The sequence below is a fragment of the Acipenser ruthenus genome, chromosome 22 (assembly GCF_902713425.1).
Source record: "Acipenser ruthenus chromosome 22, fAciRut3.2 maternal haplotype, whole genome shotgun sequence".
NCBI classification, from domain to species: Eukaryota; Metazoa; Chordata; class Actinopteri; order Acipenseriformes; family Acipenseridae; genus Acipenser; species Acipenser ruthenus.
In genome coordinates, this window is record NC_081210.1 from 14,331,317 (window position 1) to 14,475,495 (window position 144,179).

At 42.1% G+C, this 144,179-nt stretch overlaps 2 protein-coding genes across 5 annotated transcripts; both read left to right on the plus strand.

The window, feature by feature from the left end:
- Window positions 1–11,354: 11,354 nt before the first annotated feature.
- LOC117431610 (protein cramped-like) lies at window positions 11,355–93,288 on the plus strand. Of its 4 annotated transcripts, XM_034926925.2 has the most exons (21): window positions 11,355–11,562; window positions 13,448–13,609; window positions 14,013–14,368; window positions 33,263–33,450; window positions 34,199–34,352; window positions 34,883–34,966; window positions 36,495–36,543; window positions 44,162–44,247; window positions 47,550–47,673; window positions 53,879–53,960; window positions 54,565–55,497; window positions 55,584–55,749; window positions 63,533–63,714; window positions 69,569–69,643; window positions 72,004–72,085; window positions 73,839–73,943; window positions 78,434–78,630; window positions 79,943–80,132; window positions 84,132–84,296; window positions 86,881–87,026; window positions 90,026–93,288. In XM_034926925.2, exons 2-21 carry the CDS (start codon window positions 13,560–13,562, stop codon window positions 90,392–90,394), a joined length of 3,783 nt encoding a protein of 1,260 aa, XP_034782816.2. In that variant the 5' UTR covers window positions 11,355–11,562; window positions 13,448–13,559; the 3' UTR covers window positions 90,395–93,288. The 4 variants fall into 4 exon arrangements, with proteins under 4 accessions (XP_034782816.2, XP_058851988.1, XP_058851989.1 ...); XM_058996005.1 differs by lacking the exon at window positions 13,448–13,609; XM_058996004.1 differs by lacking the exon at window positions 11,355–11,562 and having other exon boundaries at window positions 12,878–13,609; window positions 54,568–55,497.
- A 27,661-nt stretch (window positions 93,289–120,949) lies between these two features.
- On the plus strand, window positions 120,950–132,803 carry LOC117431262 (gastrula zinc finger protein XlCGF7.1-like). Its single transcript, XM_034052029.3, has 3 exons — window positions 120,950–121,236; window positions 128,482–129,010; window positions 129,586–132,803. Exons 2-3 carry the CDS (start codon window positions 128,498–128,500, stop codon window positions 129,952–129,954), a joined length of 882 nt encoding a protein of 293 aa, XP_033907920.1. The 5' UTR covers window positions 120,950–121,236; window positions 128,482–128,497; the 3' UTR covers window positions 129,955–132,803.
- The last annotated feature ends 11,376 nt before the right edge of the window (window positions 132,804–144,179 follow it).

The following is a 144,179-nucleotide window of genomic DNA, read 5'->3' on the forward strand; positions in this document are numbered from 1 at the left end:
CGAGTTAGCGGAACAATACCAGGCAGCGGAGCCAACGCCCACGAGACTGCCTGGGAAGAGTGTGGCTACCGAAGCACCCCCTCTACTGGGCCCTGAGAGGGCGAAGGGACTGGGGGGGAGGGGTAGCCAAGTATTTGGTCGAGGGGTGACCGCGGGAGCTCCCGGCCCGGGAACCGGAGCGGGGTGGGGTTCCCCGCGGGCTGCTGCGGTGTCGGACCGGGGTCTCGCGCGGCCACCTTATCGACGAGCCCCTTTGATGGCTCCGGTTTTTCCACCTCTTGCTGGAGCTCCGAGGCAAGAAACCAGTCCACCGAGGTGTTGGACGTGCAGGGAGGTGGGCCACATCGCGCGGGACTGTCCCGTGATGGAGTGTGACCTCAGCCGACCAGGTAAGCATGTTCAATTACCTCAGTCACTCCAGCAGACGGGTTTTGTTATTCCTGTGACAGTGGATGGTACAAAAACCCAGGCGCTCCTGGATTCAGGGTGTGGTCAGTCCCTAATACAGGATAGCCTAATCTCACCGGGGCATAAGCAAATATTGGGACGGGTGCATATTAAATGTATTCATGGGGATGTACGCTCATATCCTAAGGTTAACATAACGGTGAAAATTGGACAGCAGATGACACAGGTGCAGGTGGGGTTGTGTCCTCGATTGCCGGTACCGGTAGTTCTGGGACGGGACTGTGGGCAATTCAAAAGTTGGTTGGCTGCCCTGACGGCCCCGTCCTCCCTATTGGCTACGAAAGAGGAAGTAATTGGAGAGATCTTTCCCTTTCGGGACCCGGAGTGGTTTTGTCATAAATTTAAACCCCGTAAAACTAAACGGGAGCGCCGGGCTGCGAAGAATGAGGGCTGGCAGTGGAGGGGGCTTGAAAAGTTTCAGGTGGGGGCGATTGGTGAAGAGTCTGGGGGGGAGGCCGCGGAGCCAGCGCAGGGGTCTGGTTCGGCTGCCTCCGCTCAGGACCGACCTGATCCCGAGCTGGAAGCCATGGGAGCTGATTTTTTAGCTCGTTCCCGTGACTTCCGACTCGAGCAAGGGCGTGACGACGTGCTGGGCAGGCTCTTTGACCAAGCAGCTGTGGTTAATGGTCGGGTGGTCGAGCCCAGACGCGCCACCACGTACCCTCACTTTGAAATCGCTCGAGACCTCCTGTACCGTGTCGACAAATTGCCCCAGACCGGGGAAGTGCGTCACCAGTTGCTGATACCTCACCCCTTTAAGGAGGATTTGCTGCGGCTGGCTCACGCTATTCCTTTGTCTGGTCATCTGGGCAGGGATAAGACTAAAGCAAGGCTTGTGTCACGGTTCTACTGGATGGGGCTGGATGGTGACGTCAGACGTTTTTGCGAACGTTGTGGGGAGTGTCAAAAGGCTAGTCCTAGAGCCGTTCCACGAGCCCCACTGGTGCCGTTGCCCCTAGTGGAAGCTCCGTTTGAGCGTATTGGAATGGATTTGGTTGGGCCGCTGGAGAGGAGTGCGGCGGGATACACACACCTATTGGTCATTCTGGATTACGCCACGCGTTATCCCGAGGCCATTCCCCTTCGCTCTACCTCAGCCAAATCTATTGCCAACGAGCTTGTGAAGGTCTTTTCCCGAGTGGGGATCCCCAAAGAAATACTGACCGACCAAGGCACCAACTTTATGTCCCGACTAATCCGCGGAACATGTAAACTTTTGGGGATTAAGACCATTAGGACCTCGGTGTTTCATCCTCAGACCGACGGTCTTGTGGAGCGCTTTAATAAAACCCTTAAGAACATGTTGCGCAGATTTATTAATAGTGATGTGCGTTACTGGGACCAGCTGATTCCTCCCCTTCTCTTTGCGATCAGAGAGGTACCCCAGGCTTCCACGGGTTTTTCGCCATTCGAGCTGCTGTATGGGCGAAGACCCCGGGGTGTGCTTGATCTGGTCAAAGAGATGTGGGAGGAGCAGCAGGATAATTCGACTAATACAGTCCGGTATGTGTTGGACCTGCGCAAGCGTCTTGAGTCTGTGGGAAAATGGGCGCATGACAATTTGCAGCAGGCTCAGCACAGACAGGAGACGCAGTACAACCGAGGAGCCCGGTTACGCACATTTCAGCCGGGGGATAAAGTACTTCTATTATTACCCAGTTCTGAGTCGAAACTTCTGGCTAAGTGGCAAGGACCCTTTGAGGTTACACGCCGGGTTGGGACGGTGGATTATGAGATCTGCCAGCCGGAGCGACGGAGAGAGAAACACATTTATCATGTAAACCTCTTGAAGCCCTGGCTGCAACCGGAGGCATTGGTAGTGGCGCAAGCAGATGACGTCACCGACCTGGGACCTGATCTTTCTGTGGTGGCGAAAACAGGGTCGGTACAGATTGCAGAAAATCTGACACCAACACAGAAATGTCAGGCTCGGGCGCTGGTGACGGAATTTCCTGATGTGTTTTCTCCCGTCCCGGGGCAGACTCGAGTAGCCCATCATCACATTGAAGTTGAGCCGGGGGCGCCAGTTCGCCAGAGGCCATACCGCATACCTGAGCGTAAAAGACAGGTAATAAAAACGGAGATTGATGAAATGCTGAGACTGGGGGTGATAGAGGAGTCCCAAAGTGACTGGAACAGTCCAATTGTTTTAGTGGATAAGCCGGACGGGTCAACTCGATTTTGCATTGACTTTAGGCGAGTTAATGAGAGATCGAGGTTTGACGCTTATCCCATGCCTCGGGTAGATGAGTTGCTGGAGCGTCTGGGCACGGCTCATTTTATGACGACACTGGATTTAACGAAGGGGTACTGGCAGATACCCCTGACCCCGGAATCCCGAGAGAGGACGGCGTTTTCGACTCCCTTCGGGTTATACCAATTTAGGACCATGCCCTTTGGGTTGCACGGAGCACCAGCCACTTTCCAGCGGATGATGGATCGCATTTTGCGGCCCCATCAGCAGTACGCCGCTGCTTACATAGATGACGTGGTTATCCACAGTGAGGATTGGCCGAGTCATCTGTGTAAGGTAGCGGCGGTATTGCAATCCTTGCGGGAGGCTGGGCTCACTGCTAACCCAAAGAAATGTGCCATTGGGAAGAGTGAGTCGGAGTATTTGGGGTATCGAGTAGGGAGCGGCCAGATCAGACCGCTGATTGCTAAGGTGAAGGCCTTGGCTGACTGGCCGGTCCCTACGACCAAAACCCAGGTGCGCTCTTTCTTGGGACTAGCGGGCTATTATAGGAAGTTCATCCCGAGCTTCGCCACGCTCGCTGCTCCCTTGACAGACCTCACCCGGAAGGCTGCCCCAAATACGGTTCAGTGGACGGAGCCGTGCCAGAGGGCCTTTCTCGCTTTGAAGCGAAGGCTGTGTAGCAAGCCAGTGCTGTGCAGTCCTGATTTCAGCAAGAGGTTCACCCTGCAGACGGATGCGTCAGAGACAGGTCTCGGGGCAGTGTTGTCTCAGGAGGTGCGGGGAAGCAAGCACCCGGTCCTGTATATCAGCAGGAAGCTCCTTCCCCGTGAAAAGAACTATAGTACCATCGAGAAGGAGTGTCTCGCCGTAAAATGGGCAGTCGAGTCACTCCGGTACTACCTCCTGGGGCGACACTTCACCCTGATTACAGATCATGCCCCCTTAGCATGGCTTCACCGGATGAAAAATAATAATGCCAGGATCACGCGGTGGTACTTGGCCCTGCAGCCCTATGCCTTCCGGGTTGTCCACCGAGCAGGAAAACTCCATCTAAATGCTGATTTTTTCTCTCGGGAAGGCATGGGGGTGTAGGATTTCGAATGGACCGGTGGTGCCATTCTGAGGGGGAGGATGTGTAACAGGGAGAGATCTGGACTGGCCGTCTGACGCAGGCACGATGCTGCAGGGAGGGGGCGGCAGTCCCGTGGGGTCGGCCTGTCAGTCATGGCGGTGACACGGAGAGGTGGGGAGGAGGGGGTGTGCGCTTTCCCCCTCTCTGAGTGGCTGGTAGGCGGGCTCTAATGGGATTGTGTGCCCTATAAAAATAATACTCTGCTGTTTCCTCAGGTCTGCCCTTTTAAAGAAACAAACAAAAGACGTACTGGGAAGTACGGGAGCCGGGACCGAGAGAGAACCGGGACCAAAAAGAAAAACGAGGAAAACAACGAGAAAGAAAGATCCTAACTGTAGTGGGGAACCCGTGGGCAGACCCCGTGTGTACTAGTGTGAGGGTAGGCTGAGGAGACGGCCAGAGTAGGACGGAGACCCGGGCCGTGCGGCTAGCGACGGCTGGGGTAACGCTGCCGAAGTGCAGCACCTTTTCTTTTGTAGTTTTGTTACTGTGTTTTATTTTCCTGTTTTTTTTCCCACCTTTGGTTTTGGAATTATTGTTTGAGCACTTGTAAGTGCGCCCGCACTTGAACCGTACCGGACTGGTATATCCCGTGGTTCTGTGTTACCATAGTTGGTACGCAGACCACGGTGAACAGCGCCCTCTGCGGGCTAAAAATAAAAAGTACACCCAGCACAATAAAACTGGGCACCTGTGCGGTGCTTCAAGTACACCTGCTGTTTCTTGTGTCAGTGAATCACCCACCCCCTCCCACACCGTGTAACAATTTTTTTTTTTTTTTGGTTCCTGGGTAGTAAGTGTTATTTCCTAATTGCTTATGCCTCAACAGTATAGAAAATGGCTATTATTCCCCACAAACTTTGCTTTTGTGACCAGGACAGTGATATTTTGAAATTTACCTATTTTCCAGAACATGCCAGATAGATTCAGTGCTGAGTAAACTTGGAGTAACTTCTAGAACTTTCCAGTAATATAAATAGTAGTATAAATACAGGGGCCTTAAGCCCACCAGTTCAGTTTAGTTCCAGCTGCCTAAGTGGATACATATCTGCATTTTTCTGAGATGGCATCAAGAGGCTGCAAGCATCCGGCAGACGCATTTTGCTATGTCTGCTGCCAATTTATCAAGACAAGAGCGAAAAAGGACTCCGTGGAAGCATCTGCTAAGATGTGTGAGGCCCACAAGGCATATTTCGGCATGCCTGTCGGGGATCAAGACAAACCCTGGGCACCTCATTTCACCTGCGAGCACTGCAAAAAAAACTCTGGAAGGTAAGATGGACAATTGTTGCTCGGAATTTTATGTTATAAAATTTGTTAAAATTTTTAAAATTGTAAAAGTTTTTAATTTTAAAATGTTTTACAATTTTCAATGTTATTGAAAAAATATATCATATATGAAAAATGTTGCGAGAATCTCTTACACATTAGTCATGGGTGAAATAAATGTATTTTTGTAGGATGGTACAGAGGGGGAAAGAGAGCCATGAAGTTCGCTATCCCAAGAATTTGGCGGGAACCCACTGACCACTCAAGCAACTGCTACTTCTGCATGGTGGACCATTCCAAGCGGACCGAGTTCTCTGTGGGGAGGAAGAATGTCAAGTAGGAGCCACTGGTGGACCCCCGGAAGGTGCTGATGCCACCACTGCACATCAAATTGGGCCTTATGAAACAATTTGTCAGAGCTCTAGATAAGGAGTCGGCAGCCTTCAAGTACCTTCAAGACTTCTTCCCTAAGCTGTCTGAGGCAAAGGTCAAAGCCGGTGTCTTCGTCGGACCACAGATAAAGAAGATCCTGGAGTGCAATGAATTCCCCAAGAAGCTCACTAGTAAGGAGAAAGCAGCTTGGAACAGCTTTGTCGCAGTGATTCGGGGCTTCCTGGGCAATCACAAGGCCGAAAACTATGTGGAGCTGGTTGAGACTCTGGTGAAGAACTACGGCACAATGGGCTTAGGATGTCCCTCCAAGTCCATATCTTTGATGCTCATCTTGATAAATTCAAGGAGAACATGGGAGCGTACTCGAAGGAGCAAGGCGAGTGCTTCCACCGGGATATACTGGACTTTGAACGCCGCTACCAAGGACAGTATAACGAGAACATGATGGGAGACTACATTTGGGGGCTGATTCGTGAAAGTGATTTACAGTATAATCGTAAATCTCGAAAAACTACTCACTTCTAAATCTTTTGTAGTCATTTTTTTTTGTATAAATACATGTTAATTTGGATTCATATGTTGTTTTTTTCTGACTTTATGTGAACGAAAAGACACAAATTCGCCCATTTTCTCATTGGAAATAGGTAAATTTCAAAATATCACTGTCCTGGTCACAAAAGCAAAGTTTGTGGGGAATAATAGCCATTTTCTATACTTTTGAGGCATAAGCAATTAGGAAATAACACTACTACCCAGGAACAAAAATTGTGTTACATAGTGTTATTAAAGTATTTGTTTTTTTGGGAGAATACCACTACCCGGAACAACAACACCACAGTCACTGTTATTTGTTATCACCCACCTTGAGCACTACTGTACGTACCCGGACTGGTGATTTGTGTTAGTAGTATTGTGGGAGCAGATAACGTGTTATTATTTGTTTTGTTTACAAATCATTATGATCATTTTCCTGCCGAGCTTTACACCAGGGGTGTATTGCCGGAGGATTATTGTTTGGTCGCCAGACCAGGATTTGTGTACAAATAAAAATAACATTTCCAAATTGGATTACAGTTTTCACTTGTGATTGTTTCTGCACTGCATCATCGGTCTTAATCAGCAGCCACTTTGCCACAGCAACACAAAGCACTCTGAGCAGAGTTCTCCATGGCCAGAATCGCCAGACGCCTACTTCACACACCCATATTATAGGCAGCAGTGTGGAGTAGTGGTTAGGGCTCTGGACTCTTGACTGGAGGGTCATGGGTTCAATCCCCACTGGGGGACACTGCTGTTGTACCCTTGAGCAAGGTACTTTACCTAGATTGCTTTAGTAAAAACCCAACTGTATAAATGGGTAATTGTATGTAAAAATAATGTGATATCTGTATAATGTGAAATAATGTATAATGTGATATCTTGTAACAATTGTAAGTCGCCCTGGATAAGGGCGTCTGCTAAGAAATAAATAATAATAATATCAGTGTGGCAATCCACTCAATCGGAATCATGGATGTGTACAGGTGGAACGTGCAGACTTCTTGTGGTTTTTCATCTGCGGTTCACTTTGTGCTGCAAAACAAAAATGAAATATTAATGACAGTGGTTTGGACATAATATATACTGCCGTTAAAAAATCAATTCAAAATAATAATTTGCTTTTACTTGAATTTGTATTTGTGCATTTCTCCTGCGTATGACCCTTAGAAGTACCCCCAGGGATACTCGTACCCCTGGTTGAAAACCCCTGGTCCAATAAAAGCTATCACCTCTCATTCTCTTGGGCTCTGTTAAAAAGATACCATCTGTTGCATACATTTATTTCATACATAAATGCAATGGGTAAAAGCTAACCCAACCCCAGGGACCAAAGCCCTCCCTGGCGGTTCACGTACACAACCACTGACATGTTGTCCGTGCGGACAAGGACATGTTTGTTGCGAAGCACAGGGATAAAATGTTGCGTTGGGCATTCATGTGCAGGGACATCCATCGGACCGACCAGGATCCGTGGACTCCTCTGCCTGCCCAGACCACCCCCCAACCGGAGTTGGATGCGTCTGTTGTCACCACTTGACGGTTGTAAATGACTCCCATCCTTACGCCTTTGCTCAGGTGAGGGGCTTGCCTCCACCAGCATAGCGCTTTCCAGCACAGGCGAGACACTCTCAGCCGATGGTGTCTGTCGCGCTTGGGGTGTAGCCGAAAGGCACTGAGCCATGCTTGAAGCGGACGCATGTGAAGTAACCCCAGTTGAATGGCTGAGGACGCTGTGGCCATCAGACCCAGTAGTTTCTAAGGAGAGGCCGAATGGCAGCACGGAGAACTCGAAGACGCTCCTCTGAAAGAGATAATTCCTGTGCGCTGGATGGATAGGAACGTGAAAATACACGTCCTTCAGGTCCACTGCTGTAAACCAGTTACCCAGACGGACAGACTGGAGGATGTGGCGATGTGTGACCTCCTCTCCCTCAAGAACCCGTTGAGGTGTCTCAGGTCTAGGATGGGGCGAAGGCTGGCATCTTTTGTTGGCACCAAGAAATACCTCGAGTAGAACCCTTCTCTTTGAGAGGTGTGGTCTACAAGACAGATGGCTTGTTTTTGAAGTAGTGTTTCTACCTCTTGTTTGAGGACCAAGAGAGGGAGAGGGTCATTCACGGATATGACCGTGAGCCCTTGAAAGGGAGGAGGTCCCGAGTGGACTTCCAGTGTGTAGCCGGTGTGAGCACCCAGGAGGATTTGACCTCCTCCAGGAAGTCTGGGAACGCCAGAAAAGGCTGGGGGGTCGAAGTCTGCGCTGGTGGCCCTTTCCATGAGTGCCCGAACTGAGTTCGAGGGCGCTGGAATCTCAGGCTCCGAGACAAGCTCGGAGCTGGGGACCGTTACCTGAGTAAGGTCTGGGTCCTAAGTCCCCGTCTGCAAAAAGGACTCCTCATCCCAGGAAGCCGCTAGGGAGAGTGCATCCTGTTCCTCCTTGCTCATCGCCATGTCCTGCTGATCAACCTCTGCAGCAACCACTGGCGAAGCCGGGGTATGCTGTGGGGCAGGTGCTGGTGGAGCTGGGGCAGGCGCAGGGGGGACCTGCTGCCTGCTTAAGTGTTCGAGTATCTGGGCCATTTGGCCCTTTAGCTCGGCAATATCCCTAGCCTGGTCCGTGTTTCTAGATCTCTTCCTGCCCCTTGACGGAGAGCTACAGCGATTCCAGGGGCGCAGTGGAGCCTGCGCACAAGAAACACTTTGCGTAGGGCTCGGAGGATGGGGAGGAGAGGCCTGGGATACCCAGACCGACGACAGCTCTCCTAGACTGGCTGCAAGGTTCTCGTCTGAGAACAGCAGCAATCTTTTTTGCAGGGTGCTCTCTTTGGACCCGGCACAAAAAGAGCAGGACGACCTGTCTGCCAAGGCAGCAGAGGCGTGCTCAATGCCCAGGCACCTCGCACACAGAGTGTGTTTGTCCTGTAGGATGTGCACGGATGGAAATTCAACATTTCAGTCGTGTATCACTGAGGAACCGAAAAACCCAGACGGGATCGAGTGTGCTGGGTGAAGCGCCGCAGGCGTCGAAGTGCAGAGGCGGCGAGTCCTCGAGGCACAGAGGGTGTCAAAGCACCAAGGTACCAAGGCTATGGAACACCAGGGGCCCGAGGGTCTTGAGGATACTGGAGCGCAAGGCTAGAAAGACCTTGAAGTGTCGAAATACTGAGGCATACAGTCCTCGAGGTGCCGAGGGTGTCGAAGCACCGAGGTACCGAGGTCTTGGGCTAGCGCGGCAGTGAATGCACGCTGCACAGTGTTTCGAAGCACGCTGCTTCGAAACACCGAGGCGTGTAGCTCTCGAGGCACCAAAGTTGTGGAGTGTTGGAGCACTGAGGCCACCGAGGGTGCTGAAGCGCAGGGCTCGAAAAGCCTTGAAGTGTCAAACGCCGAGGCGTCTAGCTCAGAAGCACCGAGGCACCGAGGCTATGGAGAACCAAGGCACGAAGTTGTTGATATTATGTGCAACATCACAATCCAACCACGTGCAGAGAATTTTAACACGATAAATAGACCTGTTAGAAAAAGAGAACCCAACTTTCAAGAAATATTCAGTTATTTATTAAACGGGAAATACACAGATACACTGAAAGGGAACAGTGGAGGAAAGACTAATTTTCGAAAACAATGCCAGCAGATGGTATGTACAAACTCAGAAAAAACGTGGAAAAAAGTTGGAATAGACACGTTCTATCAATATGTACAGGAGTTACACTTTCGTATGCTAATAACAACTGGTATTTGTTCTAATATTAAACATATTTTTTCATTAAAAACGTTGTATTAAACAAGATAACATATTCAAATTTGCTGTACAGCGAAAAAAATCTGTAATCCCTTGAGAATGATTGTTGTTTTTGAAGCAAAATAACTTAAACCAGTATGTTTGAAATAAGGTCACCCGTTAGCCAGATTTCAATTTACTGTATTCGTGTTTGTGTGTGCGTGTGCGTGTGTTAGACGTAGTACTGTGTTTTTTTCTTTAATGTGTATATAGTTAATTTGAGTATATATATTTTTTGTTTGCTTTGTATTTCAACTTTCCATATTTTGCTATACAGTACGTCTGTACAGTTACAGTTTCGATTAGTAAATTGTTATGTTGGTTAATTCAGTTAACTTTAGCTGAAAAACGTTTGTGGAAATAAAAATGTAATAACTAAAAATATACGTAAATGCTTTGAACTTAATGTACTGTAAAGTGTTGAGCGTGTAAAGTGTTTTGAAAGTACGTAGGGGAGTGTTTTGAACGTAGAAGTATAGTGTTATGAACATGACCTGAGTGTTTTGAAAGTGAACTTACACTAAAAACACTAAGAATGTTTTGAACGTACATTGAAAACACTCCCCAGAGTTGTTTTTTTTTTTTTTTTTTTTTTGCGTGAGTGTTTTGAGCGTACTACACCGGATCCAAACAAGACAGCTTTATTCTGAAGCATTCAAATCTGTGGGATGAATCTGAAGGGGATGTAAAGGGAAAATACTCGGAGATTCGAGGTTATCCATTAAGAAAGCGGTTAACGGTCCCTTTTCTCAACAAATACCACATAAACAATTTCTGCAAGTAACAACACAGACTACAATAGGTGTAATGCGGATGCAATTTCATTTACTGAAATGTACAACTCATTATAATAAACACTTCTATATATTGTAATGTATGTAGGTACCTGTATATTCATTATAGCCTTAGATTAGGCCGTATTTTAAACAGTTTCCATTGAAAATTGAACACATTTGAAAAATATATTCAGTATATGTAAATATTGTATTCAACACTACTGCGACTACTACGACTACTGGGAGCCAACTTCCCTCCCTACCCCCGGCTCTCCGGTCCTGCTGATCGAACCCAAGGCGCGGGACCCCCCTCGGCCTCCCCTCCAGAACAACCTGAGCAGGGTCTCGCAGTTCTCCTCGACCCCCCTCCGATCCGCGCAACCGAAAATAGGACAGCGCTTAGTTATCAACTAACTACACTTACTGGATGCTTTACGTGTTAACCTACGGACAAACCCAGCCATGGTATCTGTGCTGTGATTAAAGTATTGGTTAGGGTTAACTATGTCAACGCCTTTTAAGATTTTAAACACTTTGATCGGGTCTTTCATGCTTTCTTCGTAGCTTTACAGAGGTTAGAGTACTTGACTCTCTCCTGGGCTACAACGTCCCTTACTGCTGTGCCGACATTTGTGCCAGGCCCCTAACCTGTTCATTTATTGGCTGGTTTCCTTGTCAGTCTACCTTGTTTCCAGGCTGGAACAATCAGCCAATCAGTACCATATGGGCGTAGCCAGGGACACCCATGATGAATGAGAGAGATGATCACTGTGTGCGTAAGTAGTCGTTACGTATGTCCAGGGCTTCATTTGATTGGCCAACTAGACGTTGCCCTGGCGGCAGCTGTTTAGCAGCCAATGGCAGACTTTGTTGTGGGCTGTGGTTGGTGCGCCGGCGCCACGCATTGCTGGGAATGACTGTGACAGCGGGTCGCGGAAATAGATTCAGTTTAGCGGTGGAATATCAGAGCTGCTGCGAGACAAGGAGAGGAAAAGCCTTCGTAGCAAGGGTAGGAAAGCTATGGATTTCAAATGTTATACGTTAAAACACTAATACTATGCAAACACAGGGGTTGTGCGGTCGAAATGTTAACCGATGTCAACAAACTGGATAGTGACTGAACAGAACTGTGACAAGACGGGAGCTTCTCTTTCCAGTGAGGTCTAGTTCTTATGGGAGAAAAAGAAATGTTATATATATATATATATATATATATATATATATATATATATATATATATATATATATATAACATTATATAGCTATCTATCAGGAAGGAGCTTGGTGTACTTCGCGAGACACACTGTAACGTTACATGATAACAATCGTGTACTTTTGATATTTCTTTCTGTTTGTAGACATCGTTTTAAGTGGATGTTGTTTAGAGTTGTTCCAACCTGTCCCAGGGATGGGGTGGAGATTCAGGTCAGGTCGGTTCCAGCTGTCTTTCCTGTAAATGACCGACTGGATGTGAATGTAGCTGAATGTTTCACTGAATAAACACAGCCGGGGGGCGAAAGGGCCGAGTGTCCGAGGGGAAGCAGGGCGCGCAGTGTTTAGAGAATGTAAATGACCTTTCGAGGGGATCTGGAATGGTAGAGAATTGAGATCGGGGCACGGTGCTCCCTGTTTGGCTGTGCCCCAGGCTCTGGAGTTGGGGTAGTTAAATACGGATACTAACGTTCAAACCATGCATACGTTCCACAACCATTTTATTTTTCATAACGATTGAAGATGTTCCCCTTAAATGAAAAGATATTTGGCTGTGGGTATACATTTTTAAAACTTTAAGACAAATAAAATACACATTAACAACGGATAACATGATGGTTGGTTCACCTTGGTATTGGTATTGTCCTTAGTTGCGGGTTAATAATTCTTAACTGGAATCCTGCAAATGCAATATGCTTGACACTGCAGACATTGATCAAATGAGATTGCAGCTTTATACCTGTTTTGTTGCTGTGTAAATTGAATGAACGCACTGTAGTTAATATGGTAACATACACCATACAGCCTTGTAGCTAAAGAAAGAGTGTAATACTTTGTGTCTTGTCGAGTATATACATTTCTGTGTAATTCAATGTGTGTAATACAAATGCCACGATTTTCTTAAATGCGAACAGCGGCTACACATGTAATAATTGTAACGATTGTGTTACCTAAATAAACATACTAGCGATGACTATGTAATATATGAAACCCACATTGTAAAATTAAAAGTTATGGTAGAAAAAACGAATTATAATAGAATGTACAGTGTTTAAATGTTAAAAGCACATTGAACTTGTGCAAATGAAATGACAAGTTAATATTCTTAATCGCATTGTCCACGTATTCTGAAAAATAACTATTACAGAAAAATACCACAAAGAAATACGACGCTGGCTTTGTTTATTGTATTAGATTTGTTATGGGTTTAAAAACTTTTTTTTTGTTCTTGTGTGTCCATGCCCATGTATTGTTTGCGTGGTAAGGTTTTGAAATGCAGTTGTCACCCACAAGCTATTCAATGTCATTCTATCTATATTTTGATGACATGTAACAATTCTAAGTGAAGAGGATTTATACAATTAATAAATAACTATCTGTTTTATATTTACAAGTTTTGAGTTATGTAGAAACATTTTTTTTTAATTCCATCAACTGATGACGTAGCAGAAAGCAAAGTTCAGCGAGCAGTAAGGGAAAATCTGTGCAACGTAGCTTTCATTTCTGTATGAAAGTATGCAACATTGTCCAGACTTATGTTCTTGTGCATCGGCCGCTTAGAAAGCCCAGGTTGTGCGAATTGTTTTGTATCAATTTGGGTGTTTATAGCGTTTTTCTGCTTAAAGTTATTATTAGTTGAAGCAGAGTGGATTTTGGAGCTGATCAAAATATTTCCTACATAGCGCCGAGTACCAGCCCCAAACAACAGTACGAGAGAGGAGACAGTCATAGCCCGGTCTCGTTAAGGAATATGCTTAATTTAAACGAATATTTAACTCCAACGTCCTCGGATCCATGGTGAAGAGAAAGAAGACAGCATCCGCTCCCGAGGAACACCAAAATGGGTAACTTATATTTTAATACAAGCACTTTAATTTGCGGTTGATTTTAGCCAACGCGTTTGTGTTCCAGAGAGAGATTAATGTCGTTTTGGTTTTTGCAGGGCGCTAAACTGAAGCCGTTTGTTTTATCAGTTGATCTTTAAAATAACAGTAGACGGGCTTTCAAAGAGAAACAGTCTTTAAAGAAAGAAAGTACAAACCGCATTTAACTCGGCCGAGGGGGTTTCAAATCCCATGAATTAATTAAGAAAAAATATCAGGTTGTTGTGTCGGACAGTGAAAAGGGATTTGAAAAAAACAACGGCGGCCATGTTGAGAGAGAGAAAATAATTGTGTCGCCTTTTTAAGTTGTTGGAATTAGAGCTGTTTGCAAACACTAAACTATTATTTTGCTTTGTTCTGACAGGATGACAGTAAAGCTGGGGGAAGGCAGTGGGGATGAAGGGGTGATAAAATGGAGTAGAAAGCTTGAATGTTGCGGGGAAGTGGAAAGCGGCGAGCCGGGGAACGAGGAGAGCAGCCACAGCACAAAGAAAGACGGAGGAGAAAATCTTCATCCATCACCAGCGACTTCATCCAGTTTGACACCAGCATCATTTCCATCACCTGCCTCGTCCCTGTCACCGTCCTGCTCGAACCTGCAGCTACAACATAGCCAGGACCAGCATCACTTCCTAAGGTCCAGCGTCCGACCTCCGAGCAAGCGGCTTAGGAAGGATTCCATTGCCTCTGTTAATGGCCATAGCAGTGTCAGGGGGAAAGGTAAGTGCTTCAGCTGGGGGGACACGGGACTATCTATTTTTGGGGCTCATCATCCTGATGTACTATGAGGGGCACCTCTCATGGGTCAGAGCTGTTGTGGTTTGTTGTTTATTATAAGTGAATGGTATTCATGTGAGTTTTGTAGCAATAAACTATTGTGCTAAATAAGTCTGAATAGTTTAAATGTGTTATTGTAAATGATGCAGTGTGACTGACCTTACAGAGGTTTTGTGGGTGAAACACTGTACAGTATTTCAGAATAGGGTCTGGAATACTTTGTGCATCTTTTCCAGTGCTTCTGGGATGTGAGTTGTAGTTTTGCATACAGGAGAGTGCCACATTCAGTTTCAAAAACACTAAGCACTAAAATATTTAACAGTGATAATATCCTTCACATTTAGATTTGCAGATATTACAACCTTCATGTTTGTATCATTGTAGCTGTCGATGTCAGAAATTCACTTTTTATCCTCTCTCGTTCAAATAGAAATTGGATCGGACATTTTATTGGCCAATACAAGGGTTTAAATCTCTGATACAGGACCTTGAATGTCATGTTTCAAACTGTGTGTAATCACTGTTCCAAATCAGTCCGCCTGAAGATACGCAAATACAGTATTTGTGTATTTTACCTTTTTTCTGCTTGTTGAAAGAACAACTCAGTTATTGTACACACCCTCTGAATGTTGTCTGTCAATGTAGACTGTGTTCTATTTACATTTAGTATAGCAAATAAATAAATAATCGAGAATAGGGTTTGCTGTCAGTGGCAATACAGTAACCACAATACTATAGCAACTAGTCTCCGGTTTGAATGACGAGTTGAAATCAAACAACTGCACGACGCAGTCTGATTGCTTTCAGCAACACTAAGCCAGGAGAAGGAGGCTTTGACTATATGAATACACACTGTGAACAAGTTACTGAAACAACAGGATATTTAAATTATTCAAACTTGTGATTTATTTTGCTAATAAATGTGAGGCCCTCACGGTAACTTAAATACTGAAACGTACACAAATACACAAACATGCACTCCAATATCCCCCCCCCCCCCCCCCCCAAAAAAAAAAGTTAGCTGTGTTTTTATTCACATGTTTTACAAACAGTTCACAAACCATTTTCGCTTTTCTGTACGAGGTACCTGAATGGAAGAATAGCTCCATGGAAGTAGAAGCTTTTTTTTTTTTTTTTTTTTTACTTTTTGGCAATTGGAAATATCCACGAAGCGTCCACCGGTGGGTTGAAGCCCGAGTGAAGGCTGTGCCTATGAGACCTCAGGTGGAATTCAGAGCAAACCGATTTACTCACAGAATAATGAGGAAAACGTTTGTATTCAACAGCAACAAAAGCGAGTGCTGCATACAAAAACTGTAAAAAAATAAAAAATAATGAAACGTATCCATTTCCTAATAGCAATAGAACCCTCATAAGAGGGCTTTGTCGTCTGATAAGGCGCTTGTCGTTATGTTAGTCTCCCTCGCCTTCAGCTCAGGACGTTTAACGACACGAGGCTGGCCTTACAGACGATAAAACCCTCTTCGGGTTCTCTTGCTATTTAATTCAAATGAGTTTCCTTGAAGGGACTGGTGATTAAATTGTTAACTTGTGATTAAACATAGTGTAGTGTTGGGAGTAAAGATGCATGCAAAATGCAATGCAAGTAGGTGATGAAACTGTTTTTATTACATGAAGGCCCGTGGTTAATGATACAACTCATAAGAGGGTCGTAAAATAGAACATATCTAAACTGCATGTTCATTACATCGCATGGAAGGGCCACCTGGTTTAATATAGGCTCTGGCGTTGGCTAGATCATCATATTATTTAAATTTAATAGAAACAAATAAAAATAATCCTAGATTTCTTTTTGCTACCCTAGATAAATAATAATAATAATAATAATAATCTTTATTTATAGAGCGCCTTTCATACAACAAGGTTCAAGGCGCTGCACAAAAAACAAAAAAGAAGGTAACAGAACACAAAGATTAAAATCAAAGTTAATAAAACGGCATAAATTGATGAATAAGTTAAACAGGTTAAAAAAAAACATCATATATCGCAAAAAGAGAAAAGACACAATTTAAAACAACTAAAAACAACAATATATAAAATCAAAAAGCTAAATTATAAAAATAGGTCTTAAGCCTAGATTTAAAAGTAGCTACTGTAGGTGAACCTCTGACATGGTCGGGGAGAGAGTTCCACAGCTGCGGAGCACGAACACAAAAAGCAACCTCTCCTTTCCTCTTGAACCTCACCCTCGGAATACAGAGGAGGCCACTATTAGTCGACCTCAATGCACGCCGAGGCTGATAAAGAGACAACAACTCTGAGAGGTAATCTGGTGCCATTCCATTTAGTGCTTTAAATGTAAGCAATAGAATTTTAAAATCAATTCGATATTTCACTGGAAGCCAGTGCAGAGAAGCAAGTACAGGAGTTATATGTGCTCTCCTTTTGGTTTTGGTAAGGACCCTTGCAGCTGCATTTTGCACAAGCTGCAGCCTTAATAAAGCTTGGCTAGTAAGTCCAGAAAAAAGAGCATTACAGTAGTCCAGTCTACTTTTTCAGCATCAGATAAAGACAGAAATGATCTAATTTTGGCAATGTATCTTAGATGATAAAAACATACTTTTGTAATCATTTTAATATGCGACTCGAAACTTAAAGTAGAATAAAAAATAACACCCAAATTTCTCACTTCAGACTTCAAATTAGGAGTTAAGTCCCCCAAATGTATTTTTGATAAATCAATTTGTTGCTGAGAGCCTACTATCAACACTTCTGTCTTATCAGAGTTTAATTGCAGAAAGTTTAAGGACATCCAAGTTTTGATGTCAGTGATACACTCAAATAAGGCTGATGTTGTGCTAATGTCACCAGGTTTCACAGAGATGTATAACTGTGTATCATCAGCATAGCAGTGGAAATTTACAGCATGTTTATGAATAATCTGGCCTAGAGGTAACATGTATAAAGAGAATAATATCGGCCCAAGAATCGAACCCTGAGGGACACCACAGGTAATATTTGCTAAACCCGGCAGACTCCCCCAGTGAAACAAAGAACTGTCTGTTTGTAAGGTAGGATCTAAACCAGTTTAGTACTTTACCATCTAGGCCCACCCATCCCTTAAGACGATTAATTAAGATGGAATGATCCACAGTATCAAACGCAGCACTAAGGTCCAAAAGAACAAGAATGGATATAGCATTTGAATCTGCACTCATTAATGTCATTTGTTACTCTTACCAGGGCAGTTTCTGTACTGTGATTTGAACGAAACCCAGACTGAAACTTTTCAAACATATTATTAGTAATCAGGAAGCCATTAAGTTGTTTAAGCACTACCTTTTCAAGAACTTTTGCTAGAAAAGGGAGATTTGAAATGGGTCTGAAGTTACTCAGAAGTGAACTGTCTAAGTTCAGTTTTTTAAGTAGGGGCTTAACCAGGGCAATTTTGAAAGAAGCCGGAACTATTCCATTTTCCAGCGAACTATTCATAATGGCAAGAATATCATTACACAAGTAACTAAGGACATCCTTCAGAAACCTTGTTGGAATGGGATCTAACATACAAGTTGTGGATTTCATGTGCATGACAATCATGTTTAGTTCCTGTACAGTAATACAAGAAAATGATTCCATCACTGTTTTCCCCAGTCTATCTGAAATAATTAAATTAGAACCATAAGATGGAATTTGTTCCCTAATAGTCTTTATTTTATTTTCAAAGTAGTTGAGAAATTCTTCACACTTGGACGAGGACACTTCTATGTTGCAGATGGGTGAGAATGAAGGATTTATCAATTTAGCTATTGTTGAGAAAAGCACCCTGGAGTTATTTTTATTTTCCTCAATCAATTTGGAGAAATATGCACATCTTGCAGATCTTATAGCTTCATTGTACCTCGATAGATAATCTTTCATAATATCAAAATAGATATGTAATTTTGTAGCCCTCCATTTTCGTTCCACCTTCCGACAGTCTCTTTTTATTTGACGGATAGTATTGTTAATCCAGGGAGCATTATGTTTAAGTGGAACTAATCTAGTCTTGACTGGAGCAACTGTATGAAGAGTAGTAGTGCAAAGGTGGTTAAATCTGTCAACTAATAATTCAGTAGACAGAGACTGCAAAGGAAGTGATGGAGCTGAACTTATTTCAGAAAACCTTTGTACAGTTGAAGAATTAGTGACACAGCTTTTAATAGTATGGGCCCCACTCTTTCTGGGTACCGATACAATGGCTTCAAATAAAATACAAGAGTGATCAGAGATATTAGGATCAATTATGGATGAGATATTAACAACTAGACCCCGAGAGATGACAAGATCTAAGGTATGGCCATGATTATGGGTGGGCCCTGAAACATGCTGAATAAAATCAAGAGTCCAGGAGCCTTAAAAAGTCAATAGCCTTTGAATCAGCTTTGTTATCAATGTGAAGGTTAAAATCTCCAAGTAAAAGAATCCTATCATAATTAGTTGACAGTATAGACATATATTCAGCAAATTCAGGCAGAAAAAACTGACTAGGTTTAGGTGGGCGATAAATTATTACAATAAGAATAGGTGGTTGGCTAGCTAATAGCAAAGACAAGGATTCAAATGAAGAAAATTCCTCACCATTTTTTTGTCTGCAATTATAATTATTTCGGTAAATAGTAGCTAGTGAATGAATCCTTCCCCTAATAGTCCTACCCTTGACATTGGCTCCTCTCACAGCTGCAATGACTTCTTACATTTCTTTAAAAATAAAATACTAGACATCAGAAATGAGATTCCACAGACACATTCTATTAAGGAGGACTCCAGTGTAGTTTTACCAACTACACCTATTAAGGCTACTATTGGGGGCTTTTTCTTTGATTACCTTACAGGAACTGACAAAGCTAGTTCAACATATGAGAGCTACTACAAGCTCTCTTGATCCTATTCCTACAAAACTATTAAAATATGTTCTTGGTGTTATTAATACCCACATTTTATAAATTATAAACGGTTCACTTTCCTCCAGTATAGTTCCCTCAGCACTTAAGGTAGCTGTGGTAAAGCCTATGCTTTTGGACCCTCAAGTCCTCAATAACTATAGGCCAATCTCCAACCTACCATTCTTAGATAAGGTTCTAGAGAGAGTTGTTGCAATTCAATTACAAACATTTCTAACTCTTAATGGTATATTCGAGAAGTTTCAGCCTGGTTTTCATGCTGCACGTAGCACCGAGACGGCCCTTGTCAGAGTTCTGAACGATCTGCTGATAAGCTCTGACTCAGGCTTTCCATCAGTATTAATTCTTCTTGATCTAAGTGCTGCCTTTGATACTGTAGACCATTCCATCCTACTGAATCGTCTTGAAAGCACCGTGGGACTGTCTGGCCTTGTCCTGTCCTGGTTTCAGTTTGTCTCTATCGGGGAGGTAAAATCGGCATTATCGGAAGCTGTCTGTGGTGTTCCACAGGGCTCCATTCTAGGTCCCTTGCTGTTTTCAATATGCTACCGTGAACTTCCATTGCTATGCTGATGATACCCAGCTATATTTGTTCCTAAAGCCAGGAATTTCTTCTGCCTAGGCGTTATTAGCTACTTGCCTTACAGATATCAAGCATTGGATGTCACAGAATTTTCTAATGTTGAATTCAGATAAAACAGAGGTTATGCTAATGGGATCACAGAACCAACTAAAAGTAAATGTGGGATTACATGAGCTCGACCCTTGCAGTCTCACATCAAAACTTAAACTAGAAATGAAGAGTTTGGAGGTCATCTTTGATCCTGATCTATCATTTGAGACTCATATTAGGGAATTGCTAAAGTATCTTTTTACCATTTGAAAAATATAGCCAAACTTAGACCAATTATTTCCGTATCTGATGCCGAGAGACTAATGCATGCCTTTGTTTCATCTAGAATTGATTATTGTAATGCACTTTTTTCTGGTGTCCCAAAACGTGTGGTATCCCGGTTGCAGCTTGTTCAGAATACTGCCGCTAGAATTCTGACTAAAACCAGGAAAAGTGAACATATTACCCCTGTTTTGGCCTCTTTACACCGACTCCCTGTGCAGTATAGAATTGATTTTAAGATTTTGCTGTTAACCTACAAGACCCTGAATGCATTAGCACCTTGTTATTTGCACCCCGTATCTAGTTACTGACCCTGTATCTTCCAAACCGCACTCTGAGATCACAGGATGCGGGGCTGCTGGTTATTCCTAGGGTCAACAAAAGCAACACGGGAGGTAGGGCTTTTTCTTGTAGAGCTCCTAAATTATGGAATGCTCTGCCTTCGTCTGTCAGGGAAGCTGGGACCATTACAGTTTAAGTCAAGACTAAAAACACACTTTTATAAAATGGCTTTCTTATCTTACTGGGTTTTAAAGTAACTTTAAAATTGCTGCTTTTGTATTATGTGTATATTGCTATTTAGATGGTCTGACTGTGGCAGTTGTATGTGTGACATGCTATACAAATGTATCGTGGTTTGTTCTTTTTTTCTGCTATGTACTGTACAGTACATAAAACTGGCCACTGCTTTTGCATCAAGCAGGTTGTGATGTTATTATTGTGATGCAAACCGAATGGATGCAGGTTTGTCAGTAGTGCTGCAGGAAACGATTGTTAATGTGATCGATTATCTATCAGTTGTTGCTTTGATTAATCGATTATTCGGATAAATACCAACACATCACTCAATAGCTGGCAAGTTAAACCATTTGAACAGTTTCATGCACTCAGTACAAGCCATGTCTCGAGATGATTGCATTTGCTTTGCTTTTCTATTTCAGCAACAAAAAATACTCTACAAATTCTGAAGTATCGAAAAGAGAGGTTTAAATAAAGAATACGCGGTGCAGTATCCTTCTGAAAAACACTAAAATAATGCATTCACACCATTAAAACATACATTAAAAGGAGAGCAATACATTGAAACTGGTAAAACGAAAAAGAAAAAACATATAGCTATCTATTTATATGAAATAAAATGCTCTCGCACAAAAGGAGACAAATATATAGCATTTGAATACAAAAACTAATAACTTTAACTAATAAAATTAGCCATAGCAGTGAGTTTTTAGACACTGCTCGCTTCCTCATTCCTCGCTGTCCACAACAAACAAGGCAGGCTGTCTCCGCCTCCTCTACACTCCTATTGGCCAGAATCACAGCTGTCTCAACTCCCATTGGCCAGGCAGCGTTTCAGCAGCCTGTTCTGAAGCCTTTAGTACAGTGTCAGTATTCCCTGCTTGCCAGCAATGGAACACAGAAAAAAACATTCTTTCCTCTACTCTCAGAATTCCGGAAGCGGCTCATTGCACCATGGGATATGTCTAGCATCAAGTGGAGTTTACATTCAGACAACCAAGACCTTTTCTTTCATGATTTACAGTTTAATAAATGTGGCATATTAGCTAGTCATTTCAAGCTTGTATCGTGATACATCGATACACGATGAAGTGTCTCAGCCCAATGTGAGAAGACTACGCGGTGATCTGATTCAAGCATTCAAAATCCTAAAAGGTATAGACAGTGTCAACCCAGGGGACTTTTTTGACCTGAAAAAAGAAACAGGGACCAGGGGTCACAAATGGAGATTTAGATAAAGGGGCATTCAGAACAGAAAATAGGAGGCACTTTTTACTTTTTTACACAGAGAATTGTTAGGGTCTGGAACCAACTCCCCAGTAATGTTGTTGAAGCGGACACCCTGGGATCCTTCAAGAAGCTGCTTGATGAGATTCTGGGATCAATAAGCTACTAACAACCATATATATATATATATATATATATATATATATATATATATATATATATATATATATATATATATATATATGTATATATGTATATATATGTATATATGTATGTATATATATATATATATATATATATATATATATATATATATATAAAATATAGTCTTTTAAACCATTTTATAAATTATAAATGGTTCACTTCCCTCAGCACTTAAGGTAGCTGTGGTATTTGCTTATGATTGTAAGTCGCCCTGGATAAGGGCGTCTGCTAAGAAATAAATAATAATAATAATAATAATAATAATAATAATAATAATAAAGCCAATGCTTAAGAAACACAATTTGGATCCTAAAGTCATCAACAATAACTATAGGCCAATGTCCAACCTTAAATAGCTACATGTGTACATTTTAAAAAAAACTTTTCTTATATATAGAGTAAACCTTAGCTATGCGTGTGTGTATGTTTATGTATTTTACGCATAACTCAGTTAATATTTGTAATATTATATTGAAAACCCAGAACCTAATTGAAATACATTTTATTAACTCATTGGGTCTCATACAGACACTCCGATTGTTGTTTGGATGCGTATTAATAACTTTTGTTAATATACTTCTATGGGGAGGGAGGCGAAATTTGCCATGACACCACCAGCTCTATGAAGAATATTTAACATAATAAAAATGATCACGTAGTTGGCAGTAGGTTTGTAAAGCTATAGATTGACTTCATTATTTTTAATACAACTTTACGCTGTGAGACCGACAACGCAGCCCAGTGAAATGCCCACAAAACTAAATTATTTCTCTTTATCCAATCGCCATATAAGAAACCAAAACGTATTAAACAAGCGTCATCGCCGTTCTTCTGGGTAATGAAAAACCAATCCTTTAACCCATCCGCTCCGGTGAACATTCGACCTGTGAGGTCTGACTGACATAACGTGACTTTCCGCTTGTGTATCAGGACACATATCCACAGAGTACACTGACTGTACTATACTGTTCTAAACAGCTGTCTGCAAATTATTAAACGAGTAACGTTTTCACTCTGTGATGAAATATACCCTATGATTACCTAGTTTGAATGTAAAAAATAAGCTTTAAAATGTACTCAAATTCATTTTTCGTTGAAAGGTCTCCATAAGTGTAATTTAGTGATTACATGTGGTAGCCACAACCCTCAGGAACTAGGATCAGAAAGAATTTTATAAATACTGTATCTGTTTTTTATTTTACACCAAATCGTTTGGGTGCGTAATGTGAAGAAGTCTGTCATTGGATAGATCTGTCCAACATATTCTGTATAAAATATAGTTTTTCTTTCAGGTCGGTAAGCATTCTTGGTTATGTAACTCCGGTAATGCTGCGCTTTAAAATCATGGTATGTAAATCAAAACCGAAACCCAAGATACTGAAATGCTGCACCTGGTGCGTGGAGTCTGACGTAGTTTGAATCTTTTTAGTTTCATTATTATTTTTGTTTCGGCACAAAAATTAGATGGGCTCAGTTTGGGCAAGCACGTTTTCTTTATTTATTTCATGATGGGCTCAGTTTGGGCAAGCACGGTTTCTTTATTTAATTTCATGAAGCAAACATTATTATTAATCACTTATTGATTGTGTTCATTGTTTAATAAAAGCAAAATCCTAAAAGTTATATGAGGTGGCAAGTTGATTTTTAAGAAGGACAAGAAGGTTTTTTTTTTTTATCATTTTGTCCCTTGGAGAAGAATTATTATTATTATTTTTTTTTTTTTTAAATTGCACACCCCTGTATATATAAATAATTTATATAAACCCATGCCTTTGAGGTGATTTCAGTGGATTAGCCTCCTGCACCACCTAGTGGTCATGCAATGTTTAGTATGATTCTTTGTAAAAACAGTATCTCATCCTGAATAACTCGCAGTTTTCAATATTCTATGCTAAAGCATGGTGCTTGCAGAGGGTCCCATTTTATTAGGAATGGGATATTTGATTTAATGAAGCTGTGCACTGTAGTGTCTGCAAGTAACTTTACATTTCACAAAGCTAACAATAATTCCAGGAAATCTTCTCTTCATGTCTGTAGCGCTCACATTTTCCCTATTTTTTTCCCCCAAAATGTTTTGTAAAGAAATGCAAATGACTCTGGCACTGTTTTCCAGACTACTGTTCTGTTAAAGGACCGCAGCCAACACACATGGGTAGCTGGGAGTTTAGGTCCTTGTTGGAAAAACATGGAGCATTCTAAACGTTTGCTGTATATTAACTCAAACTCCCATAAGCCAGACCGATTGGCTCACCTTTGTGTACCAATCACTGCTTTTCATATTGCTGACTTGTTTTCAGTGTTAACTTGGTTCCTTCTTTCGACTTTAGGAAGTAACTGCAAGGAGCTTTCCTTCACTAGCAGCTTCAAATACATTTCCTTTAAACAATCAAACTGTACCATAATATATGTGTTTTTCATATAGTAAAATCTAAAACCTACAAAATGATGGCAATACAAAATAGGTAAGATCCACTGGCATGATTCTGTTTGCAGCATGTATTTTAGGATCCTGTCAGTCACACCATATTCACACCATGTTTCTTGATGCTGAATTTAACTTATTGGTCAGCAAGTTATGGAGAATCGTACCAGAACACCCAAAATATAACTTTACTGTTTACTACAAAGTGGGGCTGGAACGATAATATCGATAATCACGATCACTTTTTGCAGCGATATGCGTTGAAAAAAGTATTATTGATAATCATAATTATTGTCCGTGACCCAGTGAAGCAGGTAGCGGCTTTGAACTGTCTGGGAGGCGTAAAACATGGTCTGTGTGAGCACTGTGTACACTGGGAGGTTACAGTAAGTATTGAATTTAAACAGTATGCTTAGGCTTTTAACTGTCATGGTTTCATTTTGATAAGAAAGCATGACTGGTTTTTTAACAGAAAAACACAAATATTGTTTGTAAAATAAAAACCGCTAGCTCACTGTAAAATGACTGTAGAAAAGTGGAACTTCTGACTATTAAACCTTTTGACACAGGATTTTTTTTTTTACATAAATTAAATGTAATTGCAAAAAAACCCCAACAAAAACACTCAACCATATGGCAAACATGTAATATAGTCTAAACAACGTGTTGTTCTTTATTTTAAACTGCAGTAAAGACATGAGTACTATACTGCAGCCTATGCACCGCTCTAGTGAAAAAGGATAGTTGCATAAATAGAAGAGAGTTAACTTTTTTTTCATCAAAATTTAGTGGTCGCAAATTATTTTTATTGTTTTCTCCCCAATTTAGTAATGTACAGTTATTTTTAGGCTCAGCTCACCGCTACCACCCCTGCGCTGACTCGGGAGGGCAAAGACGAACACACGCTGTCCTCCCAAGCGTGTGCCGTCAGCCGCCCGCTTCTTTACACACTGCAGACTCACCATGCAGCCACTCAGAGCTACAGCGTTGGAGGACATCGCAGCCCTGGGCAGCTTATAGGCAAGCCCGCAGGCACCTGGCCAGACCACAGGGGTCATAAGAACATAAGAAAGTTTACAAACGAGAGGATGCCATTCAGCCCATCTTGCTCGTTTGGTTGTTAGTAGCTTATTGATCCCAGAATCTCATCAAGCAGCTTCTTGAAGGATCCCAGGGTGTCCGCTTCAACAACATTACTGGGGAGTTGGTTCCAGACCCTCACAATTCTCTTTGTAAAAAAGTGCCTCCTATTTTCTGTACTGAATGCCCCTTTATCTAATCTCCATTTGTGACCCCTGGTCCTTGTTTCTTTTTTCAGGTCAAAGAAGTCCCCTGGGTTGACATTTCAATACCTTTTAGGATTTTGAATGTTTGAATCAGATCGCTGCGTAGTCTTCTTTGTTCAAGACAGAATAGATTCAATTATTTTAGCCTGTCTGCAACCCGGGATAATTCTGGTTGCTCTTCTTTGCACTCTTTCTAGAGCAGCAATATCCTTTTTGTAACGAGGTGACCAGAACTGAACACAATATTCTAGGTGAGGTCTTACTAATGCATTGTAGAGTTTTAACATTACTTCCCTTGATTTAAATTCAACACTTCTCACAATATATCCGAGCATCTTGTTGGCCTTTTTTATAGCTTCCCCACATTGTCTAGATGAAGACATTTCTGAGTCAACATAAACTCTTAGGTCTTTTTCATAGTTCCCTTCTTCAATTTCAGTATCTCCCATATGATATTTATAATGCACGTTTTTATTGCCTGCATGCAATGCATTACACTTTTCTCTATTAAATTTCATTTGCCATGTGTCTGCCCAATTCTGAATGCTGTCTAGATCATTTTGAATGACCTTTGCTGCTGCAACAGTGTTTGCCATTCCTCCTATTTTTGTGTCGTCTGCAAATTTAACAAGTTTGCTTACTATACCAGAATCTAAATCATTAATGTAGATTAGGAATAGCAGAGGACCTAATACTGATCCCTGTGGTACACCACTGGTTACCTCACTCCATTTTGAGGTTTCTCCTCTAATCAGTACTTTCTGTTTTCTACATGTTAACCACTCCCTAATCCATGTGCATGCATTTCCTTGAACCCCTACTGCGTTCAGTTTGAGAATTAATCTTTTATGCGGGACTTTGTCAAAAGCTTTCTGGAAATCTAAATAAACCATGTCGTATGCTTTGCAGTTATCCATTTTCAATGTTGCATCCTCAAAAAAGTCAAGTAGGTTAGTTAGACACGATCTCCCTTTCCGAAAACCATGCTGACTGTCTCCCAGGATATTGTTACCATATAGGTCATTTTCCATTTTAGATCTTAGTATATTTGCTATTTTTTTTTCTTCATCTATGATTTTGCCATTTGTGTCTCTTAGACATTTAACCTCCTCTTTGAATGTTCTCTTGCTGTTATAATATTGGAAAAACATTTTGGAATTGGTTTTAGCCCCCTTAGCAATATTGATTTCTATCTCTCTCTTGGCCTTTCTAACTTCCTTTTTGACTTGTGTTTGCAGTTCCAAGTACTCTTTCTGTGTACTTTGTTTTTGGTCCCTTTTAAACACTCTGTAAAGTGCCTTTTTTCGCTGAATATTTTTTTAATTGATCTATTAAACCATTTTGGCCATTTTGTTTTAGATTTAGATTTGTCTACTTTTGGGATGTAATTGTTTTGTGCCTCTAGTACTACATTTAAAAAAAAACAGCCATCCTTTTTCTGTGGATGTTTTCTCTATTTTACTCCAATCTACTTCTGTTAGTCTCTGTTTCATACCTTCATAGTTTGCTTTTCTAAAATTGTAAACCTTAGCTTTAGTCATTACTTTTGGGGTTTTAAAAAATATTTTAAATGAGACCATGTTGTGGTCTGAGTTTGCCAATGGCTGTCTGACCTCTGTTTTAGTTATTCTGTCTTCATTATTTGAAAAGACTAAGTCAAGGCATGCCTCCCCTCTAGTCGGTGCCTTGACAAATTGCATTAGGAAGCAGTCATTTGTCATTTCCACCATTTCAATTTCGTCCGTTGTGCCCCCCATCGGGTTTTCCCATTTTATATGGTGTGCGGTGAGCCGATGGCACACTGGCCGACCTAACCCTCCCTCCCCAATTGAGCGCCGCCCCCTGGGAGCTCCCGTCCTCGGTTGGCAAAGGAATAGAAAAGAGTTAACTTTTAATGGCAGGATAGGTGGTTTATTTTATTAAACTGTCTGCTTACAAGCTGCTTACAAGCAGTGATGTGCAAAGTGTGTTCCTGATAGTATACAACTCTATATACAGAGACACCCAAACACATTTTATTTTTTAAAACCTAGTTCGATTCTCTTAATGGCAGATTCACCACACAAGTAAAGAAAACAAATGCTTCTAAGTAATGTTAGCAATTTTTTTCGTTATATTAATACATTTGGTGGCACTTTTTTTATAAAAGTAAATGTTCTTGAATTAACATGTTAAAATAAGAAAAACATCTATGTATTTTATAGGAAAACTATATAATTTATTAATATACAGTTTACAATAGGTGTATTTTTATACCCACGTTTGTTCTGGGCACCCACCAGAAATGTAAAAACTGGTATATACTGTCTAGTTTTTCTTCTTCTAAACTCAGTGACTTAAGCCCCTTTCACACTGGCATGATCTACCCAGGTAGGTTCCCGGTGTCATGCGGGTTGGCTATGAGATTTCACACTGCTTTTGATAAAGCAGGGTTGACCTGGGTGACAGACGCAAGTAAACAATACGCGTATCAATGCCCCGGAAGCAGTTTGTTGCTGATGCTTGCATCCAGGCTTCTCTGATTTGAACCATCGGCCCAAATATTGCTTAGAGCAAATGTTTCTTCATCCCTGCTGTAATCTGGCTCATGGTGTGTCTCAAGCAACAAAAATATGGTTAAACTGAATAAACAGAAACGTTCCTTGCGGAAGTGAAACTTTCACGCAGACGGGGCTGTTTGTTATTGTGTCGGCTCACGAATGGCAGTCAAGCATTTTGTCTCGCTCAACCCGGGTCAAAGCACATTGACCCACATCCTGAGGTGGGTCACTGGGACTCGGGTTAACTCGGGTATGACCCAGGTACATGGTTTCACACTACGTGGGATTGTAACCCCGGTCTGGACCCGGGTAGAAGTGCCAGTGTGAAAGGGGCTTTAGACTGATGGTTGTCATGCTACTCAAGTATAAATTTGAAAAATTACAAGAATTTAAAATATTTTATTTATTCGGCCAATAATCACGATCATTGTGATAATTTACAGACGATAATCGATAGCTATAAATGTGATTATCGTCCAACCCTACTACAAAATTATTTCATAACCTGCTGGTAATGATTGGTCAATGGCAGTGAACTTCCTGATAGACTGCAGGTTAGATTTTAAGACGTTCTCAATTGCAATGAACACAGTCATCTGCCCCCTAGAGGATTGTAAAACAGTCCAGTGATTCATCAGACTAACTAGTTTTATTTGAAAACGTACTGTAAAATGTGCCTATTTTCACATGACGTGTATGGTAATAATTTACACACAAATATAGAATTGACACATTTTAAGAAAACGCCTGAAATAGAGGTTTAGAAATGTAGTTGAAATGTGCAGCACTGGTCTTATTCTCCTGTCCCCTCCCCTAGTCGCCGCCATTTCCCACACAAAGTAGAAATGATCAGTGTAACCCTGAGGTCTGTGTGAAAGCTGGGGAAAGCAGAGCGTGTAGTCTAGTTTGTTTTACATAGCCTTGCCATAATTTAAGAACGAGAGGAGGCCATCCCGCTCTGCTGTGCTCGTCCGCTTCCTAGTGGCTGGCTGATCTCAAATCAAGTCAGGTCTTAAAGAATCCCAGTTATTCAGCATCAACGTGACTAGATAATCCATTCCATCCCCTCACCACTCTCTGTGTGAAGAAGTGTCTCCTTCCCTCTGTCCTAAGTCTTTCTCCACTTAATTTCCTGTGATTCTGGGCTGCGTTTTAAGTATTGGTTGAGTTTAGCTTTATCAACTCTTTTTGCAGAGTAGGAATCTTTAAAAAAATCCACTCTACACAATTCTCTCTCTTTTTTTTATTTTAAATTTAGTCGTCGCCAATTTTTTCACCCTGGGTTTCTCCCCAATTTAGTATGCCCAATTATTATCTGTATCCTCGGCTCACCGCTCGCAACCCCCCCGCCGACTCGGGAAACGGCGGCGGTGGCTGGAACACGTGTCCTCCGAAACGTGCTCCTGCCAAGCGGTCATTTTTCGCACTGCAGATCCACAGCAATGCCACCAGACCTATACTGCCGGAGGACAACATGGATCTGGCGGCTCCACTGCAGAACCACAGGCGCCCTATCGGCCACGGGTCGCTGGTGCACGGTGAGCCATGGATTCCCCTGCCGACCTAAGCCCTCCCTACCCAGGCAGCGCTCAGCCAATTGTACGCCGCCCCCTAGGAACTCCCGGTCACGGTCAGCTGTGACATAGCCTGGATTCGAACTTGCGATCTCCAGGCTATAGCGCACATCCTGCACTCCGTGCGGAGCACCTTTACTGGATGCGCCACTTGGGAGCCCACCAATTCTCTCTGTCTTATATCCTCTTTCGTAACTGGCCATGATGGTTGGCTATTGATGGCACCATATGAACATCAGACTGTGAAATTGCTCAGTGTAGGGCTTTCTAACATTGCTGACTGTGTCTAAACTTGTATTGTAACACTTGAAATGTATTCGCTTACGATTGTAAGTCGCCCTGGATAAGGGCGTCTGCTAAGAAATAAATAATAATAATTATAATAAACTGAGCTCAACTTTTTTTTTCTTAACTAGTAAACACAGTTGCGAAATTTAGAACTATTAAAGAAACTTGTTAAGTAATGACAATACATTGAGAAAGACTTGTAAAAATGTGTGTTACTTATTAAAGTGTTACAGAACCCCCTACAGTGTTTACAAGAAACTCATTATCTCTGTGTCCTGTGTTGTCCACATCACAGCCACATATTGTTTTTGTTATTTTTATTCATATGTCATAGTTGAATCTATTTTTTCCAACATTTACTTGAATGTTCTCCAGGCACAAAACAGTTACATCCCAAAAGTAGAAAAATCTAAATCTAAAACAAAATGGTTTAATACAGAGGTTCCCAAACTTCTTTTTTACCTGAGGCCCACCTGTTCAGCTGCATTAGGCACTGCGGCCCACTATCAGCACTCCTTGGGAAAATGTCAAATTAAAAACATTTTATATGTTTAAACCTGTAACATTATAAATAAACCTAATCTAAACTGTCCTTCATTCCTTTGAATAAATATTGTTAAAGATGGAAATCGCATAGAATATGCACTGAGTGAAAATAACATTTTTTTTAAACACTTTAATTTTAGTAAATAAAATTGCAAAAACGAAACAGACGTTGTTATCAAACCTTTAAATTGGGTACCTTTGTATAATTGAAAATTTTAGAAATGCAGTTATTTTTCTTGGTCATCAAACAAGAAAGAAGTGCATGTCTCTTATTATTCCCATTCATAAATACCTGAACAGGAATCACTTTTGAGTAAAACCAGTACAACGTGCACAAAAACATCTTAAATCCTAATTTCTGAATGCTGTGTGACTAAAACGTCCAGCCGTTACCTCTCACGCTGAACTGTCATGCATAAAAAACGAATGCGCACAATACAGAAGGAAACGAGAGCCTTGCATAAGTTACTTTTTTCGCCACTAGTCTGTACAACCAAATACAACTTGCAAAATCACATTCAGTTGGCTTGCATCACCCCCCCCCCCCCCCCAAAAAGAAATAATAATCTGAGCGCAGCTGCACCACTTAACAAAAAAGAAAACTTCATCCATCTGCAGCGAAATTTGAATTAGTCAAAAAATATATTATTATTTTCCAACAAAACATATTCTAGCGTTATTTTAAGATGACCGTGAACGAACCAGTTATCAATAAAATAGCAGTATATCCAAACATTTTAATATATCAATTACAGGTATGTAACAAGATTTATCAGTTTGATTAATAACTTGATTTAGTTAATATTGAAACATACATCAAAGTACTCCAATATTTCAAATTTTAATACTGTAGCTAATTAGTCACAAAAACGTATTCATCATAGGCATCAGTTGAATTTTTAAATGAATGTTATCAAGTACAAAAGTTAGTATGAAAACATTTCTACAAAAGAAAAAAAACAACAAAACATTCCAGCACCTCAAAGCTGAGCCTGCGGTACAAATGCATTCAAACTCCTGTAGCTGCCTTTTATGTTCTTTATACTTTGCAAAAAGTATTCTTTGGCAGCGGATTCGATATATTGTAATTGTATAAAATACATACTGTTGACATCTGCCAGCAGAGCGAACACATGACCTTAACACTGCCAGTTGTCAGATCTCTCGCTCTACATCCCGCCTACAGGTAGGCAATCTGTTAGCTCTGATTTGTTAATGTCTGCTTTGATTGACGGTCTGCCAATACCACCTTGCTACACTTTATTTGTGTGTGGCGGAGTGTCCCGCCCCTATGTATTTATTTATTATTATTTGTATTTGTTTGCGGCGCAGATAAAATCGCTGCGTCTTTTGTTATTGTTATTTATAATTTAAAACCCGTGAGGATGCGTGGCTGATCAGCTACTTATTATTTAACTAGCTGACAGTCACGCATCCTTACCAAACGCGTGCAGGTGTCCATGCTGCGGGAGTGGAGTGTACAGAGGAGAGTACGGGAGAGCACGGGAGCGAGCGAAAGAAAGAAAGAAAAACAATTGCTATATTTAAAAATATACTTGTTTCTGTTTGTTTGGCCATCGCGCCTTTTTGTTTTGTGTTTTGTTGTTTTGTTCAAATCTTTTGTTTTGTTGTATTTGGTTAATAAATACGCGGAGTGCCATAACGTTCAGTTTCACCCGCCCATCCATTGTTTTGGTTCAGTTACTTCCTGGTCCGTGACGTCACCACACCTCACCACTGCAAGCCATCCTGCCACACAGTTTGGGAACCCCTGGTTTAATAGATTTAATTTAAAAATATATATTCTGAGAAAAAAGGCACTTTTTACAGAACGTTTAAAAGGGACCAAGAACAACGTACACAGAAAGAGTACTTGAAACTGCAAACACAAATCACAAAGGAAGTTAGAAAGGCCAAGAGAGAGATAGAAAAGAACATTGCCAAGGAGGCTAAAACCACTTCCAATATTATAACAGCAAAAGAACATTCAAGGAGGAAGTAAAATGTCGTAAGAGATACAAATGGCAAAATCATAGATGAAGAGAAAAAAATAGTAAATATATTAAATGATTACGTTTCACAAGTTTTTACAAAGGAGGACACAGACAACATGCCCCACATGTCGACCTGTTCCTATCCAGTTTTAAATAACTTTAGCATAACAGAGGCAGAAGTGTTAAGGGACTAGGAGCTCTTAAAATAAAACATCCCTTGGGCCGGATGAAATCCTCCCAATAGTACTCAAAGAAATGAAAGAAGTTTTTTACAAACCGCTAACCAAGATCATGCAAATTTCAGAACTTCCCATTTGAGACCTATATAATGAATACAAAATCTAAATAACCAAAACAACCCTGTGTTAGAACAGTCTTCTATTCAGTGTCAGTATATTTGGTTTGTGTTCCAGTGACTGATGGGTGCTGTCTGTGTTGCAGGAGCTGAGAATGGGGCTGCGATCCTGGCAGGGTTTGGCCCTCCTGGGGTCTCAGTGGGAACCTCGAAGCCGGCTCCTCGGAGCCTGGGGTCCGCTGACAAGGAGGAGGGGAACAAGAAGAAGGTGCGACGGCAGTGGGAGTCTTGGAGTGCAGAGGACAAGAACTCCTTCTTCGAGGGGCTCTATGAGGTATTCATTATAAAATTAAAAGACGTTGTGTTTTTTGGAGCCATGCTATAATATTCAGCAAAGCATTTTTGAGAAGATGACCCAAACAAATGACATCTGTTCTAGTACTACTGCTTACTGAGGAAACGCTTCACTGTTAACTTTGTCAGTGGATCAAGTGATCCATTTAGACAGAGGTAAATAAACACTAAATAGTGTAGTGGAATAGTGATAGTGGCATTACTGTGGTGTGTTCTTCAAAAATAATGAAACTCCCTTGTTCAAATAATGCCCTTGACTTCCAATCTCAGGCTTTATTGGCTCAGGAGTTCCATTATTACCTTGTAACAAGCCACAGCAATGCCATTATCCCTTAATTATACAACAGCCTGCTCCCTATGGTTGTCTGTTGAGGTCAGATTTCTATTAGTACTCAATAATGGAATGGCCCATTTGGCCTGTTTATAATTGTCCGCTTCCTAGTAGTTGACTAATCTCAGACCTTGGTCAAGTTGGGTCTTAAAGGATCCCAGTGATTCAGCATCAACGACATGACTAGGTAGCTCATCCCATGCCCTCACCAATTGCTGTGTGAAGAAGTTTCTCCTCCCCACTGTCCTCGGTCCACTTTGGTTCTGTGCTGCACTTGATATTTGTGATCATTTGAAACTCTTACTGTATCAGTGAGAGTTTCAAATGATGCTTGTATTTTTTAAGATGGTGACTAACCTGTACTTCCCTTGTACTGCTCCTGTGTTCTTCCGTGCAGCATGGCAAGGATTTTGAAGCCATTCAGAATAACATTGCACTGAAGTACAAGAAGAAAGGCAAACCAGCCAGCATGGTCAAGAACAAGGAGCAGGTTCGACATTTCTACTACCGCACCTGGCACAAGATCTCAAAATACATCGACTTCAATAACGGTGAGAGAGAGGATTGGAATGGGCAGCCAGCACATCAAAAAATAATATCCAACGATATCTACCAGCTTTAAATTGTAGCTAACAAATGAAATTCCCCCTGCCATGCATTCACTATATAGGTCTCACTTGTGCATACTTCAATGGCTTGTAAATTACAAACCAAGTAGCATTCATGGAGGCTGTAGGACGGTTAGGTCATGCAATATTATACAATTATATTGCTGAATTGTTGTTAATGAGTGTTAAGACAATTTCAAGATTACACGCGCTTGCTTTTAGTAAATTTCAGAAGCTGAGTTTATCATTGGAATTCCAGTCAGCTTCTATTGTGACTAATGTGCGGGGACCAGGAAATAGCTGGAGATCTCATTAACCCTACATTGGACTTTCAGACAACACAGAATATCTGGAGTCACGTATTGAACTTCTACACAGTGTCACTTGCCATGCAATAAATTGCAATAAAAAACTGGATCTCAGATAAGATCTCTCTTAAGTGATATCAGTTTAAATGTGTCTCTTCTTGTCAGTGTTCTCTCGAGGGCTGAAGAAATCGTCTCAGGAGCTGTACGGATTGATCTGCTATGCAGAGCTCAGAAAGAAGATTGGGGGCTGTAAGTGGAGGGGCATTCATACCTCTGATTTGATGCATTCTTTCAAATTAATCAGATTTTATATGGTACTACAGTGCTTTATTTTACATCTTTTTACAGTTAAAATCTCCATACATTATCATATCCTCTACATTTTGCCAGTAATAAATCATTTCATATTTTGTTATGTGCTCTGTATGATTGTCGATTGTTTGTGCTTGATCCTCATTTGCCATGCTTACTAACTCTGTGAAAGGAAGGTGGGGAAGCACATTCCTGTTTGCTTTGTGCTCTGAAGCATATTGCAGAGAAGATTCCCACCTCCATAGTTAGCCTTCAACAGGCTTTTCAGAAGCAATTCTTGTTGGAATAGTTCATAATCATGGCTAATCATCTAAGCACAGTTCATACTAACAAGCATAATAAGAAATTAAACAGGAAGGAAATAAAAAATGTATGTGCTATAAGGTATTAAATACATAGTGCAAACCGTTTATCTGATATTCAGAGTGGAATAATTATTATTATTATTATTATTATTATTATTATTATTATTATTATTTCTGAAACATCTATATGCAGCATCTCATTTACTGGGTTGTCCTTTTCTTGTTTAGCTATTTGTTTTTTTGCTTGATGTGTCTTTATTTGCTTACTAGAAGCTAACCAGAAACAATGATTAGGCACCTGCTGTAGTCGCGTATCAAACGCATCTGCAATTTAATACTATTTTGGGGCAATCTTAATGACCATTGTCTTTAGACAATAGATAACAGCATATCTAAACCTTTTGCAATGACTTGATTATCACTCGTTCTATGAAATTACTAAGCAGGCAGGGGCACTTTAATTTGGGATTGTGGTCTGTGTTCAGGGACACTAATTTGGGATTGTGGTCTGTGTTCAGGGACACTAATTTGGGATTGTGGTCTGTGTTCAGGGACACTAATTTGGGATTGTGGTCTGTGTTCAGGGACACTAATTTGGGATTGTGGTCTGTGTTCAGGGACACTAATTTGGGATTGTGGTCTGTGTTCAGGGACACTAATTTGGGATTGTGGTCTGTGTTCAGGGACACTAATTTGGGATTGTGGTCTGTGTTCAGGGACACTAATTTGGGATTGTGGTCTGTGTTCAGGGACACTAATTTGGGATTGTGGTCTGTGTTCAGGGACACTAATTTGGGATTGTGGTCTGTGTTCAGGGACACTAATTTGGGATTGTGGTATGTGTTCAGGGACACTAATTTGGGATTGTGGTCTGTGTTCAGGGACACTAATTTGGGATTGTGGTATGTGTTCAAGGACACTAATTTGGGATTGTGGTCTGTGTTCAAGGACACTAACTTGGGATTGTGGTCTGTGTTCAAGGACACTTTAACTTGGGCTTGAGGTATGCATTCTCTGCTTGGAATGACTTCGAAATACGAGATAACATGTCCTGAACTGTGACAAATCCTACACAGTTATTGGTTCATTTATTCAGATGGAATTTCAAACCCTCCAACTGTATTTGCACAGGGACTAATACAATGTTGCTCTTTTTCCAGGTATGGATGATAAGAACGCAGTTAAACTCAATGAACTCATTCAGATTGGGTAAGTGGGGCAATAGCTTGCATGTGGATAGTCGGCTCTTGTTTAGTGTGTTGTAGGTGCAGCGCTACAGGAAGGTACTGTGAAGAACTACACAGATGAAGTAAATATCCTGTGTGGTTTGAAAACATCATTCCTCCACTGGGGATATAGTGGAGGCAGCCATACACTTATCCAATTGTCGTGAAACTTGGTATTATTTAGTCAATTGCAGAGTTAGTACAGAGCTACATACTAAGTTGCGTACTAGCTAGTAGGGGTGAGACCGAATAGTCGAACATTCGACTATTCGATAACGATGGCACCTATCGACAAGTTAATCCAACATTCGAAAGCTAAAAAAAAAAAAAAGTATATATTGAGTTTATTTTAAAGCCTGTACTGCTGATTGGCTCTGTGTAGCGGTAATGAAGATTGACTGGAGGGTGGGATTTGTTATTTCTTGTCTGTGATTGGCTAAACTAGAACGTACCTCGGCTAACGATGGCTTCCTCACAGAAAAGTTCAGCATGGAAATACTTCGACAAAGTAAATGAAAACACTGTTAAGTGTAAAATATGTGCAGTGCAATTAAACTACCACAAATCTACAACTGGTATGTTAACCCACCTAAAAGCCAAATACCCTTCTGCGACGCTAGCAACGACAGAAAAGGAAAGAGGACCACACAAACCGCCATTGCATCCTTTGCAGTGAGGCCTCGTCAGTGTGACAACGTACGTGCTGAAAAAACATCAGCCCTTATTGCTAATATGGTGGCAAAGGACATGCTTCCCATAAGTTTTGTTGAAGGTGAGGGCTTTCGGGAGTTGATGAAATTTGTGGAACCGGAATACACAGTCCCTGCACGAAAAACAATTACCACTCGACTCGAAAAAATGCATGCTGATTCAGCAGCTTCTGTCCGCAGAAACGTGTCAAAGGCTGAGAAGGTGGCGATTACTACAGATGCGTGGACTGCACTGAATACCGAGTCGTACGTCACAATAACCTGTCATTTCATAGAGGATTGGGAAATGAAAAGCGTAGTTCTACAGACTCGCGCCATGCCAGAGAGGCATACAGCAGAGAATCTCGCAGATGTGTTGAACACCGCTGTAGACCATTGGGGTTTACTGGGGAAAATCACTGCCTGTGTTCACGACAATGCCAGCAACATCATCTTGGCAAACTCGGAGTTTGTTGAATGGGACTCGAATTTGTGCTTTGCACACACTCTGCAGCTCGCCATCAACGATGGCTTTAAACTTGGTGCCATACATAATGTAGTTGGTGCGGCCAGCCGTCTTGTGTCGCATTTTCATCACAATGCAATAGCTACTCAGGCTCTGAAGTTGAAACAAAAACAACAAACTCTGCCTGAGCACTGTCTGGTGCATTATTGCCGGACCCGATGGAATTCAATCTATGACATGTTTGAGCACTTACAGGAACAGAGATGGGCAGTTGTCACAGTCCTGTCTGACAGGGTGTACACAAAGCATTCAGATGCCCGCACACTTGACCTGGCTGACGACAGTTGGGACGTTATCGAGGAGCTACTGCCAGTGTTACGCTCCTTGAAATGCGCTACAACTGCTTTGTGCGGTGAGTCGGAGGTATCGATCTCTATGATGTACCCTGTCACGTCCTCTGCTGTCCAAGCATCTGATTTCTACCACAGAAGAGTCCACAAAAGTCTCACAGTTTAAAACAACTGTATCCGAGTCACTTAAGCGCCACTTGGCACCCGAAGACACAGAAACAGCGCAGAAGGTGGCGCTCATCGCTTCATTTCTAGACCCCAGACACAAATACCTGAAGTTTACAGAGGATGCGGTCAGGAATGCAAAGATAAAGTTGGGGAATTACTTTCAAGTCTCCCGGAGAACACTGATATCGCAGAAGAGGAACCAGGTACATCAGAGGCAAGTGGACCACCCGCAAAGAAACAACGATCTGACAAGGATTCTGCTGTGGCTACTTTATTCGGAGATGAGTACTACACAGACGCCACAACCTCTCTGCAAACGGAACTGGAAAAGTACACACAAGATGAGTGCATTCCTCCCTATGAAGACCCTTTGGCATGGTGGAAGGTGAATGAAAACAGGTACAGGAAGTTATCACGGCTTGCGAAAGCCTACCTGTGCATCCCAGCAACTTCTGTACCAGCTGAGAGAGTTTTCTCGGCTGCGGGCCTGATAGTCAACAGACTGCGCACTCGTCTTCTCCCGGACCATGTGGACATGCTGATTTTTTTTAAACAAGAATAAGTGAACATGATAATAATAATGGACATTGATAGCCTAATTATTCCTAAAGTTTTTGTTAGGATTATTTTTTTTTGCTTCCATGGAAAGCTAGTGCGTTAATTCCACTCAGGTCTTTTTGTTCATTCATTTATTTATTAATGTTATTAAGCTAGCTACATACATAGCAAGCTATTGCCTATACAGGCTATTTATTTTTTATTCACTGGAACTCGAACGCACAGGTATGTTTCCGATTTGATTTAACGTAGACCGGTAGTCTATATGTTGAGTGTGGTTTGAAAACGTGGGAAAAGTAAATCGTTTAGTTAAGTGGATTGTATAAATTAGCTAGCTAGATAGTCTAATGCATTTTGTATTTCGCTGTTATGACCGGAAAACATTATTGCCACAAGGACGCTAATGTTAAGGCATTTGCCTCGCAGCTCACATTGCTAAACTATTATTGAATGAAAATTAAATTAATAATTGAATGCAAATTATACGGGAGACGCCCATATTTTATAAACAATTGTTACTTTTTTTTTTTTTAAATTGTCACAACCTTTATAATTCATTTGAAATTGTAATTAACGGAAAAGGCTGTGACAATATCGGTAAAATAAAATAACGCTTGCAAAATACGAGAGTCTCACACGAGAGTTGACAGGTGTGCTTATGTTATTGCTGCTGTTACTATGGCATTTCCGTATGTTTCCTAATAGGAAGGTATTTTTTACATAGCCTAATGTTTATTTAACAAAGTTGTTAAAGTTGTTGTGTTAGCTAAGTATTTTAAAATAAAGTTCAGAATTTATTGCAATTGCAATAATTGTGTCACATTGCATTATTCCGCATTTAATGTACGTCTCATTTTGAAAGACGGGGGGGGGGATGGTGCGGCGACTATTCGATTAGTCGACCTCAACAGCTGTGGAATTATCGATTAGTCAAAATATTTGTCATGCACATCCCTACTAGCTAGTACTGTACTATCTCGGGATCATCCCCAGCTGCGTACTAAGTTAGTACCAATTGCATTGAAAAAACAAGCGGAACAAAGTTGGAGACTAGCTGATCCCCAGCTTTAGTACGGTACTAAGGATCAAACGTTGTTGTTACCAAATAGGAACTGAAGGGGGCTCTGAATCATTCTTTCATTCATTCATGATCAGAACCGCTTCATCCTTTTACAGGGAGCCAGACACGGTGCAAGGCGGGATGGCTCTGAACATTTGAAATATTTGTACCAGTAATGCATGTGTTTTACAATATGAGCTAATAATCATTTTTACAATGTTACAAATAGGCCGACATTTATACATAAATATTAATTTATCTCTAACATATATTTATATGTCTGCACATAATAATTTATTTTTTTTATTTAAGATATATATGCATGGTAAAATACTCCATATCAGGGCACATGGACTGCCTATAAAATACTCAACCAAGTGCAATGCCATGAAATAAACTAGCAAAGCTGGTTTAATTTTGAATTCTGTTTTTGATTATAACATTAGCTTTATACATGATACAGACAGTTGCAGCTCGTGCGGTCCAGGCTGTTTTAAAGGGAGTAAAGGATAACTGTGGTCAACACACACGGACCACAAGTACAAAACAGGGAAGGGGTGGTATTCCGAAGAAGTATCATAGATAATCAAAAACACCCTGAGAAGAGCACTGTTTATTTTATTTTTCAATGTGCCCCTAGGTCCTACTACGTAAAATAACACTTAACTCACATTCTACCCACTGTGTCCCTACTCCTCAATATCCCTGCTCGCCCCTAAGAACCACCAGTGTTAAGAGTGCAGAATAAGAGGAAGAGACTTGCCTGGGCCAAAAAACACAGAAACTGGACGTTTGAGGAGTTGAAGTCGGTCTTATGGACCGATGACTCTGTCTACTTATTTGTCCTAAGTCTATCTTTACTTTGTTTCAAACTGTGCCCGCTGGTCAAAAAACGGGAATGGATCCGGGAATGGATCACTGGAGCTGGATCATGAGAAGGTGTTTTCCTAAGCGGATCTGGATCTGGCTCCACTGATCCGTAATGTTGATGCGATCCTGGAGCTGCACACACCTTAACTAGGGAAACTAACCAATAAGAAGTGAACATACGTGGCGCATAGTTTAAAGACCCTGGCTGCTGAGAGCACAGTGGTAAAGCAGCACTGCATTCATTAACAATGTAAACCCAGGCTACTGATCCAAAACACTTTATTTGTTGTCAACAAGAAAATGTTTTAAGTTTGGAACTCACTGTAGCTTGGTGTTATTTACTAATCATTACATTGAATACATGCAGTTTGTTTCATATTAAACTGAAATAGTAAATTTAAAATGGTATGGCAAACGACTTTTTGCTCACTTTGTTTATATATATATATATATATATATATATATATATATATATATAATATATAAAAATGTCGCCTTGTGCAAATAAATAGACATCAATAAAAACAAAATACTTTACCAAGCACGCTTTACACAATTCTACCAAATTAATCATGATCATATTGCTTATTTAAAATTATTTTGAGTGTTTTAAATACATCGCACAGAATCTCGCATCTCTGTTTATGTTTCATTACTGAAATCAGGAACCCGTTTGGAACTCACTGTGTAGATTGGTGTTGTTTACATTATCATATACACTGTGGTTTGAGGTTAAATGTCTAAGAGATACAAATGGCAAAATCATAGACGATGAGAAAAAAATAGCAAATATATTAAATTATTACTTTTCACAAGTTTTTACAAAGGAAGATACGGACAACATGCTGCACATGTCAACCTGTTCCTATCCTGTTTTAAATAACTTTAGCATAACCGGGGCAGAAGTGTTAAAGGGACTAGGAGCTCTTAAAATAAACAAATCCCCTGGGCTGGACGAGATCCTCCCAATAGTACTCAAAGAAATGAAAGAAGTTATTTACAAACCGCTAACCAAAGACCATGCAACAGTGTCTTGACACGGGTTGTACCGACAGACTGGAGAATTGCAAACGTAATGCCAATCCACAAAAAGGGAAACAAAACCGAACCAGGTAACTACAGACCAATAAGCCTGACTTCTATTATATGTAAACTTATGGAAACTATAATAAGATCTAAAATGGAAAATTACCTATATGGTAACAATATCCTGGGAGACAGTCAGCATGGTTTTAGGAAAGGGAGATTGTGTGTTTGTCTGCTTGATTTTTTTGAGGATGCAACATTGACAATGGATAATTGCAAAGCATATGACATGGTTTATTTAGATTTCCAGAAAGCTTTTGACAAAGTCCTGTGTAAAAGATTAATTCTCAAAATGAATGCAGTAGGGAGTCAAAGAAATTATTGCACATGGATTAGAGAGTGGTTAACATGTAGAAAAATAAAGTACTGATTAGAGGAGAAACCTCAAAATGGAGCGAGGTAACCAGTGGTGTACCACAGGAATCAGTATTAGGTCCTCTGCTATTCCTAATCTACATTAATGACTTAGATTCTGGTATAGTAAGCAAACTTGTTAAATTTGCAGACAACACAAAAATAGGAGGAGTGGCAAACACTGTTGCAGCAGCAAAGGTCATTCAAAATGATCTAACAGCATTCAGAACTGGGCAGACACATGGCAAATTACATTTAATAGAGAAAAGTGTAAGGTACTGTACGCAGGCAATAAAAATGTGCATTATAAATATCATATGGGAGATAATGAAATTGAAGAAGGAATATATGAAAAAGACCTAGGAGTTTATGTTGACTCAGAAATGTCTTCATCTAGACAATGTGGGGAAGCTATAAAAAAGGCCAACAAGATGCTCGGATATATTGTGAGAAGTGTTGAATTTAAATCAAGGGAAGTAATGTTAAAACTTTACAATGCATTAGTAAGACCTCATCTAGAATATTGTGTTCAGTTCTGGTCACCTCGTTACAAAAAGGATATTGCTGCTTTAGAAAGAGTGCAAAGAAGAGCGACCAGAATTATTCTGGTTTTAAAAGGCATGTCATTATTATTATTATTATTATTTATTTCTTAGCAGACGCCCTTATCCAGGGCGACTTACAATTGTTACAAGATATCACATTATTTTTACATACAGTTACCCATTTATACAGTTGGGTTTAGTACCTTGCTCAAGGGTACAGCAGCAGTGTCCTCCACTGGGGATTGAACCCACGACCCTCCGGTCAAGAGTCCAGAGCCCTAACCACTACTCCACACTGCTGCCCCAACTGTCATATGCAGACAGGCAAAATAATTGAATCTAGTCAGTCTTGAACAAAGAAGACTACGCGGCGATCTGATTCAAGCATTCAAAATTCTAAAAGGTATTGACAATGTCGACCTAAGGGACTTTTTCGACTTGAAAAAAGAAACAAGGACCAGGGGTCACAAGTGAAGATTAGATAAAGGAGCATTAAGAACAGAAATTAGGAGGCAATTTATTACACAGGGGATCGTGGGAATCTGGAACCAACTCCCCAGTAATGTTGTTGAAGCTGACACCCTGGGATCCTTCAAGAAGCTGCTTGAGTAGATTCTGGATCAATAATCTACTAACAACCAAACGAGCAAGATGGGCTGAATGGCCTACTCTCGTTTGTAAACTTTTTTTGTAGGCACCACAGAAAAACTGCTTTCTGTAACTTATGGTACCAGATGAAAGTAAATGCTTTCCATATGCTTTAAAAACTGCACTTAGTAAATTGAAATGCACAAGGGATACATTTAATTATTTAATTAGCTGTAATCTCAAGGACTTATTTAAAATGTGTATTTTATTAGGGGTGGATTGATTCATTGTGTATTGATGATTCAGGATTCTTTCCATATGTGATACAAGACCAAAAGCATAACATAACATTGCAGTTCACCAAGTGGTTCTTGTTGTTATTATTATTATTATTATTATTATTATTATTATTATTATTATTATTATTATTATTATTATTTATTTATTTCTTAGCAGACGCCCTTATCCAGGGCGACTTACAATCGTAAGCAAATACATTTCAAGTGTTACAATACAAGTAATAGTTCTTGTATATATACGTGTGTTGTGCAGTTGGTAGAATTCATACTCTCCCTATCAGATTTATTATTTTTTTACCTATAAAATAGTCCATCATTAAGTGATCATTTGATCTTATTGTGCATCATACAAGTAGCCCATCAGGACTATCTCATATTGCAATGATGTATCCCTACACCCCTAGTCTTTATATCTTACTCTTCTCTTTTTCTATCTCATATTGTGATGATGTATCCCTACACCCCTAGTCTTTATATTTTATTCTTCTCTTTTTCTAGCTCATATTGCAATGATGTATCCCTACACCCCTAGTCTTTATCTTACTCTTCTCTTTTTCTCTCTGTACAGGGCAACCACAGTCCGTTACAAGGGCAGGAATTTGAGGATTAAAGCCCCCATGTGTCGGGCACTCAAGAAGCTGTGTGACCCTGATGGTGCGTATACGGGTAGGAAGAAAGTGGGAGAGAGGGGGCTGTGCTGGTGCTAATGAAAGGGTACAATCTGGAAATCTTTCCTTTTTAAATAGAGGAAATGTCATGAATGTTTATATCTTCTATAAAATGCGATATCAGTAATAACACTGTAGCTCCCCGAACTCGGTAAACTAGTACCGTTTCCAAGGCAGTGTGGAGCTCGTCCCTTCTGTCAGGTGAGCTTGATTCTGTCTGTCAGGTGAGCTTGATTCTGTCTGTCAGGTGAGCTTGATTCTGTCTGTCAGGTGAGCTTGATTCTGTCTGTCAGGTGAGCTTGATGCTGTCAGATGAGCTTGATTCTGTCTGTCAGGTGAGCTTGATTCTGTCTGTCAGGTGAGCTTGATTCTGTCTGTCAGGTGAGCTTGATTCTGTCTGTCAGGTGAGCTTGATTCTGTCTGTCAGGTGAGCTTCGTTCCGTCTCTAGGGTGAGCTTGATTCTGTCTTGTCAGGTGAGCATGATTCCGTCTCTCAGGTGAGCTTGATTCCGTCTCTCAGGTGAGCTTGATTCCGTCTCTCAGGTGAGCATGATTCTGTCTGTCAGGTTAGCTTGATTCTGTCAGGTGTCAGGTGAGCATGATTCTGTCTTGTCAGGTGAGCATGATTCCGTCTCTCAGGTGAGCTTGATTCCGTCTCTCAGGTGAGCTTGATTCCGTCTCTCAGGTGAGCTTGATTCCGTCTCTCAGGTGAGCTTGATTCCGTCTCTCAGGTGAGCATGATTCTGTCTGTCAGGTTAGCTTGATTCTGTCGGGCACTCAAGAAGCTGTGTGACCCTGATGGTGCGTATACGGGTAGGAAGAAAGTGGGAGAGAGGGGGCTGTGCTGGTGCTAATGAAAGGGTACAATCTGGAAATCTTTCCTTTTTAAATAGAGGAAATGTCATGAATGTTTATATCTTCTATAAAATGCGATATCAGTAATAACACTGTAGCTCCCCGAACTCGGTAAACTAGTACCGTTTCCAAGGCAGTGTGGAGCTCGTCCCTTCTGTCAGGTGAGCTTGATTCTGTCTGTCAGGTGAGCTTGATTCTGTCTGTCAGGTGAGCTTGATTCTGTCTGTCAGGTGAGCTTGATTCTGTCTGTCAGGTGAGCTTGATGCTGTCAGATGAGCTTGATTCTGTCTGTCAGGTGAGTTTGATTCTGTCTGTCAGGTGAGCTTGATTCTGTCTGTCAGGTGAGCTTGATTCTGTCTGTCAGGTGAGCTTCGTTCCGTCTCTAGGGTGAGCTTGATTCTGTCTTGTCAGGTGAGCATGATTCCGTCTCTCAGGTGAGCTTGATTCCGTCTCTCAGGTGAGCTTGATTCCGTCTCTCAGGTGAGCATGATTCTGTCTGTCAGGTTAGCTTGATTCTGTCAGGTGTCAGGTGAGCATGATTCTGTCTTGTCAGGTGAGCATGATTCCGTCTCTCAGGTGAGCTTGATTCCGTCTCTCAGGTGAGCTTGATTCCGTCTCTCAGGTGAGCTTGATTCCGTCTCTCAGGTGAGCTTGATTCCGTCTCTCAGGTGAGCATGATTCTGTCTGTCAGGTTAGCTTGATTCTGTCAGGTGTCAGGTGAGCTTGATTCCGTCGGTCAGGTTAGCTTGATTCTGTCTGTCAGGTGAACTTGATTCTGTCTGTCAGGTGAACTTGATTCTGTCTGTCAGGTGAACTTGATTCTGTCTGTCAGGTGAGCTTGATGCTGTCAGGTGTCAGGTGAGCTTGATGCTGTCAGGTGTCAGGTGAGCTTGATTCTGTCTGTCAGGTGAGCTAGATTCTTTGTCAGGTGAGCTTGATTTTGTCAGGTGAGCTTGATGTAGAGAAATGCATTCAGACCTGTATCTTTTAAATTCTTCTATTTAAATATCCTCATTGAAGTAATAATTTAGATCAGATTTTACTTCTGTCTTAAAATATTTGGTATTTTGTGATTATCACCGTTGTGTAAATAGTTTGCTCAGCAATAGAAGTAGTGTGTCACAATAAAAAAGATAACCATTTATAAAACCCATAACAAGAAACAACATATATTAAAATAAATGACAGTGTTAATGTATGAAAGACTAGATATGTATTACACTCTGAATAATAAATGACCTTTTTTAATAGCTACTGCTGAAAAGAAACACTGTAGCCAATTAAACCCTAAACTTCTAAATGCTGTCATCTCTGCCGTTTGTATATAAAGTTACACAGTGGGTGTTGGAAGGTGTGTTGTCATAGTAACAAGTCAGGGCTATGAGATTATGTAGAATTTACCTCAAGGAGCAGACTATTATTATTATTATTATTATTATTATTATTATTATTATTATTTATTTCTTAGCAGACGCCCTTATCCAGGGCGACTTACAATCGTAAGCAAATACATTTCAAGTGTTACAACAAGTAATACAATAAGAGCAAGAAATACAATAACTTTTGTTCAAGCAAAGTACAAGTGTGACAAACCACAATTCAATAATACAGCAGATAATAGTGATAGTTGCATCAGGATATGATTAAATAGTGATAGTTACATCAGGATGTGATTAAATACAAAGTACTACAGGTTAAACACTTGGCAGATTACAGACTAGTCACTGTTTTTAAAAAATATATTAATAAATCATATCTAACGTCTGGTGCTCCATTTGCTAATATACTGTTTTGTGACACTATTTGAAAAGTGCTTGTATTTTGTAATGTAATGTCCTAAAATGACATTTATATGTAATGGATTGCAACCATAAATGCACTTCCGTCCTTCTGAAATAGCACACACAACAATTACTTTCTGTTTAATTCAAATACAATTCAAATATTGGCATTGCTAGTTTTCTACCAGTATACACTAAACCCCAAAAAAACATTACTATGTAACTGCACCTTTTGAAATTGTAGGATGCGATTAGTTACTTATCAGTTTCTGAGGTCAACGCGACCTCTACTAGAGAGACAGGAACTTCTGAGCCAGCCCCCATTGCTGCTGAGAGCCGTCCCCCATTGCTGCTGAGAGCCGTCCCCCATTGCTGCTGAGCGCCGTCCCCCATTGCTGCTGAGCGCCATCCCCCATTGCTGCTGAGCGCCATCCCCCATTGCTGCTGAGCGCCATCCCCCATTGCTGCTGAGAGCCCTCCCTCACTGCTGCTGAGAGCCCTCCCCCATTGCTGCTGAGTGCCCTCCCCCATTGCTGCTGAGAGCCATCCCCCATTGCTGCTGAGCGCCAGGCCCCATTGCTGCTGAGAGCCAGGCCCATTGCTGAGACAGCCCTGATGTGTGAGTGTTATCTCCCTCTCTCCGATCGTTCAGGGGTCAGTGACGAGGAGGACCAGAAGCCTGTGAGGCTGCCCCTGAGGGTGCCTGTAGAGCTGCAGCCGCGCAGTAACCGCTCCTGGGCGCGAGTGCAGAGCCTGGCACACAACCCACGCCTCCGGTAAGACACCGCGGCACAGCGGGTTCCCTTTCAATTAGGGATTATTAACCATTACAAAATGGGTGTTCCCCTTTAAGACACCCGAACCTGAAAAACTTACACCCAAGACACTCGTCAGAGGAGGGTGACGTAGTGCTGCTCTGCCGTACATCAATAAGACACAAAGGACAAGCTCCTGCTCCACCTCCGTGAGCATAAAACCACTACTCACCCTGACAGTATCGCCATTTTCCTTTTCAGCCTAACCTGATTAACATCAGAGAGTTGATAAATATATACCCCTGTATATTTCCGTTCTCTTTTTCATTTGCTAAAGTGTGGAATTATTTACAGAATCGCTAAAATAATTTAGTATTATTTCTAGCCGTGTTTCTGTTTTCCTGTATTTTCAGCTAGCGCTGGTTTAGTCCCACCGCTGCCTTGTGTGCCGTGGGAAGCCTGCGGCTCTATTGCTGTCCTTCCGGGGATCTTATCGGGGATCAAGTCACCGACTTGTTTAGCTGAATTTTATAGCTGAATTATTGTTAATAATTGTTTATTATTCATTTTACAGAACTGCTTACCGTGTATTTCGCTTTGTGTCAGCTATGGGATGTATTATTACTGTGTTTCGTTTTCTTACAGGAAGGTAAGTATTGAAACCTGAGCAGCTACTGTGGGCGTGCCTACTCTATCAGCTTGTTGCTGTTTTAGTGCAGCTATCCAGCAGCACTATTACAAAGACATGTTCGCAAGCAGGCTATTTCTTGTCTCACGTTCTGCTGACTAGTAATTAGCCAGTGGTTTTGTGCAGGTGGGCATCCCTGCTACTCGCCACAAACAGTATGACCTGTAGCCCCTGATCCTAAGGGACTGAGGTTACTGTTCTAGTGCAGGCTACTGCTAGTCTCGTGTTTGTGCTGTATAGTAGCTTAGCCAGTGGCTGATTTGCAGGTGGGCATCCCTGCTAACGTGGCATCAGCAGTAACTGCAATTATCGCACCTGTTCCCGTTCTTGCTTCGGTACCGAGCATAGGTACCAAGGCCCCGTGTCGGCTCCGAATGTCGACACCAAGTACCCAGTGTCGGTACCTAGCGTCGGTACCGAGGTACCGTTCGGCATGGAATGTCGATACTGAGTGTTGGGGGCGAGCACCTTTCACCCAAGTGTGCGCTGGAGAATCAGGTAGCACATCACTCAAAGGAGCGTTCCTCCACGCCTGCGCAGCGTCACCAATGAGTGAGGCTGGACCCTCCTCCCGGGGCTCTGTGTCAAGAGGGGGCAGGAGCAGCGCTAGAAAGAGTAGAGCCGAGAAATCTAGTTCCTTGTCTTCTCCGTCTTCCTCTTCCAAATCCTCTTCACCTTCCCCTCCTCCAAAACAGAGAAGGAAGAAATGCCGCCGCTCACGTTCGGCAAACGGGACAGATAGACAAAATCTGGAAGGTTGTGTCATGCCAGCAGGTGATTCTAACTGAGCTGCTACAAGAGCACTCAGTCCCACTGGTAATAGTTCTGGTCACCTCGTTACAAAAAGGATATTGCTGCTCTAGAAAGAGTGCAAAGAAGAACAACCAGAATTATCCTGGGTTTAAAAGGCATGTTGTATGCAGACAGGCTAAAATAATTGAATCTATTCAGTCTTGAACAAAGAAGACTACACGGCGATCTGATTCAAACATTCAAAATCCTAAAAGGTATAGACAATGTCGACCCAGGGGACTTTTTTGACCTGAAAAAAGAAACAAGTACCAGGGGTCACAAATGGAGATTAGATAAAGGGGCATTCAGAACAGAAAATAGGAGGTACTTTTTTACACAGAGAATTGTGTGGGTATGGAACCAGCTCCCCAGTAATGTTGTTGAAGCTGACACCCTGGGATCCTTCAAGAAGCTGCTTGATGAGATTCTGGAATCAATAAGCTACTAACAACCAAACAAGCAAGATGGGCTGAATGGCCTCCTCTCGTTTGTAAACTTTCTTATGTTCATATGTTCTAATAACGGACCCTCCAGCACCCACTCCCCCTGCACCTTTGCAGGCAGTGGCTAGTGGGTTAGAGAGCAATATGCTGTCTATTGTCACCGCTGACGATCAGGACATGGTGCTCCCTTTGGATGATGCTGAATCGGACATTTCGATTACTGCGGCTTTACAGGTCCCTTGGGCTGAAACAAGGGACGAGAGGCCCTCCATTTATGACGAACAGCCCTCTATCACTCCTGCTGCCCCTCCGGTTCATCCGGATTTTCTGTTCGAGCTACAGTCCACCTGGGCTCACCCAGCTACGGCCGCGGCGGTTTCCCATTCTGTAGACTCACTGAGTGTTTGAAGCGGACAAGCTGGGTCTTACCAACTTTCTGCCAGTAGAGGCCCCCATTGCTGCGCTTGTTCAGCCTACCAACCTGTCTTTGCTAGCCCAGGACACAGCGTGCTCGAATAAGCAGTGCAGAGTGACGGAAGTCATTTTAAAGGAAGCATACTTGTAGCTTACCAGGCGCAACTTACTGGGTCTCTCTCTGAGAAACATAGGCCCTTGTCTCAGCAACTGGATGAGCTGCGCTTGATTTCCAAGCCGCCGTTCAGGTGGATCATGAGGTAGCAGCTCTGCTGCAAAAGCGGGCTATTTGCACAGTAGACCCCCCCAGCAAGAATGGGGGGTTCTACTCCATGTATTTTCTGGTGCCAAAACGGGATGGCGGCCTCAGACTGATCCTCGATCTCCGGCAGGTGAACCTGTATCTGAGTCGGAGACGGTTCAAGATGCTGACTTCCCAACGGCTGTTGCAGTCCATCAGGCTAGGCGACTGGTTCACCACGGTGGACCTGAAGGACGCCTATTTCCACATCCCAGTAAAACCAGCGCACAGGAAATACCTGAGGTTTGCCTTTCAGGAAACAGTGTACCAGTTCTGTGAACTACCGTTCGGTCTATACTAGCCCCAATGATACTCGGAGTGCTCAATTATCCAGACGACTGTCTCATCTGCGCCGAGACTCCAGCAAGGGCACATGAACACTCAGAGCTCGTCACCAACCATCTACATTGGTTGGGCCTGGAGGTAAACCATGCAAAGAGCCAGCTAACACCCACCCAGGTGGATTCAGGACGCATGTTGGCAACTCTGTCGGATACCAGAGTGCTGAGAGTAACCGCCTGCTTAGAGCTGTTTCAGCTCGGCAGGGCACTACCAGTAGTGGTTTTCCAGAGGCTTCTGGGCTTGATGGCAGCGGCATCAAACACCTTCCCTCTGGGTCTTTTGCATATGTGCCCCCTGCAGGTTTGGTTCAACTGCACGGCTTTTGAACCACAACCTCCTGTTGACAGTGTCACAGGCACTCTCTTGGTGGAGGCAGCCGGCCCGTCTACACCTAGGCGTAGCGCTAGGCAGCGTCACCAGGAGAGAGGTCATCACCACAGATGCATCCAACTCAGGCTGGGGCAGAGTGTGGGAGGGCTGAGGCTTGCAGTGTGTGGCAGCCCCATGGGAAGGTCGCCACATCAATATTTTGGAACTGCAGGCAGTGTACCTGTCCTTGCAGGAATGTTTGGAGCAGGCTCGGGGGAGACACGTGCTCGTCCATATGGACAACACGTGGTTTGCGGTCGCTCAGTCTCCACTGTGTGGCCCACAAGCGTCTGCTGTGGGCACAAGTGAACCTTCTATCACTCCGTGCAGTCCACCTGCTGGGAGTGACCAATTGGGCTGCGGACCTCCTCTCGAGGGGGGTCCCCAGTGGCACAGAGTGGAGACTTCATCCCGAGGTTGTGAGCCTCGTTTGGGAAAGATTCAGGAGAACGGAGGTAGACCTCTTTACCTCTAAGGAGTCAAAACATTGTCCCCTGTGATTCTCCATGGAAGGGGACTTCTACGGATAGACGCACTGGAACACCTGTGTCCAGCACATCTATTCTAAGCGTTTCCACCACTTGCGCCACTGTGTTTGGAGAAGGTCAGACAGGACCGGGTCGGGGTGCTTTTAAAAGCCCCATACTGGCCCAGGAGAGTTTGGTTCTCCATTGTGATACAGCTCCTGAGCAGGCAGCTGTGAGGAGCTGCTGATGCGCCACGGCGTACTCAGTCAGGCGCAGGGTACCTTGTGGCACCCCAACCCATCAAGCTTGCAACTCTGTCTGGCCCCTGAACGGCTGTATTTGAGCCATCTGGGGTTATCAAGCGGGGTGACTGACACCCTACAAAACGCCAGGGCAGCCTCTACTCTATTTCCAGTATGGTTACAAGTGGGGTGTGTTTCAGACGTGGCTTGTGGTTTTGAGCCCACGACATGCCTCATGGCAGTTATACTGCAATTTTTACAGGACCTTTTTGATGAGGGGAAATCCCCCTTTACACTAAAGGTCTATTTGGCAGCCGTCTCGGTGTGCCATTTAAAAATAGATTCAGTCTCCCCAGGAGCTCATTTCCTGGCGGGGCAGCTTAGGCCACCAACAAAGGACTTAGTTCCTCGTTGGAGGTTAAATGTAGTACTTAATGTACTGACAAAACCTCCATCTGAGCCCATGCATTCAGCTGGGCTGAAATTTTTGTCTTGCAAGACAGCTTTCTTGCTTGCAGTCACCTCTACTAAGCAGGTGAGTGAAATGCAACCATTCTCAGTATCGAAAGCCTGTCCTAATTTTTTCAGAGGCCAGAACGAAGGTCACACTTTGTACTAACCCTGCTTTTCTGCCGAAAACAATCTCGGCCTTCCACATTAACCAGTCGGTGGAATTGGAGGCTTTCCATCCCCCTCTGTTCCAATCTGACAGAGTGCGCCAACTCCAAGCACTTTGCTCAGTGCGGGCATTAGCGTATTATGTGGACAGAACTAAAAGATGGAGGCAGTCACAACAATTGTTTGTCTGTTACGGGGTTAAGTCCCAGTCTGTCTAAGCAGTGTCTGTCTAATTGGTTGACCGGCACAGCTAAGACTGCGTATGAACTGGCCAATCTGTCCCCACCCGAGAAGCTCACTGGCCATTCCACCAGGGGTCAGGCGATGTTTCAAAGTGCAGCAATCGAAGACATAAGCCAGGTTTGCCAGGTTCTACTGAATGTCGTGGACCAGCAGAATCCTGGATTTGGCACTAGAGTAGTGAGGGCAGCTTCTCAGTCCTCCCTCACGACACAACATTAGAGGCGAGTCCATTCTAATGTTTTTCAGTTTCCTGGAATACTGTTTGTAGCACAAAGTAGTGTTTGGTTAGCTTTGTAGCTCAGTGTTATATACCATGTTCTTGTGACAGTTGGGTATGCTCAAAGACTATTAGAGGTGAGTTCATACTAGTCCATAAATGTATTTATGCTGGTATAGTGATTACAGGCACAAGGCGGCTTCGGCTTGTCCTTTGTGTCTTATTGATGTACGGCGGAGCAGCACTATGTCACCCTCCTCTGACGAGTGTCTGTGGTGTAAGTTTTTCAGGTTCGGGTGTCTTGAGGAACACCCATTTTGTAATGGTTAATATTCCTATTTTGGTGAACCAGGGTTATGGTAATAACCTAACGATCCCCAGACCAGTTCACACAGTTCGAACACAACAGCAGCACAGCACAGCACAGCACAGCAGGATCCCAGACCAGTTCACACAGTTTACACGAAAAGATCTAGTAACGAAAAAACATGGCCTTAGAACAGATGTCATTATTAAGTATCGTCATTCTGTTATTGAGTAATAACATAATACCTGAGCTCCATAGAAATCAATGGGAAAGCAGTGCCACCTGCAGTTGTAGCTTTCGGTTTCCAAAATAGTTCATCTTGCAGCAGCCCCAAAGCAATTGAAAATGCAAGTCCAAAAGGCCCTTTTTATTTTTATTTCTATAAAATTGCATGGAAATTTGTCAGCATTTATAAATAAAATAAAAATACTGGGGGCCACTTTGTTCTTTGTGAATGTAAAGCTTGTGAAGTTTGAGCACTTCAGTGTGTTAGACAGACAGACCTCTATTACACCAAAACCTGTTTTGTTTTTATTTATGTAAATGTATCTACTGAATGTAAAGTCGTTGGTTTTCTTGGTGTAAATCGATATTTTCACGAGTGGGACAGATTTTTGGGTGCAGATCAATAAATATAGATCTATAGCTTTTGTAAAACCTAGGAATTTTTTGGTAAAAATCTGTAAACTGACAATAAAGTGCCTTTGTCACGGAATAAAAAGCCAGGAGAGCTGTGCTTCCCTGGATCACTGTTTTTACAGCTGCCTGTCCTTCTGTCCGCAGGATGGTGGTCGAGCTCCACAGAAAGGTGTCCAGTCTCATTGAGTTTCTCAAGCAGAAGTGGGCAGTCCAGGACAACCACATTGTATCCTTTCAGCTGGATTAAACACAGACGTGACATCGTAAATACAGGGCCGTGGGAGTTCGCAAACTGTTCATGATTGCAGTTAAAATAATTTCATGATTTTTCCACGCCATTCACTAACAATCTCAAATTTGTGCTTTTGAAAGCAAACATTTACATTTTATTGTCATTTTAAACCATCAGATAATACTCTTGGTTTAACATGATATCTAGTACTATGATAAAGTGATTACAATTAACAAAATAATTCCATGGTTCTTACCTGTTGTGCACGTCCATTAACTACATAGGTCTCAAATGTGTAGTTTAGAAAGAAACACATTATAGTGTTTAAAACATGATATCTGGTACTACACTTGGTTTAACAATACTCTGTTTTCAAGCCATGCTTTCAGCCATGCAATAGTCCCCACCCCTTCAGGTCTGCCTTTCCTGTCAGGAACCAACCAGCTTTGTAATGGGGAAAGTGAGGTTCTTACACTCGCAGTGCGTGATGGAGAAAACGTGCATCTTTTTTTTTCAGTGTGACCCCAATTAGAAAATGTTTTGAAATGTCTAAAACTATCTTTGGAGTTCTTCTTCCTTGACCCCCCTGGCTTTGCAGCAGAAGACCCTGGAGGAGCGCCAGGCGCAAGACGGTGCTCCACGGCTCCCTGCCATTGAGAAGGAAGATCTGTACCTCTACCCCACCGAAAACTGCACCCTGACAGCCCTCCCGGACGTGGCCCGTGTCGTCCACTCCAAAGCCTTCTGCACCGTGCACTGGCAGGAAAGCGGCAAGTGCCGGCCAAGTGCAAAGGAGCTCCCCCCTGCGCAGATCCTGGGGATCCAGGGGGCACCCAAGGGGCCGAGTCGAGCAAGGACAGACACCCGCCAGGGGGAGCTGGAGCTGGGGGGAGCTGAGGAAGGGGGCAGTAGGGTACGGCACAGTTGTCCGAGTGACAGGACTGGGGAGCCGGTCTCCCCTCCCAGTGTGAGCAAGGAGGATGCACTTTCAACAGACCAGCAGGGGGAGCAGCGGAGCTGTGTGTGTGGAGGGATGGACGCGGAGGAGCTGTCTCTGTTGGACCCTTTCCCCCGGTACATGAGATCCTGCCAAGACCTGGTCGTGCCGGAGAGCTGCCTCTGTTCCCAAGAGCACTTGTCAGCAGGGAGGGAGGGGGCCAGACCCCCAGACTCTGCCAGGATCACAGTGGCAGAATGTGGGGTGGAGCAGTCTGCCCCCCCCAGTAGTGAGGGGGTGTCCTGTGAGTCGCCCATGACAGATGCTTGCACTAGAGAAGATGGGGCTGCAGAGGGTTGTGCAGGGAAGGAGGACAGGGGGTTACTTCAGCAGATCCGGCAAGAAGGCTGGAGCAGTCGTGGCTCAGAGAACGTTACGTTGGCCCAACTCTATCTCATGCTGGGAAAGCCGGGGAAGCTGCAACTGGAATATGACTGGATTCCAGCCCACAAGGGAACCAACACAGATCATCACACACAGAGAATGCTAAAGTGTCTGCTGAGGCTGGTCTCTAGCGAGGTGAACCCCAAGCCGGTAAGTTTCCACCTCCTCCCCTCCTCTCCTCTTCTAGCTCGTACCTCCACTCCACTGAGCTCACCTCACCTCTCTTCTCCCTGCAGGTCCCGGAGTTGAGCTTCACTTCTCCCCAGAAGTCTGTCCCTGAGGAGCAGTCCTTCACTCCACCGGGGAAGGCCCTGATTCTCGGCGCTCGCAGTCCCAGCTGTGGGCGAAACCAGGCAGCTGTGCGGGGCAGCAAAGCCTTTTCCCCCACTGCGGGGTGCCCAGGTGAGCTCAGAGGGGCTGCGTTTAACGCTCAGTCTCCATTTGGAGCAGATACTGCTTTTGTTCTTGACAGAAGATTTCAATTTAGCTAATAAATTGGATCTGATTATTAAAACTACGTGTATATGAGCCGCTAACAGCTTGAACAACTGCTTCCATCTTTCAGATCTCTTCAAACTGAAGATCTGGTGTAAGTGAATCACACGTGATCTATGGGGATCACTGAAGATTTGGGCTGGGTTGCACCAGCTATTCGTAAATTTTTACTTAGCTTAGTTATAGTGTAAGTCTACTAAATCTACAGGGGTTTTTCACCAGGTAAGATAGTTAAAAAGTAAGGCTTAGTTGTTACTTAAATTTGACGCATACCTTCGGGTAGGTGTAAGCTGTTCGTAGAATCAAGTGGCACGGCAACTGTTACTATGTGAACTTCTGTTTGATGACGATTGTATTCAAAGTTTTCAGCATCAGCGTGTTTTGTGAGACTGCATTCATCCTCTCGACAATTACGATGATATTGACCTTTATTACCATTTTAGATTTAGACGTGAGCATAATTTGAAGATCACTGATGAACTCAAAAGTAACATAAAACATTCATCTTCCAGAAATGGAGCACTTGCTCCATCTCTCCAGGTTTGCCTCGCTTTAAGGTATTTCGCTACTGAAACTTTTCAAAATTTGGTAGACGACTCGATATAGGTGCATAAATCAACAGTTTGCAGAACAGTCCGTTTCGTTGCACTCTCTCTGTGTAAGCTGTTTCAGAAGTATGTATACTTCCCCACTGATACCAAAAGATTGGATGAAACTCGTCAGAAGTTTTTTCAGATCGCTGGTTTTCCTGATGTTGTTGGCTGCATAGATGGGATGCATATAAAAATAAAAACACCTTCCATGCATGAAGCAGAATACATAAACAGAAAGGGTTTCCACTCTTTGAATACACAAATTGTTTGCGATGCAGATTTGTTAATCACAAATTGTGTTATAAAGTTGCCTGGATCCAAACATGACAGCTTTATTCTGAAGCATTCAAATATGTGGGATGAATTTGAAGGGGATTTAAATGGAGATTACTCAGAGAGATTCAGGTTACCCATTAAGAAAGTGGTTAATGGTCCCTTTTCTCAACAAATACCACATAAACAATTTCTGCAAGTAACAACACAGACTCAGAGCGGTATTACTATAAGCTTCACATAACAGGTGCAATGCGGATGCAATTTCATTTACTAAAATGTACAACTTGTTATAATAAACGCTTCTAGATATTGTAATGCAGATACCGGATAATTTCATTAGCCTTAGTTTAGGCAGTATTTTAAACAGTTTCCACTGAAAATTGAATACATTTGGAAAATAGCAGCAGTGTGGAGTAGTGGTTAGGGCTCTGGACTCCTGACCGGAGGGTCGTGGGTTCTATCCCCAGTGGAGGACACTGCTGCTGTACCCTTGAGCAAGGTACTTTACCTAGATTGCTCCAGTAAAAACCCAGCTGTATAAATGGGTAATTGTATGTAACAATTGTAAGTCGCCCTGGATAAGGGCGTCTGCTAAGAAATGTAATAATAATAATAATAATAATATATACAGTACAGTAGATGCTGGTTATTAGCAACCCTGATAGACAACTTTTGGTTATTAACAACATTTTCCCAGGAACCAATCCCGACCCATAGACTTTAATGTTAATGCAATTCTGATATTAGCAAATGAACACCGCTTATTGATAACTTTATTATTAGTTGCCGTGCTACAGAGCACATTTGCATGATTTATGCACATACTTCATGCAGCTTTTATAACACACTGACTTCACAACTGCGTATTTCTGGTGGACTGAGGCATAATCGTGGCTTTGAAACTGGCTACGAAGCTGCACACAAAATTGAGATGGATTTACAGCGGGAGTTGGTACATTGTAAAAAGCAGACAATGTTGGACAATTTCTTATTTTAAAATTGTGTTCTTTAGCATTGATTTTAAGTACAACGAGGATGGAGAGTCCGGGTTTACCCAGTGGAGGTGGGTTGTGGAGGATTTGTGGCACACTCTGCAACCCGGTTTCTCAGAGACGTCGGATTCAGTGGCCAAGAGTTGCATCGCACAGTGAAGAACTTATCTGAAGCAGCAGAGAGGAGCAGCAACTGGCTGTGGTTGAGACGGAAAGATTCTGACTGGGCATTTCAAGCACAATAGAAAGAAAGAAACGCTGATGTACGGAAAAGTAAGCTGGGCTTAGTTGAGTGGGGGACGGAAGGGGGTGATGCTGGTACGCCAGAATCACCGTCGAGCCCTCTTGAGGTGTCATGGGCTAGTCGACGAAACACAGAGGATGGAAGGTGCCCACTTGAAGACCCCAGAGATGTACCCTACTTCGCTCAATCCAGATGGTTGTCATGCTGATGCGCTAGGGAGACTGCACTGTGGTTGATCCCCGGAGCCAGCATCGCAGCCGTTGTGTGTGCTGATATGCAAGGGAAGCAAATAAGCTGATCACTGGAGCCAGCATTACACTTCAGCCATCAACACCAGACAGAAGAAGATCTACATCATCATATGGAAGGAAACGTAAATGGACAGAGACACAGATGGATCACATTAGTTTACTGTAAAGCTACGTCTTAGTTGGTCCTTATCTTGGCGAGCGCCGAGTTCAAATCAGCATGAAGTTTTAACATCTACTCTTGTGTAATGGAAATCACAACACATATTGTTTGTTTGCTTTACTCATTTTAAGGTCACTTGTAGTCTGTCGTTGTGTAGTACTATTTAAGCATACTCCCATTTTTTTGTTTTACACTCGTGTGACGTAAACAGTTTTGTTTGTTTCTCATGTTCATTTTTTAACACTAACATTTCAAACACATGTATTTCAGAGCCATATTTGTACAACTACAGTATATATCGTTCCATATAAATACACTTGAAAACAGGCTTTTCACTATTAGCAATGACAACTTTTTGCTGGGAACGGAGAGGTTGTTAATAAGCAGCATCTACTGTATATGTAAATATTTTATTAATAATAAATAATTATAATAATATACAACACTGAATGGAGAGGTAAGCTCTTCATTTTACAGTGTTATCTCTGTGAACGGGAAAAGTCTGCAGTGCCAGTATCCTGACTCAAAATGCACGGATTTAACTTTAATAATAAATTAATCTTTAATGTAAAACATTCCCAACTAAATGATATGCGTATTATTGGTACCTGTAATCTGTCGCATATACTACTAATGGTTACAGGACACTACCGCAGATCCATTACTGCTAACCCACCACGCGTCCACCATCGCGGGACCCAGTACAGTGCAACCCCACCACTGCGGGACCCGTTACAGCGCCAGACCACCAGCGCGGGCCCGTTACAGCGCCAGACCACCACCGCGGGACCCGTTACAGCGCCAGACCGCCACCGCGAGACCCGTTACAGCGACAGACCGCCACCGCGAGACCTGTTACAGCGCCAGAACGCCACCGCGGGACCCGTTACAGCGCCAGACCGCCACCACGGGGCCCGTTACAGTGCCAGACCGCCACCGCGAGACCCAGTACAGCGCAACCCCACCACCGCGGGACGCGTTACATCACCAGACCGCCAGCGCAAGACCCGTTACAGCGCCAGACCGCCACCGCGGGACCCGTTACAGCGCCAGACCGCCACCACGGGGCCCGTTACAGTGCCAGACCGCCACCGCGAGACCCAGTACAGCGCAACCCCACCACCGCGGGACGCGTTACATCGCCAGACCGCCAGCGCGAGACCCAGGACAGAGACAGACCGCCACCGCGGGACCCGTTACATCGCCAGACCGCCACCGTGGGGCCCGTTACAGCGCATCACTGCGCACAACTTTGTAGCTATACTTGATGCCTGCCCGAGATGCATTCAGGGTCTTAATTTATTGTAAAGTAGCTGCCTGGTTTGTTTCAAGTTATTATTATTTATTATTTTTATTTTTTACACATTACCTTAACAAGTTGCTCTTCAGTAAAGATGTATTTTCCATGCAGAGTTTCGGTAAAGGACACTTCAAAGCACTTTGTTTTATTATATTGGCATACAGTGAATAGTTCCAGTGTCACACTAATATCTGCTCGGTTGGGAAAAAAAAAATACAAAAATATGGTACGGTAAATTAAGATTAGGCATTGAACAAATGAATAATGAAATCAATGTTAAATAAAAATATATCTCCGAAGATTTCTATTTAATTGCTAACTTTAGTCTACCCTAGAAGTTTTGATAGTCAGTTATGCAGGATTTCTTTTCTTTTGTTTTTTTTTTAAGCCCAAGGTTTTTTTTAACCTTCCTGAATTATTCAATTCATTTTCAAAGCACTTTTTTATTGTTATTATTTGGCATACAGTACCAAAATAAACAAATAGTCAAAACAAACAAAAATAAACATGGTGATTGGTTATGCATGTTATTTCTTTATTATTTTATTTTTTAAGTACAGGTTTTATAAATGTCTACTACCTATTTTTAAGGTAAGGCAAATAGGCTAACAATAGAACAGTGTAAATTAACAACAGTTTACTCAACAGATAATCTTGATCATTTGAGGAGACACATTTTTGTAACAAGTTAAAAAAATAATGAAGTCGCCATTACAGGTTACAGAGGTGTGCAAAAAATAGCTCTCATCCAAATAGGCTACTATATATTTTTTTTAATTGAGGTAGCCCATTTAGAGGGGAGGCACATATTGTGAGATATAACAGAGAAATTGCACCTGCCCTTCAGGAAGGCTACTTCAGAGAAAGCTCATTTTTACCCCTGGAACTCAATGTGCAATGCCGCGCAAATAGTCGCATAGAGGGCAATTGAGGTAATCAGCGACAATCAACTCAGTGTTCCTGGCAATTGTGTGGTACCTCGCCCTCCCCTCATTGCACAGTGCCAGCAACAAGCTGCTCCATTTTCAGTTCATTGAGGACCTGTTCCTTTTTCATTCCCTCAATGAACGTCCAAATGGAGGGGTGTCGGGATCCCAGAAGTTCCCAGAAATATCTGACATACAGAATTGTATTTGAGGCTTTATGTACAACTAAAATGTAGATAGCTGCCGGAAATAACATTAATAATATGAAAATAACTCTTTTAAATTATACATTTTATTTAAAGTTTAGTGCAAATGTTGTATGTTTGGGGTCTGTGGGGGAGGGTGGTTATTGTTAAAAATAACGTGAATGGAAAGGAAATCAATATCAAAGGTAGATCCTGACCTGCTGTTTTTATTATTATTTCAGTATTTATTTATTTAGCAGCACCGTATCCGTGATATAGCTTATCGTATGGTGGTGAAGCTGTTAGAGAAATACTTTATTTAAACTTTATTCAACATGTTCTGTATTAAGGTGGCTTGTTAAGAGAGAGGGGAGAAAAAAAAAAGGTCTCTGTTATCTTGTGATCACGAGTTAAGTTCTCAGGATCTCGAGAGAAGTTTCCTGAGAGAATTTATCACCATATAGATATTTTATAATATAAAAGTTACTAACAAGGTGCATGTTTTGTAATCACATTTGCGTTACTTTTTATGTTGCTGTAGTACAGCGGTGGTCTTGTAACTGTTCATTTTTGCTTTACTTATTTTATATATTTTGGAACTGCACTTTATTTTATTAATTATGTAAATTTTTATTAATTTGATGTGAGCACTTGTATCTGTATGTCTGCTATCCCCTCTTGTAATTAGGAGTTGTTTTGTTCTTTCCTGAAGCCAGTATTATTATTATTATTATTATTATTATTATTATTATTATTATTATTATAATAATTAATAATGTATTTTTTATTTAAAGTTTTATTTTCCAACCGAGCAGATATTAGTGTGACACCTGAAACTATTTTTGTTAGAGAGGGAAGCAGAATGTCTTTTCACTTTGTTTTGACTTTTTTATTTGGCATACAGTACCAAAATAAATAAAGAAGAAAAAAAAAAAGTGCTTTGAACATGAATTGCTTCTGAAGTGTCCTTTACCAAAACTCTGCATGGAAAATACATCTTTACTGAACAACTTGTTAAGGTAATGTGTAAAAAAAAAAAGAAAAAAAAAAAGAATAACAATAACCTGAAACAAACCAGGCAGCTACTTCACAATAACTTCAGACCCTGAATGCATCTCGGGCAGGCACCAGTATAGCTACAAAGCTTTGCGCAGTGATGCACTGTAATGGGTCCCGCGGTGGTGGCCTGTCGCTGTACTGGGTCCCGCGGTGGTGGTCTGTCGCTGTACTGGGTCACGCGGTGGTGGTCTGACGCTGTACTGGGTCACGCGGTGGTGGTCTGTCGCTGTACTGGGTCACGCGGTGGTGGGGTTGCGCTGTAAAGGGGTCCCGCGCCGGTGGGGTCGCGCTGTAAAGGGGTCCCCGCGACGGTGGGGTCGCGCTGTAAAGGGGTCCCCGCGCCGGTGGGGTCGCGCTGTAAAGGGGTCCCCGCGCCGGTGGGGTCGCGCTGTAAAGGGGTCCCCGCGCCGGTGGGGTCGCGCTGTAAAGGGGTCCCCCGCGCCGGTGGGGTCGCGCTGTAAAGGGGTCCCCCGCGCCGGTGGGGTCGCGCTGTAAAGGGGTCCCCGCGCCGGTGGGGTCGCGCTGTAAAGGGGTCCCCCGCGCCGGTGGGGTCGCGCTGTAAAGGGGTCCCCCGCGCCGGTGGGGTCGCGCTGTAAAGGGGTCCCCCGCGCCGGTGGGGCCGCGCTGTAAAGGGGTCCCCCGCACCGGTGGGGTCGCGCTGTACTGGGTCCCCGCGCCGGTGGGGTCGCGCTGTACTGGGGTCGCGCTGTACTGGGTCCCCGCGCCGGTGGGGTCGCGCTGTACTGGGTCCCCGCGGTGGTGGTGGTCTGTCGCTGTACTGGGTCTCGCGGTGGTGGTCTGTCGCTGTACTGGGTCCCGCGGTGGTGGTCTGTCGCTGTACTGGGTCCCGCGGTGGTGGGGGTCTGCCGCTGTACTGGGTCCCCGCGGTGGTGGGGGTCTGTCGCTGTACTGGGTCCCCGCGGTGGTGGGGGTCTGTCGCTGTACTGGGTCCCCGCGGTGGTGGGGGTCTGTCGCTGTACTGGGTCCCCGCGGTGGTGGGGGTCTGCCGCTGTACTGGGGTCTCGCGGTGGTGGTCTGTCGCTGTACTGGGTCCCGCGGTGGTGGTCTGTCGCTGTACTGGGTCCCGCGGTGGTGGGGTTGCACTGTACTGGGTCCCGCGGTGGTGGGGTTGCACTGTACTGGGTCCCGCTGTGATGGACGCACGGTGGTGGTTTCGCTGTAATAGACGCGTTGTAGGATCCGGATACGACTACTAATAATTACAGTTTATTATGTTGGAGTTGTTTTGATCAGCAGCATCCGTGCTCCAACATCCTCAGTGCTGATTGGTTACTATAAAGGGAACACGTAATCGACTTGGAGTATCCGCTCTTAGTAACAAACTAGCTAAGTCTGCCTTAAGTATGTGTGGTGCAACCGAAAATAGGACAGCGTTTAGTTATCAATTAACTAGTAACTACTAAGCACTTACTGGAGACTTTACTTAACTTACGGACAAACTGACGTATAGCTGGTGCAACCCAGCCCTGGTGTAAGTGATTCACACGTGATCTATGGGGATCACTGAAGATCTGGTGTGATTATGTGACTCTATACAGGCCCAAACGCGTGGGGACATTGTTAGAATAGTCAGATCTAAACCTCTGTGTGTGTCTATGCTTGAGTTTTGTGATCAATCATCTACTAGTAACCAGTTCTTAGGTTTTCTTCTGTTCTAATGTTCTCCCGTGTCATTGCCTGCAGGTGTACGGAACCTGCCCCGGTCTCTGGTGGTTCCGGGCAGCGCTGGCACAAGCAGTGGAGATGTGGACAGCGGCGTGTTTGCCGTCCCCACCACACTGCCTCCCAACAGCCGGCACGGCAAGATGTTCTCCCCTAACAAAGAGGCCGAGCTGGCTTTCAGGCAGCAGCTGGACTCCATCAGCGTAAGTGTGCTGACTGCACTTCATCTGCCAGGGCTGCCTCCCAGACACTGTACATTGAAATGGGATCGAATGAAACACGTGAAGATCCATCATCCACTGGTGCCGAATATTAGATTTTGATGTGAACGAGAGCCCATACTAATTCAGGGATTGGCTCTCAGTCCTAGTTTTGAAAAGCAGTTGAATCACAAGCTAAGTGTGCGACACACACACATTAAAAATACATCTCTTTTAGCAGCAGACTCTAGCTTTATACAAGATGATTGATATAATTTATAAGGGGATTATAAATATTATTTACAGTCAGTGCTCACAGAACTTCATCATTCGTAGCATTTGCCCCACAAGCTCTAAATTAAGTGGGGACATGATTTCATTTGGCAGCACCAATTTACATTGTTTATTGCAAATTTATAAGAAGAAAAAAAACTTGTGTAAGGAAAACTGGAGATAAATTGACTAGTTTTTATTTCAATCATTTCTTTCAATAGCTGACAATACAGAGGCACTGAAACATATATATATATATATTGTAATAGAATTGCAACTCACACGGTTCGTTGCCCCTTTAAAAATAGACCCAACACACTGGAATGGATTTTTTAAGCGCTGGTGCGCTATTTTTAATACACCAAAACAAAATACAAACACAAAATAAACACCTAGCTCTTTACGAGCACTAACTAAACAAACAGGTACACCCTGACTACCACGGGACAGCTAAGCTGTTTCCCCGTCCTTACACCAAAACACTGGTTAAATACCACACTTACTTTTTATTTACTTTGGCTACTCTGAGACAGAGCACCTCTTCTGTCTCCTTCTCCTTAGCAGCCCTGAGCAGACTAGCTGCCTCTCTTAAATACCCTGCACCTGGTTTTAATTTAACAATAGCTACCAGGTGCAGGGGATAATTAATAATAAAACAATTAACAAATCAATGAAACAATAAACCAAAACAATTAAACTAAACAAATGTGCATTCTGCACATGTTTTCCACTCAGGGAGGCTTTAACCCCCTCCCTGCTGTGTTACAATATATATATATATATATATATATATATATATATATATATATATATATATATATATATATATATATATATATACACACACACAGTTGTAGTTAAAAGTTTACATACCCCAATGGAAATTTATAATTTCTAGACATTTCTCAAAAGTAAATAATTATAGGAAAAATCTTTTGTAGCAAAAGTTTTGCTTTTGTGGATGAGGAAATAAAGTTTTTAAGCAATTTTTTTGCAGAACTCCACAAATGCTAATTTGAAAGTATTCATACCCTGACAAAGAAAATGAAATTAATAACTAGTTGAGGCACCTTTAGAAGTAATAACCTCTTTTAAACGATTAGGATATTTGTCTTGGCATGATTCTTTAGTGATTTTTTACCATTCTTCAATGCAAAATTGTTCCAGTTTAGGGGTGCTAGATTCCTTTTAATTTAATAAACGTTTAAACTTTTAAAAATACATAGTTTAAACGTTAAAATAAAAACATTTTGAAAAGACGCTGTGTAAGGGGGGTAGTATGCGTTCCCCTCTGTGCGGTCTCAACAGCAGGAGAACCGGAAGTCGGTCATCTTGGGGGAAGCGAGTAGCTTCCACTTATTAGCAACCTCTCGGCGAGCAGCTGCCACTTGTAAGTAGATGCCACTTATTAGCAACCTCTCGGTTCCCAGTGAAACATTGTTATTAAGCGAAAAGCCACATTTTCAAGTGCCTGTATATGGAAAAACAATGTATACTATACTTGTAGAAAAAGCGCACTGAAATACACGTCTTGGTTCATTACAGTGTTAAAAAATAAACATGAAAAACACCAAATATCAGAACAAACAACTGTTTACCAATGCTACACGGATGTGTAAAACAACAACAACAAAAAAAGCACACACACACACACACAACGGTACTGTATTGTACACATAGTAGTACAACAACGTACTATCAATATCCTTAAACAGTAAACACTCTTGGTATACGGGACTTACATTTAATACAGAAGCATCATTTTAAAAGAAGTAGTTGTCCAATGTTGTTTGTTTTTTTACGATTCGCCACCTCCAGCTGTAAATCACTCAATTTTGCGTGCAGCGTCGTAGCCAATTTCAAAATGCGGGATACGACAGATTTTGAGATGCCAAACTTTTCTGCTGCCCGTACTTGTTTTGCACCAGGTTCACGTAGTGCCTCCAGAATCTGAACTTCATTGGCTATAGAAAGGTCTACAGACTCTACATGTTTTGAAGCCATGATGACAAACGACAGTCAGACTCAATAAGTGTACAGCTGTGTTGTGAAAGCTGATACATAAACAGATGCTGCGATGCAATGTATTCATGAGCCGCAGCCATAGAAATTGTAAAAAAAAAGTTGTCATTAAGCGGCACAGTTGCTAATGTCCGAAATGCATGCACATTAAAGTCAATGGAACGGGATTGGTTCCTGGGGAAATGTTGTTAATAACCGAAAGTTGTCTTTATCAGGGTTGCTAATAACCGGCATCTACTGTAAATTGCTTTCTATAAATTACTGCATATACAGTACCAGTCAAAAGTTTGAGTACACTTGCTGGAAACTAGGTTTTTTTCATAATTGACAATGTTTTACGTCGTATACGTTTCTGTAAATACTTGAAAATGAAAACACGTTACAATATACAAAACAAAACATAAGGAGTATCAAAGCAATGTTCAAGAAAATTGTCTCTAAATCTTGGATTCCTCAAAATAGCCACCCTTTGCCTTAATAACAGCCTCACAAACACGAGGCATTCGGTTAACAAGTTTCAGCAGGAAATCACCCGACATGTCTTCCCAGCTCTTCTGCAGCAATTCCCAGAGATGTAGGGCACTTGTGGGTAGCTTTGCTTTGACTCTTCTGTCCAGTTCGTCCCATACAAGTTCTATGGGATTGAGGTCTGGAGACTGGGCAGGCCAGGTCATTAGATTGAGTTGTCCTTCACTTTCCTTCTTCGCCAGATAGTTCTTGCACAACTTTGAGGTGTGTTTCGGGTCATTATCTTGCTGAAGAATGAAGGACTGCCCAACTAGCCGTAATCCTGATGGAATGGCATGCCTCTGAAGTATGCTATGTTAGCCATGCTGGTTGAGCTTGCCATGGCCTTGGTAAAGATCACCAACTCTGTCACCAGCAAAGCAACCCCAGACCATGACACTGCCTCCTCCATGCTTGACAGTGGGAACCACACATGCAGAACTCATGCGCTCACCCTCTCTGCATCTTACAAATACTCGGCGGTTGGACCCAAATATTAAAAATTTTGAGTCATCGGTCCATAAGACCGACTTCAACTCCTCAAACGTCCAGTTTCTGTGTTGTTTGGCCCAGGCAAGTCTCTTCCTCTTATTCTGCACTCTTAACAATGGTTTCTTGCAGCAATTCTTCCAGTTAGGCCAGCTTCACGCAATCTCTTCTGAACAGTTGATGTTGAAACATCTGTACTTCTAGTAGCATTTATCTGAGCTTGTATTTCAGGGGCAGTTAATCGCCGGTTTCGCAGACTTGACTCGAATAAACTTGTTCTCTGATTCTGAGGTCACCCTTGGCCTGTTCGGTCCTCATGAGTGCCAGTTTCTTCAAATTGTTTGATGGTCTTGGCCACAGCAGTTACAGACACTTGCAAAGTTCTTGCGATTTGTCTTAAGGATTGACCTTCATTTCTTAAAAAAAGCATATTGCTGCTCTAGAAAGAGTGCAAAGAAGAGCAACCAGAATTATCCCAGGTTTAAAAGGCATGTTGTATGCAGACAGGCTAAAAGAATTGAATCTATTCAGTCTTGAACTAAGAAGACTACGCGGTGATCTGATTCAAGCATTCAGAATCCTAAAGGGTATTGACAATGTCGACCCAGGGAACTTTTTTGATCTGAAAAAAAAAACAAGTACCAGGGGTCACAAATGGAGATTAGATAAAGGGGCATTCAGAACAGAAAATAGGAGGCACTTTTTTACACAGAGAATTGTGAGGGTATGGAACCAACTCCCCAGTAATGTTGTTGAAGCGGACACCCGGGATCCTTCAAGAAGCTGCTTGATGAGATTCTGGGATCAATAAGCTACTAACAACCAAACGAGCAAGATGGACTGAATGGCCTCCTCTCGTTTGTAAACTTTCTTATGTTCTTAGTTATTATTATTTACTTGTTAGCAGACGCCCTTATCCAGGGCGACTTAGAATTGTTACAAGATATCACATTATTTTTACATACAATGATATTATTTTTTTTAGTTGTGCTTTAAACCACGTTTTGTAACGGAGGGTTTCAGATGATTGGCCAATATCTTTTGGTATGCTATGGAATCCATTTGACCATGTATTGGAACTAAATTTCCTGTGCCGTTAGAGGAAAAACAGCCCCATAAAAGGATATTACCACCTCCATGCTTGACAGTAGGTGTGGTGTTCTTTTCTTGTACACCTTACCAGACTTTCTCCAAACGTAACTACTGTCAGCGTGACCAATGGCTTTTTCCTTGGCCTGTGACCATTGAGACCTTCACCATGCAATACTCGTCCTATGGTTGAAATAGAATCCCCAGTCCCACTTGCTGCCAATTTATTTTGAATATCTTTGGCAGTCAATCTCGGATTGTTATTAACATTCCTCACAATTCTTCTACTTGTTCTTGGTGAAAGAACCTTCTTTCTTCCAGACTGAGGGAGTGTTGTGACAGTACCATGAGTCTTGTACTTCTTGATAATAGAAACAATAGTTGAAATTGGGATACTCAAATGCTTGGAAATCTTCTTGTATCCTTCTTCAGCTTTATGACAAGAAATAATTTTCTGCCTAAGGTCTTCAGTAGAAGCAGATAGCTCTTTACTTTTTCCCTTATTGGCTTATTGGTAATGACAGCAATCATCCTCTGCCTAACCCTTTTATACTCTCTAAGAATGTTCATCTACAATCCAGCATTTTCTAGACTTTTCTAGAATTAGGTTCTACATTATCATACCAACTACTTGTCCTGGCCCTGGTACTCTCCCGCCTAGACTACTAACTCCCTCCTGGCTGGCCTCCCTGCGTCCGCCACCTGTCCGCTCCAGCTCATCCAGAACTCCACGGCTCGCCTGGTGTTCTCTCTGCCTCGCGTCTCCCACGCAACTCCACTGCTCCGCTCACTCCACTGGCTCCTGATCACCACTCACATCCAGTTCAAGACTCTTGTACTTGCCAACAGACTCCTTGACTAGACTGCACCCAGCTACCTCCAGACCCTCATCTCTCCCTACACACCCACTCGACCTCTCCACTCCTCCTGCACTAGAAGACTGGCTGTACCTCTACGTTCATGTGCAGTGAACCTACACGCTTCTCTATTGTAACGATGTACGCACACACACTGCCTGTGCAGTGAACCTACACGCTTCTCTCATTGTAACGATGTATGCGCACACACTGCCCGTGAAGAATAAAATAACCACATAAATGTTTATTGCATGTATTACAATTAATATTTTTAAATAAAGAATAAAACAAAAAAACGTATACATTTGAATTATGTAACATTTGGGTAACTTTGGGAATACATAACTCGTGTTTTTGGCAAAATACGTATAAAATATCGTCTTGATATCATGGTATATTTTTTTAGATATATTGCCCACTGCTAGGATAATGGTTGTTTGGTGTTTTAAGTCTATGATTTATTTTTCTCACTCCACCCATCAGTTTTTGTTCATGATGATCCATCCCAAAGTAGTTCACCCCTATTGAAATCTGTTGGCTTTAAACAGCATGTTGGAGAATGGACTTTCACATTTTAACTGCATTAGACATGTTGTTCTAAGAAGTGTGTTTATTTCCAGATGCAGTCGGACATCTTTCTACCCAAACAGAGGAAGTTCAGGAACCGTCACCTCCGCAAACCCTTGGTAGTACAGGTATGCGAGGGGTGGGTGAGGGCTGGGAGATGGGGGCTCGGGGGTGGGTGGGGGCTGGGAGATGGGGTGGGGGCTAGGGGCTGGGAGATGGGAGGTGAGTGCTGGGAGTGGGGGGGGTGGGAGATTGGGGCGTCGGGGTGAGGGGTGTCAGGTGGGGGATGGGAGATGTGGGTGTGGGCTCGGTGGTGGGGGCTGGGAGATGGGGGTTCCGGGGTGGGTGGTGGCTGGGAGATGGGGGCTCGGGGGTGGATGGGGGCTCCGGGGTGGGTGGGGGCTGGGAGATGGGGGCTCGGGGGTGGGTGGGGGCTGGGAGATGGGGGCTCCGGGGTGGGTGGGGGCTGGGAGATGGGGGCTCGGGGGTGGGTGGGGGCTAGGGGCCGGGAGATGGGAGGTGAGTGCTGGGAGTGGGGGGGTGGGAGATTGGGGCTCAGGGGTGGGGGGCGTCGGGGTGGGGGGTGGCAGCTGGGGGGGTGGGCGCTAGGCGCTTGGTATTTAAGGAGGGGCCTGTCCGTCTATTAATCACATCACATTTACATTATTACATTATATACAGTGCCTTGCATAAGTATTCACCCTCCTTAGACTTTTCCACATTTTGTAGTGTTACAACCTGGAATTAAAATGGATTTAATTCTGATTTTTTGTCACTGATCTACACAACATAGTCCATAATGTCGAAGTGGGGAAAAACATCTACATATTTTTCAAAATTATTTACAAATAAAAAACTGAAAAGTCTTGATTGCATAAGTATTCACCCCCTTTGCTGTGACACCCCTAAATAAACACTGGTGCAACCAATTGCCTTCAGAAGTCACATAATTAGTTGAATGGAGTCTGTGTGCAATTGAAGTGTCACATGATCTCAGATTAAATACACCTGTTTCTGGAAGGCCCCAGAGTTTGTTAGAGAGCATATCTAAACAAACAGCATCATGAAGGAGCTATCAAAACAAGTCCGGGATAAAGTTCTGGAGAAGCACCAATCAGGGTTGGGTTATAAAAAAATATCCCAAACTTTGAACATCCCCCGGAGCACCGTTAAATCCATTATTAAAAAATGGAAAGAATATGGCACAACCGCGACTCTGCCTTGAGAAGGCCGTCCACCAAAACTCAGTAACCAGGTAAGGAGGGCATTAGTCAGAGAAGCAACTAAGAGGCCAATGGTAACTCTGAAGGAGCTGGAGAGATCCACAGCTGAGATGGGAGAAACCGTCCATGGGACAACTATAACCTGGACGCTCCAAAAAGCTGGGCTTTATGGAAGAGTGGCTAGAAGAAAGCCATTGCTGAAAAAAACCCATATCAAATCCTGTTTGGATTTTGCCAAAAGGCATGTGGGAGACACAGCAAACATGTGGAAAAAGGTTCTCTGGTCTGATGAGACCAAAATTGAACTTTTTGGCCTTAGCGCAAAACGCCATGTGTGGCACAAAGCCAACACTGCTCATCACCCTGAGAACACCATCCCAACGGTGAAGCATGGTGGTGGCAGCATCATGTTATGGGGATGCTTTTCATCGGCAGGGACTGGGAAACTGGTCAGAATTGAGGGCAAGATGGATGGAGCCAAATACAGGGAAATTCTAGAGGAAAACCTTTTTCAGTCTGCAAGAGACCTGGGACTGGGGCAGAGGTTCACCTTCCAGCAGGACAATGACCGTAAACACACAGCCAAAGCTACACTGGAGTGGTTTAAAAACAAGATCCTGAATGTCTTAGAATGGCCCAGTCAAAGCCCAGACCTCAATCCGATTGAGAATCTGTGGCAAGACTTGAAAATTGCTGTTCACCAACGGTCCCCATCCAACTTGACAGAGCTTGAGCAAGTTTGCCAAGAAGAATGGGCAAAAATTGCAGGATCCAGATGTGCAAAGCTGGTAGAGACTTACTCAAAAAGACTCACGGCTGTAATTGCTGCCAAAGGTGCTTCTACCAAGTATTGACTCGGGGATGAATACTTATGCAACCAACAAATATCTTTTTTTTTTGTTTAATTAACTTTTGTGTCACAATAAAACATATTTTGCACCTTCAAAGTGTTAAGTATGTTGTGTAAATCAAATGGTAAAAATCCCAATTAATTCAATTTTAATTCCAGGTTGTAACACTACAAAATGTGGAAAAGTCCAAGGGGGGTGAATACTTATGAAAGGCACTGTATGTGTGGGCTGAGGTCACAGTGATCTGAATGGGTTACCTACTCATGTTGAGGGAGATTCACTGGGATCTTTTAAGACCCAATTTGACACAGCTCTGAGATGGATTAGCTCCTAGCAATGGGATGAGCACTGCTGGGCTGAATCGCTGCCTCTCGTCTATAAATGCTCTTGTGTTCTTCTGTCCTGTTTCTATAGAGAACTCTGCTCCCCAGGACGACTGGAGAGCCCTCCCAGCATGTGTGCTCCTTCTCCATCCTCTCCAACTCTTCTGCCACAGGTAGCCTTCCCTCCACTTCGTTTTCACTTCATTGGCATTGCATTGTAGTTTCTTTCAGTATGTCTACATTTAGCTCTATTGATGTTTAATGGATGCTAACTTTTTCAGCAACCATTTTTACAGAAGGAACTATAATGTTTACCAAGCCCTTTAATGAAGACATGACATGTTTTAAACCTCATTATTATTATTATTATTATTATTATTATTATTATTATTATTATTATTATTACACCGTGTAACACATTTTTTATTTTTTTTTCTTCCTGGGTAGTAAGTGTTTCCTAATTGCTTATGCCTCAAAAGTATAGAAAATGGCTATTATTCCCCACAAACTTTGCTTTTGTGACCAGGACAGTGATATTTTGAAATTTACCTATTTTTCAGAACATTCCAGATAGATTCAGTGCTGAGTAAACTTGGAGTAACTTCTAGAACTTTCTAGAACTTTCCAGTAATATAAATAGTACATAATAGTAATACAGGGGCCTTAAGCCCACCAGTTCAGTTTAGTTCCAGCTGCTTAAGTGGATACATATCTGCATTTTTCTGAGATGGCATCAAGGTCATAGGAGACTTCAAAATGGTGGCATTCCTGATGGGTCTCCAAGGCGGTTTTACCAAGTTTCCCTGCTATCTTTGCCTTTGGGACAGCAGGGACACCAAGGCGCACTACCACAGGCGGGACTGGCCACAGCGGACCGAGTTCTCTGTGGGGAGGAACAACGTCAAGTGGGAGCCACTGGTGGACCCCCGGAAGGTGCTGATGCCACCACTGCACATCAAATTGGGCCTTATGAAACAATTTGTCAGAGCTCTAGATAAGGAGTCGGCAGCCTTCAAGTACCTTCAAGACTTCTTCCCTAAGCTGTCTGAGGCAAAGGTCAAAGCCGGTGTCTTCGTCGGACCACAGATAAAGAAGATCCTGGAGTGCAATGAATTCCCCAAGAAGCTCACTAGTAAGGAGAAAGCGGCTTGGAACAGCTTTGTCGCAGTGGTTCGGGGCTTCCTGGGCAATCACAAGGCCGAAAACTATGTGGAGCTGGTTGAGAATCTGGTGAAAAACTACGGCACAATGGGCTGTAGGTTGTTCCTCAAAGTCCATATCCTTGATGCTCATCTTGATAAATTCAAGGAGAACATGGGAGCGTACTCGGAGGAGCAAGGCAAGCGCTTCCACCAGGATATACTGGACTTTGAACGCCGCTACCAAGGACAGTATAACGAGAACATGATGGGAGACTACATTTGTGGGCTGATTCGTGAAAGTGATTTACAGTATAATCGTAAATCTCAAAACTACTCACTTCTAAATCTTTTGCAGTCATTTTTGTATTACTTTAGTATAAATACATGTTAATTTGGATTCATATGTTGTTTTTTTCTGACTTTATGTGAACGAAAAGACACATATTTGCCTGTTTTCTCATTGGAAATAGGTCAATTTCAAAATATCACTGTCCTGGTCACAAAAGCAAAGTTTGTGGTGAATAATAGCCATTTTCTATACTTTTGAGGCATAAGCAATTAGGAAATAACACTTACTACCCAGGAACAAAAACTGTGTTACATAGTGTTATGGTGGGTACATGTACGTGTGTATTGATTACGGTGGGTATGTGCTGGTGTGTATTGATTACGGTGGGTATATGCACGTGTGTATTGATTACGGTGGGTATGTGCTGGTGTGTATTGATTATAGTGGGTATGTGCTCATGTGTGTTTAACTGCTGTAATGATTCATGTGTTACAGGCACGGGTTCATTCCGGCCCATCCAGCCCCCTCTGTCCAAAGCAGCCGTGTCGTGCCCCCTCTCCTCTCACGGCACTGCTGCACCATGTTCCCACCAGCTCTCCAGTAAGGAATCACTTTGTCTTCAGCATGTTGGGTTTCTGTATATTTCAGATTAGGATATAACTATTTTAATCTACAGAACACCCTGCAATGTTTACAAGAAACACATTCCATTACCTGTGCTGTGGCCCGTGTTGTCTGTTTTATTTTTAAACATGTTGCCGACACTCTTTACATTTTCAATCACACATCATGGGTCATAAATCAGCTGAGCAATACATTTCTCAACATTCACTCGAGAGCGATCGCCAGGAGAGAGGTCATTTCTCAACATTCACTCGAGAGCGTTCGCCAGGAGAGAGATCATTTCTCAACATTCACTCGAGAGCGCTCGCCAGGAGAGAGATCATTTCTCAACATTCACTCGAGAGCGTTCGCCAGGAGAGAGATCATTTCTCAACATTTACTCGAGAGCGTTCGCCAGGAGAGAGATCATTTCTCAACATTCACTCGAGAGCGTTCGCCAGGAGAGAGATCATTTCTCAACATTCACTCGAGAGCGTTCGCCAGGAGAGAGATCATTTCTCAACATTCACTCGAGAGCGTTCGCCAGAAGAGAGGTCATTTCTCAACATTCACTCGAGAGCGTTCGCCAGAAGAGAGGTCATTTCTCAACATTCACTCGAGAGCGTTCGCCAGGAGAGAGGTCATTTCTCAACATTCACTCGAGAGCGTTCGCCAGGAGAGAGGTCATTTCTCAACATTCACTCGAGAGCGTTCGCCAGGAGAGAGGTCATTTCTCAACATTCACTCGAGAGCGTTCGCCAGGAGAGAGGTCATTTCTCAACATTCACTCGAGAGCGTTTGCCAGGAGAGAGGTCATTTCTCAACATTCACTCGAGAGCGTTTGCCAGGAGAGAGGTCATTTCTCAACATTCACTCGAGAGCGTTTGCCAGGAGAGAGGTCATTTCTCAACATTCACTCAAGAGCGTTTGCCAGGAGAGAGATCATTTCTCAACATTCACTCGAGAGCGTTCGCCAGAAGAGAGGTCATTTCTCAACATTCACTCGAGAGCGTTCGCCAGAAGAGAGGTCATTTCTCAACATTCACTCGAGAGCGCTCGCCAGGAGAGAGATCATTTCTCAACATTCACTCGAGAGCGTTCGCCAGGAGAGAGATCATTTCTCTTCAAAGCATCGCACTGTATCCAGTTCATGCTCCCTCCTGCAGCAATGCTGGCTCCCACACCATGCCACTGGTTTCAATCAGAGCAGCAGCATTGCTGCAGGAGGGAGTGTGATCAGGATACACTGTGATGTTTAAAAGAAAAATGATCTTTCTCCTGAATGTTCCTAAATGTTGAAAAAAATTAATTCTCTAGTTGAGTTACATATGCTGTGTTTGTGGATACAAATATCAAAATAGTTGGGGTTATGTTGAAATGTTGTTATGCTGAAAGGCACCAACTAGAGGGGAGGCATGCCTTGATTTAGTCTTTTCAAATAACAAAGACAGAATATCTAAAACAGAGGTCGGAGAGCCATTGGCAAACTCAGACCACAACATGGTCTCATTTGAAGTGATTTTTAAAACCCAAAAAGTAATGACTAAAGCTAAGGTTTACAATTTTAGAAAAGCAAACTATGAAGGTATGAAACAGAGACTAACAAAAGTAGACTGGAGTAAAATAGAGAAAACATCCACAGAAAAATGATGGCTGTTTTTTTTTTTTTTTTTAATGTAGTACTAGAGGCACAAAACAGTTACATACCAAAAGTAGACAAATCTAAATCTAAAACAAAATGGCCAAAATGGTTTAATAGATCAATTTAAAAAAATATTCAGTGAAAAAAGGCACTTTACAGAGCGTTTAAAAGGGACCAAAAACAAAGCACACAGAAAGAGTACTTGGAACTGCAAACGCAAGTCAAAAAGGAAGTTAGAAAGGCCAAGAGAGAGATAGAAATGAACACTGCTAAGGGGGCTAAAACCAATTCCAAAATGTTTTTCCAATATTATAACAGCAAGAGAACATTCAAAGAGGAGGTTAAATGTCTAAGAGACACACATGGCAAAATCATAGATGAAGAAAAAGAAATAACAAATATATTAAATGATTACTTTTCACAAGTTTTTACAAAGAAGGATACGGACAACATGCCCCACATGTCAACCTGTTCCTATCCAGTTTTAAATAACTTTAGCATAACAGAGGCAGAAGTGTTAAAGGGACTAGGAGCTCTTAAAATAAAAAAAAATCCCCTGGGCCGGATGACATCCTCCCAATAGTACTCAAAGAAATGAAAGAAGTTATTTACAAACCGCTAACTAAGATCATGCAACAGTCTCTTGACACAGGGGTTGTACCGACAGACTGGAGAATTGCAAATGTAATACCGATCCACAAAAAGGGAAACAAAACCGAACCAGGTAACTAAGACCAATAAGCCTGACTTCTATTATATGTAAACTTATGGAAACTATAATAAGATCCAAAATGGATAATTACCTATATGGTAACAGTATCCTGGGAGACAGTCAGCATGGTTTTCGGAAAGGGAGATGGTGTCTAACTAACCTGCTTGATTTTTTTGAGGATGCAACATCGACAATGGATAATTGCAAAGCATATGGCATGGTTTATTTAGATTTCCAGAAAGCTTTTGACAAAGTCCTGCATAAAAGTTTAATTCTCAAACTGAATGCAGTAGGGATTCAAGGAAATAAATGCACATGGATTAGGAAGTGGTTAACATGTAGAAAACAGAAAGTACTGATTTAGAGGAGCAACCTCTAGACAGTGTGGGGAAGCTATAAAAAAAAGGCCAACAAGATGCATGGATATATAATGAAAAGTGTTGAATTTAAATCAAGGGAAGTAATGTTAAAACTTTACAATGCATTAGTAAGACCTCACCTAGAATACTGTGTTCAGTTCTGGTCACCTCGTTACAAAAAGGATATTGCTGCTGTAGAAAGAGTGCAAAGAAGAGCAACCAGAATTATCCCAGGTTTAAAAGGCATGTCGTATGCAGACAGGCTAAAAGAATTGAATCTATTCAGTCTTGAACAAAGAAGACTGCGTGGTGATCTGATTCAAGCATTTAAAATTCTGAAAGGTATTGACAGTGTCAACCCAGGGGACTTTTTCGACCTGAAGAAAGAAACAAGGACCAGGGGTCACAAATGGAGATTAGATAAAGGGACATTCAGAACAGAAAATATGAGGCACTTTTTTACAAAGAGAATTGTGAGGGTCTGGAACCAACTCCCCAGTAATGTTGTTGAAGCTGACACCCTGGGATCCTTCAAGAAGCTGCTTGATGAGATTCTGGGATCAATAAACTACTAACAACCAAACGAGCAAGATGGGCCGAATGGCCTCCTCTCCTTTGTAAACTTTCTTATGTTCTTAACCCTTTGTGGTCCATTGTCGGACTGCGTCCGGCATTGCAGTTATTCCTCTCAGGTCCTTTGTCGGACTGGGTCCGACATCATTATAGCAACGCAAAAAATGGGTTTCTAGTCGTTTTTTCTCCGGAAAAAGCCGAGAAAACCATTCAATTGCCAAGTGGGAGCGACAGGAGCCGAGACAAGTCAAAAAAAAAAGAAAAAAAAAAAAAGGCGCCTCTGATGAATAGTCATACATGGCCCTGGTATCAGATAACGGGGCGGTCATAGTAAACAAGCTGGCTGAGTGCGTCAGCACACGGAGACTATCATGGACATTTGCAGAGCTTTTTTCAGATGTTTATAGTAATAAAATAATGACTTGGATCACATTATTGAGGAGTTTGGTGATAAAAACGAGTGATCAGGAGATGATTGGTCGGTATGTACGACTATTATTTTTATTATTAATTATTTCTTACATAGGTGAAAGCTATAGCGAACGAAAGGGTGGGGCGGGGCTGGAGATGTCTAATGAGTGCTTTGTTGATATGCAGTGCCTTTTAAACCCGTTTGACTGTGGAAAAAAAAACTTTTAAACAGCGTGTCTAAAATTAACTGCGCGTGTGAAAATAAATTAGACCTGGCGTGCCTGACGCGCAATTAATAAATGGACTGCAAAGGGTTAAAAATAATTGCTGTGATATGGACAACACAGGATACCGCAGCAGTAATGTCTTTCTTCTAAAAACTGCAGGGGGTTCTGTAACACTAACCAAAAGAAAGTTCCTGTTTTTTATTCCACAGGTGTTGTCCCACCTTTCTTTTAATTACCACGAATCTATGAGAGATCCTATTTTTCTAACAACATATATGGATGATTTGTGATACTTTCGTACTTGAAGTGTGTATATTCAGTATCGTGATACAAGAACAAAAGCACAACATAGCTCAATGTATATCACAAAGTGGTTCTTGAATGAAGACAGAATGGCCCATCATTTAAATGCCCATTTGATCTCATTATGCATCATACAAGTGGCCAATCAAGACAATCATTGTGATGCATATTATATGCTGACCTGCATATTGTGATAGGTATCGTGAGATTAGTGTATCTTTACACCCCTAGAATATATGTATTATGTGCCTTCTCCACAGGTGCAATCGATTTGGCAGCTAAGTCCGCTGGCATCATCCCCGGAAGCGATGGTCCTGACAGAACACCAGAAATAACTCCGCTATCATCAGGCACCATCACCGTGGAGACGGGACCAGAGCTATCACCAGGCACCATCACAGTGGAGACCGGGCCAGAGTTACCAGAACAGAACAAAGCTGATCTCAGCCCATTAGAGGTGAGTGCTCTGGACCATTGCATTGCACTGGTTAGACCGCACTTCATACTGGATTCAATTTTGGTCACTAAATTACGGTTTGGTTAATAGTGGCACTCTGGTGTACCTGACTGCGTGATTCTGAGCTCTGTTGAGGAGTGCTCCAAACTTGTGATGTCACTAGGACTGAAATTGAACCCTCAACAACCGGTTTATGAAGGTGCTTTTTACCTGTATCACCTGTTGTCTTTTAGGAGCACAAAATATTACCCATTGTAAAAGCTGACATACAGGTCTGCTTTGGAGGAAGATTGAAGGTGAGATATCATCATCAGTTTGTGTGGGCAGCTATGAAGTAGATTGCAGATATACAGTAGGCATTGGCAGATTACAAATAGACATGTGCGTGTATAACATTCATCGCTACATTGCAGATTACAAATAGATGTGTGTGTATAACATTCATCGCTACATTGCAGATTCCAAATAGACGTGTGTGTATAACATTCACCATTATAACCCCATAAACATGTTAGAAAACAGTCCAGCTTTGACTAGCGTTTTCATATACATTATGGTCCTATCCTACTGTTAACGTTTTCTTACTACAATTTCAAGATTATAAAGGGCTTTATTTGTGGGCGATTACATTTCAAGGTGCTAATTGATTCCGGTTCATAAGTGTGAAAGAGTTCCATGAAGAAAGCAAAAACTAAATAAATGGCAACACCACACTGGTATATTTTTTATGCAATTAAGTGTGAGTGGCCTAAAGATAACCGTGGATCAGCACATAATACCTTTAGAGATTTTACAAAAAACAAATCTGCCAACTGAGTGTTTAATGCCTGTTCCTTGTAATGCTAGAGAAGAGTGTGTTTCAAATAAATATTAACAGAAATCACCCTGTTCGGTGCAATGAAACATTTTGAAAAATGTGTACCTGTGCCTTTAGGACAAGTCGGGGATTTTGGAATGAGACCTGTTTTTGTTGCTACAGTATGTTGAAGTGAATGGTACAGCATGCTGTTTATCAAGCTAACAAGGACAGGGAACCAACATTGGGACATGTATTCATTATCACATTACACTCCACACATCAACCTCAGATGTTTAGAACCGGAATGCCATCGAGCCAGTTTGGTATTGCAACGTGACACATAAACTGAAAAGTAACAGCTGGCATCGAGCCAGTTTGAGATTGCATCGTAACACATAAACGAAAACTAACAGCTGACAGAGCTGTATCATTTATGGATTTTCAAAATGTTTATTGGCAAAACTAAACCCTTGTCTTAGCGTTCGTAATGACTGGTTGTGTTTTGTGTTTCAGTCCACACTGCATAACGGGACGTCTACCTCTTCATCCGAGGTGCCCAGCTCTCTCCTGTCTCCTCCCAACGTCTCGTCACTGCTGGACATCTCCTTGCCAGGACCCCCAGAGGATGTGCTGTCACAGGGAGAGCCAGCCACACACATCAGCGACTCCATCATTGAGCTGGCTATTAACTCTGCACAGTATGGTGAGTCAAAGACAATGGGAGCCAGCCCTCTCCATCAATACCCAAGTGTGACAGGCTAGCTGCAGGGAGGACTTCAGACCAGAAAGAATCACAGAGACAGACGTACTGTGTGTAACTGAGTCGCCGCAGCGCTTAGTGTTTTAATAAACAAATAAATAAAAGGTCGAACAAAACACAGGACACGGCATTTGAGGCCAAAATAAATAGACGAACAAAACAGATTCACACTAAACAGACAGTGGACGGACAGACAAACAAACACGGTGAGTCAAAACAAACAAGTATCGTAAATAGCAATTGTTATGAATTATTTTGAATGATTTTACTTTATTTTACTCCTCCTCCTCTCTCTCCCGTTCACTACTCACCGAACACCCAACCCCGAGTGAGTGAAACATGCATCTATATATACAATTGTGCTGGGATTCAATTCCAATTAATTATTCACTTGAATCCCAGCACGTGAACTAAATCTGTGCAACCCCCTGCTCACATATTATTAAATACTTTAAATGCACGTGAAGTGAAGTGCAATCCCCGTGCCTAAATACAATTATACATTTTAAATACTCGTGCTCATTACCCACATCATATCCCGTGTACCAACTACAATACACCAACATTAACACACGCAACATACAACATATAACACACAAATGCACACAGGGGCGGGGCACATTGCCACATATACCCCCACTTGTGCGCAGCACACATGTCTTCAACGGCCACCTCCCTCCCCCCTTAAAATCCCCAAAGTCTCGCTCAAAGTCCTGGGCCAAGAACAGGGACTTCAAGGGGTTCATGGGCGGCAATGTTGCCAGTAGCCAGGCTGCTACTGGCCATGCTGTCAGCAGACGTGCTGACAGCTCCCAGACTGATTCCTTCAGCCGGGGCAGTCCTGGCAGTGGAAAGGCTGCTTGGGGGGTGGTCTCCTGACCTCCCCCCTTCTTCGTAGCCGGCAGCTCCCTTTTGTGGGGCTCCGGCCACAGCACTTCCTGCAGCGCACGTGCTGCAGTGGGAGTAGGTCTCCTGACCTCCCCCATGATCTCCGGCAGCGAAACTGCTGCTGGGGTTGGTGGTCTCCGGACCTCCTCCCCTTTCTTCAAAGCCGGCAGCTCCCCTTGGTGGGGCTCTGGCCACAGTACTTCCGGCAGCCATGCGGAGCAACAGGCAGCCCCAGGCGATGCGGAGCAACAGGCAGCCCCAGGCGATGCGGAGCAACAGGCAGCCCCAGGCGATGCGGAGCAACAGGCAGCCCCAGGCGATGCGGAGCAACAGGCAGCCCCAGGCGATGCGAGGCTGGCATCCTTGGGCGGTGCGAGGCAGGCATCCTTGGGCGGTGCGAGGCAGGCATCCTTGGGCGTTGCGAAACTTAGCTGCAGCTCCTCTGGTGGTGGAAGTGGGAGCGGCAAGCAATCTTCCCATAGCGGTGAAGGTGGAACCAGCAGGTATTCACCCTCTGCTGGTGGAGGAGGCAGAGGCAGCTCCTGCTGCTCTGTTCCTGCCGGTGGAGGCAGAGACAGCTCCTGCTGCTCTCCTCCTGGTGGAAGCGGTTGAGGTGGTGGAGACAGAGACAGCTCCTGCTGCTCTGTTCCAGGCGGTGAAGGAGGTGGAGGCAAAGGCAGCTCCTGCTGCTCTGGTCCTTGTGGTGGAGGTGGAAGCAGCATGTAGTCTCCTGGCGACGGAGGTGGGAGCAGGGTGTAGTCACCTGGCGATGGAGGTGGGAGCAGCGTGTAGTCTCCTGGCGACGGAGGTGGGAGCAGCGTGTAGTCTCCTGGCGACGGAGGTGGCAGCAGCGTGTAGTCTCCTGGCGACGGAGGTGGCAGCAGCGTGTAGTCTCCTGCTCTTGTTCGTGTTCCCTCTCATATGCCTCCCATCGCTCCCTGTCCATCAGCCACAGGACCCGGATGGCTATGGGCATAGACTGGGCCTCCAGCCCAGCATTGTCCAGGATACAGTCCCGCAGCCTGATGGCGTCTTCTGCCCTTGCCCCTTTTTTTTTTTTTTTAAAATTTTTCCCCGCAGTACTCTCTCTAGCCTGAGTCCTGGAGGCGCTGTCGTCCCGTTTCTGACACCACGTGTGACAGGCTAGCTGCAGGGAGGACTTCAGACCAGAAAGAATCACAGAGACAGATGTACTGTGTGTGTAACTGAGTTGCGGCAGCGCTCAGTGTTTTAATAAACAAATAAATAAAAGGTCGAACAAAACACAGGACACGGCATTTGAGGCCAAAATAAATAGACGAACAAAACAGATTAACACTAAACAGACAGTGGACGGACAGACAAACAAACACGGTGAGTCAAAACAAACAAGTATTGTAAATAGCAATTGTTATGAATTATTTTGAATGATTTTACTTTATTTTACTCCTCCTCCTCTCTCTCCCGTTCACTACTCACCGAACACCCAACCCCGAGTGAGTGAAACATGCATCTATATATACAATTGTGCTGGGATTCAATTCCAATTAATTATTCACTTGAATCCCAGCACGTGAACTAAATCTATGCAACCCCTTGCTCACATATTATTAAATACTTTAAATGCACGTGAAGTGAAGTGCAATCCCCGTGCCTAAATACAATTATACATTTTAAATACTCGTGCTCATTGCCCACATTATATCCTGTGTACCAACTACAATACACACACGCAACATACAACATATAACACACAAATGCACACAGGGGCGGGGCACATTGCCACACCAAGTCACCAAGATAATGGGGCTCAAGCTGAGCTACAGCACGTGCAGTACCTCTTGAATCTTTTCCAAATCAAAGTATAAAATACAAGCAAAGGTCTTCAGCATAAGAAAATGATATTGTCCTTACAGAAGTGAGTGTGCAGCTTTCCCAATGGCTATCCCAGCCATGTACCAGCATTGTATAGCTACAGCTATTAAACACTCAGCAGTTCTAAATTGTGGCCATTAAAAGATCCTTCATACTTGATCAGTTGGGGATGGAAAGAAGGCATCGAGAATGGCTTCTAGTCTAAACATTTGTCATGGAATTTAGTTAGTTTCTTTTACTATTTCATAGTTTGTTTTCCATGTTTTTGTCTTTTGCCATGTTTTTGAATATAAGCTTTACAATGCTTACCTATGCTTTCACTATGCTTTATTACATTATTACATCAGGATTTTACTGTGGGAATCTTTTATAAGGATGCTAATAAGAGGTACACAGATTTAAAAACCTAGTTTAGCACTTTTTAAAGGAGAAAGGCATTCTCTTACCTCATCATGAAGTCACTTTACTTCTGTTGAAGATAATTGGGTTCTTTACTGGTATTTTTTACTTGGATTTAGTTGAACTATAATAATGTGTTTTGTTTTTGCTGTTGAGCGATCCAAAACTTTAATTTCTCTTTTATAAGGCAATATAGCCCTTTATTCTGAATATTTTGACCTTCTAATGAATACAAAACTAAGTTGAGTTTAACTGTGTTAGTGACATTATACCCCACATTAAGCAATCAGAAGGCAAGTAGAATGCTTGGGTTTGTAGCTTTAACATTACATGATGAAGTTGTACCGTGCACTGGTCAGACTGCACCGTTAATACTGTGTCCAATTCTGGTCACCACAGAACCAAAGGGACATTGTGGCCCTGGAGAGAGTCCAACGAAGAGCAACCAGACTAATCCCAGGGTGTAAAAATGAGCTCTGAAGACAGGCTGAAAGAACTAAATTAGTTTAGCCTGGAACAAAGAAGAATTAGGGGGAAACTTTAAAAAAGTATTTGACTTTAGCTAACACTTTACGCACAATACAAAAAGCAGGAACACACACAGCTGGAAGTGGAGACTTAGGGCAGAGGGTAGAAGACTCTCACAGAGCTGTGGTGTTATTGAGGCAGAATCACTGGGATTCTAGAAGACCCAACTTTAAAAAGTTTTGAGATCAATCAGTTACTAGGAACCGGATGAGCTTAGGTGTGCTGAATGGCCTCCTCCTCGTTTGTAAATGACTGGTGTTTATTTCCCCCCAGGAGGCGGCTCCTCTTTGTCTCCAGCTAAACTGAATGGCAGTGACAGCTCCAAGAGTCTGCCCTCTCCCTCCAGCAGCCCCCAGAGGAGCTGGATCGCCTCCCCCACCCACGACCCCCAGTGGTACCCCAGTGACTCCAGCGACTCCTCTCTGGGCTGCTTGCTGTGTAAGTACAGGAGCCCAGGACCTCTCCATTTCAATCTTACCCCATTTGCACTTGACTACATAGGTCTCAAATGTGTAGTTGTTTTAAAGACATTTATTTATAAACATGCGTTTTCATTTTAAAACACATCTGGTACTACACTGGGTTAAAGAAAGTTGGCAGTTTACTTGCCATGCCTTCCAGGAAGTCTGTTACTGTTTCACTTCCTGCTGGGGTCATTTCACCCCAGCAATGTCTTCTGGGTCATGTTACTGGCTGAAAGTAGTCAATAGGTGGAAGCAGTTGGTTATTGACGGGTAAGAAGCCATTGAAGGGGTGGGGACAGTTTCACCTTCCAAGTGACCAAAGAAGGGCAAGACATTCTAAAAGGAAGGCTTGCAAACAGATTTCTTTAATCTAGTACCAGATGTCATGTTTTTAAATGAAAATACATGGTTATGCAGCAAGATTTAGTCTGCTCTCCAGTAATTTGTCCGCTTTGAATCCACAGAATACCCCAGTCGATACCATAGCTACTGAAATGCTGCACTGCATAAAAATATATTATCTCTATTAGCTTGTGGCTTTGGTGAAATGCATTTTGACTGAGGAGTCTTCCCTGAAGTTTCTCTTATGGGTATTTCACTACAGTAAATATTGATTTAATTTCTGTTTGGGTTTCTAAACATTCTGGGGATTTAGTGTGATTTCAGGTAAACTTGGTACATCTGATTGTCAAATCTCCCGACAGAAAACTAAAAAATACATTTTACTAAATAAAATAACTTAGTGTTATATAGACCCGCCTCACTGCATTTTGGTTGATTGCCTGAAATCTGACAGGCTTTTATGCTAATTTGAAAAAAATAAAATAACACACTTGTATGGAATTACGTCATTGATCTAATTCGACCGCAATTCTAATGAGCCATCTAGAAAGGGAATGGATCCCAGCTATTCACCAGCAATGTGACTAGGTAACCCATTCCATTAAAGGATCTCAGTGATTTGTCAGCAAAGTGATTAGGTAACCCATTCCATTAAAGGATCTCAGTGATTCGTCAGCAACATGACTAGGTAACCCATTCCATTAAAGGATCTCAGTGATTCGTCAGCAACGTGATTAGGCAATCTATTCCATACCCTCACCACTCTCTGTCTCCTTCCCTCTTGACTTAATTTCCAACTCTGTCCTCTCATCTTACTGCAATTAAAAAGAGCCTATTTGAACACAAGCGGTGGCTATCTTTGGCTTGTACTGTGAAACATCCCGAATGAATTTAAAACAGTCTGTGTGTAACTTTTGTTTTCTTTTCAATGAGGATTGATAATAAAAAAAGTTTACCTTTGATTTAGTAGCTGTTTTATCGAGCTGTGCTTCATGAAATCAGCTTTGAAGTAACATCTGACTATTTGTCTATGTCTTGTTTTTGCTGCTCCTGACTGATCACATGACACCACTGTAACGTATCGAGTGTGTGGGAGGTACTAGTTGCAACCTTTTTTTTTTTTTTTTGTTCAGTGATGTAAGTTCAGCGATCCGAAGGTAAAATTAAACATTAGGAACCACATGTTTTTTGTATATAGTTACTGTGTATCTCAGACTTGTTGTGTCTGGTTAGAGAGAAACCGTTAGCATAAAGGTGCACATATTTGGATTTTTGAATTCGGGACACTCAGGGCAATTCAGAACCACTGTCCTTTTAACAGTGGAACAAAAGCTGTCAGATTCACAGGTCCAAATATAAGGTAAAACAAGTGATTTTTGCTATCTACAGTGGCATTACCTCAAATTGCTGAAGGATTATGGGTAACACACCATTGGCATGCAAGGTCATGTTACCCATTTATAAAATCCTTATTTTGTGCAGTTTCAAAAATGTATACTGCCAGGGTATCTCATTCTTTAGCGGAGTACTGGGCACATGAAATTGGTGTGGGTGCTATGGACTGTGGGCTGCATATTTCAAAGTGGAAAGGTCAAAGTGGCCTGGTGTCTGTCTAGAGCATGTAAACCCCTGAAAACCAATGCAAATATTTCTAAATGTGATGCAGTTATAATACATTTTATGAAAAAACTTTTTTTTTTTTTTTTTTTTTACAGTAATTGATGTATTTTGTGGTCACGTGACCAAATAAACCACAAAAATGTAACACCAATAGAAACTTAAGAGTGTGACCAAAAAAACAAACAATATATGGTTTGCCAGGGGTATCTGAAAAGGAAAATAGAATCATTTTGATGTAAAACAGGTGAGTCCCAAAATCACAAAATGTCTGTAGCACACGGCATCACCAGGGCCTCAGCAGAGAAGGGGTTAAATAATGTGGGTAACTTAAAATACAGGTTATTATTATGGATATATTATTATTATTAAATACATCTACCTAATGTCAAATATTATTTTCTTGGAATACTTTGTATTCTCAAATATGTGAGTGGGCTGAAATTTGAAAATTCTGAGATCACAGAACTAGAAAACCAAGTATTCATGGGACAAATTGCCTTTTTGTCTTGTATTCCACCTGCTGCTTGTATGTTGTGTAAATGGTGACTTTGTGTTGGACTGTGCAATTGAATTCTCCCATTGTCTCCCCTCTCCAGCAAGCCTGATCTCTCCTGATAAAGGTCGCAAGGTGCTGTTGGCCTCATCGGGACACTCCAGCGGGACCTCTCTGCTGGGCCCCAGCCTGCTGGACGGGAGCTCCCGTGACTCCTTCGTCTCGCGCTCGCTGGCAGACGTGGGAGAGGTCAGCTGCTTGTTTATTGTTGTTTTTAATTCTGGAACAGGATGTGATGCAGCCAATTCAATTCTGGTGTTACAGCACCATGTTTATTCAATGAACCAATAATATGGGTTTTCATAATGAAAAAGCACACAGGTCCTAATGGAGGACTTCCTTTGAATAACCACGATTTAATAAAGAAAAATGACAAAAATCTTATATTCTACAGGAAACACCTGTATCATCTTAATTGCCACTACAAAAGAACAGAGTAAATTCAGAGTAAAAGTTAGATAATAATACAAGTAAACCACACTAAATAATATGGTTTCTTACCTCGTATGATGAACTCCACACATAAAGCGAACTCCTGGTCTCCCATGTTGCTTGGGTCAGGAGTAACAGATTGATCTCTTACCCAGAGATCATTGTGATACAATCCTTTTTGGCACCCAAGTCAGTGCCCCTCTTTCATAAAATCCCATGGCATTTCAGTATCATTGTCCAAATTTCTGCTGCATGTGTTTGGGTACAGACTTAGTATAGATGCTTGTTTTTTTTAGGGTTTAGTGGCTGAGTTTGAGGACTCAGAACAGGCTCTGCCTCCAGAAATCCCAGCTTGTTCTTTCAGTGGCTGAGTTTGAGGATTCAGAACAGGCTCCTTCTCCAGAAATTCCAGCCTGTTCTTTCAGTGGCTGAGTTTGAGGACTCAGAAAAGGCTCTTCCTGGTATCTGGTACAGAAACACCCTTGAGTGCACAGGAGCAATAGTACTAATGATGACATCATTGAGTCTGCCCCAATATGATGACGCTTCAGCAAGCGTAGAAGATCCTTCACCTTTATACACAAATGCAGATGCTGTTCCGAGAAGGATTTCATCCTCTCTCATTGTTAAGACCCAGACCTGAACCGTAGATGCAAAGAATAAAAAAAGCCTTTGAAGGCTTCCGCTTCCATGAGGAAGTCTGGAGGCCTGTCGGGGCTATATGGGGGAAAATGTGCTTTCTCTGCGCCACATCTCCTCAGGATAGATACATTCTACAGGATGCCAGCAGGCCAAAATGGATACCATCATGGCTACACCAGCTGCGGGTGCGACCTACATGTCCTCCATGTTGGATTGGACAGGTAAGAAGATTGATACATTTCTGAAGAAGGACTCCGTCTCCACCTGCAGCATGCACATCAGCAACTATTAGGTATATGCAGCCAAATATCAGCACAATCTGTGGAGCCAGCTGTCTGCTTCCCTGCCCTGAGAACATAGAACTGGCTATGCAGCTTGCAGAAGAGAGCAAGAATGCAAGAAGGTTTTCTCATTTTCCAGCAGGCTGCAGAAGATGATGTCAGATACCTGGGTCCTGGGGCTCATACAGTACAGCTACAAAATACCATTCGGGTTTTATCCACCATCAGCAGGCATCATCCGGACACTGTTGGACTGTTCACCCCCAGGGGGTCTTTCTACAGAGGAGATCAAATCCATGCTCCTTCGCCATAGAATGGGTCCCCTTTTCAAAGCTTTTCAAAGGCAGGGCCACTACTCCAGGTATTTACTAATTCAGAAAAGGAACAGGAAGTTCAAACCATTCTAAACTTCGGGTCTCAACAGATCCATTCTTTCAGAAAGGTTCCAGATAAATACATTTAAAAATACGTTATATAGAACAGTAATAATGTTTTTATAATTTAAATAAAAATACACGTTGTTTATTTACACTTAATTTAAGATGTTTGTGATACATACACAGTAAGCTTGCATTGCACAAGTGCAGCGGACTGAGGCAAGACAAAGCTTTATTTAACACTCACCGTTCCCAGCAGGTTATCAGTTACATTTTAAATAATAATAATAATAATAATAATAATAATAATAATAATAATAATAATAATAATATGAACTTACGCTTGTCAAGTGACTCCAGATATTGGTTATACCTCCATGATACAAGTCGCTTGCACAGTTTGCATTCAACTTTTTTTTGGTTGTCTGGGCATTTAACAAAAAAATCCCAAACAGCAGAGTGGTTTCGAGACATTTCTTTCAATACAGCTTACACTATACAACGTTTTGCTGTCGAGATGGAGAATGAATAAATTAAAGGTTTGCCTCTGGATAACACGAGCTGGAGCGGGGAGGGGCGGACGGTGCTCAGTTTTCGAAATTAAAATTATTAATGTTATCGTATATTTTGTATGTTTCAAACATATTCCACCGTAGCACTTCTCTTACACTGTCTTGTACACTAGATATTCAGTGCTTTGGATACTATACCTGCTCCATACACGGCAGCAGCACCATATAGAGTTGCTACGTAGAACGATTTGGTAGCGGATTTTCGTTTACGTAATATGCATTATACAAATCAAAAGATTGAATTTTGCAAGTGAGTGACATTTAATGTGTGATTTATTGTATTCATATATTGTCAGACAGTTTCTGTTAACAGGAAGAAAAGAAAAAAAAAAAAAGTGTGTCAATGGTGTCTGATGAACCTTCGAAGGTTTAAAACAACCTTTGAATCCCTGGCTAGCGAACACACCTTCGAATCTTTGAACACAGCCCTACCTGTAACATGGTTTCTTGGTAGGGTGATGAACTCCACACACCTATATCCCACCCTCCTTCACCCATTTTTCTTTACTGTATTTTTTTTCTTCTAAATTTGGACAATGATACTGAAATGATGGGGTTTTATGGAGGAGGGACACTGTGGCTAAGAGATCGATTTTGTTTCTCCTGACCAAAGCAACATGGGAGCCTTTGTGTGTGGAGTTCAACATCCTACGAAGAAACTATATTCCAGGTAATCTTTTTCATAATTCAAACAGCACTACCTTTTAGACTTTCAAATTCGGTTCTCAAATACGGTTCTAAAAATGCTGCTCGTATTGAGCACTTTCTAAATGGTTTAAACCACTAGTCCCATTTTAAAATGCATAGTGTGGGTAGGGTTTTAATGTTAGTGTTTTCTGTGCAGGAACAGATCCTTTTCTGATAACTCCCTTGTGTGATTGCAGATGGACTCTCAGCTCGCATGCATGATGAGTGAGAGCAGTGTGGACTACATTGCACGCTTCAACGACCTTGCACAGGAGCTGTCCGTCACAGAGGCCCCGCCCCTCCACAGGGAGGAGCTGTCCGTCACAGAGGCCCCACCCCTCCGCAGGGAGGACCTGTCAGTCACAGAGGCCCCACCCCTCTGCAGGGAGGATCTGTCCGTCACAGAGCTCCCTCCCCTACCCCTGCGCAGGGAGGAGCTGTCCTTCACAGATCCCCATCCCCCTCCCCCCTGCAGGAAGGAGCTGTCCGTCACAGAGCCCCCACCACTTCCCCTGCCCAGGCCCATGCTACTGTTCGAGGGTGGTGGGCCGGACCTCACGCAGTGAAGGACATGGAAGTGTGTTTAGTCCTCCATACCTGCAGGGGGAACCTGGGGTTCTGCCAAGTTGTGCAATAGACAGTCTCTAATCTGAAGGGCTGGAGTTCCTGACCCTCCAAGCTGTGTCAGTAGGTTCACTGAGCTCTGTGTGCTGGCCCATTCACTGAGCTCTGTGTGCTGGTCCAGATCAGTCCAAACACAGGCTCATCCTATTGTTTGGAGTTCTGGGAATGAGTAGAGTTTAGTCTGACTTGGTCCAGTTGTCTGTGACTACCCAGGGAAGCAAATTGAACTTGTGGTTTTAGCTTACAAAATAATTCCATAAATATTTAGTTTTGAAATAAATCAATGTTTTAGCAAACATATTTTCATTTTAAAACACGATTATCTGGTACTACTGTAGGTTAAAGAACGTTCTGAGTTTCTGCGCCCTCACTTCCACTTCCTAGGTCACGTCCGCAGTGTGGCTCACGTTACTGGTTGGTAACAAGTCAGTCAATAAAGAAAGCAGCTGACTGGTTGTTGACAGGAAAGGAGCTAGTGAAAGAGTGGGGACTCAAGTGCAACACTATATCAAAGTATGGCTTAAAAACGTCTTCACTCTGGTGCCAGATAACATGTTTATGATGTGTTTCTTTAAAAACTAGACATTTGTGACCTATATATAACAAATGAAAGTGCTCAACAGTGGCATTATGATGCTGTCTGCAATCACTTTGAAGTGCTCTGAACATCTTATAGTGGAACCCAAAAGATCCAGAGATGATGTGCATCTCCCGACCGGCAGCCCTTCTCAAGCTCTAGATACAGAGGCTGAACAGGACAGCATTGCTGCCTCCTCTGAACTGCTGCAGGCCAGGTTACCACTAGGACTTGTATTGCATGCACCACCACCCTCCATGGTAAACAGGCTTGCTACTGAGCAGACTTCATCCAGCTCTCCATGTGCTAGAATGCAACATTCTGACATTTTGTCAGCAATTTCTTCTACATAAATGATTGCATTGTTATTTATTCACTGATGTTATTAACCCTTTGGTTGCCCAGTTGTGTTTGAAACTAGATTTAACTCCACGTGTAACCTACCGTTGGACCCCAGAATAGTTCATTTTGAACCCAAGAGACCAGTCTATACTACCACTAACAATGTGCTCACCAGTCATTCTGACCCACATTTAACTTACAAAATACACTGTGTTCTGTTCCCAAAAATACATTGAAACATTTTTAACCCATATTGACTTTTGAAACCTCTTGGGCCAAAGATATGCAAATGAACATTTTTAAATGTGAGAATCGTGGTCTAGTCTCTGACATACTCTCTGAATCTTCATGTAATTGCAGCAAAAATGTTGAATCATATTAATTTTTTCTTCCAATCTAGATACATTTCTATACATTTTTTAAATTGCCTCTAATTCTCTTTATTAATTTTATTTCTACCTTCAATTTCAAAGTGCTCAATACTGTTTTAATTAAAACAACTTATTTTGTATTTTAAAAAATGTCCTAAAGGCCCATAGTGAGGATTTTTAGCTTGGAAGTGTGTCGTAAAATATGTAACATTCAGAAAAAAAGGCAACGCTCTTAGCTTCTTTATAGTTTTGAAGTCAAGCACTTTGAAATGGGGAGAGGAAACTCAACTAAAACTACCTACAGGGAATATAAATATGTGTCGCCAGTGTCTAAAAAGAAAATGAACACGGTATTGTTAGTTATTGTTCAGGAGTTGTGCTGGGAGTTACTATAAAGTATAAACTTTGAAAATCAAGTCGTTTTGTGTCTGCACTGGTCGGCAGCACCACTTAAATGAGTGATAAGCAAGACTGAGCTTAGAACGGATCCAAACCACATTCCGCAATCTGCAAGTGGAACCACATCATTCCTTTGGGATTTAAGCACAGATTCTACAGTTTCTTAACGGCAAGTTACAAAATAATACATCTTTAAAGATAAACATAACTTGTCATAGCTATGTATGCATTAAGAACAAGGTACACACACAACCTAACACAGTCACTGGGGCAGGACTGAAAGTTGACTCAGTTTAGAACCTGCTTCACAATGAGGAGGAAAAAGGGGCTTCACCCAAGGACAGAAATAAGAATGCATTTTTCCTTTTAAATATGGAGTGTGCTATTGCTAAAAGTTCAAACCCCATGAATAGAGCACCAGTCATCATCCAGTACTCTGCTCTCTACCAGTCATCCTCCAGTACTCTGCGCTCTCTACCAATCATCCTCCAGTACTCTGCTCTCTACCAGTCATCCTCCAGTACGCTGTGTTCTCTACCAGTCATCCTCTAGTACTCTGTGCTCTCAACCAGTCATCCTCCAGTACTCTGTGCTCTCTACCAGTCATCCTCCAGTACTCTTCGCTGTCTACCAGTCATCCTCCAGTACTCTTCGCTCTCTACCAGTCATCCTCCAGTACTCTTCGCTCTCTACCAGTCATCCTCCAGTACTCTTCGCTCTCTACCAGTCATCCTCCAGTACTCTGTGCTGTCTACCAGTCATCCTCCAGTACTCTTCGCTCTCTACCAGTCATCCTCCAGTACTCTGTGCTCTCTACCAGTCATCCTCCAGTACTCTTCGCTCTCTACCAGTCATCCTCCAGTACTCTTCGCTCTCTACCAGTCATCCTCCAGTACTCTTCGCTCTCTACCAGTCATCCTCCAGTACTCTGTGCTCTCTATCAGTCATCCTCCAGTACTCTGTGCTCTCTATCAGTCATCCTCCAGTACTCTGTGCTCTCTACCAGTCATCCTCCAGTACTCTGTGTTCTCTACCAGTCATCCTCCAGCACTCTGTGCTCTCTACCAGTCATCCTCCAGTACTCTGTGTTCTCTACCTCTTCAATAGAGCGCCAGTCATCCTCCAGCACTCTGTGCTCTCTACCAGTCATCCTCCAGTACTCTGTGTTCTCTACCTCTTCAATAGAGCGCCAGTCATCCTCCAGTACTCTGTGTTCTCTACCTCTTCAATAGAGCGCCAGTCATCCTCCAGCACTCTGTGCTCTCTACCAGTCATCCTCCAGTACTCTGTTTTCTCCAACAGCTACTTTCAAACGACTTCCTACAATCCAGTACAAAACAGAAAAATACCATCAATGACTTTGAGTTTATGATTATCTTAAGTTGGATTGATTCAATGATGCTTTATCGTTATTATTACTAATCAACTATTGGTCTTTGTTGAAGTTCCTTGATAAGAAAATGTGTCTCATGTGCTGCATTGAACCACCTTCCTAAGGATAGAGACATTACGTATTGTACATTTTGATCTCAATGAAATCGTCGTAGCAAATTTCACATTTTTATTAGTAGCCCAGTAAAACCAACCAAAAAAAAAAATCAAATACAGTAAAAATTGTACCTGGTCAAGAAAGTGTTTTTATTTTTATTTTTTTTATCTGGAAACATAAAAATGCATACAAATCCCAGCCGTGTGCAAGGAGTGTAGTTTGAGTGTGATTTCTTTACCAGTAATATCCTTCTGCTCATAAAGCCTAGAGCTGTCACCGCGTCAGGCTGAAGTACTGCTTTTACCAGTAATATCCTTCCGCTCATAAAGCCTAGAGCTGTCACCGTGTCAGGCTGAAGTACTGCTTTTACCAGTAATATCCTTCCGCTCATAAATCCTAGAGCTGTCACCGTGTCAGGCTGAAGTACTGCTTTTACCAGTAATATCCTTCCGCTCATAAAGCCTAGAGCTGTCACCATGTCAGGCTGAAGTACTGCTCTTACCACGCCAATATATTTGGCTTCCCACAATACAGCCTTTCTCTGCTAGGGGGGCTAGTTTTTGGAGAAACTATATTTTGGTTCCAAACTGCACTATTGCTTATCTTGGTCAACAGTGATTTAAAAAGAAGAAAAACAACCGGTCAAGCAAATGCATGTTTTGTTAAAATATTTGAAAGCAGATTTAAGTAGTTTTTAATGTTTTATCTGTTTTTTTGTTTTTCTTTTAAATTTATTTATAAAATACCCTAATAAGTATTCACGCAGATGAATAAATGGAAAAATGACCAGGGAATGCATGTTACCCCAATAATATCCCTTACTTACCAAATATTTGGGTATCCTTGAAAAAAGATTATTGTACATCTTCAAATGCATGCAAAAGCAAACTGTACCAGTTGTACCATAGCAAGTGGAGTGTGGAATGACTGGAAGGCATATTGTGCTCTTTATTTTATCCCCAAAAAGATGCAGTGGTGAGTGTCACATCCATAGTGGGCCAGTGCCTAAAACTACAATCTTCTGAACAGGAAAATTAAGAACAGGTGCCTCACCAAAAGTTTCAATTGTAAGCACTACAGCAGGTGTAGATGAATAAATGATGGCAGTGGAGTTTTGTACAGCAGCATTATGTACAGAACTGAGAGAAAACCTTTAACAGCAATTGAAAAGCCATATCCGTCCCACAGTTTGGACATGTGGGTGTATCTAGCTATATTTATCTGTATATAGAAAAACACAATTCCAGTGTGCTCTGACTGTTTGTATTCTATTGTAGATTATTTGGACTATTTATTGTTTAACAATTTAAAGTGTTTGGTTATTTATATGCAAAAAATGAGTTCAATTTGAAGAGTTCTGGACTTGTAAAGTTGCTTTTATTCTTGTGTGTATAAATACGGTTTTGCATTGAGCTTTTCCTGTTTTTTAAAAAAAATATTTTATTCATTACTTGTGGGGAAGGGGGGGATTAAAAATTATAAGAACATAAGACAATTTTTGTGTTGATATCAATACTTTGTCAGGTCTGGTCTTAAAGGATCCCAGTGATGCATCAACATGACTTGGTAGCCCATTCAATCCCCATTCAATCCCCTGAGCAAGAAGTGTCTCCTACCCTCTCACCTACAGTGGTTTGCAGAAGCATTCACCCCCTGCAAAGTTTTCACATTTTGTTGGCACCTGAGCGTACTCCACGACACTTTCAAATTAGACTTTACATGTAGAATCTACACAAACTACTCCACATTGATACAGTTAAAAAATGCATATAGAATATAAATAAGTAAGATTTACAGAGAAAAACAGATTCATCTCAGTTGCATAAGATTCAACTCCTTTGCTACTGCAGCCCTAAAACAGCTCAGGTGCAAATGATTTGTTTGAAAGGTCAAATGGTGAAATGGTTTCAGCCTGTGTGTACTCAAAGTGGTCACAAAACTGGCCTGTATGGACGGGTGGCAAGAAGGAAGCCATTACTCAAAAAGCCTCATCTTAAAGCACGTATGGAGTTTGCGAAAAAGCATGTAGATGATACTGCAGATATGTGGAAAAAGGTTTTGTGGTCAGACGAGACAAAATTTGAACTTTTCGGTCTAAATTCCAAACATTACATCTGGCGCAAGCCCAACACTGCACATCACCCAGTCAACACCATCCCAACTGTCAAGCATGGTGGTGGCAGCATCATGTTATGGGTATGCTTCTCTTCAGCAGGGACTGGGAAGCTTGTCAGGATAGAGGGGAGAACGGATGGTGCAAAGTACAGGCGAATCCTTGAGGAAAACGTGTTTGAGTCAGCCAAGACTGAACCTGTGGAGGAAATTCACATTTCAGCAAGACAATGACCCGATGCACAAACCTAAAGTCACACTGGAGTGGTTGAACAAGAAGAGAATTAATGTTCTTGAGTGGCCCAGTCAAAGTCCTGACTTGAATTCAATCGAAAATTTATGGCAAGACTTGAAGATTGCAGTCCATCGATGATCCCAAACAAACTTATCAGAACTGGAGCAATTTTCCTGTGAAGAAAGGGCAAAAATTTCACCATCCTACTGTGCAAAGCTAGTAGTGACCTATCCAAAAAGACTCATAGCAGTAATTGCTGCAAAAGGTGCTTCTACCAAGTACTGACTTAAGGGGCTGAATACTTATGCAACCAGTAAATTTCATTTTGCACATTTTCTTTGCAAGTTTTGTTGACATTTAACCTCCTCATATAACAGTGTTCAGTTTAACTACTACAGCTTTGAATAAAAAAAGTTTGTTTGAAAAACTGCATACATTATTTGTAATTCAACAAAATGTGACATTATTGGTTGGGGGTGAATACTTCTGCAAACCACTGTATATCTTCACTTAATTTCCAACTGTGTCCTTTGGTCCTGGTTTCTGTGCTGTGCTTAAAGTATTGATTACATTTCTGTTTTCATGAGTGTTCCTTTCAGGGCTACAATGCTGAACACAGTGCAAAACGTTAACTGCAATTGCTCTGTGTAACACTTCTGAATTCTATAACCCAAATCTTCATACGCTATGGGCGTCCAGTTGGCCCCCTCCTCTCTCCTACCGGCCCCTGCACAGTCAGGAGCCCCACCTTCTATAATGCTTTTCATATGTTAAAAACTCACCCTTCTGTATTCTTACTTGCAATGGTCAGTACAGAGATACCGAAGCTGGATGACCAAAAGAACACTGTGTCACCAATCTAGTTCTCTCTCATGCACATATACCTCAGCTCATTTAGATCCACATTTAGAGTACATGGCGCACAGACAGATACCTGTTCTTTTTTAATCCAGCGCCAGTTCGTAGGTATTCAAACCTGACAGAATTTTGACCGTTGCTATACCAACGCTGATGTAAAGCTATTCAAATATTAACACTGCCATACTATAACTCCTAACCTTTATCACAGATATATTAAATGGGCTGTTGACATGTCCAGTCTGCATTGTTTTGTCACGCCACTCTGTCATGTCCCCAGTCTGCCTTTTCATCTCCAGTATAACAACTCAGTCACTCTATAATCCAGGACAGCAGATGTGCAATAACTTTAATGAAGAAGCCTGTTTTTACTCCTCGTGTCAATCGACTGTAACTTCAGTATGTTTCTTTCAACTTCCTTCAGATTCTAACCCTTTTTCACATTGATCTTTAGCACTGTACAAAAGGTATCCTGTTGAGTAAGCTGTACTCCTTAACTTTCAACATTCACCTTCCCTCACTCACTCACTCACACAGTCTTAGCCTGGCTACCTCCCTTCACAAACGTTCTTATTCCATAAAGGTGGTCATATCCAGCCTTCAGTTCTTCCACAAACGTTTCTACAGGTCATCCTATCCTGTTTTCACTAATCCCTGATCGCTGTTCTCAGGATTCCAGTGCATGTACACACATCACTAATGCTTGCCCACTACTCGACCTTCTTACCTGATCGATACTTGTTCTTCGGTCTATCTATTTCTGAGCAAAAGGAAGGCTGTATTTTGAAAAATGGACCATGAAAAGGCATTTGATAGAATCGAACAGGATTACTTACTGGAGATGCTGCAGAGATTTGGTTTTGGGAACAGTTTTAACTCCTGGGTCAACATTTTTTATACCATGATTTTGAGTAGTGTAAAATGCAATGGTAATCTGAGTTTCTCAGTTTCTCCCAGTGGAGATGACAGTGAAACAGGGCTTCCCTCTCTATTTGCAGAGCCCCTGAGTCGGGCTACTAGGAAAAATAAAGATATAATAGGAGTCCCAGTCCTTGACTAAGGACAATTCAGTTATATACCAGCATGCAGATGACACCACACTCAGTGTCCAGTCTGGACAGCATCTCCAAAATAATGGAAGTATTAACATCCTACTGTTCTTATTCAATTCTCCCTAGAAGGAAAAAATGCACTACTTTATACTTAATTTTAGTTTACAAGTCCTTTATTCTCACATTAAAAAACATTTGAAGATCAACAATAAGGTAAAACTACAAAAATATATAAATAGGATTCCTGCTGGCTCCGGGGATCAGCCGAAACCTCCACAGCGCATCAGCACTAAAAAGTCTTAAAATGTTTTACATTAAACACAGGATTTAAACTGAGGTAAAAAATAAAAGAAAATCACAAATACATTAAAAAAACAGAAAACGTTTTAATAAAAAGGGTGAGGTTTTCCCACACGCCATTTCTCCTGGAAGCTTGTAGGTCACTAACGAATTTAAAATAGGGGAAATCCGCCTTGAGCCACTCGCCACCAGCATTCTGAACAGTCTAACCACCTCTGTCAGCCCTAAGCCTGCCAGCCTGTTTTTTGGGACTTCAGAATAATTAGCTTTGCCTGCCCTAGAAGAAAATTAATTAAAACACAGACATTGCTATGCTTCTGCCTGTAGGGGACCCCAAAAATGAACATCATCCTTGTAAATGATACCCCCACCATCTGCAACAGCACACTGAAGAGTTGGAAGAGAGGCTCCAGCCTCTCACAGTCACTGTACTCATGGAACACAGTTTCCTCCTGCGAACAGAAAATGTAATCCGAGCTGATGCTGGAGCCTGCCTGTGGCTAGGATGCCATGAATGAGTCTCCACTGCAGGTATCCTACTCTCTTATCCAGGGAAGGCTTATACAGCCCCCTCCATTCTGGGGTCCCCTCCTCTCCTAGGGACAGACGAGCCCTCCATCTGAGTCTGCCATCCCTCTTAGTTCTCTACAGTGGGCTGACTTTATACATCACTTGTATATTTCTTTACTTTTTAAAGTGTTAAAATTCAGATGTTTCATTTTCATTTTAAAATCTTTCCTCTTTCCCCCTCACCTGCTCCTCCTCCCCCTCTGTGGGAGACACCAGCAGCTCTGGGAAAGCAATGTCTTGTCCCTGTCCTCCCTGTGCTGCCTCATCTCTCAGGGTTTCCCTGAACCCTGGAGACAGACAGCCCTTTACCTCTCTCAGCACCTTCTCTGCCTGCCTCTCCAGCGCCAGCCTGTCTGTCAATTCAGCGGCACTGAGCCAGCAAGAAAGTCCAGGTGCCATCAGTTGCCCCTAGTCTTGTGATACCCACCCTCATAAACCTGTCCTGCAGTGCAAGTGACTGTAGGCACTGCACTGTAAGAAGAGGGTTAAAAAGATGTAGTTCCTCTAGAAGAGCAGCAGTGTGGAGAAGGGCAGAAGTGGAGAAGTGGAGAAGGGCATAAGAAGTGTGGCGTAGTGGTTAGGGCTCTAGACGCTTGACCGGAGGGTAGTGGGTTCAATCCCAGGTGGGGGACACTGCTGCTGTACCCTTGAACAAGGTACTTTATCTAGATTGCTCCAGTAAAAACCCAACTGTATAAATGGGTAATTGTATGTAAAAATAATGTGATATTGTGTAACAATTTTAAGTCGCCCTGGATAAGGGTGTCTGCGAAGAAATAAATAATAATAATAATAATAATAGAAGGCTCTGAGCTGTCAGTCTCTTCCTCCCTCCCCACTCTCACTGCCTTCCACACTTTTAAAATACTGCAATAAAAAGAGGGTAGATTAGAACTGTGGGCACACTTGGGCAGCAGTGTGATGACGGCCCTGTGGCAGCTTTGCGGCAGCTCCCCAGCCCTCAGGCTCTCCTGCCCTCGATCATTCCAATTTTTTTTAAAACAGTCAACAGTCCCTGGTCAGCTGTGTGACGGCGGTGCTCAGCTCCTGAAGTGTGATGGCTCTCTCCAGGCCGTGCGGCTCCTCCTCGCTCAGCCTGGGCAGGTCCTGCAGCAGCAGCATCTGCAGGTCTGCTGAGCTGCACTGTTATACAGGTCCTGATCAAATTTCACCGCCGCCACACTGATGTCCTCCTTGCTGAGCAGTTCTCTGCTGCAGGGCAGTTGGACGCAGAGCAGACACTTACTGTTGACTTTCTTCGTCTCTAAGTCAAAGAAGAATTTGAATGTCCCTGAGCTCTGTGTACCGGGAGTGCACCTGTGCCCCCTGCACCCTCTCCTTCAGCAGGCTGCTCAGGGTAGGTCTCCACTGCCTCAGGGTGTCTTGTGCTGTCTCACTTGGGTGGCTGTCTGCTTGGCTCTCTAACTCTATAATTTCTCTCTCCAGTTCTGTCATGGCTGCATTCCGTGACCTGGTTGCATCGTTTACAAAGAAGTCGAATCTGCACCTTACCCAGGTCCCACCACTGCTGCAGACTACTATATTTTTGTTTTTGTCCTCTCCAATTCCCCCACATGTCCTTTAAGTGTTGTGTGAAAACTGTATCTTGCAATAGTTTTAGGTTAAAGTGCCAGTGGGAGGAATAATGATTTTCTTTTGTAAAGTGACACAAAGGCAGTGATGATCAGAAAGACTGGTGGGAATTATTTCTGTTAGCTAGTATAAATATATGTAGAGAGTGCTGGTGAGTGTAGAATCTATCCAGTCTAGTCCTAACAGTGCCTTGTGAAAGATTATGTGACCAGATGTATTATTTTGTATTAGGGTGCAGATTACTCCAGATGTCAAACAGGCCACCAAAATTTAAAACTTCAGCCAGCTCTCTAGAGGAAGGGGGAGTTATATAAAGTATAGTTAGCATCTTCTTATGAAGATAGGTTTTTGTTTGTTTTCTTCTGTTTGTGTTTTCTTTATTTTTGCAACCTGTCTTCAGAATAATGGGCATCGTGAGTGTCGTTACACCCTATCTGAAGTTGCCAGTCTGTGTTTATTGCAGTATGTTGGTGCCATTTATAGGGCTCACAATTATCAAACTACCAGCAGGTGTCAACAATAATTCAATCCAATAAGCATTACCTCATCCTGTAATGTTGAGAGCACCCTCTAGTGGCTCTGCTAATGCTACACAGGGAAAAGATACTTTGACATACGCTGGCTCACATAATGACCCTGTATGACCTTATTACAATTATATATATATATATATATATATATATATATATATATATATATATATATATATATATATATATATATATATATATTGTGAGGGATTGGTTAAAGGAAACAAACAAAATGTTAAAAGACAACGTAAACCAACTGGATGGTAAACAAAGAAAATTAATGTAAAGTGTTTGGGATCAAAAATGAAGTTGGGTTAAAGAATACACTTTGTAAATAATAACTGTGTGTCAAATAAGGAAAAGTACAAATAAAAAAAGAGTATGGTTTAAAATAAATATTTATTATTGTGCAGAGACAATACATGGGGACACTAGGACCAGGTGGAAGCTACTGGAGTCAAGGCTGGCTCCAGATCAAATTAATTATTCAATTTAATGATATGTCAATTGTTTAACGGTGTAATTGGTTACCATTTAAGATGTCTGTGTTTGTGAGTGTTTGAATGAGGGTGATGGTAGGAGCTGGGTTGGAGAGTGGGAGAGTAAGCGAGGAAAAGAGTATTCTTATTGTGAGAACTGGTCAACGACATTTTGGAAAAGGTATTTGGATTACGATTTGGTTTTGGAGACGAGGTAACAGGCTTATCCTGCCCCGTCTTTAGTTAGGGAACCATCTGTTTAGTTAGGACCCGAGACTGCGTTAGGTTTTGTTTTCTTTATTTTCTTTTTCAGTGTTTAAAAATAATAAACACACGCTACAGCGTTTCCTTGCATCTGGTTGTCAAGTGTCTGTTTGAAGAAAAACCTGTGATAAGAAGGCAGATCATCACAATATATATACAGACGTGCTCAAATTTGTTGGTACCCCTCCACAAAAAATGAAGAATGCACAATTTTCTCTGAAATAACTTGAAACTGACAAAAGCAATTGGCATCCACCATTGTTTATTCCATATTTAATAGAAATCAGACTTTACTTTTGATTTTTTATTCAACATAATATTGTAAATAATAAAACAAATGAAAATGGCATGGACAAAAATGATGGGACCGCTAACCTAATATTTTGTTGCACAACCTTTAGAGGAAATCACTGCAATCAAACGTTTTCTGTAGCCCTCAATGAGACTTCTGCACCTGTTAACAGGTAGTTTAGCCCACTCTTCCTGAGCAAACTGCTCCAGCTGTCTCAGGTTTGATGGGTGCCTTCTCCAGACTGCAAGTTTCAGCTCTTTCCATAGATGTTCGATAGGATTCAGATCAGGACTCATAGAAGGCCACTTCAGAATAGTCCAATGTTTTGTTCTTTTCCATTCTTGGGTGCTTTTAGCTGTGTGTTTTGGGTCATTATCCTGTTGGAGGACCCATGACCTGCGACTGAGACAGAGCTTTCTGACACTGGGCAGTACGTTTCGCTCCAGAATGCCTTGATAGTCTTGAGATTTAATTGTGCCCTGCACAGATTCAAGGCACCCTGTGTCAGGCGCAGCAAAGCAGCAGGTATGGTGTTCTTTTCTTTGAAAGCTTCATTTTTTCATCTGTGAACACAGAGCTGATGTGACTTGCCAAAAAGCTCCAGTTTTGACTCATCTGTCCAAAGGACATTCTCCCAGAAGGATTGTGGCTTGTCAATATGCATTTTAGCAAATTCCAGTCTGGCTTTTTTATGTTTTTCTTTCAAAAGTGGAGTCCTCCTGGGTCTTCTTCCATGGAGCCCACTTTCGCTCAAAAAGCGACGGATGGTGCGATCAGAAACTGACGTACCTTCACCTTGGAGTTCAGCTTGTTTCTCTTTGGCAGTTATCCTTGGTTCTTTTTCTACCATTTGCACTATCCTTCTGTTCAATCTGGGGTCGATTTTCCTCTTGCGGCCGCGCCCAGGGAGGCTGGCTACAGTTCCATGGACCATCAACTTCTTAATAATATTTGCAACTGTTGTCACAGGAACATCAAGCTGCTTGGGGATGGTCTTGTAGCCTTTACCTTTACCATGCTTGTCTATTATTTTCTTTCTGATCTCCTCAGACAACTCTCTCCTTTGCTTTCTCTGGTCCATGTTCAGTGTGGTGCACACAATGATACCAAACAGCACAGTGACTACTTTTCTCCATTTAAATAGGCTGAATGACTGATTACAAGATTGGAGACGTGTGATACTAATTAAAGAAACTAATTAGTTTGACATATCACTATAATCCAATTATTTATTATCTTTTCTAAGGGGTACCAACAAATGTGTCCAGGCCATTTTAGAATATCTTTGTAGAATAAGCAATGATTCATCTCTTTTCACAGCTTCTTTGCTTTATTCTATAACATACCAAAGGCATGCAAGTATACATGATAAAATAGCTTTTAATTTCATCACTTTTCAGGAGGAATGAAGCATTATTTCAATGAGCTGTAAGGGTACCAACAAATTTGAGCACGTCTGTATATATATATATATATATATATATATATATATATATATATATATATATATATATATATATACATGTATATATACATGTATATATATATATATATATATATATATATATATATATATATATATATATATACAGTGCCTTGCAAAAGTATTCAGACCCCTGACCAATTCTCTCATATTACTGAATTACAAATGGTACATTGAAATTTCATTCTGTTTGATATTTTATTTTAAAACACTGAAACTCAAAATCAATTATTGTAAGGTGACATTGCTTTTATGTTGGGAAATATTTTTAAGAAAAATAAAAAACTGAAATATTTTGCTTGCATAAGTATTCAACCCCCACACATTAATATTTGGTGGAGCCAACTTTCACTGCAATAACAGCTTTAAGTCTTTTGGGGTAAGTATGTACCAGCTTTGCACACAGTGTCAGAGTGATTTTGGCCCATTATTCTTGGCAGATTTGCTCCAGGTTGTTCTGGTTGGTTGGACAACGCTTGTGGACCGCAATTTTCAAATAGTGCCACAGATTCTCAATGGGATTGAGATCAGGACTTTGACTGGGCCACTGTAGGACATTCACCTTTTTGTTCTTGAGCCACTCCAATGTTGCTTTGGCCTTGTGCTTGGGATCATTGTCCTGCTGAAAGGTGAATTTCCTCCCAAGCTTCAGTTTTTTAGCGGACTGAAGCAGGTTCTCTTGCAGTATTTCACTGTATTTTGCTCCATCCATTCTTCCTTCAATTTTAACAAGATGCCCAGTCCCTGCTGATGAGAAGCATCCCCACAGCATGATGCTGCCACCACCATACTTCACTGTAGGGATGGTGTGTCTTGAGGCATGGGCAGTGTTAGGTTTGCGCCACACATAGCGCTTTGAGTTTTGGCCAAAAAGCTCTATCTTGGTCTCAGCTGACCACAAAACCTTTTCCCACATCGCAGTTGGGTCACTCTCATGCTTTCTGGCAAACTCCAGACGTGCTTTCAGATGGTACTTTTTGAGTAACGGCTTCTTTCTTGCCACCCTCCCATAAAGGCCAGTGTTATGCAGAGCTCTTGATATGGTTGACTGGTGCACCATTACTCCACTCCCAGCCACTGAACTCTGTAGCTCCTTCAAAGTGATTGTTGGCCTCTCTGTGGCTTCTCTCACAAGTCTCCTTCTTGTTTGAGCACTGAGTTTTGAGGGACAGCCTTTTCTTGGCAGTGCCTGGGTGGTGTGATGCAGCTTCCACTTCGAGATTATTGATCCAACTGTGCTCACTGGGATATCCAAACACTTGGATATTATTTTGTACCCTTTCCCTAATCTATGCATTTGTATTACTTTATCTCTAACTTCTGTAGAATGCTCTTTGGTCTTCATTTTCCTTCAGATTCACAGCCTGACCAATGATTCTTCAACAGTGGGGTTTTTATCCAGAAAATGTGACAGCAACTTTAATGGTTCACAGGTGGAGGCCAATGGTAAGGTAATTGTGTCCTCGTTAGGGCAATTTCTTTCATCGGTGTAAACTGGGAGCTTCCACAGCACAGGGGTTGAATATTTATGCAAGCAAGATATTTCAGTTTTTTATTTTTCTTAAAAATATTTCCCAACATAAAACCAATGTCACCTTACAATAATTGATTTGGCGTTTCAGTGTTTTAAAATAAAATATGAAAACAGAACGAAATTTCAATGTACCATTTGTAATTCAGTAATATGAGAGAATTGGTCAGGGGTCTGAATAGTTTTGCAAGGCACTGTATATATATATATATATATATACACTGAGTGTACAAAACATTAGTAACACCTTCCTAATATTGAGTTGCACCCACTTTTGCCCTCAGAACAGCCTCAATTCTTCGGGGCATGGACTCTACAAGGTGTCGAAAGCGTTCCACAGGGATGCTGGCCCATGTTGACTCTAATGCTTCCCACAGTTGTGTCAAGTTGGATGGTGGTGGATCTCTACTCCAAATAGCTCATTCCATCTCATCCCACAGATGCTCAATTGGATTGAGATCTGGTGACTGGGCAGGCCACTGCAGTAAGCTGAATTCACTGTCATGTTTGTGGAACCATTCCTGGACAATCCTAGCCTTGTGACTATCCTGCTGAAAAAAATCCATTAGCAGAGGGATACACTGCTGCCATGAAGGGATGCACCTGATTGGCAATAATGTTCAGATATCCTGTGGCATTCAAATGTTGCTCCACTTTTATCAAGGGGCCCAATGTGTGCCATGAAAACACACCCCACACCATCACACCACCACCACCAGCCTGCAATGTTGACACGCGGCATGATGGATGCATGTTCTCATGTGGTTTTCTCCATACCCTAGTCCTCCCATCAGCGTGAAACAGCAGGAGCCGGGATTCATCAGACCAGCCAATGTTTTTCCAATCCTCCAGTGTCCAGTGTTTTTGTTTCTTAGCCCACTGCAACCGCAGTTTCTTGTGTTTTGCTGAAAGAAGTGGAACTCTGTTAGGTCGTCGGCTGCCATACCCCATTTGTGTCAAGGTACAACGAGTTGTGCATTATTTTATGAGAGGGGTAACCAGCTTCGGCACCAATCTTGTACTGGACTGTCGATTGACTAACTGTAGCCCGTCTGTTGCTCTGCACAATTCGTGTCAGCCTCCTTTGGCCTCTTTCATCAATGAACCATTTTCGACCACTGGCCTGCCGTTGGCTGGATGTCCTTTGGGTGGTGGACCATCCTTGATACACACGGGGAAACTGTTGAGCGTGAAAAACCCAGCAGCGTTGCAGTTCTTGACACACTCAAACCGGCGCGCCTGGCACCTACTACCATACCCCGTTCAAAGGCACTTAAATCTTTTGTCTTGCCCATTTACCCTCTGAATGGCACATATACACAATCCATGTCTCAATTGTGTCAAGGCTTAAAAATCCTTCTTTAACCTGTCTCCCCTTCATCTACACTGATTAAAGTGGATTTAACACAATAAGGGATCGTAGCTTTCACCTGGATTCACCTCGTCAGTCTATTTCATGGAAAGAGCAGGTGTTCCTAATGTTTTGTACACTCAGTGTATATATATATATATATATATATATATATATATATATATATATAGCTCTGGAAAAAATTAAGAGACCACTGCAAAATTATCAGTTTCTCTGGTTTTACTATTTATAGGTATGTGTTTGGGTAAAATGAACATTTTTGTTTTATTCTATAAACTACTGACAACATTTCTCCCAAATTCCAAATAAAAATATTGTCATTTAGAGCATTTATTTGCAGAAAATGACAACTGGTCAAAATAACAAAAAAGATGCAGTGTTGTCAGACCTCGAATAATGCAAAGAAAATAAGTTCATATTCATTTTTAAACAACACAATACTAATGTTTTAACTTAGGAAGAGTTCAGAAATCAATATTTGGTGGAATAACCCTGATTTTCAAGCACAGCTTTCATGCGTCTTGGCATGCTATCCACCAATCTTTCACATTGATGTTGGGTGACTTTATGCCACTCCTGGCGCAAAAATTCAAGCAGCTCGGCTTTGTTTGATGGCTTGTGACCATCCATCTTCCTTTTGATCACATTCCAGAGGTTTTCAATGGGGTTCAGGTCTGGAGATTGGGCTGGCCATGACAGGGTCTTAATCTGGTGGTCCTCCATCCACACCTTGATTGACCTGGCTGTGTGGCATGGAGCATTGTCCTGCTGGAAAAAACAATCCTCAGAGTTGGGGAACATTGTCAGAGCAGAAGGAAGCAAGTTTTCTTCCAGGACAACCTTGTACTTGGCTTGATTCATGCCAAAGCTGCCCGATTCCAGCCTTGCTGAAGCACCCCCAGATCATCACTGATCCTCCACCAGATTTCACAGTGGGTGTGAGACACTGTGGCTTGTAGGCCTCTCCAGGTCTCCGTCTAACCATTAGACGACCAGGTGTTGGGCAAAGCTGAAAATTGGACTCATCTGGGGGTGCTTCAGCAAGGCTGGAATCGGGCAGATTTGTCTTTGTGAAGGACGCATGAATCAAGCCAAGTACAAGGTTGTATATATATTGTGAAGGATTTTAGTCCTTCAGGTTCTTTTTCAGCACTTTAATGACCCAGCCACACACAAAGCGCTTGCGTGCTATTTTTAATAAACAATAACAAAGGAAACAAAACAAAACGTTGCTCTTTTCAAGCATAAAATAAAACACAGGAACCTAAACTGTCTTGCAGGACAGCTAAGCCGTTTACCTGCCAAATAAACAAAACAAACCACACAAGTTTCACACAGAAAAACAGGTTTTACACTACCTTTCCTTTCACGCTTGAGCACACTATCAAGCGGGCTCCTATACCAGGGGTGGGCAATTCCGGTCCTGGAGGCCCGGTGTCCCTCCTGGCTTTTGTTCCAACTGTGCCCTAAATTACTTAATTAGACCAATAATTGGTAATAATTAGTCCAATTAAGTAATTTAGGGCAAAGTTGGAACAAAAGCCAGGAGGGACACCGGGCCTCCAGGACCGGAATTGCCCACCCCTGTCCTATACACACCAGCAGCCCAGAACAGACTGGCTGCTTCCTTTAAATACCCTGCACCTGGCTCTAATTTACAATGATAGCCAGGTGCAGGGGATAATTACTAATAACACAATTAACAAATATAATTAAACAATAAAACAAAACAATTAAACTGAACCAATGTGCATTTGCACATGTTTTCCATGCAGGGAGGATATTAACCCCCTCCCTGCTGTGTTACAAAATATATATATATATATATGTATATATATATATACACACACATTTTAAAATCCATCTTTGTTTTTCTCTCTCAATGAGTCACGTACAGTACGCACAATCTTTTTAAGTCTATCGTTTTGGCATGTTTAGCTCTTTCACTGTTGCCTAAATACTATTTTTGTAGACGGAATTAAAGATCTCAGATCAGAAAAAAAGTGTGCAACATCCACCCCGCATTTTCCTTTCGTTTTCAAGGAAATTCTTTATCATTTTAAGCTGATATACAATGCTATGCCAAACGGTCTGGCTCGCGGGGATGTCAGAGAACAACGAGGAGTCGGAGATTTCTCCTCCATCCATGTCACCCTCTTCCAGGTCAGTGCCAGTTTCAGCGATGTGCAGGGTCTCAGAGCCCTGTTTATTTTACCTTTGCTGTCTGACGAATTTTTATCATTTTAGTTTTTTTCTTATTTTTGGAGTGATAAACACTTCCTCACCTTCACTTTTGGGGATCCTGTCCTCCTCTCCAGAATGCTCCCTTTTTTCCTACCACTCTGCATCCGTCTCTGGCTGTGGTGGTTCGTCCTGATCGTGCAGGTTGGGTCCTGCTGTTGGTGCTCTGGATGATGGCTCTTCCTCCTGTGTTCCCTGATCACCCCTACGTCCTCCCCACCTGCAGTAGCCTGTACCTGTTCTTTCAACGGGCACGATTTCATCTGGTGGCCCAGACTCCCACACCTAAAACGTTTCATCTCGTTTGAACTAGCAAACACTACACAGCTTATTCCCCTACATGAAAAGTCCATGCCACCTCAGTAACAGCACTGGGGTTGTGCAACATCAAAAAAACCTGTCTTCTAACCCAGGACTTTCCAATCCCCTGTGTCTGCTGGTTTTCATTCCAACTGAGTTCTCAGTTACTTAATTGAACCCTTAATTGAACTATTCATTAGCTTAATTGAACCTTTTTAATTGTTTTCAGCTTTTAAACAGTTGGAGATTTCAAGTTAACTTTTTAGGAGCCGAGAACAGTTAAAAACATCTTCATTTAGCACATTATTAGTTCAATTAAGGGTCTAGTTAAGTAATTGGGAAATCAGTTGGAATGAACACCAGCAGAAACTTCTAAACGACTGTACATGCTTCAACCCCGGGTCTTTATACCTCAGCGAAACTGATTTTATTGGATCCATGAGTTTCCCCTAATGACTCAGTTCTCTTTCTAAAATTTGTTTTTAATAAAGGGAGGCACATTTGATAAAATTACTTTAGTTACAGGAGTCGCTAATGGCGAAACCTGCACTAAATCTCCTTTAAACAACAAATCCTTGTTTAACTATTTTATTTACTAGCTGCGTGTCGTGAGAGAGAGAGAGAGAGAGAGAGAGAAAGAGAGACACAGTAAGAAAGACAGAAAGTAGAAAAGAAGGAAGAGAGACAGAGTAAAAAAGAGTACCACGATGCAGAGGGATCGAGGACAGCCCTGCCTAGTACCACGATGCAGAGAGAACGAGGACAGCCCTGCTTAGTACCACGATGCAGTGAGAATGAGGACAGCCCTGCCTAGTACCATGACGCAGAGAGAACGAGGACAGCCCTGCTTAGTACCACGATGCAGTGAGAATGAGGACAGCCCTGCCTAGTACCATGACGCAGAGAGAACGAGGACAGCCCTGCTTAGTACCACGATGCAGTGAGAATGAGGACAGCCCTGCCTAGTACCATGACGCAGAGAGAACGAGGACAGCCCTGCTTAGTACCACGACATAGAGAGAACGAGGACAGCCCTGCCTAGTACCACGATGCAGTGAGAACGAGGACAGCTCTGCCTAGTACCACGATGCAGTGAGAACGAGGACAGCTCTGCCTAGTACCACGATGCAGTGAGAACGAGGACAGCCCTGCCTAGTACCACGATGCAGTGAGAATGAGGACAGCCCTGCCTAGTACCATGACGCAGATTGAACGAGGACAGTCCTGCCTAGTACCACGACATAGAGAGAACGAGGACAGCCCTGCCTAGTACCACGATGCAGTGAGAACGAGGACAGCTCTGCCTAGTACCACGATGCAGTGAGAACGAGGACAGCTCTGCCTAGTACCACGATGCAGAGAGAACGAGGACAGCCCTGCCTAGTACCACGATGCAGTGAGAATGAGGACAGCCCTGCCTAGAACCACGACATAGAGAGAACGAGGACAGCCCTGCCTAGTACCACGATGCAGTGAGAACGAGGACAGCTCTGCCTAGTACCACGATGCAGTGAGAACGAGGACAGCTCTGCCTAGTACCACGATGCAGTGAGAATGAGGACAGCTCTGCCTAGTACCACGATGCAGTGAGAACGAGGACAGCCCTGCCTAGTACCACGATGCAGTGAGAATGAGGACAGCCCTGCCTAGTACCATGACGCAGAGAGAACGAGGACAGTCCTGCTTAGTACCACGACATAGAGAGAACGAGGACAGCCCTGCCTAGTACCACGATGCAGTGAGAACGAGGACAGCTCTGCCTAGTACCACGATGCAGTGAGAACGAGGACAGCTCTGCCTAGTACCACGATGCAGAGAGAACGAGGACAGCCCTGCCTAGTACCACGATGCAGTTAGAACGAGGACAGCCCTGCCTAGTACCACGATGCAGTGAGAACGAGGACAGCCCTGCCTAGTACCACGATGCAGAGGGAACGAGGACAGCCCTGCCTAGTACCACGATGTGTATTATTAGTATGGACAGATGTGATGGATATAACATGTTAAACAGATGTTCAAGATTAAAAATGCCTGCCCTGACTGAATCCTGTTTGGTCTAAGGAAATGATAGACGGAATAATGGACTGGAGGTGGTGTGCGAGGATTTTCACAAGAATCTTGACTCCTGTATTGAGAAGAGAAATAGGTCAATATGAACCACAGTCTTGAGGGTTCTTTGTTTTATAAAAGTGAGATTGATGCTTAGCAGAAGGTTGGAAGCAGAGACATGGACCTGAAAGATTCTGAGAACACAGATCCCAGCAGTGGAGAAAGTTCTTGAAAAACTCTGCAGAGAACCCATCTGGACCTGGAGACCTGCAACTCTGCAGTGAGCTAATGGGCTTGTCATTTCAGCTTGTGAGAAGGGCTCCATCCGAGAGGTTTTGGACTGGGGGTCAGCTGTAGGAGTGGAAAGCTTCTCAAAGGAGGAGTCAAGGGACGAGCAGAAGTTTTGGAATTCTACATTTCTTGCTGATCAAGGGTAATTGAGCCCAATTCTGTGCGGACTTCAGTAATCAGACATGTTGCAGTTGACTGCCAGAGGCGATGGGCCAGGATTTTGGTTGCTTTGTCGCCATGCTCATTTACTACATGGTGTGACTGTGACAGGGTGGCTGAGTCGTGACGTCAGGCCAGAAGCAGAAAGGGAAACACTGCCACCAGGCAAGTACTGCAGTTCAAAAAGAAAGACGTGGCAGCGCTGTTTATTTAAATACAAAAATAAAATAAAATAAAAAGTTTAAACACAAAACACTTGCTCACAGAACAAAAATAAAAAGGTTTAAACATAACAATATCACGCACACAAAATAAACAATAAATGATCCAGGTCAGGCTGGGCAGTAGCCTTCACTGATCCTGGATTTACTTTTAAGTTTAGTTTAGTTTCTCTCTCTCTCTCTCTCTCTCTCTCTCTCTCTCTCTCTCTCTCTCTCTCTCTCTCTCTCTCTCTCTCTCTCTCTCTCGTTCCTCCTCTTGAACACCCTCCTGGAGTGCAGAGCGCTGCAGGTTTACATATCGTGGCCAAGGGGTTTAACTGGCTAGGAATTATTCTATTACCCCTCATTTGGCCTGGCATGGTTTCAGGCGAGTAAATGTATTTTACTAGTGTCACAAGCTGCGACTACAACGTTTAGTTTTATTGATGTTAGTACTGTTACTATTACATTACTGTTCAAGTTGTTTATGTATACCGATTTTACTAGTTTATATTGTGGAACTTGGGTAGGAGAGTTGTTTTAACCAATGTTTACCTGTTATGGTCCTGAAAATCCGGAAGCCCTAAATATAATGTAAAAAATAAATAAAATAAAGGTTGTTCATAAGGAGCCATAAGTGTTATATATGGTATGTTTGCATCAAAGACAAAAAAATCCATTCTTTTGCATTATATTTTGCTATTAATCTCTTTCATGGATTGACATTGTTCTGTGAAAATGTGTTACATTTACTGAAATAAAAACGATTTTAAAATGACCAAATTCCCATTGGGGTATGTGATTTTTTTTTTTTTTTATGTATTAATATATAAGATCGTTGCCTTTATTAAAAATGTGCAGGGATGAATCTCCGATTAATGCTACTGTGTGTTTTGTGTTTATACAGCACTTTGAGATGTGTGCATTTAGGCGCTTTATAAAATAAAGATTATTATTATTATTATTATTATTATTATTATTATTATTATTATTATTATCTACCAATTAATCAACTAATGCCCAAAAATTCCGATCAAACATTTTAATCGAGTGACAGCTCTACTAATAAATAATATATATATATATATATATATATATATATATATATATATATATATATATATATATATATATATATATATATATATATATATATATATATATACTGTACACTGCTGTGCAAAAGTCTTAACATAAGAAAGTTTAGAAACGAGAGAAGGCCATTCGGCCCATCTTGCTTTTTTGGTTGTGTGCCGAACTGTTGTTCCAGTGACGTTTGGGTAGTGATGTCACGGACCAGGAAGCAAATGAAGGCAATGAATGGCAGTGGTGAAACTGAGCGCTATGGCGCTCAGCTATTTTATTACATAATAAATAAACAAAAGGTTTAAACAAACACAAAACACACTGAACAAAAAAGCGTGTTGGCCAAACAAATAAACAAATAAGGCTTAGCAGTTGTTTAGCTTTTAATCTCCTCTCTCTCTCTCTCTCTCTCTCTCTCTCTCTCTCTCTCTCTCTCTCTCTCTCTCTCTCTCTCTCTCTCTCTCTCTCAAAACCCATCTCGCCTCTGACACTCTCCGAGGGTAGAGAGCTGCAAGTTAATATACAGTGACCATCTCCCAATTAGCAACAATTAATCAATGAATTAACTCGGGAGATGGTCACCGTCTGCACGAGTTTAATAAGGATGCGTGACTGTCAGCTACTTAATTAAATCACTAGCTGATCAGTCACGCATCCTCACGAGGTTTTTAAAAACACAAAAACAATAACAAATAACAAATCTGCTTTCGCCGTAATAAACATAAATCATAATATAAATAAATAATAAGCAAAGGGACGGGACACTCCGCCACAGGTTGTTAGTAGTTATTGATCCCAGAATCTCAAGCAGCTTCTTGAAGGATCCCAGGGTGTCAGCTTCAACAACATTACTGGGGAGTTGGTTCCAGACCCTCACAATTCTCTGTGTAAAAAAGTGCCTCCTATTTTCTGTTCTGAATGCCCCTTTATCTAATCTCCATTTGTGACCCCTGGTCCTTGTTTCTTTTTTCAGGTCAAAAAATTCCCCTGGGTCGACATTGTCTATATCTTTTAGGATTTTGAATGTTTGAATCAGATCGCCGCGTAGTCTTCTTTGTTCAAGACTGAATAGATTCAATTATTTTAGCCTGTCTGCATACGACATGCCTTTTAAACCTGGGATAATTCTGGTTGCTCTTCTTTGCACTCTTTCTAGAGCAGCAATATCCTTTTTGTAACGAGGTGACCAGAACTGAACACATTATTCTAGGTGAGGTCTTACTAATGCATTGTAAAGTTTTAACATTACTTCCTTTGATTTAAATTCAACACTTCTCACAATATATCCGAGCATCTTGTTGGTCTTTTTTATAGCTTCCCCACATTAGGTCTTTTCCATAGATTCCTTCTTCAATTTCAGTATCTCCCATATGATATTTATAATGCACATTTTTATTGCCTGTGTGCAGTACTTTACACTTTTCTCTATTAAATGTCATTTGCCATGTGTCTGCCCAGTTCTGAATGCTGTCTAGATCATTTTGAATGACCTTTGCTGCTGCAACAGTGTTTGCCACCCCTCCTATTTTTGTGTCGTCTGCAAATTTAACAAGTTTGCTTAATATACCAGAATCTAAATCATTAATGAAGATTAGGAATAGCAGAGGACCTAATACTGATTCCTGTGGTACACCACTGGTTACCTCGCTCCATTTTGAGGTTTCTCCTCTAATTAGTACTTTATGTTTTCTACATGTTAACCACACCCTATTCCATGTGCATGCATTTCCTTGAATCCCTACTGCGTTCAGTTTGAGAATTAATCTTTTATGCAGGACTTTGTCAAAAGCGTTCTGGAAATCTAAATAAACCATATCGTATGCTTTGCAATTATCCATTGTCAATGTTGCATCCTCAAAAAGGTCAAGCAGGTTAGTTAGACACGATCTCCCTTTCCTAAAACCATGCTGACTGTCTCCCAGGATATTGTTCCCAAATAGGTAATTTTCCATTTTAGATCTTATTATAGTTTCCATAAGTTTACATATAATAGAAGTCAGGCTTATTGGTCTGTAGTTCCCTGGTTCGGTTTTGTCTCCATTTTTGTGGATCGGTATTACATTTTGCAATTTTCCAGTCTGTCGGTACAACCCCTGTGTAAACAACTGTTGCATGATCTTGGTTAGCGGTTTGTAAATAACTTCTTTCATTTCTTTGAGTACTATTGGGAGGATCTAATCCGGCCCAGGGGATTTGTTTATTTTAAGAGCTCCTAGTCCCTTTAACACTTCTGCCTCTGTTATGCTAAAGTTATTTAAAACTGGATAGGAACAGGTCGACATGTGGGGCATGTTGTCCGTGTCCTCCTTTGTAAAAACCTGTGAAAAGTAATCATTTAATATATTTCGTATTTCTTTTTCTTCATCTATGATTTTGCCATTTGTGTCTCTTAGACATTTATAACCTCCTCTTTGAATGTTCTCTTGCTGTTATAATATTGGAAAAACATTTTGGAATTGGTTTTAACCCCCTTAGCAATATTGATTTCTATCTCTCTCTTGGCCTTTATAACTTCCTTTTTGACTTGTGTTTGCAGTTCCAAGTACTCTTTCTGTGTACTCTGAAAAGTGCCTTTTTTCACTGAATATTTTTTTAATTGATCTATTAAACCATTTTGGCCACTTTGTTTTAGATTTAGATTTGTCTACTTTTGGGATGTAATTGTTTTGTGACTCTAGTACTACATTTTTTAAAAACAGCCATCCTTTTTCTGTGGATGTTTTCTCTATTTTACTCCAATCTACTTCTGTTAGTCTCTGTTTCATATCTTCATAGCTTGCTTTTCTAAAATTGTAAACCTTAGCTTTAGTCATTACTTTTGGGGTTTTAAAAAACACTTAAAATGAGACCATGTTGTGGTCTGAGTTTGCCAATGGCTCTCTGACCTCTGTTTTAGTTATTCTGTCTTTGTTATTTGAAAAGACTAAATCAAGGCATGCCTCCCCTCTAGTCGGTGCCTTGACAAATTGCATTAGGAAGCAGTCATTTGTCATTTCCACCATTTTAATTTTGTCAGTCGTGCTCCCCACGGGTTCTCCCTTTTTATGTGGGGGAAGTTGAAATCCCCCATTAGTATGGCTTCTCCTTTTCTACGCGCCTTTCTAATGTCATTGTATAACAGATTATTTTGCTCAGCGTCTGAATTTGGCGGTCTATAGCATGCTCCTATTATTATGCCCTTTGAATTTTTGTCCATTATTCTGACCCATATTTATTCGGCTTTGTTTTCTTTGTCCAGATTTAACACCTGGGCTTCAAGACTATTTCTTATGTATAGCGCTACCCCTCCGCCTCTTCTGTCCTGCCTGTCTTTCCTATACAGTGTGTACCCACTAATATTATATTCGTCTCCATCACTCTCAGACAACCAAGTTTCTGTAACACCTATAACATCGTAGTTACTTGTTAGTTCAAGTTCTAACATTTTGTTTCTGATACTTCTAGCATTAAGATAAATACATTTAATAGCTGTCTTACCTGAGTTGTTGCCCTTGTTTTGATGTGGTCTCCTTCTGTTTTTTTGTTTTCTCCCCCCTTCCTTTCTAGTTTAAATGCTTCTGGACCTCCTCAAGGATTCTTTCTCCAAGCTGTACTTGTCTTTCAAATCAGACAATCCCCAATTCAGACAACTGGGGCGCTATTAGCTGCTTGCTGTGTTGACATAAAGTGTTGGATGTCACAGAATTTTCTGATGTTGAATTCTGATAAAACGGAGGTAATGCTTTTGGGTTCACAGCACCAGTTGAAAAATGTTGATTTATATAAAATAGCATTTCCTCAGAACTAAAACTTGAAGCAAGAAATTTGGGGGTCATTTTTTATCCTGTTCTATTATTTGAGTCCCATATTAGTAAAATTCCTAAAGCATCTTTTGAGAAATATAGCTAAACTTTCGTTCTATTATTTCTGTATCTGATGCTGAGAGGCTAATGCATGCCTTTGTTTCATCGAGAATTGACTATTGTAATGCACTTTTTTTCTTGGATTCCAAAATATTTGGTGTCTCGCTTGCAGTTTATTCACAATGCTGCTGCAAGAATTCTAACTAAAACCAGAAAAGGTGAACATATTACTCCTGTCGTGGCTTCCTTACACTGGCTTCCTGTACAGTTTCGAATTGATTTTAAGATTTTATGTTTAACTTATAAAGCCCTTAATGGATTAACACCCAGTTATTTACAAGAGCTGCTGATCCCATACATTCCTAAGTGGAATCTTAGATCTCAGGATGCAGGACTCTTGGTTATTCCAGGGTCAATACAAACAGTAAAAAAATAGCAAATATATTAAATGATTACTTTTCACAGGTTTTTACAAAGGAGGACACGGACAACATGCCCCACATGTCGACCTGTTCCTATCCAATTTTAAATAACTTTAGCATAACAGAGGCAGAAGTGTTAAAGGGACTAGGAGCTCTTAAAATAAACAAATCCCCTGGGCCGGATGAGATCCTCCCAATAGTACTCAAAGAAATGAAAGACGTTATTTACAAACCGCTAACCAAGATCATGCAACAGTCTCTTGACACAGGGGTTGTACCAACAGACTGGAAAATTGCAAACGTAATATCGATCCACAAAAATGGAGACAAAACCGAACCAGGGAACTACAGACCAATAAGCCTGACTTCTATTATATGTAAACTTATGGAAACTATAATAAGATCTAAAATGGAAAATTACCTATATGGGAACAATATCCTGGGAGACAGTCAGCATGGTTTTAGGAAAGGGAGATCGTGTCTAACTAACCTGCTTGACCTTTTTGAGGATGCAACATTGAAAATGGATAATTGCAAAGCATACGACATGGTTTATTTAGATTTCCAGAAAGCTTTTGACAAAGTCCTGCATAAAAGATTAATTCTCAAACTGAACGCAGTAGGGATTCAAGGAAATGCATGCACATGGATTAGGGAGTGGTTAACATGTAGAAAACAGAAAGTACTGATTAGAGGAGAAACCTCAAAATGGAGAGAGGTAACCAGTGGTGTACCACAGGGATCAGTATTAGGTCCTCTGCTATTCCTAATCTTCATTAATGATTTAGATTCTGGTATAGTAAGCAAACTTGTTAAATTTGCTGACACCACAAAAATAGGAGGAGTGGCAAACACTGTTGCAGCAGCAAAGTTCATTCAAAATGATCTAGACAGCATTCAGAACTGGGCAGACACATGGCAAATGACATTTAATAGAGAAAAGTGTAAAGTATTGCATGCAGGCAATAAAAATGTGCATTAGAAATATCATATGGGAGATACTGAAATTGAAGAAGGGAACTATGAAAAAGACCTAGGAGTTTATGTTGACTCAGAAATGTCTTCATCTAGACAATGTGGGGAAGCTATAAAAAAGGCCAACAAGATGCTTGGATATATTGTGAGAAGTGTTGAATTTAAATCAAGGGAAGTAATGTTAAAACTTTACAATGCATTAGTAAGACCTCACCTAGATTATTGTGTTCAGTTCTGGTCACCTCGTTACAAAAAGCATATTGCTGCTCTAGAAAGAGTGCAAAGAAGAGCAACCAGAATGATCCCAGGTTTAAAAGGCATGTCGTATGCAGACAGGCTAAAAGAACTGAATCTATTCAGTCTTGAACAAAGAAGACTACGCGGTGATCTGATTCAAACATTCAAAATCCTAAAAGGTATAGACAATGTCGACCCAGGGGACTTTTTTGATCTGAAAAAAGAAACAAGGACTAGGGGTCACAAATGGAGATTAGTTAAAGGGGCATTCAGAACAGAAAATAGGAGGCACTTTTTTACATAGAGAATTGTGAGGGTATGGAACCAACTCTCCAGTAATGTTGTTGAAGCTGACACCCTGGGATCCTTCAAGAAGCTGCTTGATGAGATTCTGGGATCAATAAGCTACTAACAACCAAACGAGCAAGATGGGCTGAATGGCCTCCTGTCGTTTGTAAACTTTCTTATGTTCTTAAGTATGTTGCCTTGTCCAACCTGTCTATAAATTAACCAGTAACAAATGCTTTTCTTTGTTTTTCCAGCGTACGTCTCAGAAAAAAAGTGGAGCAGCAAAAAATCAAATAATAAAATCTAAACTTAATTATGAAGACAAATTACCAAACCCATACCATGAAAAAAGAAAAGCACAATAAATCAGTTTTTTAAATTATTAGGCCTATTTAAAATATCTAGCCCATGTAAATGTATGTTGCATGTTTTAATAATTCAATAATATTATTTATAAATTGTCATTAATTGCCATTTTTTTCATTATTTTTTTTATATTGTACTTTGTTAGGGAAATTAAAAATAAACATTTAATGATTACCAATGTCTGAATTAATTATTTACCTATTATTTATTAATGATAGTCTAAATGCTAGAAGAAACACTAGAAGACTTATTTAGTTTGATTGTTTTTGTTGTGTGCCATGTAATTATTTATTAGCAACTCTATTCATATCTGTTATAATATGTATCTCATTATACTAATATGTATAACTGTATGGATTTACAAGACCTTCCTGTACACCTGTATGGGTGAAAGTGAAGAAAGTAGCCTGTTAAAAAAAAATCATAACTGTCTGTTAGTTGTACTCATTTAACATGCAGATATTGTTCAGTAGTAATTCTGCAGAGTTCAGTAAAAAAAAAAACTGTACAATAACTGTGATAATATTTTAGCAGTCCCTTATGTAAAAAAAAACCAAAAAAACTTATAGATTACTATTTCTTACTACTACATATCCTTTATGAAAAAACTACCAGATTACTACTCATTACTACTATGTTTATTTCAAATTACCACACAATTACTACTGCAAACAGCAGTAAATAAGTAGTAATCCTGTAGTGCCTTTAGGAAACGAGTAGTATTTGTGTGGTAACTATGTAGTGTAAGTAAGCAGTCAGAAGTTTCAGAGAGTAAAAAAGCAGGTATTCAGTAGTAATTTCAGTAGGAAATGTGTAGTGTTCATAAGTAGTGAAACGACCCAAAACTCTATTTATTACTACACATTTTACTACCAAAATTACTACTTTATACTGCTGTATGCAGTAGTAATTGTGTGGTAATTAAGAAGGTAATTAGAAGTAAACATGTAGTAGTAATGAGCAGTAATCTAGTAGTCTTTTTCATAAGGGTTTGCTTTGCTGGTGTATTGTATAGTAAACAAACAGAAGTATTTCGGTAAATTGAAGCATTTGTATTGAATAGCATTTTTTCAAATGTAATAGCGAAAAAGTCAGACCCGCTGCCAATATTTTATGCCTCCCCAATTTTTGGGGCCACCAGCCACTACCGCTTAAGACAGCTTTAAAAAAAAAAAAAAGCATTTATATTTTGATTTTTTTATTCAGTGGAAACGTTTTACATTTCATGAAGAGACTAGGGTAAGACAGTTAAAACATCAGATGTGTATTTAGACGTGATACTGTACTATAGCTGATTTAATTTCAAACGGCATAAACGTTGTTACTTCTGTTTTGGGGGGAAAATCAACACACATTCTTGAGCGAAAACATGTTTAGTTTCTATGGACCAACAGAACTATGGAATACTCCACTGTATTCTGCGGACCAACAGAACTATGGAATTTCAGAATACAGCACTGCAACCTGCTTTCAGTATTCAGTTTATAGTTATTACTTTTTTTTTAAGTGAAAGCAATGTCCCAAATTCGTTGTATCAAGTTTTGTAAAACGTGTTTCTCGCCTCATCTCTGTTCAGGCAGTTTACTCTCTGATTCACTTTCTTTCGTTTTCCCTAAAGTGCTATTATTAATTACTTTAAACGTGTCACGCTGTTTTTGTGTATCTACCCATTCAAACGCAGATTTAAACACATACACTGCACACTTCTTCGACAATCTTTCCGAAATTCTGAAAAAGTAGTCGTCTCACATTCTTGCCTACAACAAGCAGCGTCGGCCATAACAAAACTGTCTTTCCGTTTCCCTAAACACAACACGGCCGTCCCCGCCGTCCCGCTACTGACCAATCACACGGCACAACTCAGCGACTGACAGCAAAGCCAGCTAATCATCTTTGCACGCTGTGCAGCTTTATCCAATAAAATGCGCGGTTTCTACTCGGCACGCCTCGTGACCCTGAATCCCGCTTTCACTCAAAGATAATCCCGCCCTGTCAGAATAACTGCAAAACGACTTTTTATTGCATTAAAACAATATGAACAGATGTACAACAAAAATGATCATTTATAACTTCCCAATAATAATAATAATAATAATAATAATAATAATAATAATATACCTACAACAAAAACCGTACCATATAAAATATTGCATGTAAAACGGTCACTGATAGGTTAACAAGGCGGACGGGATTACAGATTTGCTGGCCGTGCTTGAGGATTATTGGCTGCAGCGATACATCTGCGCAGCCTGGAAGTCTGATTGGGTTGTCCACCGCCAGACTCTAAGTGTGGTATTGTGATTGGCCAGTCGCCGAGGGGGTGGGCGGTGTTAGACAAGTTGTTTAGACACGGTGTCTTCAGCTGGTTTGCGATATTTTCAGAGATAGTATTTTCTGTTTATTTATTTTACCTAGACGGTAGTTAGTTTATTGTAAAAAAAAGAAAGAAAACAGCTACCAAAGAATACTTAAGAAAAGGGTAAGTACAAAAAAAACGCAACACTTGTATTATATTTCATTATGAGTGTGTCCTGCCTGTCACTGAAACCCCGTTAAACTCACTGTGTTGCGGGTTTGTGTGTTTTGTTTACCGGTCCAGGCCGCGTTACTAGCTTTAATTTCTGCACGTGCTGTACGTGCACCGGTAACTTAGCAACCTGCCGAGTTCTACATTAAGTAGGTCACCGTGACATACAGTATCTGAGCATACACAGTAACATGCTCGCCCGGAGGTCTCAAACACCCATCAGTCTAGGTGAGTGCAGGTGTCTGTGCCCCTGTGTCTTTCTGTCCTGGTATCCGTCTGGAGGGAGCTTGCTGTGGCCATGAATATGTGACCTTCAATGGCTCAGCCAATCAGGAGCCGGTGCTGTGAGCATGTGGGTCGCCATGCCTGTAATAACTATAGGACTGCTGTGCCTGCTTGTGTCGGGTTGTGTGGGATTTTGTGTGTGTGTGTATGTGTATAGGCTAGCTATGTGTGTGGGGCTCTGTCATTGTCAGTAGGTTTAGGCTATGTGTCTGTGGCTCAGTGTGTGTGTGTGTTTTAGGCTAGCATTGTGTGTGTCTGGGGCTTTGCCATTGTCAGTGTGTCTAGGCTATGTGTCTGTGTGTTTATAGGTGACGTGTGTGGAGTTCTGTCATTGTCTGTGTGTCTAGGCTATGTGTCTGTGGCTCAGTGTGTTAGTGTTTGTGTGTTGTCTGTCAGTGTGTCTATGGCTATGTGTGTTTGTGGCTCAGTGTGTTAGTGTTTGTGCGTTGTCTGTCAGTGTGTCTATGGCTATGTGTGTTTGTGGTTCAGTGTTTTAGTGTCAATGTGTCTGTGGCTGCAGCATTACTGTTACACCCCCGGAGAGACTGCAGCATTACTGTTACACCCCTGGAGAGACTATAGCATTACTGTTACACCCCCGGAGAGACTCTAGCATTACTGTTACACCCCCGGAGAGACTGCAGCATTACTGTTACACCCCCGGAGAGACTCTAGCATTACTGTTATGCCCCCGGAGAGACTCTAGCATTACTGTTATGCCCCCGGAGAGACTCTAGCATTACTGTTACACCCCCGGAGAGACTCTAGCATTACTGTTACACCCCCGGAGAGACTCTAGCATTACTGTTACACCCCCGGAGAGACTGCAGCATTACTGTTACACCCCCGGAGAGACTCTAGCATTACTGTTACACCCCCGGAGAGACTCTAGCATTACTGTTACACCCCCGGAGAGACTCTAGCATTACTGTTACACCCCCGGAGAGACTCTAGCGTTACTGTTACACCCCCGGAGAGACTGCAGCATTACTGTTACACCCCCGGAGAGACTCTAGCATTACTGTTATGCCCCCGGAGAGACTCTAGCATTACTGTTACACCCCCGGAGAGACTGCAGCATTACTGTTACACCCCTGGAGAGACTCTAGCATTACTGTTACACCCCCGGAGAGACTGCAGCATTACTGTTACGCCCCCGGAGAGACTCTAGCATTACTGTTACACCCCCGGAGAGACTGCAGCATTACTGTTACACCCCTGGAGAGACTCTAGCATTACTGTTACACCCCCGGAGAGACTCTAGCATTACTGTTACACCCCCGGAGAGACTCTAGCATTACTGTTACACCCCCGGAGAGACTGCAGCATTACTGTTACACCCCCGGAGAGACTCTAGCATTACTGTTACACCCCCGGAGAGACTCTAGCATTACTGTTATGCCCCCGGAGAGACTCTAGCATTACTGTTACACCCCCGGAGAGACTCTAGCATTACTGTTACACCCCCGGAGAGACTCTAGCATTACTGTTATGCCCCCGGAGAGACTCTAGCATTACTGTTACACCCCCGGAGAGACTCTAGCATTACTGTTACACCCCCGGAGAGACTCTAGCATTACTGTTACACCCCCGGAGAGACTCTAGCATTACTGTTACACCCCCGGAGAGACTCTAGCATTACTGTTACACCCCCGGAGAGACTCTAGCATTACTGTTACACCCCCGGAGAGACTCTAGCATTACTGTTATGCCCCCGGAGAGACTCTAGCATTACTGTTACGCCCCCGGAGAGACTCTAGCATTACTGTTATGCCCCCGGAGAGACTCTAGCATTACTGTTATGCCCCCGGAGAGACTCTAGCATTACTGTTACACCCCCGGAGAGACTGCAGCATTACTGTTACACCCCCGGAGAGACTGCAGCAGTTCCCTACAATAATGAGGCAGTAAAACAGCAAAATTACAGTGTGGGAAATTGGAAGGGCTACAGTGATTGCATGTGAATACTCAGTCCTTGGGTATTAAAGAAAGTCCCAGTACAGTGTGCAGGTGTCTAGTGTGTGGAACTCCTACTATATTACATCACGTACAGTTTGCTCTTGTGTGAAGCTTGCTGCTTTCTTAAATATTTACTGCCTTACTGCCTTTACTGCCTTAGCCAATCAGGAGCCGGAGGTGTAAGAATGTGGGTCATTGTGTGGGGAGGCCGCACTGTGGTTGATCCCCAGAGCCAGCATTGCAGCCATTGTGTGTGCTGATGCGCCAGGGAGGCAAAATAAGCTGATCCCTGGAGCCAGCATTACACTTCAGCCATTAACACCAGACAGAAGGATATCTACATCATCATATGGAAGGAAACGTAAATGGATGGAGACACATATGGATCACATTAGTTTACTGTAAAGCTACTTCTTAGTTGGTGCTTATCTTGGCAAGAGCCGAGTTCAAATCAGCATGAAGTTTTAACATCTACTCTCGTGTAATGGAAATCATGTGGCTGTATGTTCTCAGCCAATCAGGAGCTGGTGCTGTGAGAATGTGGGTCATTGTGACATGGCTGCATGTTCTCGCTGGCGTTCATAACCACCTGCTGCTGCATTTAGGTATGGGAACAAGACTGCTTAGTTCACAGATCAGAGCTAAATCTACCCTAAGGGAATATAAACAGACTGGCAAACTAACAATGTCTGCTGCATAGAGGGGTTGAACCATGGAAAGTAAAAAACAAAGAGTCCCATTGTTCTGAAAAACATCAGGCCTTGTGGTTATGTCTTCCTTCACAAATGTATTAATACTCTGCTGGGAGGTATAATCTAGCACGTTTGTCCGATTTATGATGAAACTTGCAACAGAAAGTTATTCAGCACAAGTTATTATCAGAATCTGGGGGTGTATAGGGTCACCTTGCCTATGTGTCTGTCTGCCTGCATGCATGCATGTCTGTCTGCCTGTCCAGTGATGGAAATAAGACTCCCATTGCATAGCAATTTGATCCATCCCTGGTTTCACTATGAGTTTAATAATGACACACCTGAGCTTGCTACCTATACGCACCGTGGCTAACCAAGCATGCATTAAAACCTGGAATGGGTGAAACTGCTGTGCAACAGGAGTTTTATTTCAATACATGTTGTCTGTCTATCACACTAAGGTTTTACATACAGTGCCTATAGAAAGTTTACACCCCCTTGAACTTTTTTCACATTTTGTTGTGTCAGTGCCTCAGAGTTTCATGCATTAAATGAGGATTTTTTTCCCACTAATCTACACACCATACTCCACACTGTTAAGGGGAAAAAAGTTTTTATTGAGAAAAAAATTATATATTAAAAATACAAAACTGAAAGATCATAATTAGATAAGTCTCCACCCCCCTGAGTTAATACTTGGTGGAAGCACCTTTGGCAGCAATTACAGCTGAAAGTTTGTTGGGATAGGTCTCTACCAACTTTGCACACCTAGATTTGGCAATATTTGACCATTCTTCTTTACAAAACTGTTCAAGCTCTGTCAAGTTCCTTGGGGAGCGTTGATGGACAGCAATCTTCAAGTCATGCCACAAATTTCCAACTGGATTTAGGTCGGGACTCTGACTGGGCCACTCAAGGACATTTACCTTTTTGTTCCTTAGCCACTCCAGTGTAGCTTTGGCTGTGTGCTTTGGGTTGTTGCCATGCTGAAAGGTGAACTTCAGTCCCAGTTTCAGGTTTCTTGCAGAGGGCAGCAGGTTTTCCTCAAGGACTTCTCTGTTCTTTGCTCCATTCATTTTCCCTTCTGTCCTGACAAGTGCCCCATGAGAAATATCCCCATAACATGATGCTGCCACCACCATGCTTCACAGTAGGGATGGTGTTCTTTGGGTGATGCACTGTGCTGGGTTTGCACCAAACATAAAGTTTTGCATTTAGGCCAAAAAGTTCCATTTTAGTTTCGTCAGACCACAAAACTTTTTGCCACATGGCTACAGAATCTCCTGAGTGTTTTTTTGCATACTTCAAACAGGATTCAAGGTGGGCTTTTTTGAGTAATGGCTTCCTTCTTGCCACCCTACCATACAGGTCAGATTTGTGGACCTTCCACTTCTTAATAATCGTCTTGACCGTGCTACATGGGATATTCAAGGCCTTTGATATTTTTTTATACCCATCCCCTAATCTGTGCCTTTCAACAACTTTGTCCCGGAGTTCTTTTGAAAGCGCCTTGGTGCTCATGGTTGAGTCTTTGCTTTGAAATGCACTACCCAGCAGAGGGAGCCTACAGGAACTGCTGAATTTATCCTGAAATCATGTGAATCACTGCAATTTAACACAGGTGGAGGCCACTTAACTTGGTGTGTGATTTTGAAGGCGATTAGTTACACCAGAGCTAATTTAGGATTGCTATTACAAGGGGGGTGGACACTTATCCAACCAAGCTATTTCAGTTTTTATTTTTAATTCATTTTCTACAAATTTCTAGAATATTTTTTTCACTTGGAAGTTGTGGGGTACAATGTGTAGATAAATGAAAAAAAAAACTATTTTAATGCATTTTAATTCCAGGCTATAAGGCAACAAAAGGTGAAAATTTTGAAAGGGGGTGTAGACTTTCTATAGCAATGGTCGGCAAAAGCCTCCTTGGCAGGGATATTAACAAATAATAATAATAAAAAATCAAAATTAAAAAAATTTTAAAAATCGCTTGGATTTTTTTAAAGCTTAATTGTTTTGTTCCTTGTGTTTCATGTTTGCTACCCCTACACTCAACATCGCAGAATGAAAAAAAAAAAAAATCCACTGCAAAAGCTTAACTGCGTCATGGCAAATTCAATGAGCAAAATTACATTTTCCTTCTGCGGTCAGCTTTAGAACATTCAGAACTTGATCCCACTTTTGAAAAATTGAGGAACTAAACGCAATTCGTTTTATTTGAAACCGGCAGACACGTATAGGTCAGGTTTTTAAAGATAGGCAAAACCCTCTTGAGGTTTTCAGCGAGGAAGAAGTAAGAATACGGCCCAACTATTGGATCAATCATGTTTGTTATAGACCAAGATCAGAATCGGATCAGAGCGTGATCGAACGTTTTTAAAATGGACCATGCATCATCAAAATACATAACTGAAACCTTTTTAAAATTGCTAAAATAATATTTAAATAAGCACTATACTGAATTTGGATAATTGTAACGATAACTTAATAAACTTTAAAACCTGCTTGCAGGGATATCCAAAAATATTTACTTCAGATTGAAACGGAGATCATTTAACGTTTTAGAAAACATTAAGCAACAATGCATTTAAAAGTAGCTGTAACAGTACTGTATTAAGATAATACCAATTAGAAAAAAAACTTTGTACAATATTAGTTTGTGTTCAGCTATAGCTGACATTTCTGTTTTCGCCGTATAGCTACAGAAAGAAATAGACCTGACTGCATAATGAGGTTTCAGAAATAATATTTCTACGTTTTCTGTGTTGACAAAGTCATACTGGCGTTCTCATGTTATCAATTCAATTAAATCATTGCTTTAATTAGATTTAACGTTGTAGTTTTTTTTTTTTTAATGCATATCATTTTTCCCTCCCCCAATTCCTTTTTTCTCAGTAACTTGTTTACCTTTTCACAGCCTCAATCTCCCCCTGTCTGCGACATTTTCCAGTTGCAGCTGTCTTTCAGCACTTGATTACATTTGCTCAAAATGTGTTGATAATTTGCCCTGAACCGACGCTGCAGCTAGATGTTTGTGTGAATGGTGGCTATACCGCTGTAAAATATCTGTGTGTCCGTCAGAAAATACACACGATCGTGATTACGCTAACATTTATTAAAACATTTTTGGAAGTTAAAAAAACAAAACAAAACCAGATACCGGTATTAATATACTTGATCTGTTTTTATAGAATCGCTGAAGTTTTAAATTATACATGTACAGTAGTTGCTTCTGATTTATGTTGTTTAAATGAAATGCATTTCATTTTCTGACATTCAGAATCTTCAATCTCTGCGCCACGCATATTCGCTTCTCATTGGTCAGTTTCTCTAGTTACGGCTGCGCAGCTCCAGGATCGGATCAATATTTCGGATCAGTGGAGCTTGATCCTGATCCGCTTAGTACAATGCCTTTTCATGATCTGGCTCCAGTGAGCCCGGAGCCGATCCTGATTTTTGATCTCGTTAGTACAACTGGCCCCAGGTGTGACAGATGTGATGGCGATACATAGGCAGTCCTCCAAAGATTCTTCGGTCAGCCTGTTTCGTGCATCGGTTTTGCTGGCGCGACCCCAAGTGCATGCTGGGATGGCTGGTCAGACAGAGAAGGTCATTTTCAGTTTCAATAGTTTGTTAGGCCGTTACAATTTTAAAACACGTATGAACATATGTATATATCTGAATGATTAAAATGGAAAAAAAAATCCCTCAATTGGCCTGCTTTGTGGCTGCCAAGGGATCAGTTGGCCCGCTATTTAAATTACTTGCCGACCACTGTTCTATAGCGACTGTATATCCAGAGAAGAGCTTATTCAATTATGATGAAACTTGGTCTGGACCTACTTTTGCACGGACTGTAGAGAATATTCCCCGGGTGTTCTGAACACATCTGCACACCATGTCTGAAAGTCAGACTCTTTATTGTTACTCTGAAGTTGAATTTACAGCCATGGTGAGTGGAGGAACGTCACTGACATGCTTATTTGTTTTATACTAGTAAAAAAAGAAATCTTGGCAGTGTGATTGGCCAGCCACCGAGGGGGCGGGCGGCGTCTGCGATATTTTCCTTCGGTTTATTTCTTTTACCAAGACGGTAGAGCTGTTGTTAGTTTATTAAATGCTGGTGTTAGCTTGGATTTCAGAAAGGAAAGTTAATGGATGATGTCAGCTCTTCAGGAACACGATAGAAACACAAAAATAAAGAAAGAAACAACATAACATGATAATAAATTCCTCTGTGCTCTGATTCTGAACCTCGCAGGTGAAGAGTTCTGCCGATGGACCAGGTCCATATTAAAGAGGAGGAGAACGGAGAGACAGACCCAAAGAGCATTGCAGAGGAAGTGGAGTCTGTCTCTATTAAAGAGGAGGAGGAGGATATGGGGTCTATCCACATTAAAGAGAACAGGCCAGTAAAGTGGGACAACATTGCAGAGGATGTCAGCGAGCTGGGGCTGGTCCACGTGATTGAGGAACCGGAGCCGGTCCACATTAAAGAGGAGCCCGTGGAGCTGGACCAACCTGTGGCCCCCGAACAGCAGGCTGCCCTGGACAGGGGCCCCTACAGCTGCCCGGAGTGTGGTCAGTGCTTCCACCTGCTCTCTGCGTTGCAGAAACACACGCGCTACCACACAGGCGAGGCACCGCACCTCTGCACTGAATGTGGCAAGAGCTTCAAGAGAGACAGCCAGCTGAAAGCTCACCACCGCATCCACAGCACAGACACTCCCTACACCTGCACCGAGTGTGGCAAGGGCTTCAAGAGAGACTGGCACCTCAAATCACACCAGGTAAGAGAGGGAAGTTTAAACAGGTAAACAGAACCCTTGGTTGTTTCCAGGGTTCAAGCACAAACGGGAGAATTATCTTTTGCACATCAACTCACGAAGACAAGGAATTGTTTCCATCATGGTATGAAGATGGAATTTGATAATCTTTCCTTCACTGGTTTTAAGATTGCATTTGGGAATTGCTTCAAACCTCTTGCCAATACTTCTCCTCCTTCAGTCAACATTAACAAATAGATATGTCTTATTTATTCTATTCTTCGGTCATTGTTTTCCAAGACCCCCTGTAAATGAGGCGTCGGTCTCAATGGGTAAGTCTCCTGGTTAAAAAAATAAACAGTTGAACTTTTCCCTAGTGTTTCCCTAAAGTTTAACAATTTTTCATAAACCATTGTCAGAGATCTGCATGGCAGCTGCAGTGATTATACTACTGTATGCTCTCACCATTCACAATATGTAAAGTTTAATGGCTGGTTCCACAGACCCTGACTAGCACTAATAATCTTGGACTACCGAATGTTACTTTAGGTGAGGAAGACTAGTGCTAATCAGGGCCTGATCCTCCTCCTCTCCCCCAGGTGATCCACACCGCTGAGACTCTGTACTGCTGCCCGGACTGTGGGAAGAGCTGCCGTCGGCTGGGAGACCTGCGGATCCACCGGCGCATTCACACTGGGGAGACTCCGTACAGCTGCGCGGAGTGTGGACGGAGCTTCAACCAGCTGGGCAGCCTCAAGTCGCACCAGCGGATCCACAGTGGGGAGACTCCCTTCCGCTGTGCGCAGTGCGCTAAGAGCTTCCGGCACCTGAGCAGCCTGATCAAGCACCAGCGCATCCACACGGGCGAGCTGCCCTACCCCTGCAACGACTGCGGAAAGAGGTTCCGCTGCTCCGACAACCTAAAGTACCACCGGCGGTGCCACCAGAGAGAGGGGGAGTCACCGTAACGGATCAGAAAACCTGAAATACCACCGGGGAGGGGGTGAATATAACAGATCAGACAAGCTCAAATACCACCAGAGACACAGGGAGTGACTATAACAGATCAGACAAGCTCAAATACCACCAGAGACACAGGGAGTGACTATAACAGTTCAGACAACCTGAATTATACAAGGGCAAGGATCGCCCTGCTATTCATTTCAGTGGGTTCAGAGCCGTGGTTTGGAACTACAGCCTTATCACAGGTAAACAAACATCACTACTCCACTTACCTAATGGCAGTTCTATCTGTCTTTTCAAATTAATTTTTCTTTCACCATGTCTTATCAAATGGTTGCTGATTTGGAGTTTCAGTGATTGTTTATGAAGTCGCTTTGTCATTGCATCAATTTAAAAGAATTGCCACCAAATGCTACAGCTTTCTACTGCCATCCACTCCTCATACCTCAGACTGTCCTTGATGAACAAGAAGCGCATATCTAAAGAAGGGCCATAATTTACTCGAAGCACAACCGTGCACTTGCTCTCCAATGCTCGATTCAAAGCATGGTAAATAAAGACAGTAACGGGACAATACTGTTGCGCCATCTGGCGGCCAAATACGCTACTTTCTAGGTTGTGTTTTGAATGGAAATGTCACTCTAAATCAGGGGTGTCACTTGTTTCGTTTGGCTGGCCTGATCCGATACCCTGGCGCTTGGGGCGGGCCGAGTGATTATAAAAATACAAAGACGAACACAAAACTTCAAAATTATTGTATTTAACAAATTATCATACATAGCGTATTTACATTCCCCTAAATCGCACATATTGATTATTTTATTCACCATCATCTCTTAGTGTGCAAACATGCCTCCAGCGAGTTCCTTCGCATGAGCAACACACATTGTCATGTTGCTGTGATTGCTGTGGGTGAGGCAGCAGTGCGTCAGCTGGTTTGAGTTACGACACCAGTGATACCAGAACAAGGTTTTTAGGTCTGATTTGTAAGTTCTGTAGTAACAAGTGTCATGTCTTTAATCCGTGAAGAGAAAGATGGAACAAGTGCTGTGTGTTTCAAGACAAATGGTGAATTTTGTATTTCTTTGTGGACATGAATGCAAAGCCAATGTGCTTAATTTGTAAGTAACATGTGTCTGTTGTGAAATAATACAACATTAAAAGATGCTATGAAGCAAACCATGGCAAGAAATAAGATAAATATACAGGAAAGCTAATGTGAAGATAATCTGAATTAGCACAGTCATTGAAAAAGCAGCAATCAATGTTTATTAATGCTTGTAGCATAAGTGATGCTGCTGTTAAGGCAAGCTTTATGGTTACTCACAAAATAGGTGTTTCTTCAAAACCATTTCTGATGGAGAGTTTTTGAAGACATGCTGCTAAAAGCTGCTGAAATAGTGTGTCCTGAGAAGCAGCAAGCTTTCTCCGTCATGAATATCAACAAATCAAAATGTAATTCTCGACTTAACTTGATTCTCAAGATATCCTCAGCCCAGTCATTTGCTCCAGATGTTGATGCGCTAGTTCAAGAGGTCCCAGGTATCAGGAGCAGCAGTAGCAGTCACTAATATTCTTTGTCTTTATCTTTGGTGAGTGCTAATAAAGAATTTATCCGTATCTATTTATATTTTGCTATTTTTTTTAGTGCTGGGACAAACATGGAATTTTCATGTTAGGATATTCGTTCAAGATTTAGATATTAATTTGAATATTTGTTTTTAAAATGTTATCAAAGCCATTATATGTGACACTGTATTAAAGTGGAAAAATATCCCAGAAGTAAGAAAGCAATACAGTAAAATATTGTGTTATTTCAAGTATAAACAAAGTAGACGACGCAAAAAAAAAAAAATCCCTGCCATTGTTGTGTCTTTGCAATGAACAAAGTGGCCATAGACACATTTTCATAAAGTAATAACATTAGGTTTTAGCTTGAATAAACACTTCAAATAAAATACATTTGAAAAACTATTTACTCACTGTTTTTTTGCATTCCACTTACAAAAACTAGGACTGCATCATGAAAGTAAATTAAAACGTTGATTACTATACGGGTAATTTCTTTTGCAAGTATCATAATATTGCAGAAAGAAATGGACCCCGATTGACTCGCTTGTTAAATATTTATATATTGTAGCGGCGGTAAGAATCCAAGCGTACAACTTTTATCTTCCAAAATAGATAGGTATTTTATTTAGCAAATAGAGTGAACAGCAACACTCACCAGCGCATGGGGCTGATCTTAGCTGACAGTCAGAGCGCACCAGGAGAACGCCCCCCATTGCTCCGTCCCTACCAATGGGGCACTGGCAGGACATGCCCCCCCCCCCCCCCACACACACTTCTCCGCCACTCCCAATGTGGCGTGGGCAGGACATGCCCCCCCACTGCTCCACCCCTGCCAATGGGGCGCCGGCAGGACATGAACCCCCCCCACTGCTCCATCCCTGCCAATGGGGCGCCGGAAGGACATGCCCCCGACGCACAGCAGCAGTGAGGCAAGGGAAAGGGAGCAGCAGCTCCAGCAGAGTAAATCCCGCCTTCGAATACATGTTAAAAAAAACGTTAGTTCGGATATTTGTCCCAGCACAAATTTTTTACTATGTTTCCTATTGAATAAAAAAATAATATTCTGCAATATTCCATGGGCCGGATTAGGCCCGCGGGCTGTATGTTTGATACCCCTGCTCTAGTTCATGATCTGTGGCAGTTTTAAAAGTTAGTATTCAGATTATCAATTTATTATCTACATATTAACTACATATGTATTTGTTTACTATTGAACACAGTTGGAGAACTACTTTCTTGGGCGGAATGTCACATTTTCATTAAAACTATATTTCAAAACTTACTTTTTCTCTTTTTTTCCATTCAAAATTATTTCATAACCATTGTATAATCGCAATCAGACTCCAGGGTGTGTGTTGTTGTGGGATTTCGCCACTTCTCACCACATGCCTCATAACACACCTCCGTGGCGATATCCCACAAAAACACACACCCTGTCATGCCATATTGCTTAAATACCAACCAGAGACGGGGAGTGAATATAACAGATCAGACAAGCTCAAATACCACCAGAGACACGGGAGTGACTATAACAGATCAGACAAGCTCAAATACCACCGATACTCCCACCAGAGATAAGGGGTATTTATGTAACAGCTCAAACAAGCTCAACTGGCGTTCTCACCAGAGACGAGGGGAGTCAACATGAAAAATTACAGCCTGCTGTGATGAGTGATCAGTTAATTCAGAGCAGATTTACCAGGGGCCTGATCATTTCAATATTAATAATAATAGACTTTGAGGGGAGTTCTGAAGCCCAGGACTAGGTGCAGCAGCAGGGCTAGTGTGAGTTTCTAACCCTGCTGAAATTTCTGGCTCCTCATCATTTCAATATTAATAATAATAAACTTCAATCGAGGGGAGTTCTGAAACCCAGGACCGGGTGCAACAGCAGGGCTAGTTTGAGTTTCAAACTATGTGATTTGTCACTGCCTAAAACCTTACTGAAAGCAGCCGATACTGGAAGACTTCCAGCTGGTTTATGGGCTGTATCAAAGATGAACTGAACGCTGGAGAGTTGCAGTAGTTTTCATTCAGGTTTTTTTAATTAAAAACCTGTATCCAGATTTCCACTCTTTGTTTAACCCCATGCTGATGTGTAGAGCTGCCTGAGTGAGTGCAGCACAGTGGAATTTAAATCAATACAAGGGCAGCAGTGTGGAGTAGTGGTTAGGGCTCTGGACTCTTGACCAGAGGGTCGTGGGTTCAATCCCCAGTGGGGGACACTGCTGCTGTACCCTTGAGCAAGGTACTTTACCTAGATTGCTCCAGTAAAAACCCAACTATAAATGGGTACTTGTATGTAAAAATAATGTGATATCTTGTAACAATTGTAAGTCGCCCTGGATAAGGGCATCTGCTAAGAAATAAATAACAATAATACATTTAAATCAATTGGAGTCCCTTTGTGTTTAGAATGTGTTTCCTTTTCATCAGTCAAATGGAAAATGCAATCTTTGAAATAAATACAAATATCAAGACTCTAAATACCAAGTCAAGTGTATTCTTTCATTGAAGATGTATCTTCTAGTTGAAAACAAAGGTTAAATAAACAAATCCTCTGGGCCGGATGAGATCCTCCCAATAGTACTCAAAGAAATGAAAGAAGTTATTTTCAAACCGCTAACCAAGATCATGCAACAGTCTCTTGACACAGGGGTTGTACCAACAGACTGGAAAATTGCAAACGTAATACCGATCCACAAAAAGAGAGACAAAACCGAACCAGGTAACTACAGACCAATAAGCCTGACTTCTATTATATGTAAACTTATGGAAAATGGAAAATTACCTATATGGTAACAATATCCTGGGAGACAGTCAGCATGGTTTTAGGAAAGGGAGATCGTGTCTAACTAACCTGCTTGATTTTTTTGAGGATGCAACATCGACAATGGATAATTGCAAAGCATACGACATGGTTTATTTAGATTTCCAGAACGCTTTTGACAAAGTCCTGCATAAAAGATTAATTCTCAAACTGAACGCAGTAGGGATTCAAGGAAATGCATGCACATGGATTAGGGAGTGGTTAACATGTAGAAAACATAAAGTACTAATTAGAGGAGAAACCTCAAAATGGAGTGAGGTAACCTGTGGTGTACCACAGGAATCAGTATTAGGTCCTCTGCTATTCCTAATCTACATTAATGATTTAGATTCTGGTATAGTAAGCAAACTTGTTAAATTTGCAGACGACATAAAAATCGGAGGAGTGGCAAACACTGTTGCAGCAGCAAAGGTCATTCAAAATGATCTAGACAGTGGGGGGCTCCCGAGTGGCGCATCCAGTAAAAGCACTCACTAGAGTGCAGGATGCGCTCTATAGCCTGCATGTCGCCGGTTCGAGTCCAGGCTATTCCACAGCCGACCGTGGACGGGAGCTTCCAGGGGACGGCGCTCAATTGGCCGAGCTTCGCCCGGGGGGAGGGAGGGTTAGGTCGGCCAGGGTGTCCTCGGCTCACCGCGCACCAGCGAACCCTGTAGTCTGGCCGGGCGCCTGCGGGCTTGCCTGTAAGCTGCCCAGAGCTGCGTTGTCCTCCGACGCTGTAGCTCTGAGGCGGCTGCACGGTGAGTCTGCAGAGTGTAAAGAAGCGGGCGGCTGACGGCACACGCTTCGGAGGACAGCGTGTGTTCATCTTCGCCCCTCCTGAGTCAGCGCAGGGGTGGTAGCGGTGAGCTGAGCCTAAAAATAATTGGGCATTTCAAATTGGGGAGAAAATAATAAAAACTGATTAGCAACGACTAAATTTAAAAAAAAAAAAAAAAAAAAAAAAAAAAAAGTGATCTAGACAGCATTCAGAACTGGGCAGACACATGGCAAATGACATTTAATAGAGAAAAGTGTAAGGTATTGCACGCAGGCAATAAAAATGTGCATTATAAATATCATATGGGAGATGCTGAAATTGAAGAAGGAATCTATGAAAAAGACCTAGGAGTTTATGTTGACTCAGAAATGTCTTCATCTAGACAATATTGGGAAGCTATAAAAATGCCAACAAGATGCTTGGATATATTGTGAGAAGTGTTGAATTTAAATCAGAAGTAATGTGAAAACTTTACAATGCCTCACCTAGAATAATGTGTTCAGTTCTGGTCACCCCGTTACAAAAAGGATATTGCTCCTCTAGAAAGAGTGCAAAGAGAGCGACTGGAATTATCCCGGGTTTAAAAGGCATGTCGTATGCAGACAGGCTCAAAGAATTGAATCTGTTCAGTCTTGAACAAAGAAGACTACGTGGTGATCTGATTCAAGCATTCAAAATCCTAAAAGTTATTGACAATGTCGACCCAGGGGACTTTTTCGACCTGAAAAAAGAAACAAGGACCAGGGGTCACAAATGGAGATTAGATAAGGGGCATTCAGAACAGAAAATAGGGGGCACTTTTTTACACAGAGAATTGTGAGGGTCTGGAACCAACTCCCCAGTAATGTTGTTGAAGCTGACACCCTGGGATCCCTCAAGAAGCTACTTGATGAGATTCTGGGATCAATAAGCTACTAACAACCAAACGAGCAAGATGGGCCGAATGGCCTCCTCTCGTTTGTAAACTTTCTTATGTTCTTATGATAGTATTGTCTACAAGGTGCTAGAAATTTCAATATGATAATGCAGAACCTAATTCTAGAGAAGTCTAGAAAATGCTGGATTGTAGGTGACCATTCTTAGAGAGTATAAAAGGGTTAGGCATAGCATGATTGCTGTCATTACCAATAAGCCAATATGGGAAAAAGTAAAGAACTATCTGAAGACCTTAGACAGATCATTTATTGTCAGAAAGCTGGAGAAGGATAGAAGAAGATTTACAAGCATTTCAGTATCCTAATTTCAACTATTGTTTATATTATCAAGAAGTACAAGACTCATGGTACTGTCACAACGCTCCCTCGGTCTGGAAGAAAGAAGGTTCTTTCACCAAGAACAAGTAGAAGAATTGTGAGGAAGTGTAACAGGGTGAGGAGCTCTGTACATGTGTGTGTTTATTTTAGTTTAGAACGGGGTCTCCCCTCCGCCCCTGTGTCTCATTTGTGTTATTTTGTATTTGTTTGTTTCATGATTTATTTTATGCATAAATGTGACGGTGTAGCCGAATGTTTGTTTTTGTTTAGTAGCGTTGATGGGTAGTCCCATCCACAGTAATTTAAAAACCTCGTGCAGAAGGTGGCCATCTCCTGAATTAATTAAGTGATTAATTTGTTGCTAATCGGGAGATGGTCACCTGCATAAAAGCCTGCAGCTCTTTGCACAGGTGGGTGTTAGGAGTGAGAGCGAGAGGAGCAAGAGAGAAACGAAACTAAACAAAATGAAATGAAACTAAAAAATATAGTAATACAGGAACAGTGAAGGCTACTGCCCAGCCTGACCTGTATTGTTTGGTATTTTGTGTTCGTGATTTTGTTTTGTTTAACTGTTTTATTCTGCTCTGTGAGCTCTGTGTTTTTGTTTAAACCTTTTATTTTATTTTTGTATTTAAATAAACGGCGCTGCCGCGTCTTTCTTTTTGAATTGCAGTAATTGCCTGGTGTCAGTGTTTCCCTTCCTGCTTCTGACCTGACGTCACGACTCAGCCACCCTGTCACAGGAAGGTTAATAACAAGCTGGAATTTGAATGAACTGAATTTTGTGTTGAAGAATGGTCAAAAATCACTAAACAATCATTCCAAAAGCTCATTGACAAATATCCTAATTGTTTAGAAGAGGTTATTATTGCTAAAGGTGCCTCAACTAGATAATAATTTCATTTTCCTTGTCAGGGTATGAATACTTTTGAATTAGCATTTTTGGAGTTTTGCAAAAAAATTGCTGAAATAAATGATTGTATACATCTATTTCTTGTAACTTTTTTTCCTTATCCACAAAAGCAAAACTTTTGCTACAAAAGATTTTTCCTATAATTATTTGTTTTCATGAAATTTCTCGATATACATTTCCATTGGGATCTGTAAACTTTTGACTAGAAATGTATATCTACTATATTCCCTCAGCTCAAACGCATGGGTTAGAGCATAACTGTATATCTGCTATATCCCCTCAGCTCAAACCCATGGGTTAGAGCATGACATTGTAGAGCAGTTACAATTATTATTATTATTATTTATTTCTTAGCAGACACCCTTATCCAGGGCGACTTACAATCGTAAGCAAATACATTTCAAGTGTTACAATACAAGTAATACAATAAGAGCAAGAAATACAATAACTTTTGTTCAAGCAAAGTACAAGTGTGACAAACCACAATTCAATAATACAGCAGATAATAGTGATAGTTACATCAGGATATGATTAAATAGTGATAGTTACATCAGGATATGATTAAATACAAAGTACTACAGGTTAAACACTTGGCAGATTACAGTATTCTGAAGTACAGGATTAAATGCAGTAAAATAGGGGGCAGATAAGAGCAAAATAAAGCACATTTACATGAAGGGTGATAGTGTCCCAGGATACAAACAAAGGAGTTCTACAGGTGCTGTTTGAAGAGGTGAGTCTTAAGGAGGCGCCGGAATGTGGTCAGAGACTGGGCAGTCCTGACATCTGTAGGAAAGTCATTCCACCACTGCGGAGCAAGGGTGGAGAAGGAGCGGGCTCTGGAGGCAGGGGAGCGTAGAGGAGGTAGAGCCAGTCTTCTAGTGCAGGCGGAGCGGAGAGGTCAAGTGGGGGTGTAGGGAGAGATGAGGGTCTGGAGGTAGCTGGGTGCAGCCTGGTCAAGGCATCTGTAGGCTAGTACAAGAGTCTTGAACTGGATGCGAGCGGTGATCGGGAGCCAGTGGAGCGAGCGGAGTAGTGGAGTAGCGTGGGCGAAGAGAGGCAGAGAGAACACCAGGCGGGCAGCAGAGTTCTGGATGAGCTGGAGCGGATGGGTGGCGGACGCAGGGAGGCCAGCCAGGAGGGAGTTGCAGTAGTCTAGGCGGGAGAGTACCAGGGCCTGGACCCGGAGCTGGGTAGCATAGTTGGTGAGGAAGGGTCGGATTCTTCGGATGTTGCTCAGGAAGAATCGGCAAGTGCGTGCCAGAGTGGAGATGTGCTGGGAATAAGAGAGGCAGGGGTCCAGGGTGACTCCAAGGTTCTTAGCTGAGGAAGAGGGAGAGAGTGTGGTAGATTCCAGAGGAACAGAGATAGAGAGATCAGAGGAGGGGGAGGAGGAGGGAAAGAAAAGGAGGTCAGATTTAGAGAGGTTGAGTTTGAGGTGATGCGAGTGCATCCAGGAGGAAATAGCAGACAGACAGGTAGAGATACGGGAGGAGATGGTGGAGTCAGAGGTGGGGAAGGAGAGGAAAATCTGAGCATCATCAGCATAGAAATGGTATGAGAAACCATAGGATGCGATGAGGGGGCCCAGGGAGCAGGTGTAGAGAGAGAGAACAGGAGAGGACCCAAGACTGACCCTTGGGGGACTCCAGTTAAAACAAGTCAATGTTTACAATGTCATGCTTTATTATATTTGTTTTCCCTGGTAATGAAAATACATCCTGGTTTCTTTCAATCATTTCGCTTACCTCCTGACGCTGTAGTGAGTCTAATGTTGGACCCACATTGATTTGGAAGGCTGGTGACTTGGTATCATCAACCCCGGTCTCCCCTGCAATGAGTACTGTTTCTTTATCTTTCCACGCTTTTAGCTGATTTACATAATAGATCTGTTCTTTCTTTCTGCGGTCAGGTTGTCTAATTTTATAGTTTACTGCCCCCACTGCTTCAATCACTTAATACGGTCCTTGCCAATGTGCAAATAGTTTACTCTCAGGAGTAGGACCTAGAACCATTTACTCTTCTGGTCTGAAACCCTCTGACTTGTGCTCTTTGATTATAGTTCTGGGTCTGTGCCGCTTGTGCTCTTTGATTGTAGTTCTGGGTCTGTGCCGCTTGTGCTCTTTGATTGTCGTTCTGGATCTGTGCCGCTTGTGCTCTTTGATTGTAGTTCTGGGTCTGTGCCGCTTGTGCTCTTTGATTATAGTTCTGGGTCTGTGCCGCTTGTGCTCTTTGATTATAGTTCTGGGTCTGTGCCGCTTGTGCTCTTTGATTGTCGTTCTGGGTCTGTGCCGCTTGTGCTCTTTGATTGTCGTTCTGGATCTGTGCCGCTTGTGCTCTTTGATTATAGTTCTGGGTCTGTGCCGCTTGTGCTCTTTGATTATAGTTCTGGGTCTGTGCCGCTTGTGCTCTTTGATTATAGTTCTGGGTCTGTGCCGCTTGTGCTCTTTGATTATAGTTCTGGGTCTGTGCCGCTTGTGCTCTTTGATTGTCGTTCTGGATCTGTGCCGCTTGTGCTCTTTGATTGTAGTTCTGGGTCTGTGCCGCTTGTGCTCTTTGATTGTCGTTCTGGGTCTGTGCCGCTTGTGCTCTTTGATTGTAGTTCTGGGTCTGTGCCGCTTGTGCTCTTTGATTGTAGTTCTGGGTCTGTGCCGCTTGTGCTCTTTGATTGTCGTTCTGGGTCTGTGCCGCTTGTGCTCTTTGATTATAGTTCTGGGTCTGTGCCGCTTGTGCTCTTTGATTATAGTTCTGGGTCTGTGCCGCTTGTGCTCTTTGATTGTAGTTCTAGAACTTTTTTGGAATACGCTGAGTGGTTTTCTCAATCCCCAAATGAGCCCCGAATAAATGGCTGTGTGCCAAACGCATTACCATAATTCAATACTGTTTCGGTACTAAAAGTTGTTCCACTTCACTTTCCCAATCCGAGTCAACCTATACTTGACAATAAAATATTCAGCAACACCTTTATTTTTTTCTTCAACAGCAGCCCATTTTCGTCTATAGTGACATGTGTACTCCCTGTTTCGTCTATTATTCCCTGAGATCTACACTGGGTACTAACCCCTTTTCCAACACTTTTACTACTCGCATCTGATCAATACAGCACTATTATTAGTTTTCAGGGATCCATCCTTATATATGTCTGCCCTTCTTTACGGGATTTCCTTGTCTTTACATTTTCCATATACAAATTGGGGTCAGAAAATGAAACAACTATTCCAACCTTCCTTTAAATTCCAGCAGGGGGCACCAATTTCCCTTGTAACTGAACTAGGTTATTAAAACCCGGATAATCTCTCCCCAGTATTACCTCATGTGGCAATTTTGGTACCAAGCCAACTCTGATATTATTTTCTATCCCATTAAACTTTACTTTGGTTTGACAAGTTGGATAGAAATTAGTCTCCCCATGTATGCAGGTAATACCGTAATACCGGTCCTGAGACCATGATCCAATGGTTACACCTTTTCGGTGAAATACTCGTAATGGCACTGCTTGAGTCTGTGAGAGCTTGAGCTTGTTTTACATTTACTTCTACTGGGACCACAAACTGTTGCCCACCTAGAAAAACATTTACCACATTAATCACTCCACAGTACTCTTGGTCAATTACATTGCATTGTATCAGTTCACTTTCATTAGGGCACTGCATGGCAATGTGTCCGTATACATTACATTTAAAACACTTATAATGTTGGAATGTGGCGGAGTGTCCAGCCCCTATTTATTATTATTTGTATTTTTGTTTGCGGCGCGGATGAAAGCGCCGCGTCTTTTGTTATTGTTTTTTATATTTATAATTTAAAAACCCCGTGAGGATGCATGACTGATCAGCTACTGATTATTTAACTAGCTGACAGTCATGCATTCTTACCAAACGCGTGCAGACTGTGGCCAGAGTATAAGAACCTGCAGCTGTCCGTGCTGCGGGGGTGGGGGTGTACAGAGAGGAGGTACGGGGAGATAGAGAGAAGACAGAATATAAAAACAATTGCTAAAATGTGCTGGATTAGCCAGCACAACACTTACTTGTTTGTCTGTTTATTCGTTTGGCCCTCGTGCCCTTTTGTTTCTGTTTTGTTGTTTGTTTAAATCTTTCATTTTGTTTTGTTTATTAATAAATCAGCTGAACGCCATTGCATTCAGCTTCACCCGCCCATCCATTGTTTTGATTCAGTTACTTCCTGGTCCGTGACGTCACCACACCTCACCACTGCGAGCCATCCTGCCACATGGAACCAAGCCACACTTTGCCCCTTATTCCAACCCAGGGTTACCCCTTTCTCCCCCAGTCCCTTCACGGTCAGCAACCCATCCCCTCAATTTAGTCTTACCCAAGTTCTGGCCGGGGCATTGTTTTGGAGGGGTTGTCCGCTAGCTGTGTCTGGGAGATGTTGAAAAGGGATGATGTGATAGCTCCCATGCTGCCAACTGACGCTCAACAAGGCCAACAAATTCATCCAGAGTTGTAGGGTCTCCTTGGCCTACCCACTCCCTTGGTTGGGAATGCATGGCCCGCAAACAGCGATCCATGACCAGTAACTCTACCACTCTGGTGGAGTTTACATCTGGCTTCATTCAGCGCCTGGCCAGATGAATCAGATCAAACATCTGGGCCTGCGGTGCTTGATCCTTTAAAGCTCCATGTGTGGAAACGCTGTGCCCGAACTGCTGAGGTCACTCCCGCCCATGCCAGGATCTCTGCTCTGAGCTGGTCATAATCCTTTGCTACAGAACCATCGAGGTCATAATAAACCTTCTATGCGTCTCCTATGAAAAAAGGTGCCACAATTCCAGCCCACTGAGGTTTGGGCCAGTTCTCTCTGGCAGCGACCCATTCAGATGCCAGCAGGTAGGCTTCGATGTCAACTGCGTCAAATGACTGTGTCAAATACTGCTAGTGCTGGTGTCAGGGTCTAATACTGTTAATTCTAAGTATACGTTTTAGAATTATCTTTATAACCCTTTGCCCACAGGTTGTTTTGGATTTTGAACTGACCACCCGAACCTTCTCACGAATAGGTAAGTAAAAATAATGATTTCTTTATTACAGGACATTATACAATTGAATACAACTTATCAGGGCCAGCCTTAGTCTGTGTGCGGCCCTAAAAAAATCCCAAAAGTAAACAAAGATATGCAAAACTTTAGAAAATGAACAAGCAGAAGAACGAATCTGCATTGAAAAACTGAATTGCATCTACCACTGTTAATAATAATAATAATAATAATAATAATAATAATAATAATAATAATAATAAACATTATTGGAAGTTTTAGGGTGACAGAAATAATAATACTAATAATAATAAAACATACTACAGGAAAAGTAAAGGCATATAAAAAAACATTGCACAAACAGAAGTTAAGCAATTGGAAAGCCAAGTTTAAAAAGATATGTTTTGGGACAGCTTTTAAAAATATTCAAAGGCTCAGATTCCCTGATCACTTTTGGAAGAGCATGGAAAATGCGAGGCTACTTTTCATTGGATCATTTAGTACACATACTATTTTCTTTAAATTCATTGGCTCTTATTTCATTTCTAAAGAACTGATTGGCCCAAATTTGTATGTGTAGTTAACGTAATAGAACGCGTAGTGTATCGCAGTACTACACGTAGTAATTTATTTGAAACGTGTACGAACAGCACACATTTCTGACCCAGATGGCCTTCCATGCACGCTCGCAGCAGCAGCAGCAGCGCTTTGGAATTGAGCATGCGCATTAGAAAGCAGAGACAGTCGAAACTGCCGCCATTTCCGATTCCCCATCTCCGTGAAGCGAGCAACAATTTCACTTCCGGCGTAACTTCCGGTAAATGCTACTTCCGCATCTCGATGTCGGAACAGGCTGTTTTTTTTCCAAAATAAAAATTATTCAGTTATTCCATCCTGTCACTCTCATATAACGGTTGAAAGAGACAGTAAAAGTTGCAGCAAGAAGGTACATTTTCATTATTAATTTAATTATTAATATTATTTTTAAGAATATCTCCTGTATTTATATATATATATATATATATATATATATATATATTGTTGTTTTTGCATATACTGTATAAATTACTGTAACCTATAAATGCAAAAACAAGACGATAAATGATCATTTATTAGGCTTAATTAACAGAGCCCAAGACTTTCACTTCAACACCAGGTAATTTATTATTTATTAATTGATTTTGCTCTGTAGGAATGAGATAGGCTACTTCTGAAATAACAGTAATTTGGGAATCACTGCCTTAAACAATGTAATAATAATCTTTAGTTGTATAGTGCAATCAATGTGTAATACAGCTCAAATTGCTTTACAAGCAGAATTCAGCAGAGTAAAATACAGAAACAAAAAGTACAATTATTAAAAGCAGCCCAAAGCACTTGGTAAGCAGAAATACAGAATAAAATACAGAAATAGAAAAAAGTACTATTAATAATAAAAAAAAATTATAAAAACGCTTTTAAACTAGATTTAAAAATAACAATGTGGGTCCTTTGTTATTAAAAGTGCATTCACTTAAATAATCTCATTAAAAAGAAAATAATGTAGTAACTTATTGTATTGTAAGCAATGGATTCTGCATTATACGGCAGTGGTTCACGCCACAGACCAAGAAAGTGGTCCACATCACTCAGTGGGTACCAGCACAAAACCATTTTTGCTGGTGATGCTGATGCAAATAAAAAGGTCATTTTCTTTTTAGTATTGATGTTTTTTTAAACCATCTCATTCAAGTTTGTACCTTTAATGACTGCTGGTGTATACCCCCATACTAATGGAAATAAGTTGTGTCTTATAGGATTCTGTTAACACATACTAAGGTATGTTGTGAATGAGTACAAACATACAGTATAGCTGTTCAAATGAAAACACGAAAATAATCTATGTGACTTACATACCTTCAGA

Excerpts from the sequence above, each read along its gene's own strand:
- LOC117431610 (XM_034926925.2), top strand. The coding sequence starts at position 13,560 with ATGGTGAAGAGAAAGAAGACAGCATCCGCTCCCGAGGAACACCAAAAT. Across the intron at positions 53,961-54,564 it reads CAGTCCAGGACAACCACATT|CAGAAGACCCTGGAGGAGCG; the intron begins GTATCCTTTCAG and ends CTGGCTTTGCAG. Across the intron at positions 80,133-84,131 it reads TATTAACTCTGCACAGTATG|GAGGCGGCTCCTCTTTGTCT; the intron begins GTGAGTCAAAGA and ends ATTTCCCCCCAG.
- LOC117431262 (XM_034052029.3), top strand. The coding sequence starts at position 128,498 with ATGGACCAGGTCCATATTAAAGAGGAGGAGAACGGAGAGACAGACCCA. Across the intron at positions 129,011-129,585 it reads GGCACCTCAAATCACACCAG|GTGATCCACACCGCTGAGAC; the intron begins GTAAGAGAGGGA and ends CCTCTCCCCCAG.